Source organism: Stegodyphus dumicola, chromosome 11, assembly GCF_044657685.1.
Source record: "Stegodyphus dumicola isolate Sdum_Otavi_A_Nest chromosome 11, ASM4465768v1".
NCBI lineage: Eukaryota > Metazoa > Arthropoda > Arachnida > Araneae > Eresidae > Stegodyphus > Stegodyphus dumicola.
The window spans coordinates 139112543-139256721 of NC_140778.1; the positions used below are offsets into that span (position 1 = coordinate 139112543).

At 37.2% G+C, this 144179-nt stretch overlaps 1 long non-coding RNA gene across 1 annotated transcript; it reads right to left on the bottom strand.

The window, feature by feature from the left end:
• Window positions 1-48740: 48740 nt before the first annotated feature.
• LOC146994409 (uncharacterized) lies at window positions 48741-96269 on the bottom strand. The gene is made up of 3 exons (XR_015043872.1): window positions 95963-96269; window positions 62177-62278; window positions 48741-49006 (listed from the first exon to the last, which is right to left on the bottom strand). It is a non-coding gene; the product is annotated as an uncharacterized LOC146994409 (long non-coding RNA).
• Between the last annotated feature and the right edge of the window lie 47910 nt (window positions 96270-144179).

The window sequence follows — 144179 nt, forward strand, 5'->3', positions numbered from 1 at the left end:
ACTTAAATGCATATGTTTAGCTAATATAGCTTCTGTTCACTTTTATATATGTTATTATCATGCAATCAGTTTGTTTAAAATTTGTTACGCAATATAAATCTTTCTGAGAATGATAGAAAAGTTTCTAAAGTAATGTATGTAAGATTCATATTAAGGTAATTAAATTGCGAAACTGCAAAATGAAATTTTAAAAATGTACAGTTATTGAAGAAGCAGTAGTAATTGAATTCATATGTAGACATACTTTTTTTCATTGTATTTCAATTCAATGCAATTTTAAAAACAATTTTTTAATTATCTTTTAAATCACAATCTTTAATTTGAGTACGTGGCACCACCAAAAGCTATGTAAGTTAAGTTAAAATAATTGCTTACATTATACAGAAAAGTTTTGAACATGATGTTAGGATTTATATTTTCTTTTTATGTGGATATTAATAGAAAAAATATTTTCAGAACAGAGGTAACGCTTATAGTTAAATAGGTATGATGTAAAGAAATTTCAGTTTCTAAAAGTTTTTTAAGTATTTCGTATATTTTAAAAATATTTTCAAAAAAATTGTGTATAACTATATTTAAAGAACTTTTTTCCTGTCTTATTTGGAATTTTAATATTGATAGTCTTCAGAGCTATGTAATAAACATTATCTCAATTTAACTACAGATTCTGTCGAATAATTATGTAGCATTAAGAGGAAAACATTAAGTGTAATACAGATTAACATACAATATGTAAGTAAGAAATAATTTTAAGACTAGACTATTTAGTAATTTATTACATTCAGAAAAATTTTCTGACTTATATGAGGCATTTAAATGTTAGTCTAAATATTAAGTAGTCTCTTGCATTCGTTTGATGTTTTATAATCCTGCTACATTAATATGATAGATATAAAAATATACAATAATTATAGAATGAGAGATAACATGTGTTCCCAATGGCAAACAATTTGTTAAAGTAGTGGGTGAAACAAAAAAATTTGATGCGGTGATGAGAATCAACAAGAGACACAAAGACAGTGCAGAAAAATCAAAGTAAAAATTTTAGTTACTTGAATTTTAAAACCAATTTTTCTTCAAAGAAATGATTTGCTTTTAAAAGCACCAACCATTCTCAAATAATTTTGTTTTGAAAATAAATACCAACAAAAGAAAATGAAAATATTTCATATTCGTATAAGCTTTGTAAAACATTATATTGCCGCTTGTAATTTTGTTTTAGACTGATTTTATAGTATGAGATACCAATTTCAGAGAATAGGTTTAGAAAAACGAGTGTTTAGCAAGGAAGCTAAACTGCGCGAAGACCGGTCCCCTAGCAGTGACGTAGTAACTCAGCGCGCAGGCCTTATCTATCTCGATGGTGACGACATGACCCTGAGGCTTTTGCCCTACTATATTTGTTCCATATAGGAGTCCTAAAAAGAGAAGTGTAATCCAATAAATGGGGCAAACTTATGCACTATTTGTGCTGAAACCTTCCTGTATACGAAACAAGAAATATCATAAAATATTGTTTAACATTTATTTCTGGTAAGAACATTGAAACATTAATTTAATTTTTAGCAATACATGCAGGACGAAGCCCGAGATCGGGAAAGTCGGAACTTTTGAACAGTTTTCACTTTCAACGCATTTCTCCTCTCTTTCACTTCTAGCAATTAGCTATACTTCTTGTATTTAAAAGAATAGTGGAATTGAACGTTACTTTGACGATGATTCGGGTTTTGTCACTGCAATCAAACTTCTGATATATCAACTTCATTTAGTGTCCCTTTTCAAAATTTCGTTTTAAATTCCATTAATTAGACTATTTTTGTCAAAGTCTCGAAAACAGCAATTTATTTCCACCAATGGTTAAAAGTGTCGTTAGAACACACTCATACTTCTTACACGGCCACTCATAAGAACGAAAATCCTCTCATAAGAACAAGCTTTTACATGAGAAGGAGTAGTGCTTCGGATCATTAAGCTTATAAGCGGAAGAATTATGCTAATATTTTGCGTCTCTTACAAAGTTACCTAATATGAACCATTCATATCCGATAGATATTCAAAACACGGTGCGCACAGCATAATACAAATTGAACAGTAGGCGGGGCTTAGAATCAAAATAGGTGTAGCAATAATTTGACATATGTCTCTTTTTAAACGAAAAGAGTGCAAATTTAGTTTCTGTTAAGAGAAGTTTTGTAATATGAGATAGTCTAATGTAAATAAGATTTAAAAGTATTTTCTTTTAATAAACATTGGGAAATGCTACTAACTCATGAAAGAAACACATTTAATATATCAACAATCAATCATTAATTATAAATTAATGCTTTCTGAAAATCTTGGGAGTAAATCTCTGATCTCATAACACAGATCATTTTTACTAAATGCCGTTTTGCATTAATAAAATTAGTTCTTATGCAATTAAATATATGCTTCCTAAATGAAATCCTGATTTATAAAGGATTAAGGACATAAAATCATTGCCGTTTAGTGTCTCTGCCAAGTTTTTCTTTTTGTATATATTTAAGTTTTCAAAACCTAATCTATCCATGCATTAGATATGACGATATATTAATTTAGAAGTCAAACAACAAAAAACAGCGTCATATTTTCAAAGTTTCAAAGGACTAGTTTCGATGATTTTAGCGAACCATCATCCTCAGCTGCATAAGCGCAAATGAACGAGATAATGAGTAGATATGATAATGAGTTGATAAGATAGCCTGCACAATATATGTTTAAAATCAATGATTTACGTTAATTTACCTAAACAAACTAATTTAATTGAACAAGAATATAAATGGCATATGAATGTTTTAAGGGTTATTATAATTATTATCATTATTGTTAGTGAAAACTAATTGAAAAGAGAATTTCGCCTCTCTTGCAAGGTAAGAAGGATAAAGACCATGTCAAAGATCCATATAAGTTTTAATTCAATGGCATTTAAATTCCATTACTAAGGATTTTGTTTTAGGGGTCACTACTTCTAATTTATGTAGTCTTTGTCATTAATTGATTTAACCTGTTTGTTCAATTAACATGAGCTACATCAAAACAAAATATTAGAGACATGCAGATATACTATATGAATGAGTGTCCAATTTCCGTTTTCAGCGGGCGAAGTATTTATAATACTAAAAATGGTACAACAGAGTACTAAAACTTCCGTTCATATCTACTTTTTTCTTTGATTTACTAATCACTTACTTATATTAAAGTAGTACTTACATATGTAAAATTTCGTTTAATTCTGACAACTCCTTCTTGTTGCGCAAATTTTAATGGGAATGAGTTCGTATATAACAATAGCTTTATAACAATATAATACATATAATTAAAGATATATATAAACAATTTAAAATTTCTTATAATATAAACACAAGTAATGTACCATTAAACTATTAGTCTCTGAAAATGTATTATGAATATATTATGTGCATAATACGACAGTTTACAGACATGACATATTTGATATTCATAACTAATGATTATACTTTTTTCCTTTAGGACAGATACAAAGCTCTTATCTTTCCAGCTCCGAATTGCTTGCAAAGATATTTTAGCCGCTTTAATTAAAGTTTCGAGACCCTGGGAACCCAATCATTGGAAACAGAAACGTAACCAGTATGCGTCCGAGCAAAGGATGCAAAACGTGTTAGCCCATCACCCAAATCTGGCTCATTATATTACAATTAGAAAGGGGATTTCTATGTTGGATTACTAGCAGTTGTAGATGCAGATTTGGAATTCTTGTATTTTGACAGAGGAACCTGAATATAATTTCAACTAATAACTGTCTTCGAAGTTAAATAAAGTAAATCATTGTATAGTTGATATCTACAACAAAAGATGATGGTATTCCCACTCTAAAAATACCGCAACAATTAATTTATTTACGAGGTTACTGAAATAAAGCATATATGCTTCCTGGCCAGTATTGATACACATTTATTTTGAATATTCATTTTACAATGCAAGGCAACAATAATTACTAGAGCTAAGTTCAAATGCCTAAATTATATTCACCGTATTTTAAGGTCACAATATTTCTTCTTATGTTTCATACATCAACCCATGAAAAGGTTTAGTATCTAAGTTAATCTTTTAATTGCAAGTGCTGAGAAAAGTTATATGCTTTCCCGTATGCACTCTTATCTTAAGTTATTACCACCGGAGAAATTTGAATTTCGAGCCGAACTTTCGACTATTAAAAAACTAGTGAGAATTACAGAGATTGCTGGCTTTGCGCTCTATAATAAATTGTGTGTTGCTATCATCATGCTAGATGTGGCAAAAGCTCTCGACCGCGTCTAGCATGGGAGGATTATGTTTAAACACTTCTCCTGTCATTTCGACAGAGAACTGCTCCTTACGTTTCACTCGTTCATCAGTAACAGGACATTTAATGTTTGTGTTAACGGTGCAAACTCCTCCCAAAGATTTATTTTAAGCGGCACTCCACAAAGCTCACTCCTAGGACCAATTTTATAACATACGCAAATGTGAATCATGCTGTCGGCAAACTTCAAAGCTTTATTTCCCACATTCAGAAATTGTGGGCACAGTGGAAAGTTCAAATCAACGCTTTCAAATCACAACTTCTGATTATTCCGAAACGAAAAGGGAAAGTTCCGCTCAAAAAAAGGACTTACGTTTTTCAATGAACACGTACCTGTCGTCTCTCAAGCAAAATACCTTGGAATATTGTTTAACGATCGCCTCACATGCACTCACCACGTTAATAACATGAGAGACAGGGCTCTAAAAATCATTAAATGTCTTTATAACATCATTGGAAAATACTCTTCACTAGATTTTGGTAAGAAGAGACTCATTATCTTTCTGTTGTTAGACCGAAAATGACCAGGCACTTTATAAACTATTGTGCAGAGAAGATAACTGCGTATTATCACAGATGCCTACATTTTTGTCAGGTATACGTGTCTTCATGATGACCTCAAAGTAGAACTCCTTGTGAAATTCTTACACAAGATTAAATAGATATATAAAAATTCATTTAAGCGGAATTATATATTTTATCTCAGTGCGGAAGAAACATTGACATACAACATTGTCAGAATACGCTGCATGTAGTTGAATTACACGTTCGGGAAAAAGAAGAAATGTCAAGAGCACCAATGGTTGATGCTACTATTGGCAAAATACAATTACCTTTCAGAAAATCTCTAAGACAGGGTTTCTTAAAATTTTTAGAGTTGGGACCCTATGATATTTCAGAAAATGTTTGGGACGCCATAAGCATTGCGCAAATCCGACACACGCTTGAGTGAAACTATCTGTTTCTTTACTTGTACTGTAACATGCTACTGCAGTTTTAGGTCAGTAACTTTAAATTTTAATTTTAAGACATAGAACAATGTTAAAACTTTAAATAAGCAACAAACTTCAAAATATAACACATTAATAAAAGTAAATTCAATTATTTGGGTAAAGTCAAACATTAACATTATTTTTGTGATCGGGAATACCACAAAATCTTCAACTTTGACCATGTGCCGAAAAATGTAATTGCTGAATAAATCGCCAAAACCACTCTATCGTAAGTGCTGTACTTACATTCAGAAGGTGTTAAATTATTGCAATACAATCCTAATCTACCATCACTAACCTGTTTTTATAGTACGGCTTCAATAGCTGTTCATGAAGCTTCGATAAGTAAGGAAAGTTTTGAACAGGATGCGCCAACATAGTAGAATTGGCTAATTGCTTGCAGGTTTGGATGCATCTTCCTTTTTATGATCCCCTGTAATTTCTGACTTGTACTTCTTAACCCTTTCATCTCCCAAATCTTAAGGACAACTTCCATCAGAGCTGAATTTCGTATGAAAAATGGTAGACGTTAAGCATTGCGAGAAATCGCCTTATATCCTTTACAGTTTTAGGTAGCAGGTTTTCGGCTAAATCTGTGGTTTAGAGCACATTCGAAAATTTTTCCGATTACCGGAAAGGGTTATAGCTTAAATTTTCATATGAATTTTTTCCTGGTTTTAAGATTGTAATTATTATAGTATATTTATTTTACATCGACAAAGTGCAGGTCGATTTATCACATCCGAATTAGTTATCTGTACCATGTAGGGTCATGTAGTTTACTCGTAAGTCACACCTTTAAAAGATTAATATAAAACCATTAAAAGTGAATATATCCGCTTGGCCTAAAAGGAAATCTTACAAATGCTTTGCTTCTCTGTCTAAAGAAATGTTTAATGTTCTGATGATTACCATTTTTTAAATTAAGCATTTGCCTCTGTTAAATTAAAAACATGGGTCTAATAACCTTTAACTAGCTTTTGAGGAATGTGAGCTTACGGATGTTGCACAGACCAACAACTGGCAACAACTGTTTTGATAACAGACATCAATTCGAAGAAAATGAAAGATTATTATTCATTTTATTCATTAGTTTCTTCTTCTGCAATTGCAAGAACTCATCACGAAAAAATACAAAGAATTCGAAACAAGGCCATCCGAATAATTACAAATGCGCCTTGGTTCGTACGAAACAGAACTCTTCACAATGACTTAAAAATTAAACCCACGGATTCTGAAATTCTAAAAGTTTCTCATAACTTTTTTATGAAATGTGACAGTCATCCTAAGAATATTATCAGAAAACTAGGAAATTATGATTTCACAATTGATCAACGCCACAAGAGGCCCCGCACTATTCACCATAATAGTCGGTGGTAATATATATATATATTCGTTTTCTTCTTATTTAGCCAAGATTTTACTTCACTTTCTTTACTTATAGATTTACTTATCAAATTACAAAGCACTGTGATTTTGTTCCTGCCAAAGCAGGTAGGCTTTATGTGTAAATAGTTTTTAATCTGTCAGTATGTTCTAAAGTGTATGTTCTGTTGTCTACTGGACAATCGTCCTCGGTTCAATTTACCTACTTTGACGTACGAGGTTTGCTAACAAGCATTTCGAATGCGTTTTAAAATAAAATGATCCAATCTTGAGTTTATTATGAAAAAATTGTTATGGAAGTTTTGTCAGCCAGTTTCGTCTTATGCAAATGTGATATAAAAGTTTAAAATATTGCTCTGCATGTTAGAATCAAATTACTATTTTGGTATAACCTGCTTTACCACTTTTATGTTTAGCGGCTGACTTTGGAATAGTTTGAGCAGTACGCTTAGCATGTAGAAGTAACTACGATTTACGTCTGAGGGCGGTATTAAACTAACAGTTCTCAAATACAGCCTTTGTCATCTCGACATGACATTTTCGCATAAACCATAAAGTTGTATTGTTTTAAGTTGTCTGTCTTTACGTTTCTATAACGTATTTTAGAATCCTCTCGTATAAATTATTTTTTGTTAATAGTAAATTATATTCTTATAATTTACTATTATTCGCGGGTTCGAATCCCGCGAACGGCTCGCTGCATGGGTGTTTACGTGGATTTCCCCATGTGTAACGTGTATACGAGCCAGTTTCTCTTAGAACGTCCTCCACGAAGGCATCACTTCCCTTAGGCAGATAGCCCTCGAGGCTTTTCCGTACTTAAATAACCTAACCGAATTCAGAAGTCAAACAACAAAAATCAGCGTTATATTTACAAAATTTTCACAGGACTAGTTTCGATGGTTTTACCGGCAGCTGAGGATGGTGGTTCGGTAAAACCATCGAAACTAGTCCTGTGAAAATTTTGTAAATATAACGCTGATTTTTGTTGTTTGACTTCTGAATTAGTATTTATTCGGCGTGTTATTGTGTCTTAACCTAACCGAAGTTAGAGGTAGAAACAATTTATGCAATATATCCAATGAAACGTTTAAAATTCACTCGCACCATATGTTTTACCTTCATTTGTTACATTTACTACACTTGCATTATCTTTTAATGCTTTAAAATATTTTTTACTATTTCTGTTTTTCTCCAAGCAGGTCAACTTCTCTTTTTGCTTTGGTTCTAGCGACGTTGATCACGCTTTTTTGCAACGAGTAGGGAAAACGAGTTTGTTTCTTCCTGTTCTACGCGTATAGCATTCACATAACCAAAGTTGTTGCCAATACTTGACATTTCTAGCCTTTTTTTAGAAATAATACTTATTTTCTTTCTATTGAAATACATTTTTTAAAAAAATTTTCTCCAAAATTTAAAGGGCAAAGGATACGTTGTTTACACATTTTAAATTCTTGTATCTTCTTTAAAAATTAGAAAATTTCAACTCGATTTTTTGCATACAATGTAGTTACGTTTATAAAATATTATGAGAGAAAAAAAAGACAAATTCAATATTTTGGTTGATTTTCAGCTATTTTAAAGTCTACTGTCCCCTTAAATGGAGTTTTGCGCCCAAGCCTAAATGCATTTCTTCTTAGTTCTCTAAGTTACGCTGTACACGTAGAACAAAAGATTGACAGTTCGTGCTTTATTCCAAGGTAATAATAAAAATGAGCTTTTCCTCTAATGGAAAGCTGCCATATCACTGAAAGGCAGTAGTTACACTTACCAAATAGCTTTGTTTCTTCTACTAAGGAAAGAATCCAGCATAGTACAGCACCGTTTTATGAAAACCTGCAAGCTGTAAACGGATATTGTACCTGTTGGAGGAAACTATAACTCATGAAGCCTTACTGGGAAAGCAGTGATATTGTCAGTTGCTTTACAAAAACCATAATCAATACTTAGTTTTGAAAAGGCATGCATAAATTTGAGAGAACGCTAGATGAATGGATATTTATCGACTCATAAGTTAGATAGCTTTTAGAAATATTACGATCAGGTATTATTCATGTGTTATAAACTATGATATAATAAGCACCGTTTAAGTCTATTATTTAAGAATCAAGGAAAGACAAAATTTTCCGTAATTTTTATACTCACTTTGATATAAACAAATCTGTTTTTTTTCCGGGGAGGCTCCGTTCATTTCTCGTAGCTTTAGTTGCATTATTTCATTCAAATTGAATATCTTTCAACAGCCCTGGAATTTATTCTTGCAGCTTGGAAGCGACTATATTTGAGAATGGGAGGATAGGCCTTATCAATATATTACCGATACAGAAAGAAATAAAATGTAGTAGTCAATGAAACCCAGATTCAGGTTCTATTGCAACTTAACTGGTGTGTCAAAGTTTGCCTGCGGAAAAATAAATCCCATGCGCGCTAATTGTTCTTTTAATGCCGAAATTTTGGGGAAAATGATGTAATAGCTGCGATAGGTGGTGTTGTATAACTATTTTCGATATATTTCAGTGTTTATTACACCCCGTTTAGGTGCAATATGTAAGCAGAGAAGAAAATTTAATCGCTTGAAAGCCACAGGGTTACTTCGAGATGCAAACTCAGTTTCGGCTGAATGTGTAGTACAATTCTGGAAATAATAAAATTTATCAATATACCCTTATTCCGAATATGTATACTTCTTTGATTCTCTAACATCATGAGAATTGACTGGATTGCCTTTTTTAAGACGCCAAGAGGATAAATGCTGTTAGGCAGTCTGTATCCTAGTTCTGACAGTAAAAAAATCGAGAAATGGAATTTAACGAAAGCACAAAATTATTTTGTTTTGTGAAATTTAATGTAATCAATGGCATTAAAATTAAACAAATACTGTTACCATAATAATAAAAATGATTTACGATAAATATAAATTTCACTTTCAAAATCACAATGGAAAGAATTAAGAATAAACGAAAATTAGTATATATTTGCATAATAAACGAAAATTAGTATATATTTGCATTTCGAAAGAATTAAGAATAAACGAAAATTAGTATATATTTGCATAATAAACGAAAATTAGTATATATTTGCATTTCGGAAAAGACGTTTCAAATTGTGACCCCGGAGTTTCGAGATGCGATCATACGGCAATGCATAATTCTTCTCCAATAATAATATAAGTTTCTACTAAAGGTATACTAAAGTTGAAAATGGTGAAATGTCTCTTTATTTCACAAAACTAACCCACAAACTAAAGTTCCTCTCAAAATCCTTTAATTTCTCATGAGCGTTGAGTCTAACTAAACTACATATTTATTTTAGTTTTGAGAACAGATCTGGAAGACATACCGGTGGACTCAATCACATGTTATCAGCAAGAAATGGAGTAAAATAGTATTAATTGCAGTTGTAAATAAGAAGACATTTTTGAGAATCTAGGAGAGAAAGATCATGAAAATTGCTACTATTTGTTTACTTCTATTCTGCGTTTCTGGTCTTTATTTTATCTGTTAAGCAGCGTCTTAAGATACGATTACTTTCGGGTTTGTTTAGAAATTTTCTCAAATTCGATAGCTTTTTTATTTCCACATAAAAAAGCAAATATTGAAGTAAATATGTGCTGCAAGCCCCATGTAAAAGCCGATGCACTAAATAAAATTATAACTATGTCATCTTAAACAATCGAACTTTAACTAATTAATATACTTTTTAATTATGTATTTTTAATTTAATTTATTTGAGATCTCGAAGTATATCATTCGATGTTAGAAAAAAGGAAACACAGAAGTCTTCTGTTGCCCAACATTGTTAGTCCGAAAATCACAGTTTCAATTTTTCTGCTGCCAAAATTGTTCAAAAAACATCTTCCATTGGGGAACTGGATTTTCTAGAGGCATTTCACATTAAAAAATATCTTTCTGTTCCAGTTAACGATCCTAATTTCAATCCATCTTTGCCTTCGATCTTTAAAGAAATTCTGTTTTGTTCTGGTTTCATGAAAAGATGGCGCCACTAGCTTATTTTGTGTCCAGGCTTTCTTATCTTATCTGATCATATCCTATCTCGTTCATTTGCGCTTTTGAAGCTGAGGATGGTAGTTCGGTGAAAACCATCGAAACTAGTCCTGTAAAAATTTGAAAATATAACGCTGATTTTTGTAGTTTGACTTCTGAATTAGGATATCATTGCTTTTAGTACCCTTAACTTACTCTTAAAATTTAGCAAAAGATAGAAATTTCAACCAACTTTTTTTTTTAACTTCAGTCATTTTGATAAGTGCCAGTTTATCACATTCCGTTTAGTATGAAATCAAATAAAGACAGAAAGGAGCTGACGAAAACCCCACACCAAATTCCGTTTCTACAATCAACCCAAATCAAAATAACCAAACTAAAAATCAACAAAAATCAACTTCTCTTTTTGAGGTTAGAAATTATATTGTTAAACACAAGCCTAGAAGTGCACCTTGACTGGACTCTACCTCCAATTATATGATCAAAGACATTTCCTCTAAATTTGTCTTTTTCCAATAATAATGATAACTAATTATCTTTATGTACAAATTAGCATTATTATTTTCATAATGATGGTTATTGCTAATAAACTACATCACTATTTTCCAGAAATTCAGAAACATGAATTAATATTGCCTAATAGAAACTGGTCAATGCCATTAAAACCCTCAAAATTACGGACTAGTAGACATGTCTTCGTTATCAAATTATACGAACTTATGTTGCTTGAATGTTTTCCATCGAAAACTAAATATCAATATTGATAAAAAATTTGGATTCGAAAAAAATACTATACAACTCAACAGATTTTCAAAACGTGGAGCATATTCATGAAGGCTTCAGCAATAAAATGCTTTAAATTTTAATTTTTGTACATGTATATAAGTACATACTATGTAAGAAATGTAATTATTTAATTAATATATAACAAAGAGAAGAAAGCTTACACTGTTTGGTGTATGAAAAACCGGATAAAATTATGTTTAAGTTATGCGTTTTTATTTTCGAAGAAGAATGTAAAACTGGATTTTTCGACATAAATTTTGAGTAAATTTTATAATAAAATATAATCCAAAAAAATTATTGATCACCAGTTTTTTTGCAACCTTTTGTAATATATATATATATATATTATATAAATACAAAAACAGTTCTTTCTTTGCCAACAGTAGTACTTTTCGTGGTTCTTTTTTCTTTTTTTTTTTTTTAATGAAACTGCTTTATCGTCTTAAAGCAAAGCGGTGGTTTTTGGAACATAGATTAGGTCATTATTTGCTTTGTAACTGGGTCATTATTCTGCATTTGGCTGCCAAATGTTTTCGCGATGTGTTGCGAATCTTTGATTTGCAACATTAGTGACGACTATTCAATTAGTTTAAAATTGACGGAAAGTGTAATAAACAACTTTAACCCAGACATTTTTCGAAATAAATATGCTTGAAGCAGCACGGTTTTCTAATTGACCAACAATAAGAAATTTGAGAGTTTGGAAGCTTTAACAGAAATGGAGTGGGGAAAGTGCAGAATCCCCCACTGCTTAGCGCTTTTTTAAGAATTGTACATACTCGGTATCCATGTACACATCGGCCTATTTTCATTTAAAAAAACATCCCAGAATTGTACAAAAATGTTATTGCGCCCTCACTCGACTTTATCCATGTACACATCGACCTATTTTCACTTAAAAAGTCAAAGAAAATTGACAAAAATGCAAATCTTCTTACTCTTGTAAGAAGCGCCAACCAAACGCCAAACAAATAAAAGAGTGATTCTGCAATGAAGTTACGCCATATATAATACCGAGTTACGTTTTATTCTGGAATTTATATAATGCTAAACGGAAGGATTTATCAATAAACCCACTTATATAACAATTCAGATTATTATTTATTTTCCGCAAATATAAAGTGAGATTTCTAACAATATTTGCTGTATTTAATTTGCAGGCAAATTAGCAAATACCGGTTATTATTGAAATGATCATTAATAATGCCGAGAATCATCAAGATTCACCCTCTCTAGACCAGCATTGCAAATAAAGTTAGAAGCGTGCATAAATAATTACACAAAATTTACTTCTCAGAATGCCTTAAAAAATGCGCAGTTTGTTAAAAATGAAAACATAACCCTCCCCTACAACATCAGATTAAAAATTAAAGAGAAAAACAGACTTCGGAAGATTATTCAGAGAACTCAAAATCCGCAGGATAGAAAAAATTAGGCTCATGATGATTAAGTATTGCTCAGAGGCATGGGAAAATTTTGTAGACAGCCTATCCCACACAGATTCTACTGTTTGGAGAAGCGCTCAGAAAGGAGGAGAACAACATTGGCCCAATTAAACATAACAACCAGGCTTTTCATAAAGCTGAGGATATAGCAAACATCTTCGCTAGCGATTACGAAGACCGATTCACGTTAAATCAGTACCCCAACCCAAATCATGCTAACGTCGAAAACCATGCAAAAGATTACATTGTTACTAATAGTCGCAGCGTAGGAAATCTCATCAGCCCTCGACAAGTAAAAGATTGTCTTGATACTTTGAACCCAAAGAAAGCGGCCGGTTATGACGGGATTGGTAACAAAGCCATCAAGAACCTGAACAGGAAAGGGATAATCCTCATTACAAAAACGTTTAACGCCTGCTTAAATTTGAACTATTTCCCTCGTATCTGGAAACACGCTACCATTATCGTAATAAGAAAACCAGGAAAAGACGGGTCAACTACGAGCGGTTATAGACCAATCAGCTTGCTCCCTACTCTTGCTAAATTATTTAAATGTATTATTGTAATTCGAGTTAATAACTTCATTGAAAGTCACAACTTGCTAAAGAATTACCAGTTTGGCTTCAGACCAGGTCATTCTACAGTACACCAAATCACAAGAATTACAGAAATTATCGGACAACATCTGAATAAGAAAGAGACTGTTGCTGCCCTATTTTTGGACATCGAGAAGGCTTTTGACAAGTTTTGGCATGCTGGCCTCCTTGTCAAAATGATAAATTATCAATTTCCTCCGGACCGTATTACGACAATATTCAGCTACCTAGACAGTAGAACTTTTCAGGTTAAAATTAAAGATACTTTATCCAGCAAGAAAATTATTCAGGCCGGTCTTCCGCAAGGAAGTTTACTTTCGCCAATATTATTTTGTCTATACATCAACGATATGCCAAATATCCCAGATACTACTTTTGCTTGCTATGCGGATGACACCGCAATCATGTGCAGTTCTATTAGCCCCATCAAAGCAAGAGATCAGCTTCAAAAAGCCGTTAATATCCTCACCAAGTAGTTTTACGCTTGGAAGATCAAAACCAATGCAAACAAGTCTCAAGTCATATTTTTTAGATACAACCTCAAAGAAGTAAACAACATAACACTAGATGGTGCCACAGTACCTAAAGTTAAAAATATTAAATACTTGGGTGTAATTCTTGACTATAAGCTTACATTTCAGGCCGCATATTATGTATACTCGTGAAAAAGCTCACAAAGCTTTTAAGTCTATTTATGCCTTAATAGGGAGACATTCAAAATTACAACTAAGTACTAAGAGAATTCTCTATTTTCAAGCAATAAGACTGATTTTATTGTACGCAGCACCAGCATGGGCCGCTACAGCCAGATCAAATGGTCAGATTTTGCAAAGATTGCAAAATAAATTTCTTAGAACTATCACAGACTCACCGTGGTTTGTAAGAAACACTGCAATACATCGTGGAATAAAAATCAAACCATTAGATAGCGAGATCTTAATTGCTTCACATAATTTCTACACCAAATGTGATAATCACGAAAATGAAGCTGTACGTAGCATAGGAGATTATGACTATACAGTCATTCAACGCTGCAACACACCATAATGAACGATACACCATAACGAGTTATGGTGATCGATGTACATAGTGAATTTAATGTTTTTTCTACTTTTCATTGTTTACTCGTATTTATATTTACTTAATTATTGCAAAGCGATATGGACTTTGCGCCCCCGGAGGCAGGACTTTGATTTGTCTTATGTGTATGAAACTTCAGCGTTTGGTCAGTGCAACTATGCTCCGCCCACTACTGTTATATGCCTCAACTATTATGCCCACGCTATTCTGTTGCTCCAAGACACGGAGGAAGGAGGACACTCAGCCGTAGTACCTACGAGGAGAAAGTTATGCCAAAGTTTTTATGCTACAGAAGTGTTAAATTTCTTTTACGATGTGAAAGTTATGCTTCAGGTGTTAAATCGCTATTTTACCAAAGTTATGCCACTGTTACATACTGCCACACTGGATGTCATTCAACACTTCAAGTGTACATGTTTATTCCAATACTTGGAATTATTTTTCACTTTTAGGATTCCTATTAAGGACAGTTATAGATAGATAAAGACTTCAGGGTCGTATACCTATTGAATAAGCGAGGATCTAAGACCTAAGACCTAAGAAAGTAAGAACTTGTCTGATAAGATTGTCTTGCTCCTTTTGGCACTTCTCTTCTTTCCCCTTGCTCCGTTTTCTCTTTTGAGATTGCTTCCACGTCCGGATTTTATTATGTCATGTTATTTCAGAAACCGGCAACGTTGCATTTCGCAATAGTTCGGTCTAAGTCTAAAAATAATAACTTCCCTTTCTGAAACATTTTATTCGCTGAAGAAAGAAAGAGCTGTATTATTATTGATGCAGTTTGTTTTCAAGTTACGAATTCTTTGCAATATTTCTGTCTTAAGTATTAGTAGCAGTTGGGACATATCACTCCTACATACACTCCTCCATTATTGGTTCTAAATTCGCTAAAGCATACGAGCCTTTTGGCGAATGGATGCCTTCATGAAGGACTCTCTGAGATTGTCTGACTCGTATTCATGTTGAATATGAAACAAAAATAAAACACGATTATCAACACCAAGCAGATAGCCTTTTAGCAGTTATTCGATTTCTTGTCACACTACCAGTATTCGGCGATTTTTACCACTCGGCCACTGGTAGACACACGGTCTTTAGACCAGATTTTTTTCGCGTCACTCTATTTTCCATCACTTTATATATTCCATCACTATATATGTGCGAAAGAGGGAAGTGCACTTCCATATAGAATCAAAATTTTAGTCGTAGCTAATAATATCGATACCACATAAATGTCGAACTACACAATGGAACCTAGTTCGAATATGAGTTATAAATCACGCAATTTTATTCTTTCGTCAGTTTCAGAAGTCCATATCTGTATTCAGTTACATGTCATTTGCATAAACGATTCTACCACACCGAAAGCTTAAATCACTGAACGAAGCGTATATTCAAATCTATCCTGCGACATAGTGAAGAAAACGTAAACAACTTTTAAGAAATAATAATTAATTTTCTAAGAAGCACTCACTTAAAAATTCTACTCAAAAATATAAATATTTACTTTACCAAGCACAGACTTTATACCTTAAGCCGTCATTTAAAAAGAAAATGTACGAATTTTCATTCTAAGCTGCTATTATCTCGAGAAATACTTGGGATTTACAAAATAGAATTATCGCTTACTAAATTTATTCCTTTTCTTCATCATAGATAAATTATCTTATTGTTTAGTAAATCAAAACTTAATTAAATTCACTTCTTTAACAGGAAAAAGAACATGTATAAAATTGTTTACTTCATGCATTTTCGATTTGCATGCCAGATTTTTTTAATAAAGATTTCGTTAATTTCACAGAACGGCATGAATTATTATGATACATATTTGTAAATTGAATTCCTGAATTCCATCGCTGACGCGTTTTAAAATGCAGGGATTATGCTGAAACATATGTTCGCTACGATAACCAAATCAATGAAATGAGCCAATTCACTTCAAACCCACCACTTTACTTCATAAAAGTAAAATAGCTTGATCAAATAACCATCTGATGATTTGTATTTGTAGAAATGTTATTATTTAAATTTTAGATGATATATACGTACAAAAAAAGTGGCAAGTAGGTTTTCGAGATAAAATTTCTTTCTAGTAGATGGGATGACAGGAATATTATACATTTCTTTAGACAGAAACAAAGTGATTTCAGATTTCCTAATCGACCAATATTCAGTTTGAATTTTAATCATTACGAATCTGACCTAATTTATATGTTCCTACTAGGTACGGCTAATTACTTCTTATGACAAAAATAAATCTGAACATTTTTTATTCATTCCCGGTAAGTATTTGCTGGATATTTAGTGATATTCCTTTTGTGTTACTATGCAAGGTGGTGGCAGCATTAAATATAATTCCGCCTTTATTGCGAATGGATTTCCAGTGTCTTCAACAACAAGTAAATCATCAAAACATATTATATAAAAATTGTCGAGGACACTTAAGTGCCGCTCGTGAATTCGAACAAGAGTTCATTGCCCATCACGTTATAAATCACACAATTTCATTCTTTCGAGAGTTCGAGAAGTCTGTATCTGTCTTCAGTTACAGGCAATTTGCATAAACGATTCCGCCAATTACACCGAAAGCTTAAATTATTGAACGAAGCGCATATTCAAATTTATCATGCGAAATAGTGGAGTAAATGAAAACAACTTTTAAGAAATAATCAATTTTCTAAGCAACACTCCCTTAAATATTCCACTTTAAAAATATTTACTTTACGAAGCACAGACTTTATACATTAAGCTGTCTTTTAAAAAGAAAATGTACCAATGGTTTTCATTATAAGTTGCTATTATCTCGAAAAATACTTGGGATTTACAAAATTGAATTATCGCTTACTAAATTTACTCCTTTTCTTCACCAAAGATAAATTATCTTATTGTTTAGTAAATCAAAACTTAATTAAATTTACTTCTTTAACAGGAAAAGGAACATGTATAAAAATGTTTACTTCATGCAGGATTTTCGATTTGCATGCGAGATTATTTTAAACGTAAAGGAATTGACTTTCGGGTTGTTGAGATAAATGATGAAATCGTGCATTCAGAGAAACGATTCTTGAACATGTCAAAAAGCATTTTATATGATTGAGATCCGATTAAGAAATGCTGTTTTAATGGAGCAATACTGTAATTATTTCATCAAATCTTTATTTATGCTCTCAGGGATATTAATAAAGAGATTTTGCTTAGAGTGGTCGTTTGGAAGGCTTTGCTTCTTTTGGTTTATTTGATTACGGCAAAGCACATAAAGGCTATCAGCTCTGAGGGAAGGATGACTTCTTTGAGATATTTCTGAGGCGTCTTGGCTCGTATCAGTATAACGTACTAAGTAAAGCATGGAAACGTTCGTGCAACCAGCCTATTAGGAATCGAAGATAGTCGAATAGGCAGTATTGAGTTAATTTAGCGATCGGCCACTGGTGGGCCCGGATACTTGGATAGATTCCCTGTATTTATATTGAAAAATTTAAAAAAGGATTCATTAGCTCAGTAAAGACTTCTATGGGAAATAACATTTGTTACATAACAGCCCTGCACTTATCTCTGCAAAACATCTTTTGTGGGTACTTAAAGCTTCGCCAAACTTACGAAATATTTCGCTAGCTTTGTTAGTTTTCTTTTACTTACTAAAAGCCATTCATTAGAAGCACATGGTCATGTAAAATATCTATATAGATACCGCTGAGTAAATGCTTAGTTCTGATAAATTATCATTTCAGAAACTTTCCGTTTCCTTATCAATCGGTTGTGTTCGAGTAAAATTCGGTAGAAAATTGCGGGACAGGTTTTTTTTTTTTTTTTTTTTTTTTTTCTCCTCAAGTGAAAGAAATCTTGGAATTCTTTTCCTATGTACCGATTCCGTGTGTGATGAGTATAGTAAATTCTTCCCAAACGGCGTTTCGTCAATACTGCACGTAGGGTAAAATATTGTTCTGCAGGGTTAGCACTCTATGGAAAAAAAGTGTTAGATATAATTCAGATTAATCAATTATAGGGTGTCCATAATAAAAGGACCCTATTATGAAACATAGATCATAGATCATCACTAATAAAAAGGCATGGACCTTATAAGAGATAGACTAACCCAGTGGGTGGAGCGTACGTCACCCACATGTCCGCAAGAAACAGTAGGGATGATCTGGCTTATTTTAACACTGAAACCTATGACGCTTATATCACATAACTGTTTTTCATTATTAAATGTGATACGTTGTTTAAGTGATGAGATTATAAAAGTCATATTTTTGGCAAGTAAGATTTAATATATCTCATAAAAGCACGTTTAACTGCATTTTATCCAAGCGTAATTCTTGTATAATTTTTTTTACTTTAGTAAAACGGTAAAAATTTTAAATACAAAACTTATAAACTTATTTTTGTGTACAAATAAAGAACAATTAAATAATATTGATAGCAGATGATGCTTTGAAATAAATAAGGTTAAATTAAACAAGATCTGATAATTTTCTTTGATTTTATATGCATTTTCAGGTTTAAAATTATTATAACATAACAAGATGATTATATGATTATATAATCATTAATTATTAACATTGCAAGATAATTATTTATGCTAGTAATTCATAAAATTCGAAGCATAAACTTTTCTGAGTGTGAGAGAAAAAAAAGATAAACTCTGGAAGCACTCTGATTTGATTTTATATTACGTCCAAAGCAGCGTTTTTTGTAACGTTTTGCGTGTTACCTTTATTTATTAAATATCATGTTCTTCGCAAGTAAACTACACAAAATTCAATTCAAGAGCAATATCACAAAATATTTGAAAATGGCATATCTTTAGAATTTCCGAGCTGGAGATAAAAATGTTATTTTCTGTACAGGGTTGCCATTGCTTGCTTTGAGCTTATTGCGTTTGTTAAACAAAACTTCAGTTACAAAATATAAAATGAATTAAAACAATTCGAAATTAGGCCGTCCAGGTGCCCATGTTCGGGTGGAGGATTATGTTATTCAAAATTTCGTTTTCTTTTTCACAGTGCGAGAGAAACATACATGCATTCATGCAGATTCTTTATTATTTAATTTCTTTAAATATAATACAGGGCGATAATATTTGGTGGCAAGAGTTTACAAAGTGAAATAATGTAAAATGCCGTTTCTAAACTGATAGCTTTTCTGAGCTGCCGCCCCTTTTGGCTAATAATATTAATTTACAATAAATAAGAAAACTTAAGCAGAAATAGAAATAAATTTAAAAAATAATCACTATAAAACACTAGCACAATTAATTATTAAATTAAATACAATTTTTAACACTAGAATAAATGTATAAAAATTATTAAAGTGTTAAAAGTGTTTATTACTATGATGTATTATATGAAATATTATTAAAATAAAACCCCTTTGTAGAATATTATGCTATAATATTCAGATATAATTTTAAAAAAGTCGTACAATTAATAATTTTAAACAAAAACTTTAAAAAATCCATTTTTTTGATTTTTTACTTATTTACACCAATAAAAAGCATAAAAATTGTAATAGAAAATTGTTTGTTTAAATTTTTCTATTAATTCAGATTTAAAATATTATTTTTTAAAAGGAATAGATAAAAATTTTCTTACAGCTAAAAAAATATCCAGACTTGAAAGCATGCAACAACTTTATAATTATTTAGAACATTAATTATGCTTAATAAACATGCTAAATTTTTAAAAATCAACCTCAGTTTCAAAAATAAAATATTTAAAAATTCTAATTTGCGAAAGGAGGCGCTATCACCAGCTTTATCTTGAAAATTATACGCGCTGCAATAGCCAACTATTGTGAAGTTACTGCAAGTCGTCCCTACTCTTCCAGATGTGGTCAAGGTGACAGCCGGGAATGCGCCAGAGCAAGGAAGAAAACCCATTTGGGTTGGTCTGTTTCTTATAAGGTCCATGTAAAAAGGATACACGACCCGAAGATCTTTGCTCTTCTATATTTGTTCCGTCTAGGCGTCATAAAAAGAAAAGAGTAATCCAGTAAATGGAGCAAGTATTTGTTTTGAAAACTTCCGATGCAGCATGGTGTAGCATAAGCAAATTATTTTGATAACAGTAGCATATCTTTTGCAATCTTTTGGCATAACTTTGAAGTAGGACTGGTGCTACGGCTATAGCAACCTTATACCTTGGCGTCTTGTCACCTTAGACCTTATAAGATACAGACTAACCCAAACGGGTTTTCTCCCTCGTCTGAGACGTTGCCGGCTGTCACCTTGATCACATCTGGAGGGGTAGGAACGACTTGCAGAAATTTAACATAGATTGCCTATTGCAGCGTGTATAATTCTCAAGAAAAAGCTGGTTGTAGCGTCTCATTTCACAAATTAGAATTTCTACATATTTTTATTTTTGAAATTGAGACTGACTTTTTAAAAATTTAGCATGTTTATCAAGCATAATTAGCGTTCCAAATAATTATAGAGCTATTGCATGCTTTCAGGGCTGGATATTTTTTTAGCTTTTCCTATGCTGTAAGGAAATTTGTAACTACTTCTTTTAGAAAATAATATTTTAAATCTGAACTAAAAGAAAATTTTATACAAGCAATTTTCTCTTACAATTTTTATGCTTTTTATTGGTGTAAATAAGTAAAAAATACTAAAATATTTAAAAACGAATTTTTGAAAGTTTTGTTTAAAATTCTAAATTGTGCTGCTTTTTTAAAATTATAGATGAGTATTATAGCGCAATTTCTATAAAGGAATTTTATTTCAATTATATTTCATAATACATCATAGTGATAAACACTTTTTACTCCTTAAAAATTATTATACATTTAATTCCAATATTAAAATTGTATTTAACAGTAATAATTAATTTTGCTTGTATTTTATAGTGATTATTTTTTTAAATTTATTTTTAGTTCTGCATAAGATTTTTTTTATTTAGTGTTAATTCAATTTATTAGCCCAATGCGGCGGTAGCTTATAAAGGCTGTTCGTTTCGAAGCAGCATTTTGCGCTGTTTTACTATAAATGTCCGTGTCTCCTTTCGAATTGTTCTTACTAAATACTATCGCCCTGTATTATATGTAAAGAAATTAAATAATGAAGAATCTGCATGAATACATGTATGTTTCTCGCACTGTGACAAAAGCGACAGTATCAAGAGCCATCAAATTTTGAATAATGTAATCCTCCAAACAAACATGGGCATCTGGATGGCCGAATTTCGAATTTGTTTTAATCTATTTAATATTTTGTAAAACTTTAACGAATTTTTGATTAACAAACTCAACGAGTTCAGAGCGAGCACTGTACGGAAAATAACAGTTTTATCCCAAGTGCGGAAATTCTAAAGATATGCTGTTTTCAAATGTATGTGGTTTACGGGCGAAGAACATGATATTCAATAAATATAGGTAAAACACAAAACTTTAAAAAAAGGTTCCTTTTGGGAGTAATATAAAATCTGAGTGCTTCTAGATTTTTTTTCCCCCTTCATTACGCTTAGAAAATTTTATGCTCGGAATTTTTTAAATTATTAAAATAACTAATCCACTTTAATGTTAATAGTTTAATGATCATATAATCAAATAAATGTGATCGTTTTGTAATGTTATTATAGTTTTGAAAATCACTGCCTGAAAATGTTCATTAAATTTAAATTTAAAAAATTTTCAGATCTTGTTTAATTTTACCTTATTTATTTCAAAGCATCGCGTAGTATCAATCTTATTTAATTTTACTTTATTTTTACGCAAATTTAAGTTCACAAATTTTGTGCTTAGAGTTTTTACCGTTTTACAAAGGTAAAGATGTTTGTACAAGTGTTACGCGTAAAAAAAATGCGCGAAATGCAGTAAAAAGTGCTTTAATGAGATATATTAAATCCTATTTGGAAAAAACTGTGGCTTTTATAATCTCATCACTATCCAACGTATCACATTTAATAATTAAAAAAGAATTATATGATACAAGCGCCATAGGTTTCAGTGTTAAAGTAAACCAGATCGTCCCTACTCTTTTTTGCCGACATGTCGGTGACGCGCTCACCGCCCACTGGGTTAGTCTATTTCTTATAAGGTCCATGCTTGTCACTAACTGATCATGGAAGGTGGTGGGATGGCAATTTAGAAATAGTGGGCGGAGCATAGTAGCTTCGACCAATCCGGTGATCAAGGATCAAGGAAGTGCAATTTACGGAGGCAATTACGCCTTTACCTCCACATCTTCAAAGGAAATTAAATCATCCGAAAGAGGGGATTGTCAAATAGGGTAATATTTTGATCAGCCGAATGACTTGGAGTAAGTGCCTTCACACTAAGTCAAAAAAAGGCAAAAAACTCAGAAGGTCTTAATTTTGCGCCGAAAAAGGGCCAGAATAATTTAGATAGGGGCAGCCATAAAAATTTTGACTAGAAAAATAAAAGGTGATGTTTCCTTGAACCTTGATAATCATTTTCTTTGCATACGTCAGATGAAGAATACGCAGGGGAATTCCGATGCGCGTTCTTCGAGGTGGGAGGGAGGGAGGAACCTGTTTACAGGTTCAGGTCGAAAAGGTTACGGTCGAAAAAGTAGTTCTACCAGTGATCAGCTGGGAGGGAGAAGTTTCATTTTTGACCGCTATTCAATGCGGTTTTTAAAGGCCAAAAAGGACGCTGTTAAGCGCCTAAGAAAGTTCCTTTTTAAAGGAAGAGAGAAGCTATAATTTAACAATCTTTTTCAGTTTTATTTCATTTGATAGGTTAAAGTATTTTAAATCAGTCCTATTTGACTGTGATGTTTCTTATTAAAGAAACGTTAAAGGAGGTTCCTCGAGTTAATGCCGTGTGCATTAAAGAACTTTAGAGGCGGGGGGGGGTTAAGGAACGTGAGGTAGTTATTCACGTGGCTATCAGTGTGCTCATATCTAGCCCGTTTAAATGGCAGAGCTGAATATTCCCTGTTAAGAACCGCTCTGGGTCTTTTCCGGGAAGAAGCAACAGCAGGATCGTATACGGGTAGCATATGAAGCACAGGATTTGCAACACGTTGAATATTTTTGAAAAATTTTTCCGAAAGTCGCTGTATATAGCGATTAATGGGAATAATTTTGAGGTCATTATGAATCTCTTCTTTCCGTACAAACCACGGAGCTTTTAGAATTTGCCGAAGCATTTTAGATTGAAAAATTTGGACATGTTTTCTGCTAGTCAGTGCAGATGGGCCCCATACGGGACACGCATACGTAAGAACCGGCCTAATCATTGATTTGTAGAGCAAGATTTTGTTATCAGTTGACAGGTCGCTATGACTAGCTAAAAGGGGGCGTAGGGCGGTTTTGACATTTGTCGCACCCGCTATGATTTTGCGGATGTGAGGCTGCCAAGTTAATTTTGAGTCTAGTAAAACACCTAGATATTTGTAAGAAGAGATCCAGGGAATGGGTTCACCGAAGAGCATTAAATTAGGTAAACTTGGGATGTTTCGTCGGATGAACATAGTGGCAGCACATTTTGCGACATTAATTTTGATTTTATACAGACCGAGCCAGATTTCTAAGGTCGAAAGGTAACTCTGCAATTGCGAGATTACCTGGAGGGTGTTGGAGTGCTGTGAAATGATGGCTGTATCGTCTGCGTATAACGCAAGATCGATATTTGGGGCCTTAGGAATATCATTTACATAAAGGTTAAAGATTGCAGGGGCGAGGAGGCTACCTTGAGCCACCCCAGCATAGATTGGGCGGGGAGAGGAGAATTCGTGGTTAACTCGCACGCGGAAACTGCGTCCGGTCAAGTACGAGTTAATAATTTTAATGAGATGGGCCGAAAAACCACGCCGCATGAACTTGTAAATAATCCCGTCATGCCAAGTCCTGTCAAAGGCTTTGGCAACGTCTAGATAGACAATTCCAGTTTTCTCTCGCTTACGAACGCCTTCATGAATGAATTCCACTACACGGAGTAACTGGTGTACCGTGGAGTGTTTAGGTCTGAAGCCGAATTGTTCCGGGATTAGTAAATTTTGATCCCGACAGAATGCATTCAGGCGATTAAGTAAGACAAATTCATAGATCTTAGAGAGAGAAGATAACAGACTTATGGGTCTGTAATTGACGGGCAGGTTTAAATTTTGTCCCGGTTTTGGAATGGGAACGACTGCTTCAATTTTCCAGCAGTCGGGGAAATAACTTCTCCTGAGCATTAAATTTATGAGTACCGTGATCCATACGATAAACATAGGGGGGAAGTTTTTGATCACGCGATTCGAGATAGAATCTATGCCAGGTGCCTTGTCAGGTTTCAATTTATCTATGAAAACCATGACTTCAGTAGGGTCCGTTGGTCTGAGTTCAGTTGTGATAGGTTGTGTTAAAAAATCTTTAACCCGTGCTTGCATGCGCCCCTGTGTAACCGGACGGTTACAGTAGGAGTCGTGATTTGGTGTGAATTGAGTTGCAAGCCTGTCAGGTATGACATTCGCCTTTTCTGAGTCAGTGTAGGCCATCTGTGCGCCATCGGCCGTTTGAAGGGGCGGAATGTATGTTTTATATTTGCGTAATCGGGCGGCTGCGCGCCAAATCGGTTTGTCTTCAGTCGTTAGGGACTCAATGTGTTTTCCACTCCGCTTGTTTTAATAAGCGGGTTTCGGTCCTTATCTCGTTCTGTATCTTGCGAAATTGGGCACGGATATTGGGATCTCGTGACCTCTGCCAAATTCTTCGCAAGTAATTTCGCTGCTTAATTTTGAATTTAGTCTCAGGTGGGAGCCTAGCACCTGGGTGTTTGCGTGGTTTTGAAGCCGCAGCTCTCGCTTCTTTCAGTAAAGACTCCAGACATTTGATATGCCTGTCAAAGTCCGAATTGCTGGAAATTTTGATGGGAGGGAGTGAAGGTTTTTCCAAAGTAAATCTAAAATCGTCCCAATTTGTTGAGACTTGCTCCTCTAATTTTGAGTATCGATTTTGAATATCTAGGGTTATCAAAACGGGGTAGTGATCAGAGTCCAATTCCTGAATCACTTTTATCTCATGCCGAAAAAATATATTATAAAAGGTAGCCAGATCAAGAACTGCAGGGGACCCTCTAACAGGGTAAAAAGTGGGGAGGGTAGGAGCTATGATCTGTACATGGTTACTCTGGCACCATGAATTTAGACTAATACCACACCTGTTCCTATTAGAACAAAACCATGCGGTATGGCGTGAATTTAGATCACCAGCAATCATTAGGTGATTTGAAATATTCAAATGTTTATCAAAATCACTGACAGGAAAAGCTGGCATTCCACGTGCTCTAGACAGTGGTGGTAGATAAGCTGAGACTATTGTCAGGGGGGAGGAATTTTGAAGGAAAATTTTGATGATTGTCGCTTCCAAAAAATTTAAATCAGGGGACGGTATCATGTGGTGCTTTAACGAACGCTTCACATAGATACAAGTGCCACCACAGGGATTTCTGCCTTGTGACACCCTGTCAGTACAATAAATGTCATAATTCCCAATTTTGGGAGTATTCCCTGGGGTAAGGTGAGTCTCTTGGACTAAAAACACGTCAATATCGTGCTCTACTACAAAATCACGAAGTTCGTGAATTTTCGATGTTAATCCATTGGCATTCCACGTGCAAATGATCAGTTCTCTGGTGATGTTTGAACTGTTATTCATAAAATTGAATTTTAAGCCGTTATTAGATGTTCATCACTGAAAAACAGAAGACATGGGTCTAAAAAAGCCTAATTAGGTTGAAAGCTCAACATAGCTTTCATAAATATAAAATGCCCTCATTAAAGCATCTGCTTGCCTGAGTTTAGGCATTGCTTTTTTGAAGGCAAGGAGCAGAATATGCTTGTCTACCGCTGAGTCGCGGGAGATTTCGATTAAGCATTTTAGTGTAGATGAAAAGACATCGTCGGAATGATTGCTACACTCTGCTGTGGCTGACACTGCTGGGGCTTCTGCAGCCGGCAGTCTTGGATTCGTGGATTTGAATCCGTGCTCGGTGGTGTTCTTCACCATCTGTGCATAAGATGGTGAACTGACATTGCTTGGGGGAGCAGGCATGGGACGTCTTGTCTCAGCAGTTGCTGGGGGCTTAGAAGAACCCTGGGGGGCTGTCTGAGCAGCTGCCCTTGCCTTAGGCGCGGAATTTTTCCACGAGCCCGTTTGTTACCTGGGTAGTGGGGACAAGATTTACATGAAGCAGGATGATCTCCACCGCAGTTGCAGCAAGTGGCAGGTACATCTAAGCCTTTGGTACACTCACGTGCCCAATGGGGTCCAGAGCATCTGACACAACGGATTGGTAAGGTGCAGAGTTCCGAAGAATGGAAAAAGCCCTGACACCGAAAGCACTGAGTAGGGCTCTTGCGGCCGCGGTAACGCTCAATGCTGATCTCTGTGCCCCACATGTCAGTGACGGCAAACAGATGATCGAGGAAGGGGTGTGGGATGACTTGTAAATAAACAAGTGGCATTGGGTGTCTGGAGCCAGGCTGAGTAAGCCGAACGATGCGATGCACTTTAAATCCCATCGCCTCAACTTCCTCTTTGATGTCCCCGACGTCTGTTTGAACAGGAAGGCCTCTGATGACAATTTTGTCTGGCCGGTCCTGCTTGAGATCAAAAGTTTTGAACTGGATGCGGGCTTGCTTCATCCAGCGGGTGACCTCCCTGAACTCCAGCTCTGTCTGAACAAAAATTTTTAGATAGGGTCCAGTCAGGATGCTCCGTAAATTAGGGGCAATTTCTCTCATGAAAGACACTTGTGTCTTCCAGTTCTTGCTGCTTTTGAGATGTATTGCCGGAATCTCAGACTGCGGTGGGGGGGAAACGTTCCGTGCCTGCTCGGAGTTAACTCCCTCAGTAGTACTTGCAGTAGCTATTTCTGCGTCATTGGTTTGATCGCTGATTAAGAAATTTTTAATTTTTTCTTACTTGTTAGTACTCCTCTCCTTTTTAGGAGTAGCATTTTTTGAACTGGTTGGCAATTTGGAATTTGGAATAGTAGCATTTGTTTCTTTAGCGTTTTGTGCCAAATCATCTATTGTGAGATCCACAATAGGCGCCTTCACTTGCTTTCGAGCCGCGGGGGTGATAAACCCGTCAGAGTCGATTGTCTGCGTCTTTCGCTTCAGCGATGACGTCGACTGGACCGGTTTTCCCCGCACCTCGTGCGTGGGAATAGATGCCTCTTGCTTACGAGGATCTTCTGTGGATTGAGCGGCAGCCATCTTGGCTAAGCGCTCGCTCTCCAATATATTTAGAAATTCCTTTCTGGTCGAGGGAAGGTGAAAAATGGGTACATCCAGAGCATTAGCAATATCATTAATCTTGTGAAAAGTGACTTACCCGCCCGGTCGAGCTGGTCGTAACCACTTGCATCTAATGGAGTAGGAGTTCGCTTCATGAAGCTCTTCTGCCGCTGAATCGCCTCGAACTGCTGTTTCAGGTCATAAAACTTGATGACAAGATTCATGCGTTCGTCATCTGGCGACGCTGATTGCACAGAGGGAGCCTGATCCCTAATCTCACTCATATCATGATTAATAATTTCATTATTATCACAAAAATTCCCAGAATTGCCCTGCGTTGGCGGGAGCTCGTTACACGAGCGACCATCACCCCAATCCGATGATTCCATGAAGGTTTTACACACCATACAAAGTACAATCACAGTTCTTTGACGCCTTCACGGGCGCAAAGTCCATTTTTGGCTTTGCCAGAAGAGTAAAAGTGAAACAATCAAAGAATAAAATGAAGAAAAATAATATTTACAGTATATACATCGATTTATCACTCTACATTGAGTTCAATCGTTTGCGGTCGTTTGAAATTTCAAACAATGCCAATGATTAAAAATTACGGAGTGCCTATGATTCAAAACTATGTTGGAAATTTCAGAGCTGCCTATAAGCGAAACGTTATCAGAAATTTGTTAAATGTAGTGGTGGACTTAATGAAGGGATGAGAATTTCCTTCAGGGAAAAAACATTACTTACAAATTGCGTCGCCAGAGGGCATTTTACTTTGAATAATTTTAGTAAAAATGTGAATCTTTGTCCGCACCATGTTATAAAACCTAAAAACACTCTCGGAGACTTATGCTTATTTCTCACAATTACAATATCTTCACGAGATCGTGATTGGTTAGTTCAATTATTTTACCAAAACAGTAATACCGTAGGACCTTGAAAAGGATTTTAAAAGGTTCAATGAATGTTAAACCCTTCGGAAAATGCAAACGACATTTCAAAAAAGAGAATCATGTTTTGTTCGTCGTGGAAGAGGAAGAAACACTTTCTCCAGAAGCAGTATAAGAAGCTGCGCTTCAGGTCGTACAGGACACAGCTTCAAACTTTCAGGTCAGCACCAGCGTCCAGCATATAGCAGTGGCGCTGAATAGGCCGCTTTCATCTGTCTATGAGATCTGTGGTACATCCTCGATATTACTCGTAGAAACTTTCACTGGTGCATTGGTTGCTTCCACATGATTTTGACGCTTGACTCTAATTTTTACTTCAGTCTTTTTTGTTCGCTTTGAAGTCGATACGGAATGACCTTGGAATATCTTCTGGACCGACGAAGTGCATTTTCATTTGGAGGGTGCAGAACAACGATCTTGATCAGAGATCTCTAAAGTAGGAAATATAATTCTATCTGGCGCCTTGGTCAAATGATCAACATGTACTACCTGACGTGTATGTGGTTTAGAAACCAACTCTATCCTGAAGTTAACCTTTGATAACTTCTCTACTACTCGATAAGGTCCCTTATCGAGTAATTTACATAACTTAAATTTACATAACTTCTTAGCCGTTCCTGGCTGTACCACAGGACTATATAAATACACTGTATCACCTAACTCTACGTTCTTGTGATAAGCTTTAGACTCTCTCGTATTTACGGAGTAGTTAAATTTGTCTTTACAACTTGAAATGATTTTTGCAGTCTTATCAGGTTCAGGTGGAAATGTAGTGGAACACCCAATGCTTACTATAAGTAATGTAGGTATAGTCCCACTACACTTCGATTTATTTTTAAAGTTAATATTAAAACTTTTATTAAGGTTTTATTAAGGTTCAAGGTTTATTTTTAAAGTTAATATTAAAACACATAGTACAATATAACAGTATAAATAGTATATCGCTATTTTGATTGATATCATATCTATAATTATAGAAGTTATAATAGGTATAATAATAGTAGGCTAACAGTCATAATTTATAACAGTTCATAATAGTTCCTTGAGATAAAGTTTATTTTATGAATCTGTATCTTCTTCCTCTTTTTTTCCTTTTTTTTTACTATATCAGTTTTATTGCAAGGGTTTGTTTTTAAGATAATTTGATAACAAATGTTTTAGATGAATTGCAGCTTCAAAAATGAGTATTGACATTAATTACTTTAGTGCTCACATAAATTTTTGCCTATTGAAGATAGATATTTCATTGTATTTTCTATTTTATTTTTTAAATGTTTGTTGGTAATTGCAAAACGAAGGAAGGCATTGATATTTGAATTAGGTAATTTAATATGAGTTGACTTTGTTAAGGGACATTGAGTAATATAATGGATTGGATCACCTTTATTTCCACATACACATTGCTCAGAGTTTGAGATGTTGAATCTGAAGAAGTATGTGAGAAATGGCCCATGTCCAGTTAAAAAGCGGTTTATATAACAATTGACCATTGTACATGTATCATTTACATGAGGTGCTATTTGATGTAATTGTCTTCCTATATTTATTGTTGTCCATTCTTCTTCCCACATTTGGAGGCTGATTTTACATAGATAGTTCTTGAGGTATGATTTCAGCCAGGAGATTTTTCTTGAAGGGATATTATTGTTGGTAGTAGCTGATTTGGCTGCTGAATCGGCTTCTTCGTTACCAAGAATTCCGACGTGAGCCTTTATCCAATAAATGTTTGGTGATATTTGAGGATATTGGATAGTTTTGTTAAAAATATCTTGGATTATTTCAGATGTGTGTTTGGAATTTTGTAGAGCTAGTATTGCAGATTGACTATCTGAGAAAATATTGATTTTTTGTAAATTGTTATCGATTGAGTATTCTATTGCCATTCGAATTGCGTGTAATTCTGCTTGGAAGATACTATTTTCCTTGGCGAGTCGATTTTGGACAGTTATTTTCTGGGTTTGATCTATTTGTATTATACATGCACAGCCAACTCCTAAGTCCATTTTCGATCCATCTGTATATATTATTGGTGGAGATATATGACTGGTTGGAGGTTTTATTGTACTATATATTTTAGGATTAGAGGCAGGATGTCTTCTGTAGGGGTTGACTGAAATTTCAAAATTGCTTGGATTAAATATTTCATCATGTAATATGCAGGATTTTTTTAATTTGAGAACTGTGGCTTTTGCATGTTCAGTTTGTGTTAAAGTATGAAGAGGTGCTATTCCTGAAAGTACACATAGGGCAGCATTTGATGTTGTTTTATAACATTTTGTGATCCGGAGAAGGAATGGACGTTGTATGACTTGCAGTTGTTTTTGTTTCCGAACAGTCATAGGCTGCGCCCAAATTTCTGCACCATATAATACTATTTTTGTTATTACTGTATTGAACAATATTTTTTGAATATGAGGATTTAGTCCCCAATTTAGTCCTTGGACATAACGTAAGTTGTTTGCTATTTTTTGTGTTTTAGTTCTGATATATTTGAGATGTTCAATCCAGTTGAGGATTTTGTCAATGATTATGCCTAGAAATTTAAGTTTTGGAACTATTTTTATTCTATTATTTTCTATTGAAAATTTTGGTAGTCGAGTGATTTTTTGAGATTTTTTATGGAAAATTATAGCTTTTGATTTTTCTTCACTTATTGTCAGTTTCAATTTGTTGCATTCAGTTTTAAAAAGATGAAGAGTTTCATTTACATTATTTTCCAGAATATTTCTTGTTCTACCACTGATCACAAAAGCTGCGTCGTCAGCAAAAGCAACACTTTGTGTATGGTTTGGGAACCTTGTGGACAACCTCTTTGTTGAGCATATTCTATGATCTTATTGTTGTACATTATAAAACTTTTTCTTTCACATAGATAATCTTGAAGTAAGTTAAATATGTTTTTTGGACAATTTGCTTTTCTTAATGCTTCAAGTACAGATGGCCACCATAATGAGTCAAAAGCTTTGGTTAGATCCAAGCAAATAAAAGCAGAATGCACATTATTGGAGTTATTGATATGAATTTGGTTTAAAGCTGAATCTATGGCATTCGTTGTCGATTTATTCGGGATGAATCCAAATTGATTATTGCTGATAAATTCTATTTTTGTTAGATGATGTCGTAGACGATTTGCTATTATTCTTTCTAAGACTTTTCCTATTGCCGGTAATAAGTTGATTGGTCTGTATGATTTTGGAGTATTTGCATCTGCGCTTGGTTTGCTAAACAAAATGACTTGACCAGTTTTGAAATGAGTAGGAAATGTGCTTAATTGTAGGCACTTATTACTGAGATCTAAGAAAAGAGTTCGATCAATAGAATGAATAAGTTGGACTATTTGGTTAGATATTCCATCTGGTCCTGGTGCCTTATTTCTTGCTAAATTTTTTATTATATTAGAGATTTCCTTTAATGTAAAGGGGAAGTCATCCATTGTATCTGGAGCTGTATTATTATTTCTGATGTACGATTGTTCAGCAGTATCTTCTTGAGAGGAGTCTTGCAGAAAAACTTGTTCCATGATTTTAGAAAGAGTTATTAAAGTTGTATCTTGATCTTGATGTTGAGATTGATTGAGGTTTGAAGTGATGGAGATTTGGGTTGGTTTAAAAACTTTGTTCATACAGATCTTGTAAATATTTCCATATCTTACTGTGTTTTTGGTACAATAATCTCTCCAGCATTTATTTTTAGCTGACAGTATCTTTTTTTATACATTGCTTTTTGTTGTGAGTATATAATGTAAAATTTATCTTTTAGTTCTTGAAGGGAGGCTTTTTTCATTTTCCTATAGAATGCTCTTGTTTTGTTTCTCTGTATCCTTAATTCTTTAGTCCACCAGTTTAAGTTAAGTTTATTATTTGGTTCTTGGGTTATAAATGATTGTTTGCAGCAGTGCTGTATGAATATTGTAAGGTTTTCTATTGATTTATTAAGTGTGATTTTATCAGATGAATTATTGATTTCCCGATGGATCTTGAAGAGATCTTGTTTCAGGAGCTGATTAAAAGTTTTAATAGATCTTGGATTAATTTTAAATCGATGAGTTAAGGTTATTTCAAAATTAAGATCTATTCTGAATGAGATTATTTTATGGTCAGATAGCGATATGGTATCTAAAACTTCCCATGATACAATTTTGTTAGCTATTTGATATGAGGTCATAGTTAAGACAGGCCATCCACGTCCATGTATTGTTTCATACGTAGGTAGGCTGTTATCATTATTATGAAGAATTAAATTATGCTCTGCTATAAAATCTTCGACATGTTCACTTCTTGTATCAATATTATTATATCCCCACATTGCATGGTGGGCATTAAAGTCGCCTCCTATTACGTGTTGATATTTTGAATGTTTCCTTATTATTGAAGAAAGGCTTGTAATGTTATTTTCTAAATTTTCTAATGGCGATGCATAGAAGGAGGTGATGATAAGTTGATTTTCTTTATTATTTAATAATATGGAAACTATATCTTTACTTGTAAAGATTATTATTGGAGATAAGTATTTGTTATTGATGATGATAGCTGATCTGACTGACGATTTATCTGAAGATTCATACTGAATACAATTCCAACAGTTTGGTATTCCGCTAACTTTTCCATTGACACAGTAGGGTTATTGTATGAGGATTATGTCTGGATTGAGTTCGGTTGAAATTTGGACCAGGTTTGTCATAGAAGAGTGGGCTCTTTGAAGGTTAATTTGTTGTATTTTGAGAGTCGAAAATTCTTTAATTGGTGACATATTAATTATATTGTTTTGGTGAATTAAAGTGAAGACGTGGTATTAACTTGTTAATGGTAAGGATGAAATTAATCTAAGATGTCATATTCGGTTCTTGTAATTACTTTGGTCATTTCTTTTTGATATATTGGGCAGTTTGGTGCATAAGCAGGGTGATATGTATTAAGGTCCGTATTATTGGCATCATTATGTAATTTGCAGTTTATACATAAGAGACTTACTTCTTGGCATTCTTTGATATTGTGATTGCCGCCACAGAATGCACAATAGTTTCTATGTTTGCAATTTCTGACTGAGTGTGAAAAGTCTTGACATATGAAACATCGACGTAATCCAAAAAATTCTGCGATTTTGTGACTTCTCCAGCCGTAGTTAATAATATTTTGTTTCATTAGTATTTTGAAAGCTAGAGGAGAGCATTCAGTTACCCATTTTATTCCATTGTTTCTTTTGTCATTTATTTTAAAAGAGGGTATGAATTCATTTTCATCCAAATTAGTTGCTTGTTTAATTATTTCAGTGACATCTTCTGCACCAGTATTGTTAGGTAGATTGTTTATTGTGCATTTAGGTTTTCTTTTGGAAGGTATTTTGAAAGAAACTAAATTATTGATATTTTTATTGCTTTCCAGTATGGAATTAATCTTGAGTATTTCTTCTTTGGTATTGCATGAAACCGCAATACCACCTTTTCGGATATGTGAAATCTTTTGAATTTTTACACCAATTTTGGAAACTGGATTGTATTTTTCTAAATTATATTGCAATTCACGATTAATCATTTGTGCCTTTGGGATAATAAGAAGTGTTGGAGTCTGTCTTTTAGTTGGATCTTTATTTATTTTGGTTACTTCGGCATAAGATCTGGATCTTTCCTTTTGTATTTGGTCATGAGATATAGGAGATATAAATGCGTTATTGATATTTTGATGATAAATTAAACTTTCTTCATTTCGTGGTAAAATCTGCATGTCGTTGTAAACCTATTGGTGGATTATTGTTTGCATCCTGGATATAATTTTGTTGCAGAGAAGGACTTTGGTTTGATGTTGAAATCCTATGCTTGTTTAAAGATATATTTTGTAAACTAGTTTCGTATTCATAGTTAGAACTGATTGGTGAGAGAGCTGCGTCATCATAGAATTTTCTTGTTTGACAGCTAATAGGTGAAGTTGCTGAATCCATATAGTTCTTAGAATTGATATGATGACTAATATCATTAGAACTTTTTATTTCATTATCTTCACATGAGAGTGAAGACGAATGCGAGTTTTTTGCAGCAAGTTTTGAATCTTTTATAAAATCAATCAAAGATTTGATTTTTAGATATAAATTCTTAGAGAGACCTCTTTTGCCAGATATTCGAGTTTGTAGTAATGAAATGCATTCCTCGTAAGCGTTTTGAATTTTTTGATCCATATTATCAGTATTATTAATTGTGCTTTGTGAATTAGCATCAGTATTGCAAATCCTTGAAAGTTTAAAACGCTGAAGAACAGCCGTTGGCTCAGTCGAATGACAGGTATCAAGTGATGTTAAACTTGAAGATCTAGATTTTTGCATTATAGGGTTGGAAGAAGTAAATGAATGTAAATCTTATTTATTTTATTTCAAATACTTTATGAGTTCAGTTGAGAAATATTTTTATTATTATTATTTTTTTATTTATTTAATAAGACTATTTATGTATCTACTTTATATTAATACGTATTAAATAAACAGTTGATATTAAATACCGAAAGTTTCAGTTGTTGTAAAAAATATAAGGATTAAAGATATTAAATTAATATTTATCTTTAATGTTTATGTTACATTAAATTACATGAGAAAAGTTGAGTTGTCTATATCCTTGTTATGTTATATTATTATAAGAAAGATAACGTGAAATATTTTAATAAAAAGTTTTTCAATATATGTAATACAAATCTTATAAAGGAATTATTGCATGACCTATATTAAAACTGATATGTCAACAATGGTTTTCTATGAATTTTAAAAATAAATATTAGTGAAAATTCAATATTTTAGTCAATATATTTAGAAAAAATATCACATAAATTTATATAAAAATTATATATATAAATGCCTGTCCCAATCTTCCTGTGTTTCAGACACCAAATGACTTAAAGAATTAAGTCCAATGACCAAATGAATTAAAGAATTGATGAGTGTACCATTTAACCTTTTCACAACCCCATCTGATTGTGGGTGATAACTTGTAGTGGTGTGTTTACAAATTCCAAGTTTTTTATAAACATCAGTAATAAATAGCTTGTGAAATGAAATTTATACCTCTGTCTGTAATTATATGCTGTGGCACTCCATGAGAAGCAATAAACATTTTCAATTTTTCAATTATTGTTTCAGACGAGCAATTTTGTAAAGCATAAGCCTCAGGCCATCTAGTGAAATAATCAGTAATGACCAAAATATATTTATGTCCAGAAACTGTCAAAGGCAAAGGGCCTACAATATCCATGGCAATACGTTCAATTGGCCTATTAGTTATTGGAACTCTCATTAAAGAAGCTTTCTGTGAAGGTTTAAAACCACGCTTCTGTATACATGAATGACAAGACTTTATGTAATTTAGAATTTGTTTATGCATGTTCTTCCAAAAGAAAGCTTTTTGAATTCTATGAAGTGTTCTATGAAAACCAGAATGAGCAGCTACAAGTGAATCATGATTCTGTTGCAGAATTTTTGGAACTAATGTTTGTGGTACCACAATTCTATTTTGTTTTTGCCAACGAGCTTTAGGATTTTTAAATTTACAATACAAGATATCATTTTCAATTCAAAAAATTTGTGAAAGAGGTTTTGGAGTTTTAATGTTTAGTAATTCTCCTTTTATTTGTTTACAATAAGGATCTAGAGCTTGTTGTTCTTTAATGGTGTATATAAGATCAGGTGTAGTAGAAGTTTGTATTTGTTCAGCTACATTGACAGATCTGGATAAATAATCAGCAGTCGAATTCAATTTTCTTGGTTTATGAATAATTTTATAATCATACGGAGACAACCCCATTATCCACCTGCAATCCTAGATGTTGGATCTTTTAGTTTTAACAAATGGGAAAGTGAAGCCTGATCACAATAAACAGTAAAATTTTTACCTAAGAGATATTGTCTAAAATGGGCAGTCGCCCAGACTACAGCTAATGCCTCTTTCTCAACTGCGCTATAATTAATTTCAGGACCCTTTCTGCTAGCAAAGCAAATAGGGTGTAAAAATCCATTCTCATCCTCTTGACCTAAAATGGCTCCCAGAGCAAAATTCGAGGCATCTGTACACAAAGCAAAAGATTTCTTGAAGTCCAGTAAAGCCAAAATAGGCTGTGTTAAAAGTTCAGTCTTTAGAGTATCAAAAGTCTGTTGAGTTTCATCAGTCCAACTAAAAGTTACTTTATATTTAGTTAATTCAGTTAGTGGTAATGCTTTGTGTGCAAAATTTTGAATAAATCTACGATAAAATCCTACAAGACCTAAAAATCTTCTCACTTCCTTCCTATTGTTAAGCACTTGAAAGCTATTAATAACCTTAAGGTTTTTATCATCAGGCTTAACTTTACCTTCAGAAACTTTAAAGCCTAAATAAGTGATCTCATTTCTCAGAAAATTGCATTTAGAAGGTTTTAATATGAGATTATGTGCATCAAGTCTATCAAATACAATTTTTAATTTTTCTAAGTGTTCTTCAAATGTATTAGAAGCTATAACTATGTCACCAATATAAATACCTATCTGTAAAGGCGAAAGATTTTCCAACACAATTGACATAAGTCTCTGAAAGGAACTAGGAGCGTATCTCAAACCAAAAGAAACACGTGTCCAATGATAATGACAAGAAGGTGTAGTGAAACCACTTTTGTAGGTGTCTTCAGGGTGTATTTTCATTTGGAAGAACCCTGAGGTTAAATCCAACGTAGAAAAATAAGTAGCATTCCCTAAACCCTCAATAAGTTCAAACATGTTTGGCAGAGGAAACGAATCTTCAACAGTCTTTTCATTCAATTTTCTAAAATCTGTAATCAAACGATAACTACCATCTTGCTTCCTAACCAAAATAACAGGTGCAGAATAAGCACTATCACTTTGCTCTATAATTTTAGCCTCTAACAACTCAGCAATTTGTTTATCTAACTCTTGTCTTAAATGATAAGGAACTCTGTAAGGTTTCTGCGTGACAGGAATATTGTCCTTTAAATTGATATTATGCAAAATAGTATCACAACCAGGAAGTTTGGTAACTGAAGAAGCAAAAATATGCTTATACTTGTCTATGAGTATATAAAAAAAAAATTTACTATTCCTTTGCAGTTACTATTCAAGAAAGATGAACTTTGCAAAGCTAGGATTTTATTTTTCATCGATGAATTCTTCATTTTACTACTTATTTAACCAAGATTTTTACATTTACTTTTTATTTTTACTATTTCGTATCGTGTGTTTTAAAATCGAAGTTCGTGGTAACACCAAGTGCTTACTCTCACTCATTAGCCCTAGTGAGCTACATGACCTTATTTTCGCCTTTTACAATTTCCTATTCATTTAATGATTATATCGCAAGTTTAGAAGATTTTCAAGTGTTTCAAAAGACATAGGACTCTTAAATTCACAGATAGATGTTGCTTTTACTATGTTCGAACTTTATTTATTGCCAAAAACTACAAAAAACTTCATTTTTCGAACTCTGACTCCTCGACCAATCTAAATGCCGGACTTCTTGACTCACGCAGAAGCTTAGACTTTCATTTCGCTTCTCGCCACCTTTTACGTATATAAGCACCCATGCTATGCCATGATATGCAATTTAGCAAAACTTATTTTATGAGTTCTCTCATTTATTGATCTCGCCTTCGGGCGTGGTGTATTTTTAAATACACCTCTTAAATTTTTAACTTTATGGCCTATGGTAAAATGATAATATACTGGTAAGAGCTCCTAGTAGCTAAAGCCAGCAGTAAAGATATGATCCAAGATCCAAGATGAGACTCATAAATTCATGTTTCTGTTGTTAAGTCAAACTGACAAAGTGCCTACCACGCGGCCACTAGAAAAATTCCTAGAAGACAAGTTACTAATAAGCTACCACAAAGGATTAAAAGTCTCATCAGAGATCGAAATAAGCTCAGGAAAAGGTTTCATCTCACGTGCAATCCTGATACCAAAAAAGAGATGAATAGACTTAGTAAAGAGATTAAAAAACAGATAAACTCCCACCGTAAAGAGCTCTGGGATGAGAAAATTGAGAGTTTTAACTAGCCTAGTAACTCATTCTGGTCGTTTGTAAAACGTCTCAAGAATAAACCCACAGTTAATAGACCGATTTAACATGAGCATGGCATTGCGCTCACAAATATTGAAAAATGCAATACACTCGCTGAGCACTTTGAAAGGCAATTCATTACTAACTCTTATCCGTGTAATCAGGATTTTACTACTCATGTGAACTCCACAGTGTCTGAATGGCTTTGCAAAAATAATTTACAAACTCACTTAGAACTTACCTCACCACATGAAGTCATGAATATTATTAAAAAGCTCAGGAATAGAAAGGCCCCCGGGCAGGATAATGTTAATAATGTGGCGCTAAAATGGCTGCCAATAAATATGATTAATCGACTTACAGGTATTCTGAATGCCTGTCTGTTCAATAGTAATTTTCCAAATATATGGAAGTCTGCTAAAATGATTGTGATCCGAAAGCCGGGTAAGAATGTGACGAAAACGGATGGGTACAGGCCCATTAGCCTACTGCCCAGTATGGGAAAAATACTCGAAAGAATTATCCTCAGCAGAATTCAACCACATCTAGATAAATTACCGCTTGAACAGTTTGGATTCCGGAAAGCCCTATCCACGATAAAGCAACTGGTTAGACTAAATGAGTTTATTGGTAGTGCACTGCACAATAAAAGATATGTTGCCTTACTCATGCTAGACGTGGCGAAAGCGTTCGACCGCGTCTGGCATGAGGGGTTAATCTATAAATTAATCGGTTTGCAGTTCAGCACCGAATTGATCAAAATTATTCACTCGTTTCTTTCACATAGAACATTCAGCATTCACATGATGATAGCACCTCAGATAAAAAGCAAGTGCAGGCCGGGGTCCCTCAAGGATCTATTTTAGGGCCTGTGCTCTATTTATTTTATGTAGCAGATCTACCTGCAGAACACCTAGATCCAAATTTCTTCATGGGCTGCTACGCAGACGACACAGCTTTTGCCGTTAAGTCTGGGTCGCCAAATTTTGCGATTAAGAAACTACAAAAATTTATGCCAAAACTTGAAACCTGGTGTACCAACTGGAAAATTGCAATTAATGCAGATAAATCTAAGCTTATGATCTTTAAAAAGAACAAGATGAATCACCCTTTAACTGAACAACTTTTGTTATTTAATACGGTAGTTCCAGTTGTAAAAACTGCTACTTATTTAGGTCTAAAATATAGTGCTAATTGCCTTTGGAAAGAGCATGTAAACAGTGTCAGAGGTAAGACTATTGGAGTAATTCAAAGTCTAAAGCCGCTTCTGTCTGCGACCTCCAAGTTAGACATCAAGAGGAAAAGACATATTTATAACTCCATCATACGCCCTATTTTTGCGTACGCTTCTCCGGCCTGGGCAACAGTTCAGAAAAAGGAGTTGAACACGCTACAAATCATCCAGAATAAAGTACTTAGAATGATAGCTAATGCGCACTACTACGTCTGAAATCAAACATTGCACAAAGACCTGAAAATGGATACGGTAGAAACTTATCTACACAAAGCGAATGATAAATTCTTCAGTAAAGCGCAAGAATGCAATCATATGTCAGATTTAAATGTATTAGACTATGTTATTCTCGAAGAAGATGCTTCACTTAGACCGCTCGCGGCCCACCTCGTCCAGGACTTAAATTTTTCCACATAAAATTTATCTTGATGGGAATGTACAGTGCCTGTATATATATTGTATTTAGTGTATAGTGTATTTTATTTATTTTACTTCTCATTTATTATATTGTATGTTTGTTGTATTTCTTTTCACTTGTTTTATTTACTTGTGTATGATTATGTTTAATTGTTTTGATTTATATGTATTCAGATATAGTGATTGAATCTTCTGGATTATGTCTTTGATCTCTTATGATACAACGCAAACATATGATACAGACCCTCACGGCTCCTGCTTTGCTTATTGCTTGATGCGCGCGCCACTCTTTGCCCTTGCGACTCATGGTCGCCCCCTGTAGCCACCTTTGACCTCCTATAACTTGTCATGAAAAATTCAAAGTCTTGCGCCCTCCGGGCTTAAATCTAACATTCCGTCCTTAGCTACGCACGCAGTGGTGGCTCACACAGACGCTGAGAAATCCGAATTAATTGCCGATTCTCTTCAAACTCAATTCACACCACATAATGAAGGAATTTTTGCGAACAGCGCAAGTTCTTTCCCACAAGATGTTGAACGTTTCCTCTCCTCGCCTTTCGCGAGAGATATACACTATACATCCATGAGCGAGGTAAGTGAATACATTACCAAGCTCAAACCCAAAAAAGCCCCTGGTATGGACTCTATTTCTAATCGTATGATTAAAAATTTACCCACCAACTATCTATTTTTCTTAGTAATGCTTATAAATTTTATGATACAGCATTGCTATTTTCCTCAAAGCTGGAAACAAGCACTTATTGTGCCTATTCCAAAACCAGGCCAAAGCCTTTCTAATCCTCAAAATTATAGACCTATCAGCCTCCTATCCTCGTTATCTAAGATATACGAGTTTGTGTTACTTAAACGCCTGAATGATTTTCTCCGAAATCACAACGTTCTGATTGATGAACAATTTGGATTTCGAGCAAAACACTGCACCACGCACCAGCTGCTGAGGACAGTGGAGTTCATTCAGGAAGGGTTTCGTAACAAAATGCTTACTGGCGCTTTATTTCTTGACATAGCCAAAGCATTTGATAGGACTTGGCATATAGGAATTATTATCAAGCTCATACGACTTGACGTTTCGGCCCATTTAATTCATATAATTAATTCGTACCTCACTAATAGATCTTTTTCTGTACGAGTTAATTCTTTCATTTCGGCACCCCGTCCTATACTAAGCGGCGTCCCCCAAGGGTCACTTTTAGGCCCAATTTTGTTCAACATTTTCATAAATGACATACCAAAATCACCTAGTATCACTCTTGCACTTTATGCAGATGATACGGCCATCCTAGCTCAACACACACGCCTCGAAAACTTGGTCCAAATCATTCAGAGATATCTCTCTAGCCTTGAGCACTGGCTCATCACTTGGAAAATAAAAATTAATGTTGCTAAATGTGCTGCTATGATATTCAAACGTAGCCCCCTCCCGTACCCTTCCATTAATATTAAATTCTTTGATGACTATGTTCCCTGGTCAAATTCTTACAAGTACCTAGGAGTTGTACTTGATTCAAAATTAACCTGGCGCCTTCACATTGAAAATGTTCTCAACAAAGCGAAAGGTGCTAGAGCCCAACTTTACCCATTTTTAGCTCGAAAGAGCAATCTGTCAATTAAAAACAAAATCCTTCTCTATACATCCATTATAAGACCTGTCTTTATGTATGCATGTACAATCTGGGGTACTGCTGCAAAAACTCATGTGAGAAAACTTCAATCTTTTCAAAGTAAAACCCTACGTATGGCCCTGAATGCAGCCTGGTACGTCCGTACAGATGTGATTCATTCGGACCTGTAGATTATCATATTAAAAAGCTTAGTCAAAATTTATTCCTCAAAATTGAACATTTTGATAACCGAGCACTTCAGCAGATTCCAGCATACGATCCTGCTATTCGCAGCTCACAGAAGAGACCGAAAGCCGTGATTGGCCGAGAGTTTGGCATCTATCCGCCATCTAAAAGGGCAAGACACGCCCTCTCAACTACAAGACCACTCGCTCACATTTTAAGACGTGCATCTGCTCGCTCCTGATTTTGTGATATTAGAACTCTTCTTTTATTATACCTGATCAGAGTGCATGCCGCTGTAACAGTAGGTCGGCATTGCAATAGACTCTGGTTGCTTTCTCCGCTGCTTCATTTTCTGCCATCCGCTCCACCATGGATCGAATGATTGATTTTATTGCCTCTGAGATTACCAACTTAGAATGCATCAAAGAAGCTGATGGATCTCTCTCATCTAAGGACGCACGAGACCTTAAATTCCTTCGACGCCTCAAACTTTTCATTGACAGAGAACTGAACGCTGATCGTTCTTCTACTTCTCTTCCCAAACCAAACATCCCTGCTCCTAAGGTTAATGACAGTGATTCTTCAATAACTGGAATCAACAAAACTAATGTCAGACGAGCCAGCAGCCCTGCGCGCTCAGATGAAAAGCAGTCGAAAAAAACATAAAGCACTGAATGAAGACAGCTCCGACACGGACTCAGGTCCTAAAGGAGATTTTACTAGAAGACTAAGAAAACCCTCTCGAAAGTCTACTCTGACGGATTCCTCTGTTTTGTCAGAAGTTTCGACAGCTGAGCCGACCACGGAAATAACTTATGATAATATGGATACAGCCCCAGACGTGGATAATATGGATAAAGCCCACGCTAATGTGGCGCCATCTAGTGAGATCCCCGAAAAGCCGGCTGCGAGTACGTCTCAGACGGAAAGCATGGTGCGGCCTATCGGTGCTGCAGATGAGGTCACGTGCCCGGCTGGGCTAATAGGTGATGCTCATGATCATGAAACTGGTACCAATTCTGCCGAAAATAATGAGCAGGATGTGGATAAATTCATACATCCAAATAAAGTGAGCAATAAAGCTCCCCCGATTATTATACAGGATGGTAAATACTCCTGGTCAAAATATAAGGAAATGTTTAAAGATGCAGGAATTAAGCTAAAATCAGGTATAATGAAAGCTCAAGACCACTATGAGCTAAAAGTTGACAGTATAGAAACTCATAAGAGTTTAACTGCATTACTTAATGCCAAAGGAGTGAAATATCACTCATTTATTTTACCCGAAAACAAGAAGGTTAAAGTTGTTATACGCAGCTTACCGATCGACACGCCAACCTCAGAGATATCTGATGAACTGATAGATAGAGGTTTCCCAGTTGAACGAGTCTCGCAATTAGTAAGACGCAGAAATGGAGAAAAATTTAATCTGCCCCTGTTTCTAGTTATTTTGAAGAGGAATGAAAAAGCGAGAGGGATACATAATATAACTAAATTATGTTTGCTGAATGTTAAAGTAGAAGCTTACAAAGGAAGGAAAGGGCCGGTACAATGCTTTCGGTGTCAAGCATTTCATCATGCCCAGGCAGGATGTATGCATGACCCGAAATGCATGAAATGCGCTGGCGATCATTATTCAAAAGACTGCCCCAAGCCAAGAGAAGATAAACCTAAGTGTATAAATTGCCAATTAGATCATACAAGCAACTACAGGGGTTGCCCGAATTTTCCCAAAATAAATACTCAAAATCCGCCTTTGAAGAATTTCAGTGATAGAGTAATTATCAATAAATCTTATGCCGCCGCTGTTGGCGGGCAAACAATGAATACTCTAGATGAAGCTAGAAGTATTTTTGAAGGGCTTAAAAACCTTGTTGAGGCTATTAAGGCTTCCGGCATTCTACAAGTAAATTTAGCTCCTAGCGCCAATGCTAGTAGTTTCAACGCGGTCAATAATGAACCCAATCATGGATAGGAAAGATAATAATTTTAGGCCAATCAAGATGTTAGTGTGGAATGCTAACAACATAAGAGGAAAGAAAGATGAGTTGGAGGACTTTATGTATGAGAACGACATTGATATTTGCCTGATCTCCGAGACGCACATCACCCCAGGAGACAGAGTTAGCATCAAAAATTATAGAACCTACCGATGTGATAGGTTACATCACAGAGGAGGTGGAGCACTCATCTACGTTCATTGTAAATATTCATCTTGTTTAATTTCGACTGAAAGAGACAAGGGCTATGAAATTGTGATTGCCTCTATTAGCTTGCCTAAGATTGGAGATACCTTATTTGCGGCAATCTACAACCCCCCTACTAATAGGCTAACTGAGGAAATGTTACAAAATATTATTCCGGATTCTTCAATAATGATTGTTGGTGGCGACCTCAATAGTAAGCATAAAGATTGGGGCTGCCGTAGCACTAATCACAATGGTAAAGTACTGAGAGAGTATATCAGTAACCACCCAGTTGGTATATTTGCGCCTGACGTACCGACGTTCAGGCCCAGCAACATCAGGTACACTCCTGATATTCTAGATATCATCTTGACTAATACAGGAATTAATATGGTGCTGGAGGTTCGAGACGACTTAAGCTCTGATCATACTCCTGTGATTGCTACACTAGGGGTCACCAGTATTAATTATACGAATGTTAAGATCCATACCGACTGGAGAATGTACCACAATGTTGTGAAAGTGAGGCTCCCTAAATTAGGTGCTATGAAAAGCCCTTCTGATATTGACAAGGAGATTGATAAGTTTACTACATGTCTTAATGACTCTTACTATGAGGCCACCAAGGTTACTCAAAGGTCTTGTAAAATCGCTAAGATTCCAAGGTACGTCAAATCTCTCATAGCCGAAAGAAACAGGCTGCGAAGGAGGTATAATATCACCTGGGACCCAATTATTAAAACGGAGTTAAATAGGATCAGTAAGCATATTAAGCTTGAAATGCATAAATTAAAGTGTGAGGCTTGGAATGTTAAAATGGAGGAGTTAAACTTAGACAGTGATGCCTTCTGGCAGTTTACAAAAATGTTAAAGAGGACGCATCAGTGTGATAGGCCAATTATTGACAACGGCGTCACTGCTTATTCAGATACTGACAAATGTCAGATTTTTGCTTCACATCTTGAAAAGCAATTTTCTCCCAATCAGACACCTCGTAATATTCACTTTGAGACCCAAGTCAGAATGAAAGTAGAAGAATGGCTAGGTGCTCCCACGGCTCTAAATGCCGATGGTTTAACTAATCCAAGAGAAGTTACGGATATTATCTCCAAATTGAACCCCAAGAAAGCCCCAGGTATTGATGGAGTTACAAATTTAATGATCAGGAACCTCCCGCGCGGTGGAATCACAAGACTTTCCAGCATTTTTAATATATGCATTACGTTATGCTACTTCCCGGACTGCTGGAAGTACGCAAAAGTTTTCCTACTACCGAAGCCTGCAAAAGACATCACTAAGGCGGAAAATCACAGGCCCATAAGCTTGCTCTCTAATATAGGCAAGATCTTTGAACGAATAATTTTAAGGAAATTCCAGCCTTATTTACAGGTACTTCCGGAAGATCAGTATGGATTTAGGAGCGAACTTTGCACATCTAAACAACTGATTAGGCTTGTGGAATTTATCGGCTCTGCTCTGCATCATAAGAGTTGTACTGCAGTGCTCATGCTGGACGTGGCCAAAGCATTTGACCGTGTCTGGCATGAGGGCTTAATATATAAATTGATAATGATGAATTTGCCTAGAGAACTGATCTTACTCACCAGATCTTATATTGCAAATCGTTACTTTACAGTTAGCTGCAAGCAAAGTCATTCTGGATACAAAACTATCGCTGCAGGCGTCCCCCAGGGGTCCTGTCTTGGCCCAGTACTCTATCTTTTCTATGCGGCTGATTTCCCGCGGGATAAACTCAACAGAAATACATTGCTGGCCTGCTATGCGGATGACACCGCTGTAGCGGTCAGATCTATTCAGCCTAACAGGGCAATTTCTGTTATGCAGGATATAATTATGGACATTGAGGAGTGGTGCTCCAGGTGGAAGATTTCCATCAATGCGACTAAATCACAGCTACTTCTTGTTAGAAGGAAGAAAATACTGGTCTCAGTTCAGCCACTTTACCTATTCGGCCAACGTGTCCCGATGGTAAACAAGGCCAAGTATTTAGGTGTTTACTTGAATCGAAGACTCACGTGGAGTACGCATGTCAATTACATTGCAAACAAGACCAGAGGAATTGCTCAACAATTACAAGTACTGCTAGGGCGCAGCTCGCAGTTAGATCTGAGAAGGAAAAGACAGATTTATATTTCCATTTTAAGACCAATTATGTGTTATGCGTCCCCTGTCTGGGCGACTGCTACAAGCTCAGATATCAACAAATTGCAGGTGACTCAAAACACAATCTTACGCACCATGACAGGAGCGCATTTTTACATCCGTAACAAACTCCTGCACGATGATTTACAAGTTGAATATATTGACAAATATCTGCAAAAACTTAACAGCAAGTTCTTTGACAAAGGCTTGAATTGCAGTAAAGGAAACTTTAATGCTGTACTGAACTATGTCTGCATTCCTGAGGACTACAATATCAGGCCTTTTACGGCTCACAGAATGAGGGATCACAATTTTGTCACTTAGCCCACTCGTTTTCAAATATGTAAATAACACATTTTTATGCGTACATTACTTCACTTTCATTTGTTTATTACATGTTCAACACTGTATCCTATGCACATTTCATGTATTTTCATTTCTTTTGCATCTTCATAGCTCCATACACGTGATTATTACTCTTGTCTCAGGGGTAAGAGTTAAGTTACTTTGATGATTGGACTTTGTCACTATGGCCGATGGGCCCTCTTTTCCTTACCCGCTCCGATTTCCTGGCTGGGAACTAGCTGATAGTTGACATTCTGATTGTCCTTAGGGGATTAGATCAATATAGCTTATTAAAGCCCAACTGGGCTAATATAAGCATAAGCAATTAGCATTTAAGCATTTAAGCAAGCTCAACTACAGTTCCAGCCCCCGCGCATGAAGGAAGGACGTCTCTTCAGCGAGCTGCCATATAATTGCTTATTTCATCCTCTGCTACTACTATCAAGATCTTCAAGCAAAGTTATCAATCTGTTTACTTAAGAATCACATCTCCCGCAGATTTCAAATCTGCCTATGAATATTTTCATCGCGATCTCAATAATTATTTGCACTCTCCAACACAAGCCACATGCCAATGAGCCTATTAATCGTAAAATCTTTCCTATCCACTTTTTGCTTTAGTGTTTATACTGTGTATAAAAAATTATAAAAAACCAAAAAAAGTATAAAATATAAAATACAAAAAAAATTTTAAAAACTTATAAAAAGATTATGATAACTTATAAAAAGATAGATAGTTTTTATTTCCCATCTCTATCCCTAAACTTTCTTGAGCCTGTGGCTCCCTCTAGTGTGCATCAAGTAAATCACTTATGCAAAATTTTTCCTATTTCTGCTCGCTTTTAGTAATTCTGATGAGGAGGTAGATGGTTTTGAACCATAGGAACTCCGAAATTTTTAAATCATTGGCATTGGCATCTACCTCAGTTCCAGCCTCCGCGCCATGAAGGAAGGACGTCTCTTCAGCGAGCTGCCATATAATTGCCTTATCACCATCACTACCTGCATTCAAGATCTTCTAGCAAAGTTATCAATCTGTTCGCATAGAATTACATCTCCCGCAGATTTTTAAAATCTGCCTATGAATATTTTCAACGCGTTCATATTTTATTATTTGCACTATCCTACACAAGCCACATGCCAATGAGCCTATTAATCTTAAACTCTTTCCTCTCCGCTTTTTGCTTTAGTGTTTGTATTGTGTATAAAAAATTTATATAAACCAAAAAAGTATAAAATATAAAATACAAAAAAAAAAAAAAATTATAAAACCTAAAAACTTATAAAAATATTATGATACTTAAGTTTTTTATTTCTCATCTCTATCCTTAAACTTTCTCGAGCCAGTGGCTCCCTCTAGTGTGCATCAAGTAAGTCACTTATGCCAAATTTTTCCTATTTCTGCTCACTTTTAGTAATTCTGATGTGGAGGTAAATGGTTTTGAACCATAGGCACTCCGAAATTTTCAAATCATTGGCATTGGCGACACCATTATTTTATGTTATATAAAACAACATACATTCATACTTAATAATTACAAATGAACACCATATCTGTAAAACAACTAGAGCAAAAGTTCATTCTGGGTTATGAGGTAGGCAACTGTGTGTATAAGTCACTTAACTGAACATATCAATCAATATTGTAACAATAACATACTAGGTATTGTGAGCCGGGGACATAGTGACACATAAATACAAAATATGTAAACAATTCTAAATTCCAGGAAGTTGCGTTGTGTAAAACAAAACCCATTCTATGTTTAAGGTCCAGTGCAAAAGGTAATTACAATAAATACAATCAACATACGTTTATTTAAGGTAGGAAAATATTATTATTACAAAACAGAAAAGAGAGTCATGACCTCACTATACCTTACAATTTAAACGTGGTGGCTGGATCAATTAAAGAACTAATTTGAAAACAACAGAAAAGGACCCTTCTTTAACATATATAATAAGATGCTACACAAATCCGGATTTGGGTATCCATCATGCATTTTAGTTTTGTTAGAGTACTTGATAGCGAACATTTTTTCTCAAGGAAAACTTGGGATAGTATCTGAAATTAGAAAACAAAAAAAGTTAGGTTGACGAAATTCAACAAAGCTATTGTTTCGGAGGCCAGGCTTCCCTCCTATTACTTCTTCCAACCAGTAGGACACAGGTCTTCCTCCACAGCCCATCATGACAGCGTAAATTTTAGGATGAAAATATAGATGCTGCAACCTCTCTTCAGTGCGGGTTAATTTACGTTACTACGTCTATGATGAGGCTCACCTCGGAGCTGCTCGCCCAAGTTGACATCTTTTATGTTCTCGTGAAATTTCTTTTCTCCCTCTCTTTTCTGTCGTTTCCGTCTCTGTCTCCCGAAAAACACTGCGCAGCCGTTTTAGTAGCTGGCGCGTTTTTTGAAAATTTGGCGTAGATGTTGACTAGCAGGAAGCCAAAAAAAGGCAACCCACACTCTGGATCTAAAGAATTGCTGGATCTTCACGGGAAGGGGTTTCCCGACTACCAAAAGGGGCCGTTCCTCACCATTCCATCGTTCAACCTCCAAGGCCACACCAAAGTGTCATCAAAACTGCAGGCGGAAACGGGGGAAGAAACTAGCCTCGCTCCAGGGTCCCAGTCGATAATGCAGATCTTCTGTCTCAACGTATATTTTCCCCCACCATAAGTATGCTGTAGAACATCACCCTGCTAGCCTGGTCCATCGAAACAGGGTCCTCTTTTCGTGAAAACCACATGGTAAAACTATCAAGCACTTCGCCCCCCTAACATGGTGGAACGCTTAGTAGAAAGGAATTTTAGTAGAAGGAAAGAGGGCAAGGGGTGAAAATCTCTGAACTAAGTTAATACAAAATGACTTTGGGAACTTAAAAAAAAACGAAGCTACTAATTACACAACATTATAAGTCATAATAAAAACGTCAGCACTGAAATAATTGTTTCCTCAGCCACAAATTGAGACTAAACACAAGTTATCCAAAAAGAAATACAAATCAAATCAAATTATTTTTCTTCTACCGCCAGTCAGAAAGTATGTATTCGTTTAACGTTAAAAGAAAGAGGTATACAAATTAAATTACTCAAAATTAAGAAAATAAAAATTTAACACTCCAAAAGTGCAAAAAGTTAAGCAACCTTAAGGGTCAAAACAACTAGATACAAAAACCAAAAATCTTAAGTCCCTAAACTCAAATTAAAATTAAACAAATTTCTAGATTACTGATTTTTAATTTTATTTTTAAATTGTGAAATTAATAAATATTAATAAATATTTAATAAATATCGGTAATTTTACGGACTATTCTCTGATATTTTAAAGGATAGTTTAAAAATTTAACTTCGGATAAATAACCATTAATATTGATTAAAGTATTTCCCATTTATTCCATTATTTATGAAATTTTATTCAAAGATATCTAAATTTGGATGACTGAATTTCCACCGGTTTTTATGTGAGAAATAAACATTAATAGAAAAATAAATCTAACTTTTTATGATATAGGTTCTAGCTTTAAAGAAGGATTTCTCGAAAACCCAGTACTTGGCTAGTGATAAAAAAGTAGTGGGTAGCGCAGGAGTATATTACTATTCCAAGTGTCTAAGGGGCTAAAGGCCATCAAGCAAGGAGGTTAGAATACATGGAGATGGCGTCTCTGCTATTGGAGTGCAAAGAAAGTGAAGCAGGGGGAAGGAAACAATTACCTCACTAAGGGAAGTGAGGTAAAACGCCAGCTGGTTTCAAGTTCTCAGTGTGTTTTCTGATTTTGTATGCGTAGATGTGAAACGCCTGAAAGGCACAGAATTGTTGCAGCGAAATAATGTCTACATTTCTGACTTCATGTCCATGTAAAAGAATGTTTTAAAACGTGCATAAACAAGTAGAATAATCAAAATGTGTGTTTCAATGGCCTTCAAGAAAGAGTTTGAGTATTTTCTTTGTGTAAAGTACACGAAGAAACATATATAGTTCTCATATTTACCTTTTCATAGTAATAATAAAACTGATATTCGTAATTAACTTATATGAGATGGCAAAACGAGAAGTAAACAAGTGGAGGGGGCGTGGCTAGCTCTCCATGGAAAAGAAAACAGTTTACTTTAATGTCTGATCATAATTACATTACAGGTTTTACCTTTTATGTGTTTAACTACATTTTAATTTTTGCTCAAGTAAATATATGATAACTGGATTTGATTTTTAGTCAAATTTGTTGTGTGAGTTTTAAAATAACAACGTAAAATTTACATATTTTATTCAAATTAAGTTTTTTTGAAACATAAGTAATATTTATAACATGAAAAATTTGAGAATTATATATACTTAGAAAAAGTAAATTATAATCCTGTTCTGTGTTCACAATACTTTTAATGCTAGCATTCATTAATTACAGCATGCAATTACATAATGTAGAAATTATTGCTATTACATAAATTAGAAATTATATTAATTACATAATGTAGAAATAAAATGAAATGGCGAGAAAAGTAAAGGAAAGAGGACCTGAAGAATCTGCGATCCTTTACGACTACCAGAAACAAAATTGGGTGTGGTTAGAGCACGTCAATCTTTCTAAGCCACGACTACTAAGGGCATGCTTTTCCCCTTTTTTGACTTCACTTTGACTGCGTGCAGGGCATCTCCATGTATTCTAACCTCCTTGCCGTCAAGTGTCAAAGACATTTAATTATCAATGACGATCTACTACGGTAGCTGTTAAAAGCTCGAATATTTTTTATGCTAAAATGTGACTGAGAGAGATAGCGTTACATTTTTGGAAATGTGAAAGGCTTATCCCAGTTTATTGTGCAACCATTAGTCCACGCCTGCTCCGAAGAGTTTAATAAAATTTTATTTTATACGTTTTAATTATTTTGACATACCCGATGTTTAAAAACACATCTAGTTCCGAATTTGTTTAACAGCAGAGATTAATACCACAAGTCATAAGGGGAAAAGAATAAGATTTATTAACCAAAAAAAGGCAACTATTTGAAAGGATTTTCATTCCTCATTTGGCCGTTATAAAATGGTGAAAAAGGTGAATGAGAAGTTTCATTTTTAGTATTTCTTCAATAAATTCAATTATTTCCAGTTAATACTAATCTAACACGCTAAAAGAGAAAGATGTTTTATAAAGTTAGTAGCGGTAAGTAATTGTAGTAAACTGAATAGTGATATCATGAGCTGAGAAAAGACTGAAAAAAACTAGGAAGATGTATGTCAATACCTATTGCTGCATCAGGAATTCTAAACGTGTACTACTACCATGCTGCTGTTAAAATTTTGTAATTGTGCTGTAGAAATGTATATATTTTAAGTGCGAAAAAATGATGCTTAAGAATGAAGCTAAAAAATAAAACAAAACAAAAAAATGGGTTAGTAGGAGAGAGTGTAACAACAGGCTGGTATACTACGAGGTCATCGAGAGCGTACGTTCCTTAACAAACCCTTTTGGGCAAAAAGTGTGTAGTTTTTTATCAAACTTTTTAGTAGAATAAGTTTAATCAACTGGAAGAAATAAATTTAAAATATTATAATCTTTTTACCCCCTGGAGAAGTTTAATTTCGAGGCGAATTTAAAGAACTTAAATTATAAACATTTTTTTGCTGCATTTCATTTAAACATATATCCTTAAATTTCAACAGAGATATAATTCTCATTCAGTTAATTTTGTTCTCACTTTGGGATAAAGAAAAATAGTTAAAATGATCATAATTAAAAATTGTAGAATACACAAAAACATAAAAAACAAATACAGTTCAAAACCGTTAAAAAAACTATTCTTGCATTTAAAATTAGAGTTTTTGTGCGAATTGGAGTGGTTGGGCCAGCTAGTAGGAAGAATTTTCGGCGCACGAAATGAAACGTTAACGTTTCGTGTGAATATGCAAAAAGACACTGCTGTAGGTGCGTCAAATGAATTAACTCAGCTGTCTACTAAGATGTTGAAATGTAAATAAATGACGGCTTCAGTAGGCCTAGCGCCACCTCAGATTTTACATATATGATAGTTTTAAAACTATTACATGCAGATTAACTAAAGGCACAAAACCCGGAACATAAGAAAAACAATATTCAATCATCTTGCAAGCACAACATGCACAATTTAGCAATATATAAGAAACACTGTACTCATCGAGCCGGGTAACAGAGTCTGAATAAACGTATGTATATATGTTACTGCTGCCAATTGCAACGAAAACGGAAGGAGCACAACTAGATGTAAAAATCTCAAAACTAACTAGATCACAACTAGATGCAGTCTCGTACACTAAATTCCAATGTTCCAGGGCTACTCGTTTCTGAGTTATGCCAGATAAATAATTAAGTATGTTCGTACAGACATCACGAAAAAAATATGTTCTCAATCCGTTTAGGACCATTTTACAATCCCTTTTGGAAAACCATTTTGGTTGTTTCTGCCAGACACCTGTACTTAAGGAGACCTTTATTCCCTCCATAAGTACAGGTGTCTGACATAAGCAACATTCAAGTGGGATGTAGGAAGTAAAGGTAATATCGTTCAATACTGCTTCTGCTTTGCAAACATGTCGTTTGCCACCATTGCGAAATCAAAGTAGAAATGGTACTTGCAAATATATTGTTCTTTGCATTTTAAAGTATTCACTGTATTGCTATTTTTATGTGTGAAATGCTGCTATAATTTCCAGTAGGTATTGCGAAATTTATGTCAATTAGTGCCTCTTAGGAGCTACAAGAAATTCTTATTTTACTTTCATGTACTATTGCGAATTTATTTACATCTTCGTGCAGGTCCTTCCTTATCGACAGGATTTTAAGGCCTTGAATCTGAGAGTCCTAGGGCACAGGTCATAGATGAAACAAAGACTATTTACGCGAGGTTGCAAATTTCTTTACAAAGTGATGATTCCGATCTCTCGAATGAAACGTACTTGGTCGGTTTTATATCTAGCCTAACTTTAGTTTTCGAAAATCTTCCAGAACTCTCATATTATTAATTTTGAGTCAGCTGAAAAATCGTGGAAATTTAAGCATATATCTTTGAAAAAAATGTTTTGATGTTTTGAATTTTATGACAATTTCCGCCAACTTTTAATTGATGGAACTGTCGTCACTCCCCCCTGCAAATCAAAGTTCGCAAAAATATTTGTAGTTAATGACATACTAATGACAATCTAGACACAAAGCATATCAATGATATAAATTGCGTTTCAAAACCACAATTTTCCCTCAAAGAGATATAAAGCATTTTTTTGTCAAAATAAATGGTTATTTGCGGATTTGCCAATGCCAATGATTGTAAGTTAAGGATTGCCTATGGTTCAAAACCATGTACATCCACATCAGAAAAATATCCAAGTAGTGAGTAGAACAGGAAAATTGCATAATTCGTTATCATGATGCACACTAGAGGGAGCTACATTAGCTCGAGAAAGTTTATTGATAGGAAAATCAAGTTTTGATATTTTTTGGAAGTTTTGTGATTTTAAACTTTTTTTGTAATTTTTATTTTATGTGTTTTATATATATTTATATATATATAACACATAAATACGACACTAAAGCAAAAAGTGGAAAGGAAAGATTTTACAGATTAATAGGCTCGTTGGCATATGACACTAATCATAGCGAAGTAAAGATTAAATTTTCGCGACGAAATATCGGCAGCGGGCATGATGTGATTAAATAGTGAACAGATTGATAAGAATGCAGAGGTGACCACTTTTCAGTAATACTGGAGTACGAGAATGGTAGAGCAATTACATGGCTAAGTACGTCCTTCATGGCCGGCGCTGGAACTGAGAACAGAGGGGCGTGTCTACGCCTTTTAGCTGGAGCATACTACATGCCGTATTCGCGTCCCATGATGGAGCGAGATCTTTTCTGCGAGCTGCAAATAGTTGAAGTGCACGATTATCAGTCTGTTCAATTTTGAGGAATAAATTTTGACTAAGGTTTTAAATAACAACGTCTATGGGTTTAATGTTAAGATCCGAATGAATCACATCAGTACGGATATAGTATGCTGCATTAAGGACTAAACGCAGGGTCTTACTTTGAAAGTCTTGAATTTTTTAATATGTGTGTTTTTACAGCTGTACACCAGATGGTGCAATGAATCAATGCATAATCAATATGAAGAAGCCAGATTAATTTGGAATCAAGTACCACTTCTAGATACTTATATGAATTTAACCAGGGAAAATAGTCATCGAAGAACTTTATATTAATGGTAGGGTACGAGATTCGGGAGCGTGTTAATATCATGGCAGCACATTTAGCGACGTTAATCTTGATTTTCCAAGTAATGAGTCAGTGCTCAAGGCTATGGAGATAACTCTGAATATTGTGAACCAGAACATTTAAATTTTTGTGTTTTCTTAGGATGGCCGTATCATCTGCATAGAGTGCTAGAGTAACAATGGGTGATTTTGGAATGTCGTTGATAAAGATGTTGAATATAGTCGGTCCAAGTAGACTACCTTGAGCTACGCCACTTAGAATTGGACGGGGAGCCGAAAGGATGGAATTAACTCGTACTGAGAAAGAACGATTAGTGAGATACGAGTTAATTATGTGAATAAGTTGAGCCGGAATACCAAGTCGCATAAGCTTGAAAATAATACCCGTATGCCAAGTCCTATCAAATGCTTTGGCTGTGTCAAAAAAAAAAGGAGCCAATAAGCATTTTGCTACGAAAGCCTTCGTGAATAAACTCCACTGTCCTCAGAAGCTGGTGCGTTGTGCAGTATTTTGCTCGGAAACCAAATTACTCGTCAATAAGGACTTTTTGGCTCCGGAGAAATCATTCAGGCGTTTAAGTAGCACAAATTCGAAAATCTTTGATAGCGAAGATAGGAGACTGATAGGTCTATAATTTTGACGATTTGAATGGCACTGGCCAGGTTTCGGAATAGGTACAAAAGTGCTCTCTTCCAGCTTTGAGGAAAATAGCAATGCAGTAACATATAATTTATGACCATTACTAAGAGAAATAGATAGCTGGTGGGTAGGTATTTAATCCTGCGTTTAGAAATAGAGTCCAATCCAGGCGCAATCTTAGGATTTAATTTAGCGATATATTCGCCTCTCTGACGTGAAGAGTTTAGAAATCTTTCAACATGTAGTTGGAAGGAATTTGCGGTATTAGCAAAAATTCCTTCATTTTGGGGAAGGCCCACCAGCGGCCGAGCGGTAAAGTCGCTGAACACTGGTAGTTCGGTCCGAGGTTCGAATCCCGCGAACGGGCTGGCTGCACGGGTGTTTTCGTGGTTTTCCCCATGTGTAACGTGTATACGAGCCAGTTCCCTTAGAACGTCCTCCACGAAGGCATCCCTCCCCTTAGGCAGATAGCCGTAGTGAGCTTTGCCATAATTAAATACACCACAACCACCACCTTCATTTTGGGGTGTGAATCGTGTTTGCAGACTATCAGCAATTAATTAAACTTTCTCCGTGTCTGTATGAGTCACCACTGCGTTCTTAGCTAAGGACGAAATGTGAGATTTGTGTTTGCGAAGTGTGGCTAATGCACGTCAAAGACCACAACAGTCTTTGACGTGCTGTGGTCGTTAGGGACTGAATGTTATCAGAGTATCGTGATTGATTGAACTGGTCACATGAAGCCTTCATCTCATTTTGGAGAGCACGGAGTAGTAATTTTAAGTGAGAACTTCTAATTTTTTGCCAAACCCTTCGTGCTTTATTCTTTTCGCGAATTTTGAGTTTGATTTCAGCTGGAAGTTTATTAAAATTGGGGGGTTTTGATACTACTTTAAAAGTACATGTTAGGATAAAAGTTAACTGATCAACAGCCTTGTCAAAATCATCACTAGATTTAATTTCGAGGGAGGGAAAACTTTTACTGTTAAGCTTATATCGAAAATTGTCCCAATTTGTAGAGACGAGTGCCGGAGAATTTTGATTAAAAGAATTACAGTTAGGGTCGATGAGAACGGGGTTGTAATCTTAGGATAGACAACTTTCCACAGTCACGTGATAGTCAAAAGGAATATTTTGAAAAAAGCCAAATCAATATAAGAAGGGGCTCCCCGTACATCGTATCGTGTTTTTTGGGTTTTTTTGGAGGAGTTCGGCTGGTGACTTGGTGAGTGACGGACGTGTTTTCGCTGTGCTCCGTGTTCAACCTCGTGCTCTGTGAGCCATTTTCGCCGCCATCTTGGATGGTTTTGTGTTGTGGCTATTTTTCAACTGTTTTAGTGCTCCTGTATTGGATTTACACGTATCTTTTGGATCTATGATTATTTCTCGGTAATAGTGAAGTGCTCCTTTTGTGTTTTCGTGAGTGTTTTTTCTCGATTTTTTAGTGAATCAGGTGAAGTGTGACTTCGACCCACATGGTGGGTAACGAGTTTCCGCCGCTGCCAGATAAACAAAAAATGGATACATCGACGACTGCCTGCATCAAATTATGTGATTTTGGTTCTGATATACTTGAATATGGAAACTGTACTCTGGATCCGGATTGGCAAGAGGTGCTTGGAAAGGAAATATGGACTCAAGAAGATGTCTGTCGCGGTGTTGCGTTTATTAATACAATCAACACGGATATGATCGCGCGAGGCAACTTGTGCAAGAACATTCTCGGATCGATGACTGACGAGGCAAATGCTAAGATTGTCCGGGAGACCCTGGAGAGACAACAACGTGTGGGAACGGCCCTAAGAGAAAATATTCAAGGTAAGTGCCAAAGTGCTGCTTCTGCTCTTGGTAATAATGTTAATACTGATAATGTTAAACTTGTACATAGAAATGTATTTATAAATAATATGTTTTCTGTTGCTAATGATTTGAGTAATGGTAAAAATAATGATATGGCTAATGAATTAGTGAATTGCAATGCTGGCCAGAATGGTAATCAGGCTGAGATAATTAAACCTAGGCCTAAGCGCCCATCTAAAAATTGGCCAAAAGATCAATTAAAAAAGATCAATTAATGACGATAGGGACGCAGACGGGTTTATTCTTCCTAAGAATACTGCGCGCCCTAGTAAGCTAATAAAATGTAATACTGAATTGCCATTGGCAAATAAATTTGAAAAATTGAGTACAAATGATACAAATTCTAAAACTGATGATGATACTAATGATGTTATTATGGATAATGTTTATGTTAAGGTTTCTAAACCTAAACCTATCATGGTCAAACCGGACATGAAATTCAATGAATTTATGAAGGTGCTACGTACCGATGTTAAATGTGAATTTGCGGGCAAGGTGCAGGGGGACTTTCTAAAAATCTTCCCCAACACTGAGGACGATCACCGGGTAATTACCAAATTCCTGGATGAAAAGAAAATTGATCACTATATAATACTATCCAAATTAGACAAACCACCCAAAGTGGTCTTAAGAGGTATGCCAATAGACTGCTCCTCGGAAGATATCCATGAAGAGCTCACTAGGATGGGCTATAAAATAAGAAAAGTAGCTCAAATGCACCGTATTCGGACAAGAGTCCCCATGCCCTTGTTTCAAATTCACATCGAAAAAACTCCGGAAGTTGAAAAAATATATGATTTAACTAAGTTTCTAAACTTTTTTGTTAGTTTTAAACCTTATCGAGTAAATGGGAGTGTTGTGCAGTGTCACAACTGCCAGCACTTCCATCACTCATCAGATAACTGCAAACTAAAATCTCAATGTGTTAAATGCGCTGGCACCCAGAAAACTGAAGAATGTGTCAGCAAATTCATAGAAAATGTTAAATGTTGCAACTGTGGGCAGACTGGACATCCTGCGAATTATCGCGGATGCCCTAAATTCCCAGCTCCCCAAGGTGCCAGATTACAAAGTAAAAAATCATGACTAACAATAATAGTAATCAACCTGTTAAGGGCAGTTTTGTAAAAGCTGGAGTTTCCTATGCAAATGTAGCTAGAGGGAAAACCACCCAGATTACTGAGGAATCAGTTAATAGTGAGAAAATTGTAAAAAATGAAAAAAAAATAAACAAACCATGTAACAGTAATGATGTTGGCCTATCTGGCCTATTTGAGGTATCCAAACTTGTAAAAGATATTGTAAATATGTTCAATGGCATATCCTTTGTCAATGTTTTGCGTAAAATATCAAACAAAATGCCTGACCTACAGGCTACCCAAAACACTGTAGATAAATTATTTATTTTATTTGAATTGTTTGAAGAAATCTTTGGATCTGCCACTAATGTAAATAATGTATAATGTGAATAATGTTTTGAATATAATTACATGGAACGCAAATGGATTACCTCATAGAATTCACGAGCTAAGAGATTTTATAAATGAGTACACTCCTGATGTTATGTTCCTACAAGAACACAAACTTGGCCCAGCCACACCAATTTATGTGCAAAATTACATAGTGCATCGTTCAAACAGATCTCCGTCAATTTCCCGCCCGAGAGGGAGTGGAACTGCACTCCTGATTAAACGCTGCATCCCACATATTCCTGTCACAATACCGCAGCTTTCGGTCGTGGAGGCCTCTGCAATCTCACTCACAACAAACACTTCCACAACATACATTCTTGTCTCCACTTACATTCCCCCAGGACGTCATGTATCTGCAGTCCTGGCGGACTTAAAATTTTACTCAGTCTTGGTAAACACATTATCCTAGGTGGAGACTTAAATGCACGACACCGCGCGTGGAACTGCTACAATTCAAACGACACTGGACGTGTAATTTTCAACTTAGCCCACTCGGCTGGATTACGCATAGCAGCTCCAAAAACCCCAACACGGTACACCACTAGGTCCACCGGGATCTTTGACTTCTTCCTGCTCGGAAATACCAGTGTCCCACTGGATATTTCCGTGCTGGACGAATTGTCATCGGATCATAATCCGGTTAAGATGATTCTGGACATTAGTAGGTGTACCACAACAGACACAAGAGTCTTTAGGATCGACTGCCATATATTTGCCAAAGCTCTCAACAACATACACTATACACTCCCTACGATACAGACTGGGGATGACATTGATAGTTTTATTCAGGAGCTTACCCAAAAAATCAACACCGCACATGACGGAGCCAAATTTGAAATTCAAAAAAAGGAAGCAGACAAGGAGCAGAGATTTGGAAGCATTAATCAAGCAAAGAAATGCAGCACGTAGACGTTTCCAACGCACTAGGTGCAGAGAGGATAAACAACAGTTTAATCGCCTATCTAATGCAGTCAAGTCTCTTACACGAGAACAAGCACAGCAAAGCTGGACCAGCTACCTTAACTCACTTTCCACAGATGACAACTCACTGTGGAAAGCTGTCTCTAGGTATACTAAATGCTACAATAAAATTCCGCCCCTTAAAGGCCCCACGAGGATTCACTGCACTGAAACTGAGAAAGCAGAATTGTTAGCACAGCAACTGGAATGTCAGTTTTGCACGAACAACATACATGATACATCAACAGAACACATTGTTTACACATTTCACAACAGCATCACAACAGATACAAACATAAACAACATCCCTCCGGTCATGCCTTCGGAGGTTGTTGACTATGTCAATAAACTCAAGACGAAGAAGAGCCCTGGCCTGGATGGCATTACTAATTCCATGCTGAAGAAACTTCCATTGAAGATTCTTTTCGTACTAGCGAAGCTCTTCACTAAGATTATGCAGCTATAATATTTTCCACAAGCATGGAAAACTGCGAAGATCATACCCATCCTCAAGCCAGGAAAGTCATCATCAGACCCCGAGGCTTATCGACCGATCAGTCTACTCTCCTCCATGAGCAAGATCTACGAATCAACACTCCTTCACAGAATCAACGACCATCTGGAGCGAAATAGCATCCTCATCCCAAGTCAATTCGGTTTCCGGAAAGGCTTGGGAACAACCAACTAACTGTACAGAGTGGTAGAGCTCATCTCTGAAGGTCTACACAAGAAGAGAGTCACTGGTGGTCTGTTTATTGACATAGCCAAGGCCTTTGATCGAGTCTGGCTGGAGGCACTTGTTTACAAAATACACAATCTGGGCTTCCCAGATTACATCACAAACATAACCAAATCCTACCTAACAGGTAGAAACTTTGTCGTTTACGTCTCTGGAACAAATTCTACTGTACACCCTATAAGGGCGGGGGTCCCTCAGGGGTCCCTTTTAGGGCCCACTTACTTTAATATTTACGTGAACGACATCCCTACAACACAGAACACAACACTGGCCATGTATGCCGATGACACAGCAATCCTCACACAAAGTGCATTTGCTGGTTCAGCTATCCAACATTTACAAAATTACATACATTCACTGGAGACTTGGCTCACTCAATGGAAGATTAAGGTCAACATAGATAAAACTCAAGCCATCCTGTTTACCAGGAAGAAGAAGTTCAAAAAAAACCTGGTTATGTACGGCAGCTCCATCCCCTGGGCCCAGCAAGTCCCTTATCTTGGGGTGATCCTCAATAAAACTCTGTCATGGAACCCACACATAACATATATTATCAATAAGTTTCGAGCCCGTAAAGCTCAACTCTTCCCCTTAATTGCTCGAAACAGTGTTTTGTCAATAGATAACAAGTTACTCATTTATAAATCCATATTGCGTCCATTACTATGCTATGCATGTCCTGTATGGGCGTACTCATGCAATAGGTATCGGGGTAAACTGCAAATAGCACAAAACTGTATTCTCAGGCAAATAGCTAATGCACCTTGGTATGTGCGCAATAATAAAATACATGAAGAACTGGGCGTACGCCCTCTTAAGTCTGTTTACTATCAAATAGCCAAGAGATTTCACTGCAGGCAGTTAGCAATCCAAAACCCTGCCATTAAGATACCTGAGTACGACCCATACAATCTGGAAAACGAACACAGACCACTGGCCATTCTAAATGAGTGGATTATGTAGCATAGCATAGTTGGTGTGGTGTATTTAATTATGGCAAAGCACACTAGGGCTATCTGCCTAAGAGGAGGGATGCCTTTCGTGGAGGACTTTCTAAGGGAAACTGGCTCGTATACACGTTACACATGGGGAAAACCACGAAAACACCCCATGCAGCCAGCCCGTTCGCGGGATTCGAACCTCGGACCGAACTACCAGTGTTCAGCGACTTTACCGCTCGGCCGCTGGTGGGCCCCATAGCATAGTAATGCATTTCTGCTTAATGTATTTCTATATCTATGTAGCACCTTCTTTTGTATTATCATATATCTTTTTTTTGTAATATCATATATGTATGTTTATATGTAAATATTCACACTTACCAAGGGCTGGTCTCACTTTGTGCACTGCTTTTGTCATAACATCTTGACTTCCAGGTTTTTCACCACTCGATAGCTTTCTGTCCTTCCAGTCCATTACAGCAACTGAAAAAGATAGCCTGGATTAGTCCAGGAGATAGGATCATAACTTAGAATATACAAAAAACCCAAAAATCTACAAAAAAAAATTAAAAAATATATATATATATAAAAAAATATGATGAAATCATAAAAGTTAATGTCATATCAACTATTCGAAACGTCTAAACTATTCTACAAGGGGTAGGGCCTTCGGCCCAGGTACCCTGGTGTACCGAAGCACCGTTCCACTGTAGTTACATCGTATCGTGTGGGTGAATCCGACGGTATAATTTTAAATTGAGCGCACTGAGCCTGTTTTAGGAGACCACGACCAGCGGTGTTCGAATTTTTACAACGCCAAGCCTGGTGGTGACAATTTAAATCACCAGCGATAATGATATTGGTTGATAAATTGAGCAGTTTCTTAAAATCCTCCACCGGAGATTTGTCTCTTGTTCTGGATAAAGGTGGAAGATAGGCAGAGATCAAAATTAAGGAGGGTGAATTTTGAATAAAAATTTCGATAATCGTCGCCTCGAGTCTGCTCAGACTCAGTGTGTCAATTCTGCGATGGGGAATATGATTTTTAATAAAAAGACATGTGCCACCATGATAAACAGCACTAGGATTCGGTGCTTGTCTGTCATTTTTAGAAGTAAAATAATTTGCAAGTTTGGGAACTCTCCCTGGCTGGAGTCTAGTCACTTGGACAAAGATAATGTCAATGCAGTCAATGGACAAAGATAATGCTGGCTGGAGTCTGGTCACAGGACAAAGATAAAGTCCTTCTCTTCGACGTAATCACGAAATTCATGATATTTACACATAATACCATAGCCATTCCAGGTACATAATTTTAAGTACTTCAAACCTTTCAAAGTATTGAATTTTAATGTGAGGGGGAATCAGAAAATTGTAGAGTAACATAGCTCTCAAAAATATAGTATGAAACTTCAGCACCAGAGGGAGCCACCCGTAGCTGAGGCAAGGCATTTTTTAATGCTAATTTGCTTTGGTCAATGCCAGGCTGATTTGCCAAAAGGATTTCGGTGCAATGCTTAGACAGTTCTATATTATCGAGCTATTGCAGGTGCAACGTTGCTGGTTCCTTAAATTAAAGCACAAGGGCACATGACATAATGAATTCAGGAAATGGAAAACATCTCGGATAAGAAACGGAGAAAGGTTCTACAATGTTCTATAACATACTAATAATATACAATTTTTAGTTGATATTATATTCTTTCTAAGAAAGGGTCGGTTTTACGAGAGTCATGCAAGACACTATTCTAGCGCTCCCAATAAAAAAATCGCGTGACACTCCTAATTCAGTTACATAAAATTTTATAGTCTTCGTAAACATAAGTTTTGCAGTTTGCATACTGAATTTTGATTATCCAATTTACGTCGAGAGATATTTCAGGTGCTTATAAAGAATAAACTCATAAATTCCAAACACAAATTATGTCATTAAGATTGTAAACACACCGTGCGGTAAAACTTATTCACGAAGTTCCATTTAATAACAATTTTATATACTTGCTATATCAGTCAATATTTTTAAACGCTTGAAGATGCAATGAGATTAATGAAACAAATTTATAAATGTTCCTAAATTCCTCTGGATTTTTGCTTTGTCATAAGCCTGACAGAATTTCCATCTTTCGCAGTTTTTAGGATGAAAACTCAAGAGAAGATTAAAATTTTATTATTGCCATGAAATTTATTACAATGACAAGTTTTTTTAACGTGCTAACAAAAATTAATTTAGGTGAAAGTTAGAAAAATAAATCACTACATATAATCAAAATCGTAAAAACAACCTTGTATTTAGCGTAAGTATAATGAAACACTCAATCGATTTCGAGGGCAGCTAAAGGGTCCTCCTCATCAGGAGAAAGAAATACCTAGAAAGAAGAAAATAAAGGAGAAGGAGTCTCAGAAACACGTGGTCCTTATCAGCACTGCACGTGGTTATAACTGAATTTTTAATCAGAGTTGCACTGGCCGCCTACTTTTACTGAGCCAGGCTATCTGATCAAGCATAAAGGACAAGAAAAATTAGCGAAGTTAAAATAGGGAGCGAGGGGCAAATGCGCCTTCACGCTCAAAATCTGAACTTCAAATAATGGAAAGCAACCACTGAACGGATTTTTATACCCTCTGGTAATAGCCACGTGGAAAGAAGTAAATACAATGGTGCACGTGGTAAAACAATAAACAGTAAAATATTCTCGAAAATGCCGGTTGATAGCACAAACTAGACTAGAAGAGAAACACGCTAATGTGACAATCAAAATCGTAAAAACAACCTTGTATTTAGCGTAAGTATAATGAAACACTCAATCGATTTCGAGGGCAGCTAAAGGTCCTCCTCATCAGGAGAAAGAAATACCTAGAAAGAAGAAAATAAAGGAGAAGGAGTCTCAGAAACACGTGGTCCTTATCAGCACTGCACGTGGTTATAACTGGATTTAACTACATATAACTTTCAATACATTCTAACAACTGACAGACATGATTGATATGGCTTCAATCAGAGCCCATTTTTCAGTTACAAGTAGTCAACTGTATATGTATAAAATACATTGAATATTGTTACGGATTTTTAGTTTTGTATTTTTAGTATAATTGCAATTAAAATTGCTTCTCCGCGCAATACAGCGCGTGACGAGTTTTTAGAGAAAGCTACGCCGAAGAAGTAATAAATGCAGAAGCACGCGCGTTTAATAAATAGATATCTCTTAATTTATATTTAAACTGAATTAACGTAATTGACTACTGGGTTAGCTGTGACTGTAATTCTACTCTTTTGCTTTCCAGAAATCTCGAGAAAAAGGAAATAACCAGAACATTCTCGTGCCTGATTAATGTTATGTAGAGAAATTATCTGATAGCGTTATAAAAAAAAAATTAGGTGAATGATTTTATGATTTATGGAAATTTAAATTTTATTTTGATTCTGAATTATTTAATTTAAGGCTTTAATTTTGGGGAGAAACAGATGCTTCTGGAAATATTATTTAGTATAAATGAATATTTTTTATTTGCAAATCTTGTACAAACTTTTATTCATTGTGAAAGAAGCAGGGAAAGGGAGGCAATTTTCGCCAAGTCATGATTTCGCGCGCTTTAGAATGTTCGAGAAAGAATTTTCATTGTTAGTTGATCTTAAGAGACGAAAGTACGTGACGGAAAGGTCAAAGATTGCTACTTGTCTTTCAATGTAAGTCATTCAGGTTTTTGGCGATTGAGGGTCCGGTTGTTGGCTAAGTGAAGAAGGGCGCGCATGCGCGATCACCCTTATTTCCGCATTCTGGAGTTGAAAACGAAGATTTGCCATAATTAAGGGGGCGATAAGTGAAGCCATAGTGGGAGCCCGTTTTTGTGAAGGAGACGAAGGAAATTCGAGTTGGATACACACTTACTCTGGACTCGCTTAGGCACTCTCTGACTGACTCGCTGATTTTCGGGCTTGCTGGGCAAAATGTAAATACGAAGCGGGATGTTTTCCGGCGGGGAGCGGCAAATATGCTCCCCGGCCGCGTTTGGTTAAGAGGCGAGACACACTTACTCTTGACTCGCTTAGGCACTCACTGCTTGGATTCGCTGACTTTCGGGCTTGACGGACTTGTTGACGGAGACTGAGAAAAAAACTTGTGGGTGTTGCGAAGGAGAAAGGAAAAGATTTAGTCGGCATCGAGCAGTGCTTCCGGCGGGGAGCGGCAATTATGCTCCCCGGCCGCGGGTTTTCTCAAAAATGCGAAGAAAAAAAAAACTGTTGAGCGAATAACAAAAAAATTAACAGAGACTTGGGTCTCTATCTGTATCGGCAAAAGTCAGGACGATGTCCTCTGAACTCCGACTTGAAAACAGAAGGAATTATGTCACCTTAGTCAACTGGAAGCCTGCGTTAGCCGTTCTCTAAAATGCCTAGCTTAATTGTCTACGTTTTCCTTGGTGGAGCTGAGAGTCTAGGCAGACAGCCGTGCGGTGTAAGCTGTTCTCTTGCTTCCAGTGGGAACAATTTTCTTCTATGGAAACCAGTAGCAGGCGTAAGATTTGACGGTATAGCTGATGTAATTTATTGTCGTGCCAATTCGAGTCTCTGCCTTGCGGATTTGCCAAGCGACGTAAGGATAGAGCTAAGATATGAGCTCTCCTCCACTTCAAGATGTCCCCTCAAGATAAGTATTATTTTTTTTGGTGTGTTGGAACTTTAGGCAAGTTTTTTCAAAAACGTCCTTAGCAGTAAAAACAACGTCGAATCTAAAATTTAACTCTCAGGCCATAAATTGTTTCCCTTCCCTTTCTTTTAAATCACCAGACAAACCTTAAGTTTTTTTTATGAATTTAAATGAGCAGACTCTCAGATGAGGTTAAGATTTTTCTTATTGTGTTGTAATTGAATAAACTGATATTTAATCTGGAACCTCTTACAGTATGTTTTCTTTATATATTTAATATGAACTTTTCCTTTATATCTTGTATATGTTTTATGTTTTCGATCCTCTCACGGCGCGGTCCCGGAATGCATTTTTTTCACAACGCAAAAATGCTGTACACGTTTCACTATACGATCACTCCCTTTAACGGCAAGTAGTTTCATATTTAACATTTTTTTATATGAATTTAAGATATAACATTGGTCAAGATGTCTTTACCAGATAAGTAATTTTTTTTTGTGTTTGAATTTTCACGGTATTTTTTCATAACATTGGTGCCGTGACCGAAACTTAACATAACATTGGTGCCGTGACCTCTGCTTAGTGGGGGATCGGATCGAGAATTGAATTTGGATTTTGAATTTACCTATTTTGTGTAATTTACCTTTTAAGGAGGGAGTTAAATTTTATGTGCTAGGATTAATTAGTGTTTTTGATTTGTGTTTGCTTATTTGTTAATACGAGAGTGATAAAGTTTGAAAATGTGTGTGAATTTCAGGAATTTTGGACTTTAACGTTAGGCAAACAGAATTGAACTTTAAAATTAGGGAAAATATATATTTTTAATGTAGCAGAATAGGTACTGTACATTCTTACTGTTGAAAATCCTTGAGTGTTTTCTAGATGTGTATTTTTGATTTTCGACGTACTGATTTCTGATACAAGATGGAAAATGAATTATTTCACGATAATCCTATGCTATTTGTGTATCCTTGTATAAAGTTTCGAGTGCTTGTCTTTAAAAACTGGACTCATTTTTTGAGCACTTTTAAGAGAAAGAGATTAAAGACTCTAATTATTTTACTGAATGAGACAAGCCATAGCTATGCGTAGCTAGAATTTTTTTTGTGTGTTTTTGCTACTTGTTTAACCTAGAATCTTGTGAAATGTGTAATTGTGAGGGGTAACGTTAGAGAAATTTTGATTTTTTGACTTAATTGAATAATATTTTGTGAAATGTATGTAATGTTTTCATGATTCTCTAGCGTAGTATATTATTGCTTTTTGATTTACAATGTTTTGTTATGATTCCAGTATATTGTGTAATGTGTTAGAAAATTTAATTTAGTACTGAGCAATGAATTTTATAAGTTCTTAAGGCATAATGATACAAATGAATGAGTTAGAAAAATTGAAGATTGTTTTTCAATTGCAAAATTCTGTTTTAAAATTAACACGGGTTAGATTTGAATTTTTGCCTGAGTTCAGCAATAGTGATGTTTGCATATTTAATTTTTTTTTTGGATTGAATTATTCAGCTTGAGTGAAGTTCTAATTAGTTTAATGAGTCAGAGTAATTGAGATTAGTTATCTTCTGAGTTTTAAGTTTGTGAAAAGTTGTCAGGTGAGAATTGTTTAAACAGTAGAACTTTAGTCTTGTGAATTGTAGAAAGTGAATTTTAATGAGAGTTTTGGTGACAACGGGAATTTGGTTTGTGGAAATTTTTAGATAAGTTTGAGAAGATTAGTTACTTATGCTCTGTACTCATGTGTGGGAATTTTCTGTTGTTTACAAGTAGTTTGTCTTGAATTTGCTAGTGAATCGTAATAGATTTGATCTGAGTTATTGAATTTTCTTTCTTGGTTGGACTTGTTGCTGAATTTGGGGTTAATTCTTGTTTTGGCTTAAGTTTTGTATTTGAATTGGTAGTATCAAGATAGTTGTATCAGGTTTTTGTTTTGTTTTGGTGGTTTCTGCCAAGGTCCGTAAAATGTAAGTTCTCTGATGTTTGGTTTCTGTGGAAGAATTGAGATTTCTGTGGTCATAGGAAAATAGTAGAATTTGAGTTATGGATTTCATTTGTGTGATTTTTAGGGATTTTGAGTTACGAGTTATGAGTATTTTTTTTAGTTTAGCACTTTTGAGAACTTTGCATTTGTTGCTTGCAGTTAGGTCTTGCGTGAAGTTGTAATGTCCTGAAAGCTCGTTTTCTTGTAAATACTTGCACTTCATGGTGGCACTTGACCTCTTACACCGGGAGAAACAGGAACTTGTTATCTGAGAAATCTATTGTTGTATCTCTTTCATTGTGTTGGTTCAGGATTGTAACGTTTCGGTCAGCGCACTTTTCTTTCCGAGATAAGAGATCTTATGTTCTCTTTCAACGTGTCTGGAGGTTTGCTTGATACGTAAAGTTTGAGTCTGTCATTTATAATACAGCGCTTTTCTCAGCTTACATGGACGCGGTAAAGAGTTACTTTGTTTCTTTTGTTTGGGTGGAGGTGTGCTGAAAGCTATTGCTTAGGTTACTATACAGCGTTTTGAAAAAGTCTGATGCAGAATAGATCTCAGTTTTTGCCTAAATTGGGGGTTTGTTTTGAACACTTTGTTTGATTTGTGATATTTTATTTAGTGTTCTAGTAACGTGCTTCAGTCCAGCTTTGATTGATTTCTTTGACTAGGTTGAATTTTTTTTCTCGTGGACTTAAGGGATTTTTAGAATTACTGGATTTTTTTTTTTTTTTTTGGTGTTGTCTTACTAAGGGGACTTAAGTTTGGTGTTGTTACTCACTAGTGTTTACCGTGAGGTTTGAAATTTGTAGCGACACTTCACTCTTGCTGGTTGATTTTTTTTTTGGCTTGATTTGAATTACAGTGAAATATTTTTGACTTGATATGGTTTAACGTAATGATTATGTGTGTATTTGTTTAGGTATTGCAGTTTAAAATTTTTTTTTTGTTTAAGTGTCACGGATCTCATTGCTCATTTGAATTATGTGCGAAATTTTTACAGTTTAATTGTATTTTCATTTTATGTGTATATGTGTACCTTGGTAGTATATAGTTTGACTTTTTCAGTTTGACCAAACGTTATTTTGTATATGCATTAGGTTGTATTATTACTATTATTTTTGTGTGTCTTGGATAAAATTCTAATTGGTATTTGCACAGCGTATTCTGGATGCTATTTTCGGAATTGATTTTGGTTGGATTGAATTTTTGGACAATCACGTTTTCTTTCTTTCTGATTTTTTTGTGTGGGGTATTTTCGGCTGGTTCCGAGGTTCCTTGTGTTGTAACGTTCTTTTCTTTTTAATGCTTTGCCTGATCAGGCCGCTTCTGTTCTTAGACGTGATTGTTTGGGGATTCATTCCTGGAAGTTATTCAATTTCGTAGTACTTAAGGGGGTCTTTACTCTTTGTTTGAATACGTTCATGTGACATATTTTATCTGGAAGTGTTTGAATTATTAGTGTGTTTATCTTCTCAGGAATGTATTTTATGTATTTGCGGCGCGTTAATTATCTTATTTTTATTTATTTCATTTTTTTTTTGTGGTGTGAGCAATTGGATTAGATTATCTCTTTCTTCAGGTGTGTGTATTCGAACACATTCAGTGGCTTATCTATCGTAAGGGAAAAATTGAAAGATAAAGTCTTCTTCAACTGTGAAAGAGTGATTGTTCTTCCTTGGTCGAAGGTGAGACGTAGGAGGGTGAAATCTGGTTTCTTTTAAGGTCAAGTTCCTCTACTAAGGAGTATTGTGGTGCTGAGTTCACATTCCGGGGTTGGTTGCTTTCATTTTCTCGCGTTGAAGGCTGCAGGGGGGAGTTGTTAACACAATGATTTCTAACTACAGGGTTTTCCCTCGCTTGCATTGACAACTCCGTACTCATTTAATGTACTCCATGATTGTGCTCAGCAGAAATTGTCACAATAGTAGAATTTGTTCGACCTAAGGTGAAATTGTTTACATTAATGGACTGAAAGAAAGAAAAAAAGAGAGGATGGATAGATAAATAAATGTTCAGAAATGTGGCCACACAGAGACTGCAACACTAGTGTGATGTAATGAACTGGAAAAAAAAAAAAAGAGAAATTCTTTTTGCCATTATTGATTGATCTTAGACATATTTTGTTTGTGATTAACGCCTTATTTTTATTTTTATTTCTGTATGTGTTCTGAGTATTTCTAAGTTTAATTAATTAAGTGAATTAATTGATGTTTTTGATTAATTATTTTTGATGATTTTCTTTGAGTATTTTAATTAGCAATCGCTTTGATTAATCTTGTTGTTTTACTTGCACATTTTGGACTTGAAATTTAATGTGTCAGTAACGTCACTGTACCAAGGAGTCGTGTGAAATATTGTTACATTATGTTATCTTTTAGCCTTATTGCACAGTATGAGTCATGGTATTTCAAGAAGTGTCTGTCTGCTAAATTTTGGGTAAACCAAAATTTAATTCCTTAGGGAAAAGGAATGTTATGTAGAGAAATTATCTGATAGCGTTATAAAAAAAAAATTAGCTGAATGATTTTATGATTTATGGAAATTTAAATTTTATTTTGATTCTGAATTATTTAATTTAAGGCTTTAATTTTGGGGAGAAACAGATGCTTCTGGAAATATTATTTAGTATAAATGAATATTTTTTATTTGCAAATCTTGTACAAACTTTTATTCATTGTGAAAGAAGCAGGGAAAGGGAGGCAATTTTCGCCAAGTCATGATTTCGCGCGCTTTAGAATGTTCGAGAAAGAATTTTCATTGTTAGTTGATCTTAAGAGACGAAAGTACGTGACGGAAAGGTCAAAGATTGCTACTTGTCTTTCAATGTAAGTCATTCAGGTTTTTGGCGATTGAGGGTCCGGTTGTTGGCTAAGTGAAGAAGGGCGCGCATGCGCGATCACCCTTATTTCCGCATTCTGGAGTTGAAAACGAAGATTTGCCATAATTAAGGGGGCGATAAGTGAAGCCATAGTGGGAGCCCGTTTTTGTGAAGGAGACGAAGGAAATTCGAGTTGGATACACACTTACTCTGGACTCGCTTAGGCACTCTGACTGACTCGCTGATTTTCGGGCTTGCTGGGCAAAATGTAAATACGAAGCGGGATGTTTTCCGGCGGGGAGCGGCAAATATGCTCCCCGGCCGCGTTTGGTTAAGAGGCGAGACACACTTACTCTTGACTCGCTTAGGCACTCACTGCTTGGATTCGCTGACTTTCGGGCTTGACGGACTTGTTGACGGAGACTGAGAAAAAAACTTGTGGGTGTTGCGAAGGAGAAAGGAAAAGATTTAGTCGGCATCGAGCAGTGCTTCCGGCGGGGAGCGGCAATTATGCTCCCCGGCCGCGGGTTTTCTCAAAAATGCGAAGAAAAAAAAACTGTTGAGCGAATAACAAAAAAATTAACAGAGACTTGGGTCTCTATCTGTATCGGCAAAAGTCAGGACGATGTCCTCTGAACTCCGACTTGAAAACAGAAGGAATTATGTCACCTTAGTCAACAAGCCTGCGTTAGCCGTTCTCTAAAATGCCTAGCTTAATTGTCTACGTTTTCCTTGGTGGAGCTGAGAGTCTAGGCAGACAGCCGTGCGGTGTAAGCTGTTCTCTTGCTTCCAGTGGGAACAATTTTCTTCTATGGAAACCAGTAGCAGGCGTAAGATTTGACGGTATAGCTGATGTAATTTATTGTCGTGCCAATTCGAGTCTCTGTCTTGCGGATTTGCCAAGTGACGTAAGGATAGAGCTAAGATATGAGCTCTCCTCCACTTCAAGATGTCCCCTCAAGATAAGTGTTATTTTTTTGGTGTGTTGGAACTTTAGGCAAGTTTTTTCAAAAACGTCCTTAGCAGTAAAAACAACGTCGAATCTAAAATTTAATTCTCAGGCCATAAATTGTTTCCCTTCCCTTTCTTTTAAATCACCAGACAAACCTTAAGTTTTTTTTATGAATTTAAATGAGCAGACTCTCAGATGAGGTTAAGATTTTTCTTATTGTGTTGTAATTGAATAAACTGATATTTAATCTGGAACCTCTTACAGTATGTTTTCTTTATATATTTAATATGAACTTTTCCTTTATATCTTGTATATGTTTTATGTTTTCGATCCTCTCACGGCGCGGTCCCGGAATGCATTTTTTTCACAACGCAAAAATGCTGTACACGTTTCACTGTACGATCACTCCCTTTAACGGCAAGTAGTTTCATATTTAACATTTTTTTATATGAATTTAAGATATAACATTGGTCAAGATGTCTTTACCAGATAAGTAATTTTTTTTTGTGTTTGAATTTTCACGGTATTTTCTTCATAACATTGGTGCCGTGACCGAAACTTAACATAACATTAAAAAGATTTAAAACGCTGGAGAGAAACATCTCAGTTCAATTGTTTATTTACATTACATTAGTTATTGTTACTGACCGTAGCGAATTCACGGTCAGATGGAATTAGCTTTCACTGGGCTTTGGATTGCGGTCTATTTAACGTTTTAGTAATTTAAAATATAACTACTACGTGATGCTGTGACATTGTACGATTTTTCTTGACGAAAAATCCACTGTTTTTTATATTTCCTGTGATAAGAATAAACTCTATTAAGGTTTTATCGGACCTTGTGCATTGTCTATTACGAAACCGTATGCACGCAACAATATGTATCACATTTGATAAAACTTTTAATTTCTTGTCTATGTACTTTTTAAATATACTCATAATGGGCCTTAAATTATTAGCGACTCTTTTCTTAAGTACCTTCTTGCCAATTTTCCGTCTCAACGTTTTACAAAATAAATGGAGCAATTGGCACAAAAAAAAAAAAAAAAAAAAAAAAAAAAAAAAAAAAAAAAAAACTGAAATGTTTCAGATTTTAAATTACGTCCAAAAGGGCGTTTTTTAACATTTTGTGTTAAAAAACGCCCTTTCTTTATTAAATATCATGTTCCTCGCACTTAAACCATAAGATCCAGTGCAACAGCAATATCGCAAAATAGTTTTAAAATGAGCATATCTTTAGAATTTCCGATACAGAGACTCACGCGCTGGAGATAAAAATGTTTTTTCTGCACAACGTTGCCATTGCTCGCTTTGAAATCTTTGAGTTTGTTAATCAAATCAAATTTCAAATTTGGTCTTCCACATGCTCATATTCGTTGGAGGATTACGTTATTCAAAATTCGATGACTCTATGTACCGTTGTTTTATCACAATACGAGAAATATACATATATTTATGCAGATTTTTCATTATTTAATTTCTTCAAATATAATGCAGGACTCTAACATTTTGTGGCAACAGTTTGAAAAGTGAACTTACATTTATGAGTCCGACGCAAAATGCCAAAACGAAACTAATAGTCCTTCGGGATTCAAATCCCTTTGGACTAAAAAAAAAATTCTGGCTCTACTACCTCAAAACAATCAGTGCCTCAGAAATATGATCGGGGGCTTTGATTTTTTATATTCTTTAATTAACTAAAATAAATTGAAAGAAAGGCTTTTATGTTATATAAATTCATGTTTTTCATTCATTCATTTTTTCAAACATTTTTTATAATAAATACATTTTCGAAAAGATGAATATTAAATTCAAAAATCAATATAATTTCTTTAATGAGGAAAAATATTCTCAAATAATCGGACACTTTAAGTAACAGCCAAAAATGACAAAAATCTACATTGTTTTCCCTTCTAAATATTATGTAGGCTAACATTTACACTTGCTCACTTTAATCTTTTGGGCATTGACTCCACAAGTTCGTTTTCTCTAATTTCTGGACTTATTTTACGCCACTCCTCTTGAATCACTGCTTTCAGTTGCTGCCGCGAAGATATACTCTGTTTTCGAATTTCCGATTCTAGTTCCTGCCAAATGTGTTCAATAAGATAAGGGTCTGACGATTGGGGTGGTGCCATAAATTACTTCTGGAGACTTATATAACAGGCAGAGTCTGACACTGTGCACAGTATGCTTTGGATCATTGTCTTGGTAGAATTTAAAACTATTTTGCATATTAAGCTTTTGTCCTGACGATGCCAAATTTCGCTTCAAGATGTCAAGATATTTATTAATAGTCCATCATACCATCTATAAACTCTATATTGCCAACACCTGGAATGTGGCATAGATCAAAATACTATAACACCTCCTCCGTCATGTTCAACAGCTGGTACTAAGTTTTCTTTCACAATTCCTCTTTTGTTTTCTCCACACCAACGCTCGTTCATCTGAACTGAAGGATGTTAAATTTGCTTTCATCAGCAAACAACACTTTTTTTCCAGTAGTCGGGTTCCTTTGTTTCATCGATTTTTCGAAAGCGACGCGATGTTTTCGGTTTGTTTTACTGACATAAAATTTTCTGCATGCTACTCTCGCACATGATATCTTGCAAATCGCATTACTCTTCTTACAGTTTCTGGATTTACACACATTCCATATAATTCACGAAATTCCACAACAAGTTTAGGAGCACTCAGTCTTGGTTTATTTTTAATATTCTTTAGAATAAAGCTTTTCTTTCCATGAGATAATTTAAATGATCTTCCAGGTCTCCTTTTGTTTTGAATACAAATCTGTATCTTATATCGCTTAATAATACCAAAAACTGTAGAATCATTTAAATTAAGGGGGAAATAGGCAATTTTTCTAATAGGTTTCCCTTTTTTGATGCAAATCCATAACTAATCCGCGGGTTTCTAACGATGTCTCCTTTCGTGGCCGAGCCATTACAAGAAAACATTAAAATAACGAATATTTTCTAAAACGGAAATTTGATTTATAAAAGCTAATAATTTACAGAATTTTGCCGAGTTTCTTTATCCAAACTGATTCCATGAAATTTCGCTTTTTATTTACTACAAATGTTCTTAATTAGAAATTATGAAAATGTACGATTAATTTTGAGGTATCTTTTTCTTCTATTTCAGTCTAAAACTGTATTTTTTAAATTTACCTTTTCGTTTTTCCAGATTTATTCAATACAAAGAGATTGCTAAGATGATATGTACTCAAAGGGAAAATACTCTGTATTAGTTTACTGCAAAGCTTCTCTCCTATTACTTAAAAAAGTAAAAATATTGTATTATGCGATTATTTTTGCGACACACTATAACTTGGTCCCGCTTACCTTATTTTACGCGTAGGGCTTTCTCGAGTTCCTTTCTACAAGTTTCCATGATAGCTTGCATCATTTACCGCTTTCATCATATTATACAAAGCAGCTCTCTTGACTACGGGTACGTGACACTTAGCCGACAAGGCACTTAACCGACAGCTGTTAGTCCACAGGTCATTTAGCCAACAGGGACAATTAGCCGACAGGATATTAAACCGACAGGACATTAAACCGGCACGGACATTTAGCTGATATGACATTTCGCTGACACGAATAGCTATTCGACAGGACATTTAGCCGACAGTGACAGCTAGCTGACATGATCTTTAGCTAGCACGGATACTTAACCAACAGGACATTTAGCTGACTGGATATTTAGCCGACAAGATAGTATTTAACTGACAGCTGATTTGACCGACAACACATTTTACCGATAGCACGTGTAGCTGACAGTGCCGGCATTTAGACAAGAGAATGCCCCAAGATTTTTTTAATTTTGCCCTTATGGCTACAACAAAAATTAAACATTTCTGTCAATTACAAATATGCTCTAATTCTACACTAATTCACATTAATATCTTTTCTTTTTTCCCTGTCGTCAAAAACTCTATTCTTAAAGATCCCATCTCTGTGTTCCATACCTGCGTAGTTTCGTATATCGGGTCGAAAAAGGTTTGACATTTCTTGCCAGGGAACATGAATCCTGTTTTCCAAAAAGAGAAATTTAAAAAAAAAAAAAAAAAATTCAGCAGTTGATCACCGAAGGACCCTTATCTACATTTTCGTTGGTATCTATATTAATTATCCAAACGTTGTATCACTTTTCAAATTGGTTCCACCAAATATTATCACTTTGTTTTATATTTGAAGAAATAAAATAAAAAAGAAGCTGAATGAATGTTTCTCGGATTGTGAAAAACAACGGTACCTAGAGTCATCAAATTTTGAATAACGTAATCCTCCACGCGAACATGGGCACCTAGAAGCCGGAATTTTGAATCTTGAATTTGTTTTATTGTCTATTTCATATTCTGTAAAACTTTAACGAATTTATGACTGAGAAACTCAACAATTCCAAAGCGAGCAGTGGCAACACCAAATAAAATATTTCTACTTCCAGCGCAGCCAGTTTTTTGAAAATTCTAAAGATATACTATTTTTAAATATTTTTTAGCTCAAAGGGGTTTTAGCCTAAATGCTTTCAAAATGTTTATCTGTAGTAAATGAAAAAAAAAGGTCTCTTTGTGTGTAATATAAAATCGGAAAAATTTCTGATTTTTTTATTATTATTTATATTAAATTCAAAACCAATAAAAAAAACGTACTTTGGCTCACATCTTTAGCATTTTCTAGCAGAAAAGGATTAATAATAGGACATCTTACTGTCCTCGAAATACATGACACGTAGTTCAAAGCATTCGCCTCATTCGAACTGCTGTTTTCTTTGAACTTTTTATCTGATTGTGTTTGCAGTTTTATTCATTATAGATGGAATTGATTATCGTGTTATTGAGAATAAATATATAAAGAGTTTCTTATTATTTTTTTTACTTTCTTATTATTTATTATTACAACAAGATACAAATGTTCTTATACTTAAAATTTATTTATTTACTTTTTTTTTCAAAATGTATTACTTCCAAGAAACGTTTTTGTACGAAGCTTTGCGGATACACTAGTATATGCAGACGGCTTCTTTTATTTGTTTTTGCTCTACCATTAGAGATATTAATTCAAACTTTCTCATTGTATTATTCAAGAAACAAAGACAAAATAAACGGCTCGGAAAGGCAGGGGCGTCTATAAATGTAGGAAGAAGATTTCTAAATAATTTAAGCAATTCAATGTGTTTTGTATGAAATATACAGTGGATGCACAAAAATATGGAAACACCTTGTGAAATGCATGTTTGAAAAGAAAGATTGATTTTAATGAAATATGTAGGTGGCGCTGGGCTTTTTGACTACTGACGCCACCTGTACAACTTCGTAAATGTGCTAAACAGTTCAGTTGTTGTTGAAGTACTGTTATGTGAGGTTGTCATTGCATTATGTCAGAGTTAACAGACTTCGAACGTGGGCAAATTGTTGGAGCACGTATGGTAGGTGCTTCCGTAAGCAAGGTAGCCGAGGTGATTAGTGTTTCAAGAGGTACTGTATCGAAGATTTATTCCGCATATTTGAAAAGCGGAAAAACATGATCTGCTAAATCACAGCGCGGACGAAAGTGTGTCCTGAGTGATCGCGACAGACGATCATTAAGGGCAATTGTGACGAAAAATAAGAAGACCACAGCTGCAAAAGTTACTGCTGAAATGAATGTTGTGTTACCGAACCTGTGAGTACCAAAACGATTAGAAGGGAGCTTCATAAACAGGAATTGCTGGCCGTGCTGCAATTGAGAAGCCATTCATCAGTGATGCTAATGCCCGTAACAGGAAAAGGTAGTGTAAGTCATAAAGTCTGAACTATAGAGCAGTGGAAGCGAGTAATATGGTCTGACGAGTCTTCTTTCACATTGTTTCCCACTTCTGGCCGAGTTTACGTCTGGAGAACGCCATCTCAAGCCTATAATACAGACTGCTTGTTACCAAGAGTGAAACATGGCGGGGGTTCTGTTATGGTTTGGGCAGCCATATCATGGTTCTCTGCTAGCCCCATGATAACTGTGTCAGGGCACATGACTGCCAAGACTTTTGTGAACATTTTGGCCGATCAAGTTCATCCCATGGTACAAACTTTGTTCCCCGATGGTGATGGTGTCTTCCAAGACGACAAAGCCCCTGTTCACACAGCTCACATTGTTCAGGACTGGTTTTCTGAGCACGAGGATGAGTTGTCCCATCTTCCCTGGCCACCACAGTCACCAGACCTGAATATTATCGAACCTTTGTGGTCTACATTGGAATGGAAAGTGCGTTATTGTTATCCACCGCCAACATCGTTATCTGAACTTGCCACCGTTTTGCAGGAAGAATGGTATAATATTCCCTTGGCAAACATACAGGAATTGTATTTATCCATTCCGAGAAGACTGCAAGCTGTTTTGGATGCCAATGGGTTTCCTACACCATATTAAGCAAAGAAACATGTTTTTTTAAAGGTGTTTCCATATTTTTGTCCAACCCCTGTAATTCCGAAGGTTTCCTTAATGTTGTAAATAGTTTGCTGAAACGAATTAATTACAAAACCCTTTTGTGTTGAGTGGTGTGTTTCCTTCCGAACATGTGTTAATTACTACTAACGAATGAAACCTTAATAAAAAGCCCTATGTTATTCTATTTAACGTTATTTCTTGTCACCACAAGTCAGGCGATCACACTCTGAAACGTTTATTTCGTTGCTACTACATCCAATTAAAAAACTTAATAAATCCAATATTTACATCCCCCTCACAGAAAAGCGCTTTTTCTAGCTTTTATTTCAAGGCTTCTCAAATCCTCAAAATCGCTGGTATGTTTACAGATTATTTTACTCGGCGAATAACGGCTACGGGCATGCATGGAACACTTATCCGAATGGTAAATACCTATTTTATGAAATCAAGCAAAAACTCAAATGCTTTAATATAAAGCATGTTTAAAATGTGAAAACCCGTGAACTAAATTTAATTTTTATGTACAGAGTGTTGTATTTCGTGTTGCAGAATAACGCACATGTTATGGTAGATTAAAAAAATATTTCTTTTTTAATTTAGGAACGAAGTTATGATTACAGGAAATGTGCGATATAAAACCTATCACCACCTCATCCAAAGTGTGCGACCATTTTGCGACATTTTAATTAGGTCTAGTTTTAGCTGGGATACATCCTTTACAAAGAATTTCGAGTTTTTTTATTTTAGTTTTCCAAAGGAGGAGATATTTTAAAATTCTAAAATTTACTTTCTCTAAAATTTAAAATATTCAGCATCCATGTGCATGGTTAATTGCACTCGTAATTGCTTTCCTATTTGTTCTATGTTAAAGCTTGAATTTTCGTATGTGTATCTATCTAATGAGTTATCTATTTATCTATCTCTACCTCTTTCTATATATGCATATATAATATTAGTAGTAGTAGTTAGTAGTATTAATATTATTATATTATTTTTATTATTATCATATTATTGTTAATATTATTAGTATTATTATTACTATAATTAATGTTATTATTCTTATTATATTTCTATTGTAGTACTTATACTTTTTTTGAGTTTGTTGCCGCTTAAAAATTCAAGCTGGACGAAATGGGCGGTCAGAAGAACATATTTGTACGAATTTTAATGTTTTACGTTATTACCTCTTGATGAGCCAATTTGAAATAATAAAAATAATTATTTACTTTAAAATATCAATAATTATTTCTCATTTTATTTAAAAATATATATAGAAAACTTCAATGTATTCTAACATTTCAATATACATTTTACTTGGCTCTAAAATTTGCCAATTCGTATTTTTTTTAATCCATTTAAATTTTTTTAGGATACTGTATTCTTTTTTCTTTTTCCCCCTAATTTTAAATTATATTGTTACGAAATGTACAGGCGCCGTGAGATGGCTTCCCCGCAAAGCAGGTTTAGGGGTGCCATAAAATGGCAAGGGAAGACAGGGTTGCCACATTTGGCGATAAATCGCCCATTTGGAGACAGAATCGGCGATTTACCATGGACGGTTGGAGAAACTTCTGGAACGAATTCTTACCGGTTTAGTCCAGAATGTTCCCGAACGCAAGCCGAAGCTATATAAACCGTGCTGCTCTGCAGTCAGCAAGTGTGCTTCATCGAGAGGAAGTCTGTCTCCCATCGATAGTGTGTGTGCCTCGTCTAGCGAGTCAATCCCTGCGAAGTCGATCAAGTTGACAGCCGGGCAGCGAGGGCCGAGTGGATCGTCGAGTCCACTGAAGGAGTCTGTTAGAGTATCGCGGTTAGTGCATCATCGAGAGAGCGTGTAGAGCTCCGGAAAAGACTGAACCGAAGCGTTAGGAGCTGTGCTCGTGTGTCGTCGAGTGCATCGCGTGTTCTAGCGTGGAGAGTCTCGAGAGTACGGGGAGTTTCGAGAACGACCAAGCAGAGTCAGGAGCTGTACTCCGGAAAGCAGAGTCGGCTGCTTTGCAGGAAGCTGTCTCCACCATAATAGCCTGTTAACCTGAAGGCTGTGTCGCTGATCGTGTCAGCGTGTTTATAGGAGTTCATCGACGTGTGTAAAACGTGTTTTGGAGCTGTCCTGACAATACTGTTTTGGAGCTGTCCTGACAATACTGGCAAATAAAGTGTGTTTCCATACTTCATAAAGTGTCGTCGTTATTCATTCCAAATCTACACGAACCCCGTACGAACGTGAAGGAAGAAAATAACGTAACAACTGGTGTCAGAAGAAAACGAAAAAAAAAAAGTCACAACTGGTGTCAGAAGAGGAAGAGAAAAACGCAACATTTGGTGTCAGGAGTGTGGTTTGGGAGTGAATGCCAGTGACTCGCCTGGAGGAAAAAAAGCCATGGCAGAGGAAAATGATGGACTTCTTAGCCGAGATGAGGGCTGAGATGAAAGCTGGACGAGAGGAGATAAAAGCCGGTACCAAGAGATGAAAGCCAGATACCAAGAGATGAAGGCTGAGTTGAAAGCCAGCCTGGAAGAGATCAAAGCCGGACTGAAGAAGATGAAAGCCACACTGGAAGAGAAGAACGCCGGACGAGAAGAAATAAATGTCGGCCAAGAAAAGGACCCAGAGCAACTCCAACAGGTGAAAGTCGAGTTTCTAGTAGAAACTGGGGCCATAAAAGACGATGTGGAAATTAGAGAAGTGGCATCTGAAGAATCAAAGGATGAAGAAATGAAGGAAGTAGCTATAATGAACTGTCTGAGAAAGATCAATAAATGAAGGATGAAACATCTAACGGAATTAAAGAAAAAGAACGAAAACAAGAAGAAATAAAAGACGCAAAAGAAGCTTCTGATTCTCAGGTGCCTGAATTACAGATAGAAGAAACTGAAAATGCGATCGTCAAGATTTTAGAAACTGATAGTGAAGTTTTTAGAAACTGATAGTGAAGTTACGAAGTCGCAGTTAGAAAGTATTGAACCATCTCAAAGTTCATGTGATGCTGAGATGGAAGAAGCTGATGTACAACTTATCCAGAGTGCTCCAGTATTGGAAGAAAATTCACCGACCTCGCAAACTATGTGTGTGCTTCATAGTGCTGATTGTGAGGACAAAGACTTGATTTTAAACCTGGACACTTGTGTTTGCGAAGAATCAGATTCCGTTCATGACTCGGATGCAAAATTTGAAGCTGGTTCCCAGGAGACGGAGAAGAATGCGCATGTACCAGCTGCTGAAAATACCGATTTGAACTGTACACATGATGCGAACAAACTTCAGAGTGGTGAGCAAACTGTTTCAGATCTTTCTATGGATGGAAAATTTCAAAGAACTGAATCTTCATAGTGTGATATGCAAAGCATAAATGCATCTGAGAACTGCAGTGGAAAAGTATTTGACCCGGGTATATTTTAGTCAATTGATTGAGACTGAAATTCATTCAGAACTTTAAGTTGTATAATTTAAAATTGTTATGTGTTTAATTTGTGTATATAACTTGTACATAGTGTAAATATTTGTTTCTTAAGTTATGTTATTTGTTTGTTTTAGTATGTTTTGTGTGTATTGAATTTGGCTTCTGACCAAGGGTTGTACTGCCCGGGACGTGCAGACCTTGGGAGGAGGCAGTGTTACGAAATGTACAGGCGCGGTGAGAAGGCTTCCCCGCAAAGCAGTTTTAGGGTTGCCATAAAATGGCAAGGGGAGGAAGGGTTGCCACATTTGGCGATAAATCGCCCATTTGGAGACAAAATTGGCGATGTACCATGGACGGTTGGAGAACCTTCTGGAACGAATTCTTACCGGTTTAGTCCAGAATGTTCCCGAACACAAGCCGAAAGCTATATAAACCGTGCTGCTCTGCAGTCAGCAAGTGTGCTTCATCGAGAAGAAGTGTGTCTCTCAACGATAGTGTGTGTGCCTCGTCTAGCGAGTCAATCCCTGCGAAGTCGATCAAGTTGACAGCCGGGCAGCGAGGGCCGAGTGGATCGTCGAGTCCACTGAAGGAGTCTGTTAGAGTATCGCGGTTAGTGCATCGTCGAGAGAGCGTGTTGAACTCCGGAAAAGACTGAACCGAAGAGTCAGGAGCTGTGCTCGTCTGTCGTCGAATGCATCGCGAGTTGTAGCGTGGAGAGTCTCGAGAGTACGTGGAGTTCCGAGAACGACCAAGCAGAGTCGGGAGCTGTACTCCAGAAAGCAGAGTCGGCTACTTTGCAGGAAGCTGTCTCCACCGTGATAGCCTGTTAACCTGAAGGCTGTGTCGCTGATCATGTCAGCGTGTTTATAGGAGTTCATCGACGTGTGTAAAACGTGTTTTGGAGCTGCCCTCACAATACTGGCAAATAAAGTGTGTTTCCATAAAGTGTGGTCGTTATTCACTCCAAATCTACACGAACCCCGTACGAACGTGAAGGAAGAAAATAACATAACTGGTGTCAGAAGAAAACGGAAAAAAAAAGTAACAATATATATATATATATATACATATATATACATCTATATATATATATATATATACATATATATATATACATCTATATATACATAAATTGCAAGGTATGGATATTAATTACTAATACGGATGAAACAGAAGCAAGCTTACACGGTTTCGTGAATGCAAAACGGGGCAGATTTATTCTTTGAGTTTTAAGCCAAGATACGGATTTTCACTTTCAATGAAAATTCTAAAATCGAATTTTTCAATACAAGGTTCGATTCGCGAAGTAGTAATGTATTTTACACTCATGTCCATAAATTAAGGATAATTCGGAGTCACGCGGAAATCGAACTCTAAAATAAATATATCACCTGTAAAATCACTACACACATCTTCAAGAATCATATGCAAATTTCAGGAAGTAACCAGATGACACCGATGGTACGTCACAACGACGAGAGTGTAAGAGAGTGATATATAAGGAATACAAGCAAAGAAGTAAAATATTTCCCAGGCGCTTTATAAGCATTTCAGTGCAATAACCGAATAGGTATGACACAAAGGAAGCATTTGGATGATTTTTTGCGTGGTAGAATTATCGGCCATCTGGAATGTGGGCGTACTCAGCTGGAAGTATCAGACGAACTTGGAATTACACAGAGTGTTATCTCCAGGCTTTGGCAACGATTCGAAGATGATGGTAATGTGAGTAGACGTTACAGCACAGGTCGTCCTAGAGTTACAACGCCGAATGAGGACCGGTATTTGGCAGTTACTGCCAAAAGAAACAAGCGGAGCAGAGCCTCAGACCTGTCTCGTAGGCTCTTTTCAGCCACTGGTACGACAATTTCAAGGCAGACCGTGTTCAGAAGCTTAGGGCAGATAGGTCTATATGCTCGTAGACCTTTGAGATGCGTTCCACTTACTGCAACGTATTGTCGCCTGCAGTTAGCCTGGAATAGAGAGCGTGCATTGTGGACACCACAACAGTGGGCTTGTGTGATGTTTTCCGACGAGTCCAGGTTTAGCTTGCATTCTGATTCTCGCCGGACGTTTATATGGAGAGCTCCAGGTACCCGTTACAGCCAAGAAAACATCATTGAACTACACCGTTACGATGGTGCAGGAGTGCTCATTTGGGGTGGAATTATTCTGGGTTCCAGAACTGACCTGCATGTTCAAATTGGAACCATGGCAAGCCAAATCTATCGGGACTTCATTCTGGAAAAACATGTACGTTTGTTTCGGGGCGCCATGGGCGCACAATTTGTGTTTATGGATGACAACGCCCGTCCTCACCGTGCAAACATCGTAAGCGAATGCCTTCAATCGGAGGATATCACCCGTCTGGACTGGCCAGAGTTCTCACCGGACTTGAATCCAGTAGAGCACGTGTGGGACATGCTTGGATGACGAGTTGCAGCCCGTCAACCTCCGCCTACATGTCTACGGGAACTTCGGAAAGCATTGCTTTTTGAGAGTGGTGTAATATCCCCCAAGATCAGATCGATAATTTGATACTCAGCATGCCTAGGCGTTGTACGGACTGTATTGCATCGTCTGACATACAATGTATTAACAATCATACCAACCATGTAATATTGGTTTTTTGTAAATAGGTTTTTTTTGTAATTTGCTCCAGGGAGACAAAATCGCTAATTTTTTTAAAAATATCAAACATATGGCATCTTTTTTTTGCTCTTTACCTTTTGTTTAATAAATAAGCTTTACAAATAAGTCAAATTTGTTTTGCTTCTAACTCTTCCTTTGCCTGATTTTGCATTATCCTTAATTTATGGCCATGAGTGTAAAATGTAAGAAAAGCCAATCTAGAAGATAATACAAAGCATTGGCAAATTGTTGACAACCAGTTTTTTCGTCGCCTTTTGTGGTATAAATACTTTAAACCGTTTTGTAGACGAATATTTTCATCGCGATCTCAATAATTATTTGCACTCTCCAACACAAGCCACATGCCAATGAGCCTATTAATCGTAAAATCTTTCCTATCCACTTTTTGCTTTAGTGTTTGTACTGTGTATTAAAAATTATAAAAAACCAAAAAAAGTATAAAATATAAAATACAAAAAAATTATAAAAACCTAAAAACTTATAAAAAAATTATGAAACTTAAGTTTTTATTTCTCATCTCTATCCCTAAATTTTCTCGAGCCTGTGGCTCCCTCTAGTGTGCATCAAGTAAATCACTTATGCCAAATTTTTCCTATTTCTGCTCGCTTTTAATAATTCTGATGTGGAGGTAGATGGTTTTGAACCATAGGAACTCCGAAATTTTTAAATCATTGGCATTTAGACTAGCGGCTAATTTCAAATCAGCCTGGCATTAACCAGAGCAAATTACTTCTGGCATTCAAAAACGCCTTACCGCAGCTCAGAGTGGCTCCATCTGGTGCTGACGCGGCCTACTACATCTTTGAGAGTTATATTACTCTCCAATTCTCTGATTCCCACATTCATTAAAATTCAATACTTTGAAAGGGTTGAAAAATCTTAAACTATGCACCTGGAATGCTAATGGCATTCTTTCCAAATTCCATGAGTTTAGAGACTATGTAGAAGAGAAGGATTTTGATATCATTTTTGTCCAAGAGACCAAACTCCAGCCAGGGAGAGCTCCCAAGCTTGTAGATTATGCACTATATAAAAATGACAGACAAGCTTCAAATACACGTGATGTTTATCATGGTGGCACTTGTATTTACATAAAAAACTCCATCCCGCATCGTAGAATTGACACACCAAATATGAGCAAACTTGAAGCAACAATCACCGAAATTTTTATTCAAAATTCACCATCCCTAGTTATGATCTCTGCCTATCTCCCACCAGGTGGAAATTTTCCTGTGGTAGATTTCAATAAACTGCTCAATTTTTCAAATAATCTTATCATAGCTGGTGATTTAAATTGTCACCATCAGCATTGGCATTGTCATAGATCAAACCCTGCTGGTCGTGGCCTTCTAAAATGGGCTCAGTTCACCCAAATTAAAATTATTGCGCCGGATTCCCCTACTAGATATGGTTCACGGGGTGCCCCTTCATTCATAGATTTGGCACTCTTTCGAAACATCCCTTTTGGATATCACGTGACTGTTGAAAACTGTTTATCTTCAGATCACAACCCCGTAATCATAGACCTTAACTGTACTACTTTTAATCAAAATTCTCCGGCACTCGTCTCTACAAACTGGGACAATTTTGGTTTCAAACTTAAAAGTAAAAATTTGCCCTCCCTTGAAATTAAATCCAGCCATGATATAGACTCAGCAGTTGATCACTTAACGACCATTTTAACAGATACTTATAAGGAAGTATCAAAACCCACCCTTAGACCCAATTTTCGTAAATTACCTCAAGAGATTAAACTCAAAATTAAAGAAAAGAATAAAGTACGGAGACTTTGGCAAAGAAATAGAAATCCAGGTTTAAAAATTCAACTCCGTGCTCTCCAAAATGAGATCAAGGCATCATGTGACCAGATCTTCCAATCACAATACACGAATTACATTCAGTCCCTAACGACCAATGATAACAGTCTTTGGCGCGCATCAGCCCGCCTACGCAAAGCAAATCTAACATTCCGTCCTTAAATTAATTGCGGATTCTCTTCAAACTCAATTTACACCACATAATGAAGGAATTTTTGCGAACAGCGCAAGTTCTTTCCCACAAGATGTTGAACGTTTCCTCTCCTCGCCTTTCGCGAGAGAAATACACTATACATCAATGAGCGAGGTAAGCGAATACATTACCAAGCTCAAACCCAAAAAAGCCCCTGGTATGGACTCTATTTCTAATCGTATGATTAAAAATTTACCCACCAATTATCTATTTTTCTTAGTAATGCTTATAAATTTTATGATACAGCATTGCTATTTTCCTCAAAGCTGGAAACAAGCACTTATTGTGCCTATTCCAAAACCAGGCCAAAGCCTTTCTAATCCTCAAAATTATAGACCTATCAGCCTCCTATCCTCGTTATCTAAGATATACGAGTTTGTGTTACTTAAACGCCTGAATGATTTTCTCCGAAATCACAACGTTCTGATTGATGAACAATTTGGATTTCGAGCAAAACACTGCACCACGCACCAGCTGCTGAGGACAGTGGAGTTCATTCACGAAGGGTTTCGTAACAAAATGCTTACTGGCGCTGTATTTCTTGACATAGCCAAAGCATTTGATAGGACTTGGCATATAGGAATTATTATCAAGCTCATACGACTTGACGTTTCGGCCCATTTAATTCATATAATTAATTCGTACCTTACTAATAGATCTTTTTCTGTACGAGTTAATTCTTTCATTTCGGCACCCCGTCCTATACTAAGCGGCGTCCCCCAAGGGTCACTTTTAGGCCCAATTTTGTTCAACATTTTCATAAATGACATACCAAAATCACCAAGTATCACTCTTGCACTTTATGCAGATGATACGGCCATCCTAGCTCAACACAGACGCCTCGAAAACTTGGTCCAAATCATTCAGAGATATCTCTCTAGCCTTGAGCACTGGCTCATCACTTGGAAAATAAAAATTAATGTTGCTAAATGTGCTGCTATGATATTCAAACGTAGCCCCCTCCCAAGGCCCAAGGCGATATTTTCCGGAGTACCTTTGCAACTTAATGCAATTACCTCAACAACTTCGTTAAGGAAAACTGAGGTGATTAAGACAAAGCACTGGCTGAAGGGTAATGAAGGAGACCATTAAGGGTTTACAGAGAAGGAAGTGAATAAGGAGTCCGCACTATGGACGATAAATTCTTTCTGCTTTCAACGCTAGGTTGAAAGACAGAGAGGTGATGGATAAGGCGAATTCCTGAATGCATTGCATTAATGGAATCGGAAAGATTGAAAGAGAATTAGCCGGGAAACATAATTTTCCAGGGCTCAGGAAAGGTATGTTAGGTAATACGGAAAACCGCAGTAATCGCTAATGCCTTGGGGATGGACAGGGGGGGGAGAGTCTTACGACTAAAGCTCGGAGCAAGGGATGGTGAAACGAAAAGAAGGGGGGAAAAGGATTCAGGAGGCGCAAAAGTTCTCCTACCGCCCGTGGCGAGAGTACAATAGGAGCAACTTTTGAAGCGGAAAGAACCGTGAAGAAAGTTAACTGTAGAAAAGACGGAGAAGTTTTAGGATAGTTAAAGGGAAGGGAAGCAAGGAAAAGTGTTAAAAGTTGGAGAGGAGAGGTGGATTAAAAAAGGGGACAGAAATAAAAATTGGGACAGAATTAACCAAAATTACCTGATTGCAGTTGGTGTTTGAAGACATGCAAGCTTGTATATATGCAGATTGCTGGAACAAAAATTCATGGAATAAAAGTATTTTGAGTAGCATATGGGGGAGTTAGATTTTAAAGATTAGAATATTAATTTAAATTTTAATAATTAAACAGTTTACGTTAAATAATTAAGTTAGATGATAAAATAATAACGAAACGTTAAAACTATTGCAAATCTGATTTTTAATTGCCTGGGCCGTGTTTTATGAAAAGATGAGGTCTTGGCAAGTGGAGGAGCATGTTACCTATAGCAGCACGGATATAAAACCGAGAAACGAGACCGAATTAGGTCCGGCGGGCATGTGGAAATATAGAAGTAGTTAAGGGTCGCCGGGTTAGGCCCGTGAAGTGCTTGTTAATTTAAAAATTTTAGAAAGAATTCCTAGTCAAGCAGACACCTCCACTTTGGCTTCCTAGGAAAGATGTTAAAAGTTCTATCAAGAACGCTCCTAGGTCGCTTAGCTGAGCTGGGCTCAGCTGGATCATAAGCAGGAAGTGAATGCAAGACTGGGTTTTCGATCTGTGTTAATCTATTAAAGAATTTGGCCGAATTTTGCCGGAAAAAGGCATCAAGGGGTAGAATTTTGAGATCGTTATGAAGCACTTCATTACGGACGAAATAATGAGCATTTGTCAGAATACGAAGCGTGACGCTCTGGAATACTTGAATTTTCTTCAGATGGCTATTGGCAGCAGTTGACCAGACGACAGCAGCGTACGTCAGGATCGGTAGAATGGTACTCTTGTATAAAAGGATCTTATTATTGAGCGAGAGGTTGCTGGTTCTTTTGAGGAGAGACATCAGTTGGGTTCTTGTAGTTCTTGCTTTTGAGATGGCGTAATTGATGTGGGTATTCCAGAGCAGCTTCGCATCTAGATAAACTCCCAGATATTTATAGGATTCCACCCAGGGTACATTTTCTTCAAATAATCTGAGTGGAGGGAGTTGACTATGGACATTCCTCTTTCTGGAAAAGAAAACTGTGGCGGCACTTTTTGCGACATTAATTTTGATTTTCCAGGTAATGAGCCAGGACTCCAAGTCTGTTAAATAAAGTTGTAGGTGATTTAGAGTGGCGTTAAGTGTTGGGTGCTGAGAAATGATGGCTGTGTCGTCTGCATAAAGGGCTAGATCGACACTTGGTGATTGTGGTATGTCATTTACATACAAGTTGAAGAGCGTAGCGCTAAGAATTCCTCCCTGAGGCACCCCCGCCAGGATAGGGCGAGGAGAAGAGACAGAATATTTGACTTTTACAGAAAAGGTACGATTATTGAGGTAAGAGTGCATTATGTGCACAAAATTAGCCGAAATTTCAAGTCGCATGAGCTTGAATAAAATTCCGATATGCCAACATCTGTCGAAAGCCTTTGCTACGTCTAAATAAACAATAGCTGTAGGCTTTCCACTGCGAGATCCTGTATGAATGATTTCAACTACCCTCAGTAGCTGGGCCTGAGTTGAGTGTTTAGCACGAAAGCCGAATTGCTGAGGAATAATAATATTCCGGTTTCGGCAGAAATCATTCAGGTATCTAAGCAGTATAGCTTCGTAAATTTTACTAAGTGAAGACAGAAGGCTGATCGGCCTATAATTTTGGGGGACCTTTGGGTCCATTCCAGGTTTTAGAATAGGAATGACTAATGCATTCTTCCAGCTATGGGGATAATATTTTAACCTTAGCATTGAATTTATCAAAACTGCTAGGTAAAATATGAACTTTACTGGTAAATTCCTCCTCTGGTTGTTCGCTCCAAAATGGAGGTAGGCTATTGTTTGGCCCAAGGCCCAAGGCGATATTTTCCGGAGTACCTTTGCAACTTAATGCAATTACCTCCACAACTTCGTTAAGGAAAACTGAGGTGATTAAGACAAAGCACTGGCTGAAGGGTAATGAAGGAGACCATTAAGGGTTTACAGAGAAGGAAGTGAATAAGGAGTCCTCACTATGGACGATAAATTCTTTCTGCTTTCAACGCTAGGTTGAAAGAGAGAGAGGTGTTGGATAAGGCGAATTCCTGAATGCATTGCATTAATGGAATCGGAAAGATTGAAAGACTATTAGCCGGGAAACATAATTTTCCAGGGCTCGGGAAAGGTATATTAGGTAATACGGAAAATCGCAGTAATCGCTAATGCCTTGGGGATGGGCTGGGGGGGAGAGAGTCTTACGACTAAAGCTCGGCCCAAGGCCCAAGGCGTTTGACTTCCGGAGTACCTTTGCAACTTAATGCAATTACCTCCACAACATCGATAAGGAAACTGAGTTGGATAAGAAAAAGCAATGGCTAAAGGAGAGATGAACAAACCATTAAGGGTTTACAGTGAAGAAGTGAGTAATGAGTCCACGCATGGGACGAGCAATTCTCTCTGCTTTCAACTTGTAAGTCAAGATTGAAAGAGAGAAAGGTGTTAAATGAGGCGAATTCCAGAACGCATAGCGTTAATGGAATCGGAAAAGTTGGAAGAGAAACAGCCGGGAAACACGGAGTTCCAGGGCTTGGGAAAGGTAATATTAGGTAATACGGACAGCCGCAGTGATAGCTAATGCCTTGGGGATGAGCGGGGGGGGGCAAGAGTCTTGCGACTAGAACTGGAATCAAAGGAGGGAGAAGCGAAGAGGAGGGGGGTAAGAGTCTATTCAGGAAGGCGAAAAGTTCTCCGACCGCCCGTGGCGAGAGGAGAATAGGAGCAGCTACTGTAGCGGAAAAGAACCGTGAGGAGGGTTAACTGTGAAAAAGACGGAGAAATTATTCGAGGAGAATTTAAAGAGACAGAAATAGAGCAAAGTAAGAAAGTAAGAGGAATTAAAGGAAGCAGGTTTAATTTAATTATTGCTGAAGGTCTTGAAGTGATGAAATGCAAGCTTGTGATACCTGTGCAAAAATAAAGAATTGATAAGTTGTCATTTTGTAGAATAAGCACTGCAGGAATGTTTATAGAGTAGATTAATTATTGCTGTGTTATTTAAGTCTAAATTTCAATGCATTTAATAGTTGTTAATTAAGTTTGACTAGGTTGATATTAATTATTGTAGATTTTTTTAAAATTTACTTTAATGTTATAAGTCTGGTCCGTGATATATGAAAAGGTGAGGTCCTGATAAATGGGGGGAGGTCATGTTTAGTGGTACAGATGTGGGTCGCGATAAACGAGGCCAGATTAGGTCTAGCGGGCAGTGATGTAAAAAAGAGAGTTAATTAAGGGTCGCCGGGTTAGGCCCGTGAAGTGCTGGTTAGAGTTTAGCTTTAAAAAATTAGAAAGAATTCCTAGTCAAGCAAGCACCTCCGCTTTGGCTTTCTAGGAAAGATGTTAAATGTGCAGGAAGTGAGTGCAAGACTGGGTTTTCAATCTGAGATAGTCTATTGAAAAACTTTGCCGAATTTTGCCGAAAAAAGGCATCCAGGGGTAGAATTTTGAGATCATTATGTAGCACTTCATTCCGGACGAAATAATGAGCATTGGTGAGTATGCGAAGCGTAACACTCTGGAATACTTGGAGTTTCTTTAGGTGACTGTTGGCTGCGGTAGACCAGATGATAGCTGCATAGGTGAGGATGGGGAAGATGGTGCTGCGATAAAGTAGGATCTTGTTGCTGAGGGAGAGGTTGCTGGTACGGTTGATAAGTGACATTAGTTGAGTTCTGACAGTTCTGGCTTTGGCTATTGTATAGTTGATATGAGTACTCCAGAGTAGCTTCGCATCTAGATAAACTCCTAGATATTTATAGGATTCCACCCAGGGTATCTCCTCATCAAATAACCTGAGTGGTTGGAGTTGACTATGGACATTCCTCTTTCTTGAAAAGAAAACGGTGGCGGCACTTTTCGCGACGTTAATTTTGATTTTCCAGGTAATGAGCCAGGACTCCAAGTCTGTTAAATAAAGTTGTAGGTGATTTAGAGTGGCGTTAAGTGTTGGGTGCTGAGAAATGATGGCTGTGTCGTCTGCATAAAGGGCTAGATCGACACTTGGTGATTGTGGTATGTCATTTACATACAAGTTGAAGAGCGTAGCGCTAAGAATTCCTCCCTGAGGCACCCCCGCCAGGATAGGGCGAGGAGAAGAGACAGAATATTTGACTTTTACAGAAAAGGTACGATTATTGAGGTAAGAGTGCATTATGTGCACAAAATTAGCCGAAATTTCAAGTCGCATGAGCTTGAATAAAATTCCGATATGCCAACACCTGTCGAAAGCCTTTGCAACGTCTAAATAGACTATGGTTGTAGGCTTTCCACTGCGAGATCCTGTGTGAATGATTTCTACTACCCTCAGTAGCTGGGTCTCAGTTGAGTGTTTTGCGCGAAAACCGAATTGTTGAGGAATAATGATATGTCGGCTTCGGCAGAAATCATTCAGGTATCTAAGCAGTATAGCTTCGTAGATTTTACTAAGTGAAGACAAGAGGCTGATCGGTCTATAATTTTGAGGGACCTTTGGGTCCATGCCAGGTTTTAGAATAGGAATGACCAAAGCATTCTTCCAGCTAGTGGGATAATATTTTAACCTTAGCATTGAGTTAATCAAAACTGCTAGGTAAAATATGAATTTAATAGGCAAATTTTTAATCATGCGATTAGAAATCCTATCCAGGCCAGGTGCTTTTGCAGGGGTGAGATTTTTGACTATTGCAGAAATCTCAGTCATGGTTGTGGTAATGGGTTCCTCAGAATGTGTATCTGAGGAGAGAAATTCTTCAACTTGGTGTTGGACTTCATGCGTGTGCATTGCACAGGTATCGAACATGAGTCCAGTGTTTAATGAGAATTGTGTTTGAAGACTGTCCGCTATGCGTTCAGCCTTCTCAGTGTCTGTTAATGCCATCCGGTCATTGACCGTGCCCATTAGGGGGGAATGTCATGTTTAGGTTTGCGTAGCCGTGCGCTAGCGACCCAAAGGCTATTGTCAGAAGTCTTTAAGGACTTAAGGTAATTTGAGTATTTATCATCTGCAAATTTTTTAATGTCAGACTTGATCTCATTCTGGATTCTTCGCAGTTGCACTCGAATGGATTCTAAACGGGTGTTTTGCCAATCTCTGCGAAGACGGTTTTTAATTTTGATTTTATTCTTAATGAAGTCAGGTAATTTATAGTGATTAGGTCTGAATTTCGGTTTGGAAGCAGCTGTGAACGCACTTCCCAGGGTTTGGTTGAGCCTGTCAAGGGCTAAGTCAACCTCCTGATTATCGTTAATTTTGATAGGGGGGAGAATACCATTTTCCAAAACATACCGAAAGTTGTCCCAGTTAGTCGAGACTTGCGTCGGTAAATTTTGATTGATTTTGGTTGTTTTAAGGGTGAGGTGAACCGGGTAATGGTCAGAGGACAATTCCGGAATCACTTTGATCGAATAATCTAATGGGATATTTTTAAATAAGGCCAAATCAATAATGGAAGGAGCAACTAACCCCCCAGGAAACTGGTAATGGGTAGGTGAGTTCGGCGCTATAATTTGGATTCGGGCATCCTGAGCCCAAATTTTGAGTTTATCGCCATAATTGTTGGCAGTTACACAATCCCAACTTTTATGACGGGCATTTAAATCTCCTGCGATAATCAGGTTATTTGCAACACCACTTAATTTTCTGAGATCAGAGAGAAATGCCGGTCCCTGTCTCGGAGGCATGTAGCAGGACGCTACTGCTATTGGGGGGGAATTTTGAATATGAATTTGGATAATTGTCGCTTCTAGGGCCTCCAGTGGTGGCGTGGGTATTCTAGAATGCTTCAATGAGCGTTTTACATAGATGCTAGTACCGCCACTAGCACGAACAGTGTCACTGATGCATACCTCTCTATCATTTCGGTAGCAGAAATAATTCGCGATGTTCGCGCTAAGTCCCTCAACCAGATGTGTCTCCTGAACGAGGAAGATGTCCATGTGGTGCTCATTAATAAAATCCCGGACTTCGTGGATCTTGTTTTTTATTCCGTTGGCATTCCAGAACGAGATCAGGAGGTTTTCTTCTCTGTTGGAGCTGTTGAACTTGATGCTTTAGTTGAGGAGTCCAACGTAGGCTTCATAAATGAAAAATGCTCTCTCAGGTCCGGTGGAGACTGTCCGTAGCTGAGGCAGGGCATTTTTGAAGGCTTTCAGTAGTGTTTTATGTTCAATTACGAACTCTGAAGAGATCTGGAATACACAACGGAGGGTATCAGTGCAGCTGTAGTCCTCTGGAGTTGGGGCTAAAGCCTGGGCCGGTGGTGCTGGCTGTGGTGCAGGATGCAGTGCCGGGGCTTGCTTCTGACCTTGCTTCTGTTCCGAAGTCATATTAAGTCCGGGATTTTTTCGTCCGTAAGCGATTTCACTAAATAAGGGGTCTGTACCACTAAGGAGAGGTTTAGCTGGCGCCGGTACAAATTTTGATTTCCCGCTATCCTTTCGAGTATTGGGGTTTTTGCTCTTGTTCATAGGATTTCTGGGACAATGGTACCAGTTGGCCGCATGCTGACCAAGGCAATTTGCACATGTGTTGGGTTCCTCAGGGTCTTTGGTACACTGGTACGCAAAATGCGGGCCAGCGCACCGCAGGCATTTGATGGGAAGAGTGCACACCGCTGAGCTATGGAAATATCCTTGGCAGCGCCAACACTGACTGGGTCCCTTTTTTCCATGGTGTTTTCCACTTTAATTTCTACTCCAAACATTAGAGTTTCCTCAAAGATATCGTAAACATTCAATGAGGGGTTCAGTTGAATTAAGAACAAGGGCATTGGATAGCGGGTTTTATGCCGACGTAACTGCGTGACACTGATCACGGAGTAGCCTAAGAGCTGAAGTTCGGCTTTTATTTTCTCAGGTTTTGCATTACTCGGCAGTCCCCTAAGCATGGCCTTTACAGGGCGATCTTGTTTGAGGTTGAATGATTTATACTCGGCCCCTTGGTTGTTTAAAATTTGGGCGACCGAGCGGTAATCATTCTCGTTCAGCATCTCAATTCGGAGATATTTGCCTTTCATGCGGCATATGGCAGTAGGAACTTCAGACTGCACGAGTGAAGTTAAAAATTCAAAGTCTTTCGGGTCTACAAAAAAGTAGGGAATTCTCTTTTTCGACCCTTCGGACGAGCTGTTGCTAGGGGGGGGAGTACCGGTTTCAGCGCTCTCCTCGCTGCTCTGAATATCTGGTTGCCTAGGCAACGAACTTTGCTCTGTGGGTTGGGTGGGGGGGAGATCTTCGGAATTCTCACTCCAAAATGGAGGCAGGCTATTGTTATCAGTATTGCGTGCTATGAGATGGCGGGGTGGCTGTTGGAAGCCATCTTTGTCCACTTTCCTGATTTTTTTGTTTTTGGGAGAGGTTGGAGTATTTTCCCTCTTACTAAGAGTTAATTTTTCTAGTTTTTGGCTATTGCTAGCTATTATTTTGTCGGCTTGTAGTTTAGCCGGTTTTAAGAGGGGTCTTTTTACTGGGGAGTTCTTCCCGACATTTTTGACCTGTTCGCTGACTTTAACGTCAGTTTTAGAATTATTATTAGTTGCTTTAGTAACATTAACTAGCTTTTGTATGCATTCCTCCTCTGTAGGGGGGATGCTGAATAAAGGCAAGTTTAAGCGTTTGGCAAGAGAGGTTAAGGAAGTAAGCGTTACCTGCGATTCTTGCTTGATACACTTGAGATCAAAGGATGCACATGGCGTCGATCTTCTGGCTCTGATAAGTGCTGTTCTAGTTCCGTAAACCTTGTCTTTAGCAGATATAGTTGCTTTATGTGGATCAAAAGGTTCTCTGGATTGACATCAATTCCGTCGTTGTCCGAAGAGACAGGGAGAACTTGTTCAGATGCTGCTGACGTATCCATAGGATCGGCGATTAGGGTTCGTGAAGTGCCGGCCATTTCTTCCGGCTTCTCGTTCGCGTGGTTGCTGGGTGAGGAGCTCTCGAACGCACGTCCGTCACTCATGGTGGCTACCCTGCGAATCCTACTAAAGCTCGGAGCAAGGGATGGTGAAACGAAAAGAAGGGGGGGGAAGGATTTAGGAGGCGAAAAAGTTCTCCTACCGCCCGTGGCGAGAGTACAATAGGAGCAACTTTTGAAGCGGAAAGAACCGTGAAGAAAGTTAACTGTAGAAAAGACGGAGAAGTTTTAGGATAGTTAAAGGGAAGGGAAGCAAGGAAAAGTGTTATAAGTTGGAGAGGAGAGGTGGATTAAAAAAGGGGAAAGAAATAGAAATTGGGACAGAATTAACCAAAATTACCTGATTGCAGTTGGTGTTTGAAGATATGCAAGCTTGTATCTATGCAGATTGCTGGAACAAAAATTCAAGAAATAAAAGTGTTTTGAGTAGCTATTGTTTGGTTGTGGTTTCGAAGGGGAATTTGGCGCACCTCGTGCTACAAGATGGCGAGGAGGCCGTTGAAATCCTTCATCGTCAACTTTTCTAATTTTTTTATTTTTAGGCAGATCGTTATTATCTCTTGAATTTAAAGTTAATTTTTGAATTTTCTTAGCACTATGAAGAATTTTTTCTGCATTTAACTTTCCAGGTTTTAGGATTGGGCTATTGGATTGATTTTTATTTAAATTTTGAGTTTTATCAGAATTAACATTATTTTTTTCCGACATAACATCTTTAGTTAGTTCTTTAGCCGATTTGATTAATTTCTTAATGCACTCATCCTCAGTTGGGGGAATGGCAAAGAGAGGCAGATTTAGGCGTTTAGCAAGAGTGGTAAGATTAAAAAGCGTTACCTTAGATTCTTGTTCCACGCACTTGAGATCGATGCTTGCAAGAGGAGTTGATCTTCGAGCCCTGGATAGATTCTGCTCCAAATCTGTAAATCTAGCCTTGAGTAGGTAGAGTTGTTTGATCTGGATGAGTAAATCGTCCGGATTTACCTCTGGAACTGGATCTGAGTCGGAGACTGGGACGGTCGTGTCCATCTCGGCGCTGGTATCCGTGGGGTTGCCGGCCATGATTTCCGGCGTCGCGTCGCTGCAGGTGGCTTGTGGGGAGCTCATTGTCATGCGTCCGCACTCTGCGAGAGACACCCTGCTAATGCCCCCTCCCGTACCCTTCCATTAATATTAAATTCTTTGATGACTATGTTCCCTGGTCAAATTCTTACAAGTACCTAGGAGTTGTACTTGATTCAAAATTAACCTGGCGCCTTCACATTGAAAATGTTCTCAACAAAGCGAAAGGTGCTAGAGCCCAACTTTACCCATTTTTAGCTCGAAAGAGCAATCTGTCAATTAAAAACAAAATCCTTCTCTATACATCCATTATAAGACCTGTCTTTATGTATGCATGTACAATCTGGGGTACTGCTGCAAAAACTCATGTGAAAAAACTTCAATCTTTTCAAAGTAAAACCTTACGTATGGCCCTGAATGCAGCCTGGTACGTCCGTACAGATGTGATTCATTCGGACCTAAATATTAAACCTGTAGATTACCATATTAAAAATCTTAGTCAAAATTTATTCCTCAAAATTGAACAGATTGATAACCGAGCACTTCAGCAGATTCCAGCATATGATCCTGCTATTCGCAGCTCACAGAAGAGACCAAGAGCCGTGATTGGCCGAGAGTTCGGCATCTACCCTCCATCCAAAAGGGCAAGACACGCCCTCTCAACATCAATTCCAGCTCCCGCGCCACGAAGGAAGGACGTCTCTTCAGCGAGCTGCCATATAATTGCTTATTTCATCCTCTGCTACTACTATCAAGATCTTCAAGCAAAGTTATCAATCTGTTTACTTAAGAATCACATCTTCCGCAGATTTCAAATCTGCCTAAGAATATTTTCATCGCGATCTCAATAATTATTTGCACTCCCCAACACAAGCCACATGCCAATGAGCCTATTAATCGTAAAATCTTTCCTATCCACTTTTTGCTTTAGTGTTTATACTGTGTATAAAAAATTATAAAAAACCAAAAAAAGTATAAAATATAAAATAAAAAAAAATTTTAAAAACCTAAAAACTTATAAAAAAATTATGAAACTTAAGTTTTTATTTTCTCATCTCTATTCCTAAACTTTCTCGAGCCTGTGGCTCCCTCTAGTGTGCATCAAGTAAATCACTTATGCCAAATTTTTCTTATTTCTGCTCGCTTTTAGTAATTCTGATGTGGAGGTAGTTGGTTTTGAACCATAGGAACTCCGAAATTTTTAAATCATTGGCATTTAGACTAGCGGCTAATTGCCGCCTAACCATTCAAAAGACAAGACAAGACTCTCATCGCTTATCTGCATGCATCAGCATTTTTAAATGCTAATCTTCGGTCTGTATTTATTTTTAAAAGCCTGGTTGCTTTTATAATTTTATTATTTTGTATTATTTTCAGAATTTTCATGCTAGTTTACCTTTTCTTGCGAATTATGCCTGATTGCTGGTACGAGTGATACCGCGCTATTGATACTGATTTTTCTGCGCGTATTTTTGCGTATTAATTTTATAAATTAAATTATTTATCAGATTTTAAGTTAATTGCGTGAGAGTAATTAAATTTCGGATTTTGGTTGTGTGTCTGCTTAGTTACCCCCAGGCTCACGCTGTCAGGTGTGAGATAGGGGCCTAGCAGACTTTCGCCCGCTCATCCGTCTGCCGGAACATCGTCGAGTGGGTCCGGTTCCGGGGCGCGGGACTCTGGACTGCTGATTGGGCGCAGGATTTCTTAATTCTGTATTGCGATTATGGATACGATTTTGGATGCCGTGAGGGTACAGATTAGTGAACTCGATGCCATTCGCCTGCAGAATGGCACACTCACTGATACTGAGAATAAGATATACAATTTTCTAAAAAGTATGACTGAAATGCTAGTTGCTGTTAACACACAGTTAACACAACAGGATAAAACTCTGGATAAATCCTCACATGATAAAAATCCAGATAATGATAGGGACAGAAGTCCAATTAAATTACGCAACAATTTTGATGCTCTGAGTGAAATACCACTTTATCAGCCCACGAGCTCAGATGATGACTTACCAAAGACTAAAGGTGATCAAACACTCAGAGTTAGATCTCAGAGACAAAATTTTAAGAAAATTAAACTTAGTAGTTCCCCTAAAAGTACTACACAAAACCAACAAAATCAGGACAGTATCCCAATTACACCAGCTACTGAGGTAGCAGTTAATCAAAACAGTCATACGTAAATTAATGAGACAATGGATACAACTGCACCAGGTAACGAAAACCACAAATAAGCAAAAACAAGATAATAGGAATTCAAAAATTCCGCCAATTACTCTTAAAGAAAATAAACTGAAATGGAGTGAAATTCGATCCATATTCCTACAGCGAAAAATCAAATTTCACGGGGAACATATTCCTTCGGGAAGTATTAAAGTCATTACCGAAACACCTGACAAAGGAAAAACAGGTTGAACACCACTCGTACATCCTCCCGGAAGACCGATATTTAAAAGTTGTCCTTCGTGGACTTACGGAACATACCCTGATCGATGACATCAAATCTGAACTCGAACAACTTGATTATCAAATCAACGATGTTAAACAGATGACTAGACGGCGTAATGGAGAGGTCACCAAGCTTCCTCTGTTTTTAATTTCACTACCTAAAAGTGACAAGTCCAAGGAAATCTACAATGAGAGATTTCTGTGTCACATGAAAATTAAAATCAAAGAGTATTTAGGTCGACAAGGACCCCTGCAATGTTTTCGTTGCCAGGGGTTTAATCACACACAAGCGGGTTGCAATTATGCACCCAAATGTGTCAGATGCGGCAAAGGACATTTTGTTAAGGAATGCCCTGATAAAGACAACAATGACAAGCCTCCAGTCTGTGCCAATTGCGGGGGTTCCCAAACTTCTAGTTTCAGGCCCAAGGCCCAAGGCGATATTTTCAGGAGTACCTTTGCAACTTAATGCAATTACCTCCACAACTTCGTTAAGGAGAACTGAGGTGATTAAGACAAAGCACTGGCTAAAGGGTAATGAAGGAGACCATTAAGGGTTTACAGGGAAGGAAGTGAATAAGGAGTCCACACTATGGACGATAAATTCTTTCTGCTTTCAACCTGTTTTACTAGGTTGAAAGAGAGAGAGGTGATGGATAAAGGCGAATTCCTGAATGCGTTGCATTAATGGAATCGGAAAGATTGGAAGACAATCAGCCGGGAAGCATAATTTTCCAGGGCTTGGGAAAGGTATTTTAGGTAATACGGAAAACCGCAGTAGTTGCTAATGCCTTGGGGATGGGCTGGGGGGGCGGAGAGAGTCTTGCGACTAAAGCTCGGAGCAAGGGATGGTGGTATGACCTCAAAATTTTACCCCTGGATGCCTTTTTTCGGCAAAATTCGGCAAAGTTTTTCAATATACTATCTCAGATTGAAAACCCAGTCTTGCACTCACTTCCTGCTTATAATTCAGCAGAGCCTAACTCTGCTAAGCGACCTAGGAGCGTTCTTGTTAGAACATTTAACATCTTTCCTAGGAAGCCTAAGCGGAGGTGCTTACTTGACTAGGAATTCTTTCTAATTCTTAAAACTAAACTTTAACCAGCACTTCACGGGCCTAACCCGGCGACCCTTAATTAACTCTCTTTTTTACATCACTGCCCGCTAGACCTAATCTGGCCTCGTTTACCGCGACCCACATCTGTACCACTAAACATGACCTCCCCTCATTTATCAGGACCTCACCTTTTCACATATCACGGACCAGACTTTTAACATTAAAGTAAATTATTAAAAAATAGCAGCAATAGTTTAATTATTTAACTACTATTAAATCCATTAAAATTTAGACTTAAACAATATTGCAATAGCTACGCTACTCTATAATCATTCCTGCAGTGCTCCCTCTTACTTAAATACAACTTATCAATTCTTTATTTTAGCACAGGTATCACAAGCTTGCATTTCATCACTACAAGACCTTCTTCAATAATTAAATTTAAATCTCGCTTCCTTAATTCCCCTTACTCCCTTCTTTTGCTCTATTTCTGTCCCTTTAATTCCTCATCTAATAATTTCTCCGTCTTTTTCACAGCTAACTTTCCTCACGGTTCTTTTCCGCTCCAGTAGCTGCTCCTATTCTCCTCTCGCCACGGGCGGTCGGAGAACTTTTCGCCTTCCTGAATAGACTCTCCCCCCCCTCCTCATCGCTCCTTCTTCCCTGGATTCAGTTTTAGTCCTAAGACTCTTACCCCCCTCGCTCATCCCCAAGGCATTAGCTACCACTGCGGCTGTCCGTATTACCTAATAATACCTTTCCCAAGACCTGGAAAATTATGTTTCCCGGCTGATTGTCTTCCAACCTTTCCGATTCCATAAACGCAATGCGTTCCGGAATTCGCCTCAACTAACTCCTTTCTCTCTTTCAATCTTAAATTACAAGTTGAAAGCAGAGAGAATTGCTCGTCCCATATGCGGACTCCTTATTCATTTCTTTCTATATAAAGCCTTAATGGTTTGTTCATCTCTCCTTTAGGCATTGCTTTTTCTTATCCAACTCAGTTTCCTTATCGATGTTGTGGAGGTAATTGCATTAAGTTGCAAAGGTACTCCGGAAGTCAAACGCCTTGGGCCTTGGGATGGTGGAACGAAAAGAAGGGGGGAAAAGGATTCAAGAGGCGAAAAAGTTCTCCTACCGCCCGTGGCGAGAGAAGAATAGGAGCAACTTTTGAAGCGGAAAGAACCGTGAAGAAGGTTAACTGTAGGAAAGACAGAGAAGTTTTAAGATAGTTAAAGGGAAGGCAGGCGAGGAAAAATGGATTAAAAAGGGGAAAAGAAATAAAAATAGAGACAGGATTAATCTGAATTACCTGATTGCAGATGATGACTGAAGATATGCAAGCTTGTACATTTGTGCAGATTGCTGGAACAAAAATTCATGGAATAAAAGTATTTTGAGTAGCATATGGGGGAGTTAGATTTTAAAGATTAGAATATTAATTTAAATTTTAATAATTAAACAGTTTACGTTAAATAATTAAGTTAGATGATAAAATAATAACGAAACGTTAAAACTATTGCAAATCTGATTTTTAATTGCCTGGGCCGTGTTTTATGAAAAGATGAGGTCTTGGCAAGTGGAGGAGCATGTTACCTATAGCAGCACGGATATAAAACCGAGAAACGAGGCCGAATTAGGTCCGGCGGGCATGTGGAAATATAGAAGTAGTTAAGGGTCGCCGGGTTAGGCCCGTGAAGTGCTTGTTAATTTAAAAATTTTAGAAAGAATTCCTAGTCAAGCAGACACCTCCGCTTTGGCTTCCTAGGAAAGATGTTAAAAGTTCTATCAAGAACGCTCCTAGGTCGCTTAGCTGAGCTGGGCTCAGCTGGATCATAAGCAGGAAGTGAATGCAAGACTGGGTTTTCGATCTGTGTTAATCTATTAAAGAATTTGGCCGAATTTTGCCGGAAAAAGGCATCAAGGGGTAGAATTTTGAGATCGTTATGAAGCACTTCATTACGGACGAAATAATGAGCATTTGTCAGAATACGAAGCGTGACGCTCTGGAATACTTGAATTTTCTTCAGATGGCTATTGGCAGCAGTTGACCAGACGACAGCAGCGTACGTCAGGTTCGGTAGAATGGTACTCTTGTATAAAAGGATCTTATTATTGAGGGAGAGGTTGCTGGTTCTTTTGAGGAGAGACATCAGTTGCGTTCTTGTAGTTCTTGCTTTGGAGATGGCATAATTGATGTGGGTATTCCAGAGCAGCTTCGCATCTAGATAAACTCCCAGATATTTGTAGGATTCCACCCAGGGTACATTTTCTTCAAATAATCTGAGTGGATGGAGTTGACTATGGACATTCCTCTTTCTGGAAAAGAAAACTGTGGCGGCACTTTTTGCGACATTAATTTTGATTTTCCAGGTAATGAGCCAGGACTCCAAGTCTGTTAAATACAGCTGTAGGTGATTGAGAGTGGCATGTAATGTTGAGTGCTGTGAAATGATGGCTGTGTCGTATGCATAGAGTGCTAGATCGACACTTGGTGTTTGTGGTATGTCATTTACATACAAGTTGAAGAGCGTAGCGCTAAGAATTCCTCCCTGAGGCACCCCCGCCAAGATAGGGCGAGGAGAAGAGACAGAATATTTAACTTTAACAGAAAAGGTACGATTAGTGAGGTAAGAGTGCATTATGTGCACAAAATTAGCCGAAATTTCAAGTCGCATGAGCTTGAATAAAATTCCGATATGCCAACATCTGTCGAAAGCCTTTGCTACGTCTAAATAAACAATAGCTGTAGGCTTTCCACTGCGAGATCCTGTATGAATGATTTCAACTACCCTCAGTAGCTGGGCCTGAGTTGAGTGTTTAGCACGAAAGCCGAATTGCTGAGGAATAATAATATTCCGGTTTCGGCAGAAATCATTCAGGTATCTAAGCAGTATAGCTTCGTAAATTTTACTAAGTGAAGACAGAAGGCTGATCGGCCTATACTTTTGGGGGACCTTTGGGTCCATTCCAGGTTTTAGAATAGGAATGACTAATGCATTCTTCCAGCTATGGGGATAATATTTTAGCCTTAGCATTGAATTTATCAAAACTGCTAGGTAAAATATGAATTTTACTGGTAAATTTTTAATCATGCGATTAGAAATCCTATCCAGGCCAGGTGCTTTTGCAAGGGTGAGATTTTTAACAAAAGCTGAAATCTCAGTCATTGTTGTGGTGATGGGTTCCTCAGAATTTGTGTCTGAGGAGAGAAATTCTTCAACTTGGTGTTGGACTTCATGCGTGTGCTCTGCACAGGAATCGAACATGAGTCCAGTGTTAGGTGAAAATTGTGTTTGAAGGCTGTCTGCTATACGTTCAGCCTTTTCGGTGTCTGTTAATGCCATCCGGTCGTTGACCGTGCCCATTAGGGGGGGAATGTCGTGTTTTGGTTTGCGAAGCCGTGCGCTAGCAACCCAGAGGCTATTATCGGAAGTCTTTAAGGACTTAAGATAGTTTGCGTATTTTTCGTCTGTGTATTTCTTAATGTCAGACTTGATCTCATTCTGGATCCTTCGCAGTTGTACTCGAAAGTTTTCCAAACGTGTATTTTGCCAGTCTCTGCGAAGGCGGTTTTTAATTTTGATTTTATCTTTAATGTGATCAGGTAATTTATAATAATTTTGCCTGAATTTGGGTTTGGAAGCAGCTGTAAATGCGCTTCCTAGGGTTTGGTTGAGCCTGTCAATGGCTAAGTCAACCTCCTGATTATCGTGAATTTTGATAGGGGGGAGAATACCATTTTCCAAGACATACCGAAAGTTGTCCCAATTTGTGGAGACTTGCGCCGGTAAATTTTGGTTAATTTTGGATGTTTTAAGGGTGAGGTGAACCGGATAATGGTCAGAGGACAATTCCGGAATCACTTCGATCGAATAATCTACTGGAATATTTTTAAATCAGGCCAGATCAATAATGGAAGGAGCACCTAACCCCCCAGGAAACTGGTAATGGGTAGGTGTGTTTGGCGCAATAATTTGGATACGGGCGTCCTGAGCCCAAATTTTGAGTTTATCGCCATAGTTGTTGGCAGTGACACAATCCCAACTTCTATGACGGGCATTTAAATCTCCTGCGATAATCAGGTTGTTTGCAACACCACTTAATTTTCTGAGATCAGAGATAAATGCGGGTCCGTGTCTCGGAGGCATATAGCAGGACGCTACTGCTATTGGGGGACAATTTGGAATATGAATTTGTACTATAGTCGCTTCTAAGGCCTCCAGTGGTGGCGTGGGTATCCTAGAATGCTTTAGGGAGCGTTTTACATAAATGCTAGTACCGCCACTAGCACGAACAGTGTCACTGATGCATACCTCTCTGTCATTTCAGTAGCAGAAATAATTCGCGATGTTCGCGCTAAGTCCCTCAACCAGATGTGTCTCCTGAACGAGGAAGAGGTCCATGTGATGCTCATTAATAAAATCCCGGACTTCGTGAATCTTCTTCTTGATTCCATTAGCGTTCCAGTAGGAGATCAGGAGAGAATCTTCACTAGTTGCACAGTTGAAGTTGAGGCCTTTAGTTTAAGAGGCCACAGTATGCCTCTTAAATATAAAATGCTCTCTCAGGCCCCGTGGAGACATTTCGGAGCCTAGGGAGAGCATTTCTAAAAGCCTCGAGGAGGATCTTATGTTCTATACCGAATTCCGAGGCGATTTGGAAGACGCTCCGGAGGGTATCTGTGCAGCTTCCATCATCTACGGTCGGGGCTGGAGCCTGGGCCGGTGGAGTTGGCTGGAGAGGACTCTGCTTCGGCGCTTGCTTGGGAGCTTGCTTCGTCACAGGTGCTTTGTTCTGGTCCTTAGTAGATGATGGTAGTCCGGGATTTTTCCGTCCGGAAACGACATCACTAAATGAGGGATCCGTGCTGCTAATCGGAGCTTTAGCCGGAGCCGGTACAAATTTTGAAATCCCGCTATCCGATCTAATAGGGGGGTTTTATTTTTATTTGCTGGGTTTCGGGGACAGTGAAACCAGTTTGCAGCGTGCCGCCCAAGGCAGTTCGCGCAGGTGTTGGCTTCCTTCGGGTCTTTGGTGCATTGGTACGCGTAATGCGGGCCGGCGCACCTCAGACACGGGATTGGCAGTGTGCACACTCCGGAACTATGGAAGAAGCCTTGGCAGCGCCAACACTGGCTCGGCCCCTTCTTCCCAATATGTTTCTCAAATTTAATCTCGATTCCAAACATTGTGGTTTCTTCAAATATGTCATAGACATTTAAAGCAGGATTTAATTGTACTAAAAATAATGGCATTGGATAGCGGGACCTGTGCCTACGGAGTTGGGTTACAGATATGACAGAGTAACCCAAGATCTGCAGTTCTTATTTAATTTTATCCGCTTTTGCGGTGTTAGGCAAGCCTCGTAATATGGCCTTTACGGGCCGATCCTGTTTCAGATTGAACGATTTGTATTCGGCGCCCTGATTATTTAAAATTTGGGCCACGGAACGGTAATCATCTTCCGTCTGCATTTCAATACGCAGGTACTTGCCCTTCATTCTGCAGATGGCCGTAGGCACAGTAGCCTGTACCAAAGACGTCAGAAATTCAAAATCTTTGGGCTCTACATAGAAGAATGGGATTTTTCTCTTTGAATTCTTAGAGCTTTCAGTAGGGGGGGGGAAGTACTGTCGCCGGGTTGCTCCGCGAGATCACTTTTCTCTTCCACCCTAACCGCAGGTTGGGTGGGAGGCAATTCCTCCTCTGGTTGTTCGCTCCAAAATGGAGGCAGGCTATTGTTCGCTTGTGATTTAGAGGGGGAATTCGGCGCACCACGTGCAACAAGATGGCGAGGAGGCCGCTGAAAACCCTCTTCATCGACTTTTCGTAATTTCTTATTTTTGGGAAAATCATTAGTATCCCGCGAATTTAAAGATAACTTTTGAATTTTTTTGGCACTATGGAGAATTTTTTCTGCATTTAACTTTGCAGGTTTTAGAATTGGGCTATTGTTTTGATTTTTTTCAGAATTTTGAGTTTTATCCAAATTAGCATTATTTTTTTCCGAGATAACATCGCTAGTTAATTCTTTTGCCGATTTTAGTAATTTTTGGATGCATTCATCCTCAGTTGGGGGAATGGCAAAGAGAGGCAAATTAAGGCGTTTAGCAAGAGTGGTAAGATTAAAAAGCATTACCTTAGATTCTTGTTCCACGCACTTGAGATCGATGCTTGCAAGAGGAGTAGATCTTCGAGCCCTGGACAGATTCTGCTCCAAGTCTGTAAATCTAGCCTTGAGTAGGTATAGCTGCTTGATCTGGATGAGTAAATCGTCCGGATTTACCTCTGGAACTGGATCTGAGTCGGAGACAGGGACGGTCGTGTCCATCTCGGCGCTGGTATCCGTGGGGTTGCCGGCCATGATAAATACAACTTATCAATTCTTTATTTTCGCACAGTTATCACAAGCTTGCATTTCATCACTACAAGACCTTCTTCAATAATTAAATTTAAATCTCGCTTCCTTAATTCCCCTTACTCCCTTCGTTTGCTCTATTTCTGTCCCTTTAATTCCTCATCTAATAATTTCTCCGTCTTTTTCACAGTTAACCCTCCTCACGGTTCTTTTCCGCTCCAGTAGCTGCTCCTATTCTCCTCTCGCCACGGGCGGTCGGAGAACTTTTCGCCTTCCTGAATAGACTCTCCCCCCCCTCCTCTTCGCTCCTTCTTCCCTGGATTCAGTTTTAGTCGTAAGACTCTTCCCCCCCTCGCTCATCCCCAAGGCATTAGCTATCACTGCGGCTGTCCGTATTACCTAATATTACCTTTCCCAAGACCTGGAAAATTATGTTTCCCGGCTGATTGTCTTCCAACCTTTCCGATTCCATAAACGCAATGCGTTCCGGAATTCGCCTCAACTAACTCCTTTCTCTCTTTCAATCTTAAATTACAAGTTGAAAGCAGAGAGAATTGCTCGTCCCATATGCGGACTCCTTATTCATTTCTTTCTATATAAACCCTTAATGGTTTGTTCATCTCTCCTTTAGGCATTGCTTTTTCTTATCCAACTCAGTTTCCTTATCGATGTTGTGGAGGTAATTGCATTAAGTTGCAAAGGTACTCCGGAAGTCAAACGCCTTGGGCCTTGGGCCGGCCATGATTTCCGGCGTCGCGTCGCTGCAGGTGGCTTGTGGGGAGCTCATTGTTCGCACGTCCTCACTCGACGAGAGACACCCTGCTAATTCTAGTTTCAGGGGGTGTGAGAAGTTCCCCAAAAGAAAATCTGAGAAACCAATTAATTTCCCCAGTAGGGTAATTGAAAATAAATCCTATTCGCAGGCGCTCTCCACAGGCCTTTACTCGGATATATTGAGTGAAGCAAAACAAGTCTTCACGGACCTTGCGGAACTAGTTTCTGTAATAAAAAATGCGGGATTTCAGATCTCGCAACAAGTCAAGGAAATAAAAGATAATAATCAAGAGAAAAATGCTTCTACTACTATAGATAATGGGTCAAACTAGACCAACAAAAGTTCCCATTTCTATTATGACTTGGAATGCCCGTAGCATTCACTATAAGCTCACTGAACTATCAAACTTCATCTCATGTCATAATATTGACGTGGCGCTCATTACTGAAACCTTCGCTACGCCAAGCACCCCGATGAAGATTCCAAATTATTCATGTTATCGATGCGACCGTCTAAGTCACCGAGGTGGGGGGTCGCGATTTTTGTACGCAACTCTCTCCAATCTTGTCTGATCTGCGAAGAGCGACATAATGGACATGAAATTGTGACTGTGTCGGTATTTCTGCCGCATTATGGTAACGTTTACTTCACTTCCATGTACAATCCTCCACACAATATGCTTGATATAAATTACCTCGCAAAATTACTGGACACCAATAAACAAATCATCCTTGCAGGGGATTTAAATGCTAAAAGCCAGGATTGGAATTGCAGGAGAACAAATAAAAACGGAAAAAAGCTTTGAGAATTCGTTAATAATTATCCTATTTAGTTTCATGTACCAAGTGAGTACACGTATCTGCCGAACAATCCCAATACAGGGGACATTTTGGATATTTTCATTTCAACCAACTCCCTCTCTTTCAATCTAGAGGTTATTCAAGATTTAGACTCAGACCACTGCCCGGTCATTGCGACCCTAGGTACAAACAAAGATATTATGGAAGAGCAAATTAATTCTACTAACTGGAAAATTTTCAATGAAATTCTCTCAAAATGTAATACTAACAGTACTTTACGCACTCCGGAGGATATTGAGATTGCGACCAAGCATCTTACAAAAGACATACAAAGTGCCTACCATGCGGCCACTAGAAAAATTCCTAGAAGACAGGTTACTAATAAACTACCACAAAGGATTAAAAGTCTCATCAGAGATCGAAATAAGCTCAGGAAAAGGTTTCATCTCACGTGCAATCCTGATACCAAAAAAGAGATGAATAGACTTAGTAAAGAGATTAAAAAACAGATAAACTCCCACCGTAAAGAGCTCTGGGATGAGAAAATTGAGAGTTTTAACGAGCCTAGTAGCTCATTCTGGTCGTTTGTAAAACGTCTCAAAAATAAACCCACAGTTAATAGACCGATTTACCATGAGCATGGCATTGCGCTCACAAATATTGAAAAATGCAATACACTCGCTGAGCACTTTGAAAGGCAATTCATTACTAACTCTTATCCGTGTAATCAGGATTTTACAACTCATGTGAACTCCACAGTGTCTGAATGGCTTTGCAAAAATAATTTACAAAATCACTTAGAACTCACCTCACCACATGAAGTCATGAATATTATTAAAAAGCTCAGGAATAGAAAGGCCCCGGCAATAACCGTGCAGACTAGACTAGACTAGACTCTCAACTTCAGTTCCAGCCCCCGCGCCACGAATGAAGGACGTCTCTTCAGCGAGCTGCCATATAATTGCTTATTTCATCCTCTGCTACTACTATCAAGATCTTCAAGCAAAGTTATCAATCTGTTTACTTAAGAATCACATCTCCCGCAGATTTTAAATCTGCCTAAGAATATTTTCATCGCGATCTCAGTAATTATTTGCACTCTCCAACACAAGCCACATGCCAATGAGCCTATTAATCGTAAAATCTTTCCTATCCACTTTTTGCTTTAGTGTTTGTACTGTGTATAAAAAATTATAAAAAACCAAAAAAAAGTATAAAATATAAAATACAAAAAAAATTTTAAAAACCTAAAAACTTATAAAATGATTATGATACTTAAGTTTTTATTTTCTCATCTCTATCCCTAAACTTTCTTGAGCCTGTGGCTCCCTCTAGTGTGCATCAAGTAAATCACTTATGCAAAATTTTTCCTATTTCTGCTCGCTTTTAGTAATTCTGATGTGGAGGTAGATGGTTTTGAACCATAGGAACTCCGAAATTTTTAAATCATTGGCATTGGCATTAGACTAGCGGCTCAAAACAGGGTTCTGACTTATGCATGCCCCATTTGGGGCCCATCAGCACTGACTAACAGAAAACATGTCCAAACTTTTCAATCTAAATTGCTTCGGCAAATACTCAAAGCTCCGTGGTATATAAGGAACGAAGAGATTCATAACGATCTCAAAATTATGCCCATTAATCGCTTTATACAGCGACTTTCCGAAAACGTTTTCAAAAATATTCGACATGTTGCAAATCCTGTGCTGCATATGCTACCTGTATATGATCCTGCAGTCGCCTCATCTAGGAAGAGACCGAGATCGGTTCTCAACCCGGACTATGCTGCAAACCCATTTAAACGGGCAAGGTATGCTCACACTGACATGCATGTGAATAATTACTTCTCGTTCCTTTCCCTTCCCGCCTCTCGAGTCTTGAATGCTTAAGTCATTGACCGGAGGAACCCCTCCTGCTTCTTTAAGAAGAAACCTTACAGTCGCAGGCGACTGAACCTAATTTTTAAATCTAAAGTCAATTGACTATTTCTCTACTTCAAAATAGCTCTTTCAGCCCTTCTAAAAGGGCTTTTACTTGTTTTTAGCACCCTTTAAGAGGTGTCAATCATTTGGCCTTAAAGACCGCACTGAATAGCGGGCGGAAACGAAACTGCTCCCTCCGTCAGCTGACCAACTGACACAGCAACTTTTTTCGACGCGCAAGAGCGCTCCCCCCCCGTCCTTTCCCCTCCGCGAAGTTGACGTTCGCAAAGAAAGATCAAGTATCAAGGAAACATCTGCTTTTATTTTCTAGTCTTTAGCAAAAATTTTGTTTAAGATGACTGCCCCTATCTAATTTATTCTGGCTCTTATTTTGGCGCAAAATTAGACCTTCTGAATTTTATATTTGTTTTCAGTGTGAAGGCACTTATTCTTAAAAGCTTTTTTCGGCTTAACAAAATTTTTACCTTATTAGAAAATTCCCTCTTTTGCTGATGACATTTTATTCTTCAGATGATGTGGAGGTAAAGGCGTTTATGCCTAAGAACTCCGTAACACGAACTTCCTTGATCCTTGATCCTTGATCAAAACAGGGATGGCTGTGAGCGGCTCCTTACGGAAGGCCTGTTATGCGCATGCTCAAGGACATAATGAAATGTATTTATTTTCAAATGATCATTGGGCTACTACATTTGGCTGTTATGCGCCACTTGGCGTTGTTTCTATCAATTATCGGAAAATTCGAATGTGAGAGTGGTTCCTTTTTCAATTTATATATAAATAATATTTTTCACACATATGATAACTGTTTTAAATGCTGAAAATGAAAGATCTGCTATTTAGACAGAGTTCATTGCGAACAATGAAAACTGAACAGTTAAATATTAAAATTCTTTCCGTGAAAACATTCACGTTCAGCTTCCGAGCCATCACTAGGCAGAAGAGACATTTTTCGAATATTATGATAGTGCTTCTGAGAACAAAATAAGAGAAATTCCTGTCATAAAAATAAATATTTTCGGTGCTCGTTTCCCTAAGAAAGGTCCTCCATGGAAGCATCCCTTCCCTTAGGCAGATAGTACATATGAAGTTAACGTAACCTGAAAGTAATAATTTTATTATGGATTGATTTGAAGACATCTTTAACAAAAAAAGTACAAATTTCAGAATTTTTTCTCTAATAACCATAATCATATTTATTTAGTTTTGGAATAATTATTTGAATATTTTCCATTCATATATAACTTTAATTTTCATGTAGATTACAACAAAAAAATATTTTCCTAAATTTTAAAATGTTCTATGGGAATCAAAACTATTACATTTAAAGAGGTTTGCTAGTTTAATTGAGAATGATGAAATGTGTGCTAGCTACCTAACAGAAGGAATATCTTCACTGAGAACTAAGGGATTAGGATTATTTGGATTATGTAAAAGTATTTTACAGATATCTGCCTTAAGGAGGAATGCCTCACGACCAACAATAGAAACTTCCACAGAAGCTCTAGGGTTATATCAGAATCTCCTTCTAAACAAACCTTCGAACTTCCTGATTGAAATTCATCGTTGCATAATATAGTAAAATTAACTTTCTTACATCAGATTTCAACCGCTTTATATACCTATTATGCAGTCATTTTATTTCTATCGTTATATTATTTATGCCCCATTTTAGAGAATTTTAAAAATGCAAATTAAAAAAAATAATAATAATGAAATAGTGGCAATACATGTTTACTGACTTTCGTAAATGTTTCTCTTATGTAGTGTGATTAATTGAGTATGACGTACTTCATTTATGCTTTCATCACCTATAAATTTAGATTTTAGGAGTATTAAATGTTTAAACATTATTTGTAATAAGATGTTCTTAAACGAGTTTTGTAGTTCTTAAACAAGTTTTGTGATTTCATAAAGTAAGAAAATTGCACAAATCAAAAATAAATTTTTATTTTACTAAAAAATCATATAGTATATCATATAGTAATCATCTATAAAAATTTCATATAGTATTTTAACACTTGAAAAATAAGGAAATGGAAGAACTCAATAACAAGTTTTAAAGTACATAATAAATTACAAAAAGGGAAAAAAGAAAATTATCTTGCAGTTTCGGATACAAAAATTTTATCATAAAATGTTTTTAATTGATTTTCAGCTACACCGCATACTAATAATAGTAGCAAGTAATAAATTTCTTCAGTTTCATTTTCAAATAAACTGACTTAAATCAAACATCTGAATTTTAGACACATAATTTGAAAAGATTCTCTCTTTTTTTTTTTTTTTTTTTTTTTTTTTTTTCATATAACCATAACTTGATTTTTAATGCTGAGAACAAGCATAAAAGATCTAAATTATATATCCTAACTTGTTATACGATTACACTTAGATAAAGCAAACTTTGTAATACTAAAGACATAGTTTTTAAGGTTTGAAATAATTTTCAAAGCAAAAACTTCAAACATCCGACTTCTAACACAAATGCGAAACACTTTATATTAGCTCTACATACAATAGTAATAAATAATTACCTAGGTTTGAAATATTTTTTCATGAATATAAATAAACAGGTATTTAATGTTCTGATGTCATTTTCAGGAACAACATGCATGAATAGATTCACATAAACTCTACATTAAATAATAGCTACATTATTTGAAAGAGTGTTAATGCTATTCGTCAATATCCAAAACACTTTCTTCAAAATTAGAAAAACTCCATATATTAGAATCAAACTTGTGAATAAATTCACATCAATTATGCATTTGGACATGGCAGATACAATCTGAAAAGGGCCTAATTGATTTAAGTGAATAACCGCAGCCTTGTGTCAAATGATATAAAAAAACCTTTTCATTCAAATTTTGTCAGAATCATACAACATTTTTTATAATAATTCTATTTACATCAGAGTTCCATTATTACCTACATTTGAAATTACCAACATATTTATAAATAAGGAGGATAACAGTTTTCTGATTTTATTCTCAGAAACATAATGTGCATGAATAGATTCATATACACCGAATCTTGAACACACTAATTTAAAGAACCTTAATGCTTAACTAATTTCCAAAAAATTTTCTTCAATACAGCAAAAAATCATGAAACACTCAGATCAAAGCAGAATCAAATTTGTGATTGAATTCACATAAATCATGCATTTGAACATGGCACATACAATTTGAAAAGAAACGACATTGTTTCGACTGCTATAAAGGCCCTTATATCCAGATTTTACTCGAATCATGAAACATTTTTCAAAAGTTATTATTACTTGTATTAGAAATATACCTTCATGAATATAAATAAGCAAGCAATCATTTTTTTTTACTTCACTTTAAGAAACATCATGTAAATAAATAAATTTTTATTAACAAACATTTTAAACTATAAATATACTACTTTGAGGGATTTTTAATTCTATAAAGTTATAACAAAAACACTCTTTTTCAGTAGGGAAAAGCATTTTAAACACCACGATTTTACAATAATTATATATATGATTAAGTTGACATTAACTAATTATTTTAAATTAGACATAAACTTTTGAAAAGGGCCTTATGACTTACGTAAATAATTGCAGTATGTATTTTTATAGATAAAAAGGACTTAAATAACTAGATTTTCATTTAAAAATACGGTACAATTCCGTTATAGGGACCGCAAAAAATCACCAAAACTATTGTTGATGCCAAAATAATTATGGTAACCTTAACTCAAGAAAAGCATAATAATAAAAAATAACTATCTAAGAGTATTATTTTAATTTATATGAAAGTTTACCTTCATATAATACACTTTATTATTATAATTTAATATAAACAAACGGCTAATTGTAACTGTAAGAAAGCATTATTGTAACTATCTAAGATTATTAATTTAAGTTGATGGAAGGTTAACTTCATATATTACACTTTTTTGTTAATTTAATTTATTAAAAAAAGGGTTAAAAATAAGTGAAATTAAACGGGAGGCATAAAATTTTTAAGATCCTGCAACATCGCAGAAAAAATTTCAGTTTTTTTTTTTTTTTTTGTGCAAATGTCTATACATAAGCTCGGACAAATAAGAATTGAAATGTGCCCCGATGGTGTTTATTACGCCATTTATCACTGCCCCACAGTCGCTGTATCGTTTGCGTATGGTCCCCGTTTCGGGGTCCACAAAATTCTAGTTGTGGGTGACAGTAAAATGTTCAATGCCGACATATCGCAGTTCATCCAACTTATATGATTTCTAGCAGTCAGTATAAATAATGCTTCCTTCTGTGACATTTTCCTTTATGATGTTCGAACATCAGTGGCCGAGCGATAAAGTCGCTGAACACTGGTAGTTCGGTCTGAGGTTTGAATCCCGCAAACGGGCTGAGTGTATGGACAATTTAATGGTTTTCTCTACGTGTAACGTGTATACAAGCCAGTTTCCCTTAGAAAGTCCTCCACGTAGGCCTCTCTTCCCTTAGGGAGATAGCCCTCGAGGCTTTGCTCTAATCACATAAACCAAACCAAACCTTTATGATGTTCCATAAGGTTTTCACCGATCGATCTGGAATAGCGACTAAAACATTCTTTTGATTCTCTGCACAATCCACCGAAAACCCATTGTGGCAGAAGAAGACGTCCAATGTTATTCTTGCTTCTACTGAAAAGGCTTTTGTCTGCTTCATAATTTTTTCCACATCCGCCGAATTTCAACTTAGGCTGAGAAATTAATGCTATGGCACACACCTCACGCATATCTTCCAGTCTACAGTTGTATTGTGGTTCATCTTCAGTTGGAGTTCACAAAATTCAATAGATGTCATCTCTTGATACCAAAAATAGGTGAGCCTGCCTATCAGTTATAAGGAAGGGGATTTTTGTTCCTTCGATCCAATATCTGACTTCTTAATCCTTTCTTCAGAATACAGGTTCATTCCTGCACCTCCATTTCGCTATTGAGTTACCGCTAAAGCATAATTTCATCTCGTGGTTTTTCGATCATAATATTCTATAATGAATGATGTCTTTTCTTTGGAAAAATTATATTGCAGACATTTTGTCATTGGGCAATTCCCAAAATGTTAGATCCATATCATTATCAAAAAAGAATAAAAAAAATAAACCAGTATTCCAATGGCGACTTACAAATATTTCCCCCCCCCCAACGGCGGGCCTTCGGCTTGGCCACAACTAAGGCCAGGTGGTGGTCATTTTATTACGGAGGCACCTAATAAACCAATAGGGGTGTGCGGAAAAATCTATGAAGGAACCAGCAGTTATAACCATGCCTTCTCCGGAATTCGAGCCTAGGCCTTGTAGTATCGCAGTCAGCTTCCCTAATCAATATATCGTGTGGGCGATGACTTACAAATATAGAACTATTTAAATTTACGTGGTGTGAAATCGCCGCTTTCGTTAGATTTTGCGCATATATTTTTGCTGCAATTTGCTACGGCCCCTATAATGGAATTATACCACAAAATAGTACTTTTATTTGAATCGTGATGTTTTATACGATAAATAACACCAAGATTGAAAAATTCTTAAGCATACAAGTCTTGCACAATGAAAATATTTAAATTACCTTTGCAAACCTAACTTAACATACTATGTCACTTTATGTTTCTCTTTATATAAGTAATGTACAATTTTCATTATTTATAATATAATAAATTATGTTGATTTAGGGCCACTTTAACCATGCAAGAAGTATAAATGTATACTTAAAACAAACAGTTTAAGAAATTGTGATTTTAAACATAGCATTAAGAAAATATCATCCAAATATAAAAAAAGTTGCTTTTTACTGATTCTTGAATTTTTTCAGTTTCGTTTCCTCATTTCTTTCAAGTGAATTTGAAGGAATGTTTTGTACATAATTGTTCAAACATATATTTAGAAATCCTGACGACACTCATCTTTATTATCTTGTACAGCAAATTACATTCACAGCATCTTTTATTAATACGTACATACTATATTACAAAAATAACTGAGATGAGACTCAGTTATTTTTGTAAGAAGCTGATGGTGTAGATGAAATGCTTTTCGTACTTTTCAGATATAATAGTCTGGAAAAGTAAATATGCAACTGATATCAATGCCACCATATTTTCTGCTGGGTCTTTGAAACTTCCCAAATTTTACAGTATCAATATATACATAATTTGTTTCCACTAATGTTCCATTTTTTCCGCCAAGATGCAGAAATCTATGCAAGCACTTTAGTTAGTTTCAATATTACTTGCACAATAAACAGCAATTGTATGTGAAAACTTCTGCAACAGTGTCTGAAACTGCAACCGATTTCACCGACCATTGGAAATAATTTCATTGATTAATACTTTTATGAACTTCTTTTACATCTGAAACTTCTGTAATAAACTGTTTTAGAGAGATGTATCGATAGGAATTAGAATGAAGCTGAAGAATAGACTTCAATTAAATTTTTTTTCTTTTATATTCCAGGATTTGCTGTACTGAAATATAGTAACTGCCTTCAGACATCTGATGAAAATCTGTACTCAAATTTGTGAGTTTAAAATTTACACGCTAAAATTAATTTTGACCTAATTACTAAAAGTTCTTAATTCTATCGATGATAGCATATATAGTGTGAAAAAGAGCAAAAAATATTTCCTTGCGTAAACATTTGAAATGACTTTTTTTATTATCGTTGTTATTAATTTCACTGACAACACCTACGCTAATTCAAATGAAACGCGAAACGCTGGCGAGAAATTACAATAGGTTTACCATCATTTGTTGGCGATAGAAAGAAACGGCGCATGCGCAGTTCGTTCAAAAGATTTTCTGATAGGGAGCCGTTCACAGCCATCCCTGTTTTGAGCCGCTAGTGTTTTGTAGTACATTGGTGTGTGCTCATTTTTTAAAAGAATCTGCGTTCTTTCTTTTAGGCAAAGCTGTGGTTTAAAAAAAAATGTATCATTATTTGCTTTGTAGTTAGGTTTGTTATAGGATGATGTTGGCTGCTACATGAGTCCGCGATATTTTTTGGAACTTTGATTTGTAATGTCCGTTAATTTAAAATTGTAACAAAACTCAAAAATCCTAATCTGGACTTTTTTTTTTTATCAAAACGTGAATTAAGTTGGGTATAAAACTGAGTTATGATTCAATCAGGAATTTTTTTTTAAAGTTAAATGCTAAATGGAACGATTCATCAAAGCAGGATTAAATACCAGTAAATATTGTTGTTATTTATTTGTCCCAAATGTAAATTCGGATTTCTGATAGAACTTTCTATATTTACTGTGCCTGCGAATTTCGGCATTTTAATTAACAACTGTTAATTATTATTGAAAGGATGATTGATAATGCCAAGAATCTTCATTAAGGCTCAAATTTCCTAGACAAGCTGGAAGATAAAGTTAGAAGCAGAAGCAGTGCATAAATTATAACTCAAAATTTACCTCTCAGTATTACTTTAGTATCAAGTATTCCCAAACCTTTGGCCAAGGACGAAGTGTCGCACATAGTAAATAAAAATAACTCCTTTTACCGAAAATATCTCATTTGCTGAAGAAAGACTAGCTTTATTATTTATTTTTTAAAAATATATCAAAATTTCAGTAACTAGATTTAAATAACTAGTCTAAAAACGGGTATGTATAAAAAAAAGAGTTAAAAAACGTAATTTAGTTTGTTTAATAGTGAGAAATTAAAATTGGTAATTTAACATTTTAAGAAAATAATTTAAAAAGAAGCATATCTAAAAGAATACAGAACCACTGGAAGGAAAGCTTCTATATTTTCCGGATCCCAATATTAATAATCAAATGTCCAAAGTAACAGAAATGTACTACATCTAAGTGATAGTTTTGGTCTGTAATGTTATATGAAAGTGTAATCTTTGATATAATATAATGTTTGATTTGTAATGTTATATGAATTTCTTGAAGTTTTGGACAGTTAATTATTTTTTACCTGCAATATATTAAAAGTTTCTTTTTTGAGTATTTAAGTTACTGCATTTAGGACATAATATGTGTTTCTAAAGACTCATGATATGGACAGGTGCATAATTAAATTTGGTCTTTCATCTGAAATGCACAAGAGGGTTCAATATTTGAAATAGAAGATTTAGATCTTATTTACTAGAGAGAAGTAATAAGAATTATATTGCGGTGCCAAACAATTCTGATCTACTTAACATTATACGATCAAAAGTGGTGTTAATTCAGATTATAGTCCTGGTGATACTGTGCGTTAAAGTGATGCACCAAATCAGCGTTGCTCCCTTTTTAATTGCACGCACAAAATATGCACTAATACGGCTAAGCAAAAAGAGATTTGAAGATTGGTGTAATTCTTTACACTCTGTGGACGAATACTGAGTCAGTACAGAAGACATTATTCGATGTAACTCTTTCTATAACTGGGTATAATACCTCATATGAACAAAACTTCTATTTCGAAAGTAGCTTGAAGTTTTACAAAAACTAAATTTGCACTCTATTGTATTTTGAAAAGAGATTAAGGTATCAAATATTTGCTAAATTTACTTTTATTTTTAAAAATTGGTAAAGGTTAAAATGGCTAAGGTCAGAATGGACGAAGATTGCAACAAATATTTATGTCATATGCAATAGCAATAAAAAGTACATATTGTTGTAAATAACTATTTATTTATATGCTCGTGGGAGAATATTTCCTTAATTTCACTTCAGATTATGTTCAGTAATGACTATTCAAACGAAAAAATATAATAGCTTAAAATCTCATGCTAAAAAATCTCATGCTTAAAAAATCATAATGCCCTTAATAAAAAATTCAGTTTTAAGGGCAAGGTCTTTACCATTTTTTGGCTATCAAAAGAGTCCTACTAAAATTAATAATAAAATGTTTGTATCCTAACATAGATTTATATAAACAGGGAGGAAATTTTAATAAATGGTATCTGGAATTTTTTTACTTCAGTTAATAAATTTCTAGGAAAATATATTTCATCAAGTACGTATATATGTAAGACTAATATGTAATTATCATAAGATCTTCGCCTTAGTTTTTCAAATATCTAAACGCAGGATGAACTTTGTCACTGAAAGACAACAAAGACAGGGATTCTATAAGAAAAGGCTGTGGTATTTCTTCCGTTACTTCTGAAAAGAAAAAAAGAAAAAAATATTATTGTTAAAAAACTTACAAAATGAGCAGTTCATGCATCGAATGCATGGAAGTCTTTTTATGGGTCTACCTTTCTGTGCTTTTTTGAATTGACCACGCCTTCTGTTTGAGACTTTGCGGAGGCGGTTTAGGGTGAGGAATGGATCTGTTATACATTGTTAGTTTAGAAAGAAAAACGATTTTAACTTTTTTATTAAAAACTTAGCTCGAATTATTTAATAAACTATACTAAAATGCACTAAGTTCTGTTCAGTATTTATAACAATCAAATCTAAAATTGTTTAAGATATGTCAGTTTTTAACTCTGCACGACAGTCGAAAAACTTACAATAAGGGTTGTCCAAATGAAAAGTGGGGCCCACCAGCGGCCGAGCGGTAAAGACGCTGAACACTGGTAGTTCGGTCTGAGGTTCGAATCCCGCGAACGGGCTGGCTGCATGGGCGTTTTCGTGGTTTTCCCCATGTGTAACGTGTATACGAGCCAGTTTCCCTTAGAAAGTCCTCCACGAAAGGCATCCCTCCCTTTAGGCAGATAGCCCTCGTGTGCTTTGCCATAATTAAATACACCACACCACACCAAATGAAAAGTGGACACGTGTGATAACGTCAGAATGAATGCATCGATAGCAGCGCCACTGCACAAGTGTATAAAGGGCGGTATGGTGTATAATTTGTTGTATTACATCTTGAACAGCCCTTTACGCCCAATCTAGACCCTTGTGATCATAATTTCGTCACTGATACCAACAATTTTGTTAATGAATGGCTTAATAGCATTAATACTAAAAATATTACCGATTACACCTCTCCTAAAGAGATTTCTGAAATTATAAGAAGACTAAAAAATAGGAAAGCACCTGCCTTCGATCAGATTACCAATATTGCAATCAAAAACCTTCCATCAAATGTTATCACTAAACTCACAAGTATTCTTAATGCCTGCCTTGCCAATAATTATTTTCCTAAAGAATGGAAGACTGCTAAAATTATCTTACTGCCCAAACCGGGCAAGAACATTACTAAACCGGACGGGTTTAGACCCATCAGTTTACTGCCTGGCTTCAGCAAAATTTTTGAGAGGATTATTTTAAATTGAAGCATGTAGGCAGGTTCAGTGAGTTGTATGGCAAATGCAGGTGGTGAGCTCAATATAGCTAGTAAGAGTGCAGGATAAGCAATAGTGAGACATCGTGAAAATAGCGCGAAGACAGTTTGAAGCTGTGAATGGCATAAGAGTTCAAAGTCCTTCAGAAGTATGCAGTAGTTAGATAGGCCGTAAAAAGTTCAAAAGTTCGTAGAATCATACGATAAAGTAAAAATTCAAACAAAATAATTTTAAAAAATGAAATAGTAACATAAAAATCTTGAATAAAAATTTTCTTGATTAACATAAGTATAAGATGCAACGCAAATAATAGGATAGAGTCCAATTAGAGTTCAAGTAAATTTTAAAATTAAATTTTACAAGTTACCACCATAACGAATTGTGATGAATTGTCCTTGGGCGTTTGACAGTATATTCAATGGTTGGATCATAATCCAACATTTGTTTAATTGCGTTATACTGACTATGCTTCATCTTCTCGAAGAAGTTGTGAGCTGTCATGAGTATAAAGTTATGCACAGATGGAATATCCAGGTCGTTATGAATTATAGAGTTTCTCACGTACCAAGTGCATTCACAATGCTACGTAGAATTTTAATTTGAAGTATATCCAATTTTTTGCGCTCAGTTTTATTGGCGATTGCGCAGGCCGGCACTGCATATAGCATGATCGGTCGAATTAGAGATATGTAAAGCATTTTCTTTATTTTTAGACTGAGCTTCGATTTTTTGCCGATAATAGGATAAATTGGATTCAGAAATTCTTCTGGATTCAGTCAGTACTACAGTGTCGTCAGCATATTTGAGTATTTTAGTGTTGAATGGGTGCGGGAAATCCTTGATATAAACATTATAGAGCTGGGGGGGGGAAGGAACAGATCCTTGCGGGACCCCGCTATGAATTCTTTTTCTGACAGATAAGGCGTCACCGCAGCGAACTTGAAAAGTCATGTTTTCCAGATAGGAACTAATGAGTTTTACGAAACTGTTTGGAAGCACAAAATTATGTGTTGAATGGGTGCGGGAAATCATTGATATAAACATTATAGAGCCGGGGGGAAAGAACGGACCCTTGCGGGAACCCGCTATGAATTGTTTATCTGACAGATAAGGCGTCACGCAGCGAACTTGAAAAGTCCTGTTTTCCAGATAGGAACTATAATGAGTTTTACGAAACTGTTTGGAAGCACAAAATTATGTGTTGAATGGGTGAGGGAAATCATTGATATAAACATTATAGAGCCGGGGGGAAAGAACGGACCCTTGCGGGAACCCGCTATGAATTGTTTATCTGACAGATAAGGCGTCACGCAGCGAACTTGAAAAGTCCTGTTTTCCAGATAGGAACTAATGAGTTTTACGAAACTGTTTGGAAGCATAAAATTATTCAATTTATGCAGGAGGCCTGCATGCCACACTCTATCAAAGGCCTTTTCGAAGTCGAGATAGCATGCAGCCACACCGTTTTTCTTAGTAAAGGCTTGCGAAACAAATTCCACCAAATTGAGAATTTGATGAGTCGTGCAGTGTCCACTGCGGAAGTCGAATTGCAGATCATCTATTAAATTCAGTCTTTCGAGATGGTTACTGAGCCTTGAGCAGAGGATTTTCTCAAATACTTTTCCTAATGAAGGTAAAAGACTGATAGGTCTGTAGGAAGTGACGAGTTTAGGATCTTTCTTTGGTTTTAAGATATTGACTATTATGGAGTGTTTCCATTGCTGAGGGAAATAATTATTTCGGATGCAGGCATTAAAAATATTGACTATGTTAGTAATACAACGTCTAGGAAGAGCTTTAAGTGCTTCATTGCTAATCTGATCATAGCCTTTGGCTTTCCTTGGCTTTAGTTTGTGAATAATTTCGCTTACTTCTCTTGGTGAAGTAAAGGGAATGAAATTTGTTATAGGATAATTGTTAATACTGTCAATGGTAAAATTAACTTCTTCTTCTTCATGGGAGTTATTCTGAGGCGGGTGAGGTTGAAATATTTTCTCTAATTCATTAGCCATTATATTAGCAATCTCGTCCTCAGATTGATAGGAGATTCCCATGTGATGAATTGCATGAGTTTGATTTGGTCTGCTATTTCTTAGAGATTTAGCAATTTTCCATGCTGCTTGATCTTGAGTATCCAGGTTTGATAGGAGAAAGTTCCATTTTTTGTTTCTGAATTCCATAATTTGTTGCTTGATTTTCCTGTTTAAAAAGTTGATGTGCCTTTCGGCACGAGGGTCTGCGGACCGCTGCCATTCCTTATGTTTTCTATTCTTCTCTGTAATATCTTTTATATATTTAGGAAGGGAGAGAAAATTAGTGCTTTTGCAGGGATAAGTCGCATTATTGATTGCATCTTTCATTTTAGTAGTGAATTTATAAATTTCATCTTCGATATCACCGCAATGATTATAATTATTTCTGCAATTATAGTCTTTCATAGTATATGTCAGTTCTGTATTTCTTTAACGGGGATATAGTCGCAGTTCACTGGAAGATGAAATTCTGCTGCTAAGAGAATATGATCAGAATTTAAGTCCGTTATTACTTCTAAGAGAAGGGTATGGGGAATATTTTTAAGAAATACAATGTCCAAAACTTCGCCGTTTCTGTTAGCACCAAATCTTTGGCTCAATGGAGATGAAAAGTCATTAGTACGTCATTTTATTCCTTTAGCGGTGAATATTGATATATAACACATATATTTGTTTTGGAAGGCACGTGTTAGAATGCTTTAATCTGGGAATGAAATAGTCTCGCAGGAAAAGGAAATAGCAAATTTAATAGAATATGGTTTTATTAACTCTAAATCTTAAAGACAGGATGAGTTATTATGCGATATTGACTTTAAAAATAAATCTCCTTGATTTGAGCTCTAAAATCGAAGTCACATCTAACATTTGGAACTTACATATCACTGACCTTCGGCAATCATTTACCTTTTTAGTTTTGGATTAGCCATCAATTACCTACCATCATTAGACATTATCCATGTAGACACCGACCTATTTTCACCTAAGGGAGTGCGCATATACCTAAGGGAGAGAGCAGTGCCATTTTTGTGCAATTCTGAAACGTTGTTTTAAGTGAAAATAGGTCGATGTGTACGTGGATACCGAGTATGTGCAATTTTTAAAAACGCACCAAGCAGTGGGCGATTCTGGACTTTCCCCCGAAATTTTATTACGAATTTTAGAATAGAGAAGGGGAATTGAGGATTATTGATAGTTATAATTATGATTTTCATTTAAATATATTTTTATATCATAATTTTGATTCACGTAATTTCTAATCTTACACATAAACTTTCCTTGCTACTGCTCTAATGCTTTTGCTAAAAAGTCTTTTCTGTTGCCAAGCTTGTTTCACTCTGATGGAGGGATATGTAAGAGTGAACTCAGAGTACTGAGATATCTCCGTGTTAACTTCGCTCTTTAAATGCGCTTTGCAGTACTTCGTGTTTAACGTTCTTAGTCTAAAACGTAACTGTTGGTTATGCTCTGTGATACTGTTAAGAGTTGTACAGCTATTTGTTTTGGAAACTTAAAGAATTCTGAAGTGTTTCTTTTGATAAAATAAATTTTATCAACCAATCATCGGACTTGGGTGTGTTTAATCTATTACGAGGCCGTACCTATGTAACAATATATTATCAGACGTAAACAACATGTAACACATCGCTGCTTGCTTTTGAGCAATATTATGCTTTAGCTAAATCATATTTGGATCGACAGAGCAGTATGTTATTCAGTTGTGTGTTATACGTTAATTATGTTTGAATTGTGAGTTTACTATATTAATCATGTGTGTGTTACGTGTTAATTGTGTTTGAAAGGGGAAATTAAATAATGCTTCTTTGTTTTTGTAAAATATTTTATGAAATGGTTGACTTTGAAATAAAAGTTAATTTTATCATTTGCAATGTTCAAAATATTTGAAAAAAAAAATTGTTTAACTTTACATGGGTTCATTTCTATTACAACAGTGTCCCGAAATTATTATTTTACTATTATGATATCTTAATTGCCTCCTCAGGATTTATGTATAGGTGCTGCTATTCGAACTGAGGATATCTGTGTACATGCTAATCATTATCTCTCTCTCTATATGTGTGTGTATATATAATATCTAAATATAGAGTTACAACATATATATATAATATAAATTGAATTTGCCATACTGATGGTATTGAATATAGAAGGTTGAATCCGTAATGAAGTGCAAGAATTTTAATTGAGTAAAATGCTAATCTGTAATGAATAGAAAACTGGCAGCCGAGGAAGATTAAATGTTCATTTTATTTTCAGCAAACATGTTGCGGCCACAAACAATTTGCCACATTATTTGTGCCTACACAAGAATGTTTGCATTTTTGAGAGATTTGTAATAAGAAGAAAGCAGCAGACAGCAAATCAGCTACGCGGAAGTGTAGAAAGGGAGTGCCAAATGTTCAGGTTGAAGTCTTCATTCAAACTGAGTTGCACTATTTCATTGCTAACTGCGAATGATTGTTTAAGCTGAATCCAAAATGAAACCACTTGATCTGTACACAATGAAATACTTTAAATTATTTCTAAACATCTTCAACGAGGTTGAAGAAATAAAGTATAAAAACAATTGGTTGATGATTCTTTTGCAGGCAAATTTAGAAAAAAGGTTAGTCGTGATGCAGATTTTTGGACAAAGCATAAAAAACCATAAAAATCACCTGCGGTCACGAAGCTCAAATCTCTTTACTGTTGCCAAGTACACTAGAAGGGTTAAGAAACCGTAAAACTTAATGAGACGATTATGTTTCATAGCTCATTCAACATGTACAGAAAGTGTGCTTCACACAGCATTTTAAGAAACCTTTGTTTTAGTGATCGCCGATTTTAAGTGAACGTTGTACTATGTTACAGTACGAAAGTTGTGTTTTAAATCCAATCGACGGAACTTTAATACCTGTCAGAACAGATTTAAGGAAATCTGCTTCCAGTACACTATTACCGTACCCGTTACATTTTTGTAACAAAGAAATTTATTATTGGAATTGATGTATTGATTTCCGTTTGTTGTAATACACTTATAAACTGAACGTGATTAGAAAATCCGTGCTGCAGTGATGACTGATTCTCATCTGTCTCTATTTAATCTGATTTTTTCGTATTGTTATATTTTCAAATAACAAATTTTTCAATAAAGATGTCATTTCAGTGAAATCATGAGATTAAAAGAGCACATCTCAAAGTGAAATGCATGTAAAAAAAAAAAAAAAAAAACCGAAATTTTGCATTTTATTGCTCAAGAATTTGTACAAACCGTGTTGTCTAAGAGGACATGTTTTAAAGTAGCAAAAAATACTAATATTCACCAATACCCAATAATACCAGCTTTGTAACAGTATACTTATAAAAACAATACTAAATAAGTATCGTTTTGCTAACATAACTCAGTTAAACCTAAAATAAAAGGTTTTCTTGGCTAAGATTTCATTAAAAGAGAAATTAAATTATAAAAACTTAAGGCTCGTTTCTAGAACATGTTGCACAAATCAAGACGTTATTTACCTTGGACACGCCTTTTTATAACGTAATATTGGCTTCGTCTCTTTCCAGAAACGAGTTACAGTCCTCCATAGCTTCATATTTGAAGAAAAATTTAAATTATATTTAAACTCAGTAGAAATGTTAGCTGTATAATGTTACTGCGCGAGATTTTTGACAATAAATTTACTTTATGGTCTGCTGGTTGCTGTCGTTAACATTAAACACAACGAGTTAACGTTCAAAACTTAATTATTAAAATTTACTAAACGATTAAAGGAATACTTTCGAAGAATTATACTTTTCCTTGTAAATGAAGCTAATTTAACTTTGAGTAATATGCGTCACACGCTTTGAAATACCAAGTTGTTTGGTTTGGTAGAATATGGCAAAGAAAACTAGGGCATTGTACTTAAGAGGAGGGATCTTCTTTGAGAACGTTCTAAGGAAACTGGCTCATATACATATTACACATGTGGAAAACCACGAAAACGCTTATGTAAGCCAGCCCGTTTGCCTGAACTCGAACCCAACTCGGAACTTCCAGTGTTTACCGATTTTAACGCTCGGCCGCTGGCGGGTCTTGAAATACCAGGAATGACGATGCGCTATATTCTGAAGGCATATTTAAACATGCTAAGCTAATCAACGCAACCACTAATTTGCAATCGCGTTTCTTGTGACTAAGAACTAGAATTAATTAGAACTGAGGATTCTCTCTCCATCTTCTGGCGATCAACACGATTATCTTGCTTTTCCGGCTGACGAATGTAGTTGCTTCTACGGCGCTTAAGCCAGTTGATACGGAATTCGAGTCCAGTTACACAATTTGGAGGATGACGAAAATTCTCTGAAACCGAAAGAACAATCAAATGCATTTTTTTACTTTTTCCACCACTATTTCAAAATGAGCCAAAAATTATTGGCTTTGCGAGAAAACTTTTATCACCCCGTGACATCATTAGAATAGCGATGGCTGCTAACAGTGACGGACGTACGAGCTCTGAGCTCCGTAATGTCAATGCAAATGGTATCCTGAATACGGCGCCGCCAGCGGGCAATCAACCCTCTTCTCCTCCACCTTTACTGATACAAACCGAAATGGAAGTAACAGCAAATACTCCGCCTGCCTCTCCTTCAGCACTTGAGTTATCTAAGAGCGCAATCCAGATATACTCACTTAAGAATCGGCACACAGACCTCCTTTTTGACATCCAGCGTCTTCAGCGAACTGAGACACCTAATAAGGAACTGATGGTCAAACAGTTACAGGATGAGGGTGAGAAAGTTTTATTTTCCTTACATACCCTCTGCTCTAAACTCGGCATAAATTTATTTACCCTCCCTGCTACTGAAGAGGAATTCTTCAACGAATTCAAAAAGACTTCTAAAACCCCTGATTCGGACTCCAAAACTCAAAATTCTAACGCTAAAACCCAAAACACTAATCCACCCTCATCCTCAACCAATCAAAATCCTCCAAAAGAAAATCTCAAAAATGATTCTAAAAAACGAACCAGACCCACAGACAGTGAAGGATTTGTAGTTCCTCCAAAACATTTAATTGCCAAAAAACCACTTCCCAACACTAATAGTAATGAAAACATCACAACATCCAATTCTTTCACAAACATACAAAACTCTGATAACACTGAACACTCGACGCAGCAGCCGGCTGTCACTCAAACACCAAAACTTCAAGCACCACCTCCAATTTTCATAAAACCTCGAGCTGATTGGTTCTTTCTCCTCAATCAGCTACGCCGACATGCACCAACTGTTCTTTCCAAACAAAACATTGATTTTCTTAAACTCACTACCACTAATGAGACTGACTATAGAACAGTTGTTAGATTCCTCACAGACAATAATATTGAATTCATGTCCCACACACTCAAATCAGATAGACCACTTAAAGTGGTAATTAGGGGATTACCCTCAAATACACCGTTCAACGTTGTGCAGACTGCGGTTGAAGTGCTTGGCTTCAAAATTCACAAGATCTCTCAACTAAAGAAATGGAAGACCAAAATGCCAATGCCTCTCTTTTATTTACAAATCTTCAACAGCCTCAAAGCCGAAGAAATCTACTCTATAACTGAACTCCTTGGAACTGAGGTATCTATGGAACACTTCAAAGGTCAGAAGGGTCCCTCCCAATGCTGGCGTTGTCAGGGATTTTTTCATTCATCTGAAGTTTGCACCTTACCAAGACGATGCGTCAGATGCGCTGGGCCGCATCAAGCCAAAGAATGCACTAAACCCTTTGAAGAGCCGAACAAATGTGCAAATTGTTCGGGAAACCATGCTGCTAACTGGCGTTCCTGCCCGAAGTTCCCAGGCTCCAAAAACAGACAACCTCCAAAGCCAAGCACCAAACCCAGTCAGACCGTTGACAACACAAACAAATTTAACCTACAACATAATACATTTCCAGTTCTGCCGGCTGCACACACTCCCACTGCAAATAATACTCGCCGTGGAGTATCATACTCTGCTGCCCTTACGGGTATGCAACAGACTGCACCCCAAATTCTTCCAAATCTATCATTCCCCATAGGAGCAAATTCGACTCTAAATTGTACCGAGATCCTTTTGGCTATAATCCAAATTTCAAATCAGCCTGGCATTGACCAGAGCAAATTACTTCTGGCATTCAAAAACGCCTTACCGCAACTCAGAGTGGCTCCATCTGGTGCTGACGCGGCCTACTATATCTTTGAGAGATATATTACTCTCCAATTCTCTGATTCCCACATTCATTAAAATTCAATACTTTGAAAGGGTTGAAAAATCTTAAACTATGCACCTGGAATGCAAATGGCATTCTTTCCAAATTCCATGAGTTTAGAGACTATGTAGAAGAAAAGGATTTTGATATCATTTTTGTCCAAGAGACCAAACTCCAGCCAGGGAGAGCTCCCAAGGCCCAAGGCGATATTTTCCGGAGTACCTTTGCAACTTAATGCAATTACCTCCACAACTTCGTTAAGGAAAACTGAGGTGATTAAGACAAAGCACTGGCTGAAGGGTAATGAAGGAGACCATTAAGGGTTTACAGAGAAGGAAGTGAAAAAGGAGTCCTCACTATGGACGATAAATTCTTTCTGCTTTCAACGCTAGGTTGAAAGAGAGAGAGGTGTTGGATAAGGCGAATTCCTGAATGCATTGCATTAATGGAATCGGAAAGATTGAAAGACTATTAGCCGGGAAACATAATTTTCCAGGGCTCGGGAAAGGTATATTAGGTAATACGGAAAACCGCAGTAATCGCTAATGCCTTGGGGATGGGCTGGGGGGGGGCGAGAGAGTCTTACGACTAAAGCTCGGAGCAAGGGATGGTGAAACGAAAAGAAGGGGGGGAAGGATTTAGGAGGCGAAAAAGTTCTCCTACCGCCCGTGGAGTACAATAGGAGCAACTTTTGAAGCGGAAAGAACCGTGAAGAAAGTTAACTGTATAAAAGACGGAGAAGTTTTAGGATAGTTAAAGGGAAGGGAAGCAAGGAAAAGTGTTATAAGTTGGAGAGGAAAGGTGGATTAAAAAAGGGGAAAGAAATAAAAATTGGAACAGAATTAACCAAAATTACCTGATTGCAGTTGGTGTTTGAAGATATGCAAGCTTGTATCTATGCAGATTGCTGGAACAAAAATTCATGAAATAAAAGTGTTTTGAGTAGCATATGGGGGAGTTAGATTTAAAAGATTAGAATATTAATTTAAATTACATTAATTAAGCAGTTTAAGTTAAATAATTAAGTTAGATGATTAAATAATAAAGAAACGTTAAAACTATTGCAAATCTGATTTATAGTTGTCTGGGCCGTGTTTTATGAAAAGATGAGGTCTTGGCAAGTGGAGGGGCAGGTTACCTATAGCAGCACGGATATAAAACCGAGAAACGAGGCCGAATTAGGTCCGGCGGGCATGTGGAAGTAAAGAAATAATTAAGGGTCGTCGGGTTAGGCCCGTGAAGTGCTTGTTAATTTAGAAAATTTTTAGAAAGAATTCCTAGTCAAGCAGACACCTCCGCTTCGGCTTCCTAGGAAAGATGTTATAAGTTCTATCAAGAACGCTCCTAGGTCGCTTAGCTGAGCTGGGCTCAGCTGGATCATAAGCAGGAAGTGAATGCAAGACTGGGTTTTCGATCTGTGTTAATCGATTAAAGAATTTGGCCGAATTTTGCCTGAAAAAGGCGTCAAGGGGAAGAATTTTGAGGTCGTTATGAAGCACTTCATTACGGACGAAATAATGAGCATTTGTCAGAATACGAAGCATGACGCTCTGGAATACTTGGATTTTCTTTAGGCAGCAGTTGACCAGACGACAGCAGCGTACGTCAGGATGGGTAGGATGGTACTCTTGTATAAAAGGATCTTATTGTTGAGGGAGAGGTTGCTGGTTCTTTTGAGGAGAGACATCAGGTCGGTTCTGGTAGTTCTTGCTCTTGAGATAGCGTAATTGATGTGGGTATTCCAGAGCAGCTTCGCATCTAGATAAACTCCCAGATATTTATAAGATTCCACCCAGGGTACATTTTCTTCAAATAGTCTGAGTGGAGGGAGTTGACTATGGACATTCCTCTTTCTGGAAAAGAAAACTGTGGCGGCACTTTTTGCGACATTAATTTTGATTTTCCAGGTAATGAGCCAGGACTCCAAGTCTGTTAAATACAGCTGTAGGTGATTGAGAGTGGCATGTAATGTTGAGTGCTGTGAAATGATGGCTGTGTCGTCTGCATAGAGTGCTAGATCAACACTTGGTGTTTGTGGTATGTCATTTACATACAAGTTGAAGAGCGTAGCGCTAAGAATTCCTCCCTGAGGCACCCCAGCCAAGATAGGGCGAGGAGAAGAGACAGAATATTTTACTTTGACAGAAAAGGCACGATTAGTGAGATAAGAGTGCATTATGTGCACAAAATTAGCCGAAATTTCAAGTCGCATGAGCTTGAATAAAATTCCGATATGCCAACATCTGTCGAAAGCCTTTGCTACGTCTAAATAAACAATAGCTGTAGGCTTTCCACTGCGAGATCCTGTATGAATGATTTCAACTACCCTCAGTAGCTGGGCCTGAGTTGAGTGTTTAGCACGAAAGCCGAATTGCTGAGGAATAATAATATTTCGGTTTCGGCAGAAATCATTCAGGTATCTAAGCATCTTCGTAAATTTTACTAAGTGAAGACAGAAGGCTGATCGGCCTATAATTTTGAGGGACCTTTGGGTCCATACCAGGTTTTAGAATAGGAATGACTAATGCATTCTTCCAGCTATGGGGATAATATTTTAGCCTTAGCATTGAATTTATCAAAACTGCTAGGTAAAATATGAATTTAACTGGTAAATTTTTAATCATGCGATTAGAAATCCTATTCAGGCCAGGTGCTTTTGCGGGGGTGAGATTTTTGATAAAAGCAGAAATCTCGGTCATTGTTGTGGTGATGGGATCCTCAGAATTTGTATCTGAGGTGAGAAATTCTTCAACTTGGTGTTGGACTTCATGCGTGTGCTCTGCACAGGAATCGAACATGAGTCCAGTGTTAGGTGAAAATTGTGTTTGAAGGCTGTCCGCTATGCGTTCAGACTTTTCGGTATCTGTTAATGCCATCCGGTCGTTGACCGTGCCCATTAGGGGGGGAATGTCGTGTTTTGGTTTGCGAAGCCGTGCGCTAGCAACCCAGAGGCTGTTATCAGAAGTCTTTAAGGACTTAAGATAGTTTGCGTATTTTTCGTCTGTGTATTTCTTAATGTCAGACTTGATCTCATTCTGGATCCTTCGCAGTTGCACTCGAAAGTTTTCCAAACGTGTGTTTTGCCAGTCTCTGCGAAGGCGGTTTTTAATTTTGATTTTATCTTTAATGTGATCAGGTAATTTATAATAATTTTGCCTGAATTTGGGTTTGGAAGCGGCTGTAAATGCGCTTCCTAGGGTCTGGTTGAGCCTGTCAATGGCTAAGTCAACCTCCTGATTATCGTGAATTTTGATAGGGGGGAGAATACCATTTTCCAAGACATACCGAAAGTTGTCCCAATTTGTGGAGACTTGCGCCGGTAAATTTTGGTTGATTTTGGATGTTTTAAGGGTGAGGTGAACCGGATAATGGTCAGAGGACAATTCCGGAATCACTTCGATCGAAAAATCTACTGGAATATTTTTAAATAAGGCCAGATCGATAATGGAAGGAGCACCTAACCCCCCAGGAAACTGGTAATGGGTAGGTGTGTTTGGCGCAATAATTTGGATGCGGGCGTCCTGAGCCCAAATTTTGAGTTTATCGCCATAATTGTTGGCAGTGACACAATCCCAACTCCTATGACGGGCATTTAAATCTCCTGCGATAATCAGGTTATTTGCAACACCACTTAATTTTCTGAGATCAGAGATAAATGCGGGTCCCTGTCTCGGAGGCATATAGCAGGACGCTACTGCTATTGGGGGACAATTTGGAATATGAATTTGTACTATAGTCGCTTCTAAGGCCTCTAGTGGTGGCGTGGGAATCCTAGAATGCTTTAGGGAGCGTTTTACATAAATGCTAGTACCGCCACTAGCACGAACAGTGTCACTGATGCATACCTCTCTGTCATTTCGGTAGCAGAAATAATTCGCGATGTTCGCGCTAAGTCCCTCAACCAGATGTGTCTCCTGAACGAGGAAGAGGTCCATGTGATGCTCATTGATAAAATCCCGGACTTCGTGAATCTTCTTCTTGATTCCGTTAGCGTTCCAGTAGGAGATCAGGAGAGAATCTTCACTAGTTGCACAGTTGAACTTGAGGCCGTTAGTTTAAGAGGCCACAGTATGCCTCATAAATATAAAATGCTCTCTTAGGCCCCGTGGAGACATTTCGGAGCCTAGGGAGAGCATTTCTAAAAGCCTCGAGGAGGATCTTATGTTCGATACCGAATTCCGAGGCGATTTGGAAAACGCTCCGGAGGGTATCTGTGCAACTTCCATCATCTACGGTCGGGGCTGGAGCCTGGGCCGGTGGAGTTGGCTGGAGAGGACTCTGCTTCGGCGCTTGCTTGGGAGCTTGCTTCGTCACAGGTGCTTTGTTCTGTTCCTTAGTAGATGATGGTAGTCCGGGATTTTTCCGTCCGGAAACGACATCACTAAATGAGGGATCCGTGCTGCTAATCGGAGCTTTAGCCGGAGCCGGTACAAATTTTGAAATCCCGCTATCCGATCTAATAGGGGGGTTTTTGTTTTTGTTGGCTGGGTTTCGGGGACAGTGAAACCAGTTGGCTGCGTGCCGCCCAAGGCAGTTCGCGCAGGTGTTGGCTTCCTCCGGGTCTTTGGTGCATTGGTACGCGTAATGCGGGCCGGCGCACCTCAGACACCGGATTGGCAGTGTGCACACTGCGGAACTATGGAAGAAGCCTTGGCAGCGCCAACACTGGCTCGGTCCCTTCTTCCCAATATGCTTCTCGAACTTGATCTCAATGCCGAACATTGTGGTTTCTTCAAAAATGTCATAGACACTTAATGCAGGATTTAGCTGTACTAAAAATAATGGCATTGGATAGCGGGACCTGTGCCTACGGAGTTGGGTTACAGATATGACAGAATAACCCAGGAGTTGCAATTCAGCTTTGATTTTATCTGCTTTTGCTGAGTTGGGTAAGCCGCGTAATATTGCCTTTACGGGCCGATCCTGCTTAAGGTTAAACGACTTATATTCGGCGCCCTGATTGTTTAAAATTTGGGCTACCGAACGATAGTCTTCCTCGGACTGCATTTCTATGCGGAGAAACTTACCCTTCATCCTACAGATGGCCGTAGGCACAGTAGCTTGCACTAAGGAGGTAAGAAATTCAAAGTCTTTTGGCTCTACAAAGAAGAAAGGAATTTTTCTCTTTGAATTCTTAGAGCTTTCAGTAGGGGGGGAAGTACCGTCGCCGGGTTGCTCCACGAGATCGCTGTTTTCTTCCACCCTAACCGCAGGTTGGGTGGGAGGCAATTCCTCCTCCGGTTGTTCGCTCCGAAATGGAGGGATTAGCAGGGTGTCTCTCGTCGAGTGAGGACGTGCGACAATGAGCTCCCCACAAGCCACCTGCAGCGATGCGAAGCCGGAAATCATGGCCGGCAACCCCTCCGAAGCAAGCGCCGAGATGGACACTTCGACGTCCACGGACACCGACGTCCCTGTCTCTGACACCAATCCTGACCATCAAATGAATCCGGACGACCTCCTGATCCAGATAAAACAACTGTACTTACTCAAGGCCCGTTTTACTGACCTAGAACAGAATCTATCCAGAGCGAGGAAATCAACACCACTGGCAAGCTTTGACCTCAAGTGCGTACAACAAGAATCTAAGGTAACACTTTTTAATCTTACCACTCTTGCTAAACGCCTGAATCTGCCCCTCTTTGCCATTCCCCCAACTGAGGAAGAATGTATTAAAAAATTACTGAAATCGGCTAAGGAACTTAGTAACGATGAAATCTCACTAAAATCCGATTCCTTGGATAAAAATCAAAATTTGGCCAAAAATCAAAATTCTAAGCAAATATTAAAACCGGCTAAATTACAAGCAGAAAAATTACTATCTAGCACCAAAAAAATCCAGAAACTAACTTTAAACTCACGGGAAAATTCGGAATTTCCAAAAACTAAAAAGATCAGAAAAATAGATGACGAAGGTTTTCAGCGGCCTCCTCGCCATCTTGTTTCACGAGGAACGCCGATCTCCCCAGAAAAACAGGTCCCGAACAATAGCCTGCCTCCATTTTGGAGAGAACAACCAGAGGAGGAATTGCCTCCCACCCAAGCTGCGGTTAGGGTGGAAGAAAACAGCGATCTCGTGGAGCAACCCGGAAACGGTACTCCCCCCCCCCCAACTGAAAGCTCTAGCAAAGCTAAAAGGAAAATACCTTTCTTCTTTGTTGAACCCAAAGATTTTGAGTTTCTTACATCTCTAGTCCAAGCAACTGTGCCTACGGCTATTTGCAGAATGAAAGGCAAATATTTACGCATTGAAATGCAGTCCGAAGAGGACTATCGTTCGGTGGCCCAAATTTTAAATAATCAGGGCGCCGAATATAAGTCATTTAATTTGAAACAGGATAGGCCCGTAAAGGCTATGCTTCGCGGCCTACCTAATTCTGCTAAAGCTGAGAAGATTAAGGCTGAATTACAACTTTTAGGATACTCTGTTATCAGCGTGACTCAGCTCCGTAGGCACAGGTCCCGCTATCCTATGGCATTATTCTTAGTCCAGCTAAATCCGTCTCTAAATGTTTACGATATTTTTGAAGAGACCTCAATGTTTGGCATCGAAATCAAATTCGAGAAACACATCGGGAAGAAGGGGCCGAGCCAGTGTTGGCGCTGCCAAGGCTTCTTCCACAGTTCCGCAGTGTGCACACTGCCAATCCGGTGTCTGAGGTGCGCTGGCCCGCATTACGCGTACCAATGCACCAAAGACCCGGAAGAAGCCAACACCTGCGCGAACTGCCTTGGGCGGCACGCCGCAAACTGGTTTCACTGTCCCCGAAACCCAGCCAATAAAAATAAACCCCCCCCTATTAGATCGGATAGCGGGATTTCAAAATTTGTACCGGCTCCGGTTAAAGCTCCAATTAGCAGCACGGATCCCTCTTTCAGTGATGTCGTTTCCGGACGGAAAAATCCCGGACTACCATCATCTACCAAGGAACCGACGCAAGCACCTGCGACGAAGCAAGCTCCGAAGCAAGCGCCGAAGAAGAGTCCACTCCTCCAGCCAACTCCACCGGCCCAGGCTCCAGCCCCGACCGTAGATGATGGAAGCTGCACAGATACCCTCCGGAGCGTCTTCCAAATCGCCACGGAATTCGGCATTGAACATAAGATCCTCCTTGGGGCTTTTAGAAATGCTCTCCCTAGGCTCCGAAATGTCTCCACGGGGCCTGAGAGAGCATTTTATATTTATGAGGCATACTGTGGCCTCTTAAACTAAAGGCCTCAAGTTCAACTGTGCAACTAGTGAAGATTCTCTCCTGATCTCCTACTGGAACGCTAACGGAATCAAGAAGAAGATTCACGAAGTCCGGGATTTTATTAATGAGCATCACATGGACCTCTTCCTCGTTCAGGAGACACATCTGGTTGAGGGACTTAGCGCGAACATCGCGAATTATTTCTGCTACCGAAATGACAGAGAGGTATGCATCAGTGACACTGTTCGTGCTAGTGGCGGTACTAGCATTTATGTAAAACGCTCCCTAAAGCATTCTAGGATACCCACGCCACCACTGGAGGCCTTAGAAGCGACTATAGTACAAATTCATATTCCAAATTGTCCCCCAATAGCAGTAGCGTCCTGCTATATGCCTCCGAGACAGGGACCCGCATTTATCTCTGATCTCAGAAAATTAAGTGGTGTTGCAAATAACCTGATTATCGCAGGAGATTTAAATGCCCGTCATAGAAGTTGGGATTGTGTCACTGCCAACAACTATGGCGATAAACTCAAAATTTGGGCTCAGGACGCCCGTATCCAAATTATTGCGCCAAACACACCTACCCATTACCAGTTTCCTGGGGGGTTAGGTGCTCCTTCCATTATTGATCTGGCCTTATTTAAAAATATTCCAGTAGACCATTTGATCGAAGTGATTCCGGAATTGTCCTCTGACCATTATCCGGTTCACCTCACCCTTAAAACATCCAAAATTAACCAAAATTTACCGGCGCAAGTCTCCACAAATTGGGACAACTTTCGGTATGTCTTGGAAAATGGTATTCTCCCCCCTATCAAAATTCGCGATAATCAGGAGGTTGATTTTGCCATTAACAGGCTCAACCAAACCCTAGGAAGCGCATTTACGGCTGCTTCCAAACCCAAGTTCAGGCAAAATTATTATAAATTACCTGATCACATTAAAAATAAAATCAAAATTAAAAACCGCCTTCGCAGAGACTGGCAAAATACACGTTTGGAAAACTTTCGAGTGCAACTGCGAAGGATCCAGAATGAGATCAAGTCTGACATTAAGAAATACACAGACGAAAAATACGCAAACTATCTTAAGTCCTTAAAGACTTCTGATAATAGCCTCTGGGTTGCCAGCGCACGGCTTCGCAAACCAAAACACGACATTCCCCCCCTAATGAGCACGGTCAACGACCGGATGGCATTAACAGACACCGAAAAGGCTGAACGTATAGCAGACAGCCTTCAAACACAATTTTCACCTAACACTGGACTCATGTTCGATTCCTGTGCAGAGCACACGCATGAAGTCCAACACCAAGTTGAAGAATTTCTCTCCTCAGATACAAATTCTGAGGATCCCATCACCACAACAATGACTGAGATTTCTGCTTTGATCAAAAATCTCACCCCTGCAAAAGCAGCTGGCCTGGATAGGATTTCTAATCGCATGATTAAAAATCTACCAGTTAAATTCATATTTTACCTAGCAGTTTTGATAAATTCAATGCTAAGGCTAAAATATTATCCCCATAGCTGGAAGAATGCATTAGTCATTCCTATTCTAAAACCTGGTATGGACCCAAAGGTCCCTCAAAATTATAGGCCGATCAGCCTTCTGTCTTCACTTAGTAAAATTTACGAAGATGCTTAGATACCTGAATGATTTCTGCCGAAACCGAAATATTATTATTCCTCAGCAATTCGGCTTTCGTGCTAAACACTCAACTCAGGCCCAGCTACTGAGGGTAGTTGAAATCATTCATACAGGATCTCGCAGTGGAAAGCCTACAGCTATTGTTTATTTAGACGTAGCAAAGGCTTTCGACAGATGTTGGCATATCGGAATTTTATTCAAGCTCATGCGACTTGAAATTTCGGCTAATTTTGTGCACATAATGCACTCTTACCTCACTAATCGTACCTTTTCTGTCAAAGTAAGATATTCTGTCTCTTCTCCTCGCCCTATTCTGGCGGGGGTGCCTCAGGGAGGAATTCTTAGCGCCACGCTCTTCAACTTGTATGTAAATGACATACCACAAACACCAAGTGTCGATCTAGCACTCTATGCAGACGACACAGCCATCATTTCACAGCACTCAACATTACATGCCACTCTCAATCACCTACAGCTGTATTTAACAGACTTGGAGTCCTGGCTCATTACCTGGAAAATCAAAATTAATGTCGCAAAAAGTGCCGCCACAGTTTTCTTTTCCAGAAAGAGGAATGTCCATAGTCAACTCCCTCCACTCAGATTATTTGAAGAAAATGTACCCTGGGTGGAATCCTATAAATATCTGGGAGTTTATCTAGATGCGAAGCTGCTCTGGAATACCCACATCAATTACGCCATCTCAAAAGCAAGAAATACAAGAACCCAACTGATGTCTCTCCTCAAAAGAACCAGCAACCTCTCCCTCAACAATAAGATCCTTTTATACAAGAGTACCATCCTACCGATCCTGACGTACGCAGCTGTCGTCTGGTCTACTGCTGCCAATAGCCATCTAAAGAAAATCCAAGTATTCCAGAGCGTCACGCTTCGTATCCTGACAAATGCTCATTATTTCGTCCGTAATGAAGTGCTTCATAACGATCTCAAAATTCTACCCCTAGATGCCTTTTTCCGGCAAAATTCGGCTAAATTCTTTAATCGATTAACACAGATCGAAAACCCAGTCTTGCATTCACTTCCTGCTTATGATCCAGCTGAGCCCAGCTCAGCTAAGCGACCTAGGAGCGTTCTTGATAGAACTTATAACATCTTTCCTAGGAAGCCGAAGCGGAGGTGTCTGATTGACTAGGAATTCCTTCTAACAATTTTTTAAATTAACAAGCACTTCACGGGCCTAACCCGACGACCCTTAATTAATTCCATACTTCCACATGCCCGCCGGACCTAATTCGGCCTCGTTTCTCGGTTTTATATTCGTGCTGCTATAGGTAACATGCCCCTCCACTTGCCAAGACCTCATCTTTTCATAAAACACGGCCCAGACAATCTTAAATCAGACTTGCAATAGTTTTAACGTTTCTCTATTATTTTATCACCTAACTTAATTATTCAACTTAAACTGCCTAACTTCTGAATTTTAAATTAATATTCTAATCTTCTAAATCTAACTCCCTCATATGCTACTCAAAACACTTTTTTAATGAATTTTTGTTCCAGCAATCTGCATATATACAAGCTTGCATATCTTCAAACATCAACTGCAATCAGGTAATTTTGGTTAATTCTGTCCCCATTTTTTATTTCTTTCCACTTTTTAATCCACCTCTCCTCTCCAACTTTTAACGTTTTTCTTTAATTCCCTTCCCTTTAACTATCCTAAAACTTCTCCGTCTTTTCTACAGTTAACTTTTTCTCACGGTTCTTTCCGCTCCAAAAGTTGCTCCTATTGTACTCTCGCCACGGGCGGTAGGAGAACTTTTTCTACTCTTGAATCCTTTCCCCCCTTCTTTCCGTTCCACCTTCCCTTGCTCTGCTTTAGTCGTAAGACTCTCTCCCCCCCAGCCCATCCCCAAGGCATTAGCGATTACTGCGGTTTTCCGTATTACCTAATACACCTTTCCCGAGCCCTGGAAAATTATGATTCCCGGCTAATTGTCTTTCAATCTTTGCGATTCCATTAATGCAATGCATTCAGGTATCCGCCCTTATCCGTCACCTCTCTCTCTTTCAACCTAGTAAAACAGGTTGAAAGCAGAAAGAATTTATCGTCCATAGAATGGACTCCTTATTCACTTCCTTCCCCGTAAGCCCATAATGGTCTCCTTCATTACCCTTCAGCCAGTGCTTTGTCTTAATCACCTCAGTTTTCCTTAACGAAGTTGTGGAGGTAATTGCATTAAGTTGCAAAGCTACTCCGGAAAATATCGCCTTGGGCCTTGGGCCAAAATGGAGGTAGGCTATTGTTAGGTTGTGGTTTCGAAGGGGAATTTGGCGCACCTCGTGCTACAAGATGGCGAGGAGGCCGCTGAAATCCTTCATCGTCGACTTTCCTAATTTTTTTATTTTTAGGCAAATCGTTACTATTTCTTGAATTTAGAGTTAATTTTTGAATTTTCTTAGCGCTATGAAGAATGTTTTCTGCATTTAACTTTGCAGGTTTTAGAATTGGGCTATTGGATAGGTTTTTATTTAAATTTTGAGGTTTATCAGAATTAGGATTATTTTTACTCGAGATAACATCTTTAGTTAGTTCTTTAGCTGATTTGATTAATTTCTTAATACACTCATCTTCAGTACCCAACCTCGTTATCTAAGATATACGAGTTTGTGTTACTTAAACGCCTGAATGATTTTCTCCGAAATCACAACGTTCTGATTGATGAACAATTTGGATTTCGAGCAAAACACTGCACCACGCACCAGCTGCTGAGGACAGTGGAGTTCATTCACGAAGGGTTTCGTAACAAAATGCTTACTGGCGCTTTATTTCTTGACATAGCCAAAGCATTTGATAGGACTTGGCATATAGGAATTATTATCAAGCTCATACGACTTGACGTTTCGGCCCATTTAATTCATATAATTAATTCGTACCTCACTAATAGATCTTTTTCTGTACGAGTTAATTCTTTCATTTCGGCACCCCGTCCTATTCTAAGCGGCGTCCCCCAAGGGTCACTTTTAGGCCCAATTTTGTTCAACATTTTCATAAATGACATACCAAAATCACCTAGTATCACTCTTGCACTTTATGCAGATGATACGGCCATCCTAGCTCAACACACACGCCTTGAAAGCTTGGTCCAAATCATTCAGAGATATCTCTCTAGCCTTGAGCACTGGCTCATCACTTGGAAAATCAAAATTAATGTTGCTAAATGTGCTGCTATGATATTCAAACGTAGCCCCCTCCCGTACCCTTCTATTAATATTAAATTCTTTGATGACTATGTTCCCTGGTCAAATTCTTACAAGTACCTAGGAGTTGTACTTGATTCAAAATTAACCTGGCGCCTTCACATTGAAAATGTTCTCAACAAAGCGAAAGGTGCTAGAGCCCAACTTTACCCATTTTTAGCTCGAAAGAGCAATCTGTCAATTAAAAACAAAATCCTTCTCTATACACCCATTATAAGACCTGTCTTTATGTATGCATGTACAATCTGGGGTACTGCTGCAAAAACTCATGTGAAAAAACTTCAATCTTTTCAAAGTAAAACCTTACGTATGGCCCTGAATGCAGCCTGGTACGTCCGTACAGATGTGATTCATTCGGACCTAAATATTAAACCTGTAGATTATCATATTAAAAAGCTTAGTCAAAATTTATTCCTCAAAATTGAACAGATTGATAACCGATCAAGGATCAAGGATGAAGGAAGTGCAATTTACGGAGTTCATAGGCAATTACGCCTTTACCTCCACATCTTCAAAGGAAATTTAATCATCCGAAAGAGGGTATTGTCAAATAGGGTAAAAATTTTGATAAGCCGAATGACTTGGAGTAAGTGCCTTCACACTGAGTCAAAAAAAGGCAAAAAAAACTCAGAAGGTCTTAATTTTGCGCCGAAAAAGGGCCAGAATAATTTAGATAGGGGCAGCCATAAAAATTTTGACTAGAAATATAAAAGGTGAAGTTTCCTTGAACCTTGATAATCATTTTCTAGGCATACGTCAGATGAAGGGCACGCAGGGGAATTCCGATGCGCGCTCTTCGAGGTGGGGGGGAGGGGGGAGGGGGGAACCTGTTTCAACCTCAGTGGAACGGTGCCTTGGTACACCAGGGTACCTGGGCCGAAGGCCCTACCCCATGTAGAATATATTTAGAAGTTTCGAATTGCTGCTTTTCATTAAGTTTATACATATTAGTCTGATCAAGTTTTTTTTTTTTTAACATTTTTAAGTATATTTAGAATTTTTTAATTTTTTGGTGGATTTTAGGGATTTTTTATATATTACCAGAAGGCCAGAAAGCTGTCGAGTGATGAGAAATCCTAGAAACAAGATGTGAAACACAAGGCAGTGCCCAAAGTGATGCCAGCCCTTTTCAAATAAATATATACAAATTTATATACATACATGAGAGTACAATAACAATAATAAAATAAATATACATACTGAAGGTGTTGCTAAGAAGACAATAATAATATAAAGCAGAGAAGCCATTACTATGCTATGCCATTACATGATCCATTCATTTAATATGGCCAAAGGCCTGTGTTTGTTGTCCAGATTGTATGGGTCGTACTCAGGTATCTTAATGGCAGGGTTTCCAATCTCTAACTGCCTGCTATGAAATCGTTTGGCAATTTTGTAGTATACAGATTTAAGCGGGCGCACGCCCAGTTCCTCATGAATTTTATTGTTCCTCACGTACCATGGTACATTGGCGATTTGCCTGAGAGTGGAATTTTGGGCAATTTGTAGCTTGCCCCGATACCTGTTACATGAGTACGCCCATACAGGACATGCATAGCATAGTAATGGACGCAAAATGGATTTATAAATGAGTAACTTGTTATCTATAGTCAAAACACTGTTTCGAGCAATTAAGGGGAAGAGTTGAGCTTTACGGGCTCGAAACTTATTAATAATATTTGTGATGTGTGGGTTCCATGACAGAGTTTTATTGAGGATCACCCCAAGATAAGGGACTTGCTGGGCCCAGGGGATGGAGCTGCCGTACATGACCAGGTTTTTTTTGAACTTCTTCTTCCTGGTAAACAGGATGGCTTGAGTTTTATCTATGTTGACCTTAATCTTCCATTGAGTGAGCCAAGTCTCCAGTGCATGTATGTAATTTTGTAGATGTTGTATAGCTGAACCAGCAAATGCACTTTGTGTGAGGATTGCTGTGTCGTCAGCATACATAGCCAGTGTTGTGTCCTGAGTTGTAGGGATATCGTTCACGTAAATATTAAAGTAGGTGAGCCCTAAAAGGGACCCCTGCGGGAACCTGTTTACAGGTCGAAAAAGTGGTTCTGTCAGTGATCAGCTGGGAGGGAGAAGTTTCATTTTATTTTTGACCGCTAGTCATTGCGGTTTTTAAAAGCCAAAAAGGACGCTGTTAAGCGCCTAAGAAAGTTCCTTCTTAAAAGAAGAGAGAAGTTAAAATTTAAAGAATATTTTTCAGTTTTAGAGGGAACTTTTTCAGTTTTATTTTAGTTGAAAGATGATAGTAAGTTAAAGCAGTCCTATTTGACTGTGATGTTTCTTGTTAAAGAAACGTTAAAGAGGTTCCTCGAGTTAATGCAGTGTGCATTAAAGGACTTTAGAGGCGGGGGGGTTAAGGAACGAGAGGTAATTATTCACGTGGTTATCGGTGTGCTCATATCTAGCCCGTTTAAAAGGCAGAGCCGAATATTCCCTATTGAGTACCGCTCTGGGCCTCTTTCGGGAAGAAGCAACTGCAGGATCGTATACGGGTAGCATATGAAGCACAGGATTAGCGACACGTTGAATAGTTTTGAAAAATTTTTCCGAAAGTCGCTGTATATAGCGATTAATGGGCATAATTTTGAGGTCGTTATGAATCTCTTCGTTCCGTACATACCACGGAGCTTTTAGAATTTGCCGAAGCATTTTAGATTGAAAAATTTGGACATGTTTTCTGTTAGTCAGTGCGCATGGGCCCCATACGGGACACGCATACGTAAGAACCGGCCTAATCATTGATTTGTAGAGCAAGATTTTGTTATCCGTTGACAGGTCGCTATGACTAGCTAAGAGGGGGCGTAGGGCGGTCTTGACAGCTGTCGCACCCGCTATCATTTTGCGGATGTGAGGCTGCCAAGTTAATTTTGAGTCCAGTAAAACAAATAGATATTTGTTGGAAGAGACCCAGGGAATAGGTTCACCGAA